The sequence below is a fragment of the Odocoileus virginianus genome, chromosome 4, assembly GCF_023699985.2.
Source record: "Odocoileus virginianus isolate 20LAN1187 ecotype Illinois chromosome 4, Ovbor_1.2, whole genome shotgun sequence".
Classification (NCBI taxonomy): Eukaryota; Metazoa; Chordata; class Mammalia; order Artiodactyla; family Cervidae; genus Odocoileus; species Odocoileus virginianus.
Window position 1 is genome coordinate 80,383,370 of NC_069677.1, and position 135,248 is coordinate 80,518,617.

Sequence of the window (135,248 nt, forward strand, 5' to 3'; positions counted from 1 at the left end):
CCCCCAGAGCCCGGAGACCAGGACAGTGGGTGTGAGTCCCATCCCCCACCAGACCCTCTGCACACAGCCCGCCCTTCTGCACCGTCACCAACCTCCCAGCTGAGCCCAGCCGGGCAGTGAGTGCCCCTGGAGGGAGCAGAGGGGGAGAGGGAGTGAGGAAGGCACAACAGAGGAGAACGAAAGGTTGGTTGTCTGATGGTGGGGGGAAGGATGAGGGAGGCTTGAATGTCTCCAGCTGCTGCTCCAGGGACAACAAGGGTACCCCCCTCCCCCGGGCCCGTGGGCCGCTTACAGAAGGAGATCGGGGGCTGGTCCGAACCGCACTGAGATTCCAGGCAGCTCTTTGTAGTCCATGGTGTTGGAGCAAAAAGAGTCGTAGATATATGTCACACAGATTAAAACGGCCTAAGAACCCCCAAGCCCAGAGAACGCCACTGGAATTGCTTAAAAATCTGCACTCAGCTATCAGAAGGGCCATGAGGAGTCGTTTGGGAAATGAGGGTGGCAGTATGTCAGAAAGAATCTGTGAGAGGAGATGGGGTGGGTGGGGCGTGAGAAGGGGATTCCTGCGAAAGAATCAGGGCACCTGTACCTGCTTCCCTGGCGGCTCAGACGGTAAAGAATCTGCCTGTAATGCTGGAGATCCAGGTTCGATCCCTGGGTCGGGAAGATCCCCTGGAGGAGGGCATGGCAACCCACTCCAGTAGTCTTGCCTGGAGAATCCCCATGGACAGAGGAGCCGGGTGGGCCACAGTCCACGGGTGGAAAAGAGTCAGACACGACTGAGGGACTAACACACGTGCATCTGCAGCCCGGGAACAGGAGCCTGAGACCAGAAACCCCACCAGATCCTGAACCCCAGACGGCCTGGCGCCAGGAACAGAAACACCCAATTCCGAGTCCGGGAGTGCGGGTACGAACAATTCATGTGTCAAACCTTTTCCCCAATACGTCAACGGTGGGGTTTGACTTGACTCTGTGGTGGGGAGGTGGGGAGGTTGACTCAGGGACTCATAAACTGCATGTGAGGACAGACTGAGAAGACATGGTGCCCTGGTGACAAATCAATTCACAACCACGAGCCGCTTGTCTTGAGTGTTTCAGACCCTGCGTTCCAGCCAGAGCCACTGTTTTATGGGACTTATGTGTGTGTCTTAGCAAGATAAAGATGCAACAGTGATCTAAGGCCAAACGGGGCCCTTTTCTCAAAATTGGGGTCCCGAGAGGGGATGTGGAGCCAAGCCTCTACCTGGAAAAAACACTCTGGAATTTCCGCCTTGCAGTGCAAAGCCAGTGTCACACAGGGGAGACCCTGGGTTTCTGGGGTGTTTGTGGGCCCAGGCTGGGGGAGGAGGTATCGAGGAGGGGCAGGCCACAGAGAGTCTGGCCTGGTGTCACCCATGTTGCACCCCCACCCCTGAGCTGAAGAGTATCAGGACCCCTCACCAAGGTGCCTGAAATAGCTTTCACACCACGACCTTCCCATTGGCCGCATAGAAGCCTTGATGAAAGTTTCAAACGTCCTCTTTAGAACAGCTTTCAAATTACAGTACAGTGCGGCGGCTGCTCGCTCCCAGCCCAAGGGGAGTATGCGCCGGAGCCCAAGTCCCCCGCTCACTTTTGGAAGCGATGTTAGGGTGACTTGCATGAATTTCAAAAGCAAGCACTCAGTGACGCATTTGTAAAAGCAATTTTGTAATTGCAATCTGAAATTATTTGTTACTCCAAGAGTGGCATGTAATTTCTAATATGCGTTTACGGATGTGGTAGTGGTGGTTTAGTTGCTGAGTTATGTTCGACTCTTGCGACCCCATGGACTGTGGCCTGCCAGGCTCCTCTGTCCATGGAATTTTCACTGTCAGAGTAGCCTGAACCTATTAGAAGAATTCTTGCTCTTATAGCAGATAAAAGAATATTAAAGTTACACACAACGCGTATATGTACTCTTAATAACGTTCTCTCTCAAACACACATGCTCACAAGCTCTGGCCACCTCTGTGTCAATGAAGCCAACATGGAATTTAGCAGATTTTAAGGACTTTCTTTATTGGAAGAAATCATATGTGAAGCCATTGAAAGGGATAAAAAGCAGATGATGAAAACCCAGGAATGGGGGAAATGTGAAATCTGAAACTGTAAGGTGGTGAGTATTCTTCTTCTGTTTCAGAGCATCCAAGGAGCCTGGAGGGTTCTCTGAAGCCACTGCCTCTTAATAATGACAGTCTAGAAATTTAAACACAAGACACTTGGTAAGAGCGCCAGGAAGCCTGGAACCTGGGCTAAGAGGCTCTGAGGGTTTTCGGGACTACAGCTCTCAGTCCAGCCATTCCTGCTGGAGAAGAAGTTTCCTGTGGGGACACAGCCCCCTGGGGCCAGATGCCCTCTGGGGGTCCATTCTCCTCAGATAACTGGTAGTTTTCCAAGTAGACCCTTAGGTCACTCAAAAAATCACTTGGAAACTTCTTAAAGAAAAAGCCATGCTCTTTGGAACATCCCGATTTCCTTAAAGGATTGATGCATTCTTCCCATCTTTTGGAAACATCTGGTCTATCCTTGTCAAACTCAGGGTCAGGGAAATGCTGTAACTAAGGGGGTAGCAGGAAGGAGATGGCCCCCCGGGACTGGCATTGGGGCAGGACCTGTCACCCGTGCTCACTGGAGAGAGCGTCAAGGTCCGCAAGAGACCACAGCTGCTTTGCTCTGGGTCCTACCCACGGTGCCCAGTGTAGGGCAGGGCATTCGGAAGCACCCAAAATAGTGACAGTCAACTGTGCTGGGACCTGGGGCCACGGCTGAGGGTGAGATGCTTTATACAACCATCGCAAAAGGCACAGTGGGAAGACCCGAGGGCTTGGTTTAATTATTTTTTTTAAAAAGCTATCATTGTTGAGAACATTCTTGAACTGACTTCTGAGATGGTTCACAATAATGGCAAGCTCCCACAGGAGTACAGTTTTTCCTGAACTGGCCACCCCTGGGGTCTGGGGCCTGGCATCGGGCATCCTGGCAAGCCGAGGACCTCCCCCACCCCGGCTCCCACTGCCCCTGAGAATTGTCTGTGTCTGGGGACCCGATGTTACCTTCCGTGGAAATGGGGTAGAAGCACCAGGGCACTTGGGGGATGGTGTCGGAGAAGCAGCACTTCCGGGACTCACACTCCTCAGGACTGATGCCGGGGTAGCCACAGTCCTTGCGGGCCGAGACCTCCATGACACACTCCTCCAATTCTGCAGGGCACACCGGGTTTAGGGATAACAAGGGGATGCGGTTAGGCTAGTTAGTTAGCCAGACACATCCATCCCATCCTGCTAGGGGAGCACTTTGGGCTCACAGGTTCGGGATAGCACCAGGAGCTCCTGGGACTGTCACCCCTGGACTAAATGTGGGCACCAGCAGGTGGCCACCCCTTCTTCCTGATGCCCAAAGTCAAAGGGAAAGTTGCTTCACCTCCATGGACTTGACATGGCTCTATAAAATGGAGTTGCCCACACTACATCCTAGGAGGACCCTTTAAAGTTAGAAAGCATTTGACCAAGAATTGAGTGTCTTCCCTGGTGGCTAAGAATCTGCCTGCAATCCAGGAGACCTGAGTTCGATCCCTGGGCCGGGAAGATCCCCTGGAGATGGGATCTCCACTCCACCCCAGTATTCTTCTGGAATACCAGTATTCTGGAATACCCCACTCCAGTATTCTTGCCTGAAGGATCTCAAGGACAGAGGAGCCTGGTGGGCTACAGTCCATGGGGTTGCAAAGAGTTGGACATGACTGAGTGACTAATACACAAAGAATTGACACCCAAGGATCCTTCCACTACTGGATGAGCCCTGGCGATAGACAAACCAACCACCTGCCATCAGTTCCATTTCCCCCAGAGCCCGGGAGCCTCCGACCGGCTCCCCTGAGTGGTGTGGATGGGACCCGGGGCACTGAGTTCCACACAAATGGGTCTGCTTTGCAGACAGAACTTTTTGTGTGCCTGCCTTGAAACAGGTGACTTTTTAAGTTGATAATATGCACAGATACAAAACTCACTCTCAAAAGGTGACTCTAGAAGCCTTAACTTAATTTCTTAACATTTGGGGTCTGTTCGCAGTTATGTTAATAACATCCTGATTTTAATGCCTTCATCTCCCTTAGAAGCTGGTTCAGGAGCCACAGCCTGACTGTTGGGAGCCAAGAAGAGGACAAGCGAACGCCCCGCCCATGACAAGGCTCTGGGTAAAGGTCATGGACCCAAGGAGGCCATGAACCCAGGGGAATCCGAGTCCAGTAGGCTCCGGGACACTCCCTATTCTTGCTATATGTGTCTTGTCTGTGCTAATACTCTTTCTTGGAATTCTTGGTGGTTTTTCGCTGTTCCTAGTAGACCTCGGGGAAGGTCCTAGGGACATCTCTAGGGTGTAAACGTCTGGGGGCTTCCCAGAAGAGTTAGGTTTACTCTGCCCCCAGGGAGATGGGAACCATATGAATAACCTGGTATGCGGGAGGTATTTAGATTTAGGCCATTTATAGATATGCGGGATTTTATATATAGGAGGTATATTAGGGAATATGGAAATAGATTAGAAGTTAAAACTGCTTATAAATGTGATTGTGAATCCCATCCCTGGACACGCAAACACTATTAGATTTAGTTGTAAGTTTAATAACCACACAATGCCAAAATTCTCATATTGTGGAGTAAGGGTTAAGGCAGCTGTGACGCTGCTGCTACTCCATTTCCCCTGCCCATGGTGTACCTGGGAGTACACTAGGAAGTAGTGTTAGTGCTATAGGTATCATAGACGGCTGTGTGAAAATAGAATGAATTATGGCTTGTAGATTAAATAGTAAGCAAGATATTGTAGTATGTGTATAATATAAAAGTTAAGTTTTTATAGTAGGTAAAATTATAATAGAAGCTATAGTGGTTAAGTGATTGATTATACTGTAAAACTGTCAAAATATTTTTTGCCTGTAGCTATGTGTTTCTTTGTAGCTGACGTTTGTCTATTCAAGTGAAGCAGTGAAGCAAGAAGAACGTTTAAACCTGAAAACAGAGTGGGCTAAGAGGTCCAAAACAATCCTTGTCACGCGCCACTAGGGACGGAAGATTTTGTACCCTGGGAAATTATGTCTTGGAAAATATCCCCTGACTTGTTTTGCTGATCTAAGGGGGACGTCATTTGAAAAGATCTGAAAACAATAATTCGTACCTTGGCCCCAGTAAAAAAAGATATATAAGGTGTTAGAGAAAAAATAAGTAGAGAAGAAGTTTTTCCACTGCAAGTGTGTGTGTGTGTGTGTGTGTTTGCATTCGCCGACGCCGCTCATCCCAAGGGTTCCCTGGACCAGCGGAGGCTGGACCCCCGCACCTGACCAAGCAGATCCTGAGACTCGCTCTCCCTTCAAATACAGTCAAGCAGCCGGATCCCCTGAAGTCTCCCTAAAAGGACAAATGGCTCACCCTCGGGATCTAATGTGGACACAGTGGGCAGAGAGCGTTTTCTCTTCCCTTTGGGCTGGCCTGGGTGGTTAGGGAGCCTGGGAAAGCCAGGTCCTGAGCTGCTGGCCGGGGCTCAGGAGGGGACCTTGCCCGTTACCTTGCTTCGGGAGGGGATTGAAACACCAGGGGACCCCGACGACGCTGGAGTCGAAGCAGCATCCTCTGGAGAAGCACTCATCACCGCTGATGCCTGGGAAGCCGCAGTTCACCCTGTTCTGGGGTTCCCGGCGCGAGCACTGGCAGGCATCTGCAGAGAAGCCCAGGTCAGCCAGCCCCCCCCACGCGCCCCCGCCTTCCAGTGCTTCCAGGATGCTCCATCAGCTCCGCTCCAGCCCTGTAAAGGCCGTCTTATCTTGCTCATGTTTGAACCACACGGCGTCCTTCAGAGGAACTGTCAGGGCTTGGCTGAAAGTGTTTTATTAGTTTAAAAATAAGTCCTTCTGGCAAGAGTGTGGACAGATGGACTCAAGCCAAGGTCAGGATGAAAGTGAGCAAGTCGGACCCCCTGGGAGACCTGGGTGGGACTCCTATCCAGCCCCTCCACAAGCTGGCCCACTCGCACCCAAGGCCGTCCTGACCGACCCCAAAGGGGGTCTTCCTGGGACATCTCACCCTCCTCCCCTGCTGTCCTCCCTGAATGGCGGGAAGCGGGTGGATGCATGTAGGAGCCGGCTGCATGGCCGGCATCCCTAGTCCTAGGACACCTTCCCACCTGCTTCCCCATCATCCACCTTTTCTCTTCCAGGGAAACTAATACAAATGAAGACCTCCCCCCACAGTGGGCAGGAGGCAAGGACCTCGCACCCCGCCACCCCCACCATCTGGGTTCTAGAAGGCTCCCAGGCTCTCTGGCTCAGATGCTCCTCTTCCCCTCAGGAAACTGAACCTCCACTTACCTGGTTTCTGGGCCCCTGCCAGGGCGCACACACCCAGCAGGAGAAGCGCAGCCAGGAGCCAGATGCCTCGGGGTCCCATGTCCACGTTCATCCACACCCCAGGGCCACCAGAAGAGCGCACACTCCCCACTGCCAGGGGTGTTTATAAGCGTCTCTCTGTTTGCTCAGCAAGCAAGATAACCTGTCTGCCTGCAGCACCAACGATTTGAGCCCTTTGTTAGGAAAACGAGTTGCGATAGCTTGGCCAGCAGGGGGTGGAGGGTAGGGGTGACAGAGCAGGGCACCGGCTCTCCGCAAGCACAGCCAGGCTACCCCCCTGCCCCAGGCAGGGAGCCGGGTCATGCCAGGATGCCGACGTGGAAGATAGCACATGTGCACGTGTGGCGCTGGGCACTGACAGGGTTCCACCCAGGAAGGGAGAAGTTAGGGATTTCTCCTGATAAAGCATGTGGCTAACACCACAGGAATTTTTAAGTCCTGGGCCCAAGGCTACCAGGGAAAATGAGCCAACTGCAGACAGAGCTGACCCCTTCTCCAGGAACAGGAGGATGGCAGGAGACCCTCCTCCAGGGCTTCTGGTCCTTGATCTGTGTCTCCTTGTCTCTATCTTGGGGAAGGGATGGATCTCCATTTAGATGAGGCTGACAGGGTAAAACGAACAGCCTCGGATGAGTGTAAAAGTGACAAGTTCATTTCAGCAAAGCCTGTATGTGTGCTAAGTCACTTCAGTCATGTCTGACTCTTTGCAACCTTATGGACTGTAGCTCACCAGGCTCCTCTGTCCATGGGATTCTCCAGGCAAGAATACTGGAGTGGGTTGCCATGCCCTCCTCCAGGGGATCTCCCCAACCCAGGGTTCAAACCTGTCTCTTAAGTCTCCAGCTTGGGCAGGCAGGTTCTTTATCATTGCTGCCACCATTTCTTTTCTTCCATGAGAATTGTATGTTTTCTGAAAGATGGCACCTGTGAACCAGCCTGTGCCCAGCATAAGATGCTCCAGGGGAAGGGGTCTGAGAATGGGACCCAAAGAGACAAAAGAGAAATGGTGGGAAGGCACCCCATGGGAGCAGAGGAGAGATAGGGTGAGGTCAAGGACGCTCTCCCCCAACTCTGGGGCACTTCTGGGAACCACCAATCTGTCAAGCATGGCTTGAGCAGTCAGGAACCCGAAGATGCATGGAGTCTGGAACTCTGGGTCTTCGAGTCTGGAGAGCAGACCTGCATGCTCAGGGCTTCTGCCAGCTCCAGCCTACAGATTGGACTCCTGCCTATCCCCCTGGCCTGGGGCTCTGTCTTATCAAACTTTGAAAAATTCACCTTTCCCCGCCTACACAGGAATGGTGCTGTCACCATTCAGCACCACCAGGACACAGGATTCTGAGTTTTCTCTCCTCTTCCAGGTTCTCAGCCCCACTTTCCTCTCTGCTTCTTCCCTCTTGGCCCAATTTCCCAATGTCCCATCCAGGCCCTTCCAGGATTCCTGCTGAAACAGGCTGATCCATGCCAAAGAGACGGCTCATCAGTCCCTTGGTCTCTGTCCTGCATCCTCTCTGGGAAGCTCCTTCTGCCTCCATCTTAGGTGGAGCTGCTCAGGCTCCCACCCAGGGCACCATCCGTCCACATGGAGTTTTTACTTTTAGGAAAGGGCACATTTTCTTCAAGACAAGCTACTTCCACCTGTGGGGAAGTCATTACGATAGATGCAGTGTCTACAGTGTGAGCGGCACCCACCTGAGTGTGGACCTGTGTGCACAGAACAACCTCTCAGCTGTGTTGGGTGAGTGTGCTCCCATCACATGGGCTTAGGCTGGGGGGCTGGACACTGACCTTGAGCCACAGTGTCACCGAGGCTCCTTGAAGATGCATCTTAAAAAAAGATCCCGCATTCTGCAACGAAGTCAAACAAACAAGAAGAAAAAGAAAAAGTTTTACAGCAACTGAAGACACACCACCCTCAGGGGAGCGAGTTAAGAATTACAAGTGATCTCTCATCTGAAACAATGCAACATGGAAGGCAATAAAATATTTAAGCTCTAAAAGAGAAAACCTTGTCAAGTCAGAATTCTATACTCATGGAAAATTTCCTTCAAAAATAAAGGCAAAATACTTTTTAAAAATGTACACACACACACACACACACACACACACACACACACACACACACATATACATATATATATATATATATATATATTTAGAGTGGCTCTAGAGTCATAGCTGAATTGAACAAAACATACCCAATATAAAAATTTTTTTTAATATTTGAGACAGACAAAGGCTGTAGGATGCTGTAACTTGCCAACCTATCCTCCAAGGAATCCAAAAGTGTGGAATCTGAAGCTGCGGTGGTCTCTTGATGCAGGGCATGAGTTCTGCTGTCTGCTGCAGCCACTGCCCACCTGGCTGGATTTATTCAGCTGTGGCAGCTGTTGGTCTCTGTCAGCATTTGTGTTTGCAGCCCAGTCTAGTCTCCTGATATCTCCCTTGGTTGGTACAACTGTCTACTAACTAATGGCTCAGCCAGAGCTTTGTCCCCATGCAGACGTAAGTCTGCTGCCTTGATCAGCTTTATAAAGTGACAGTCAGTATATGTCACTCCTCGGCCACCCCCTCACACCTTCCAGCCTGAAGGGTAAAGCCCAAGCAAGAGTTTCCTGAACATGAAAAGCAGGACCCTTTATGAACTGGACCCCACATTCCCCTCACCCTCTTCTCTTGTCAGGTCTCCTTCCTATGTAAGTATCTAGCCCTCCTGGTACAGCCTGACCTCTGACCCTTTGCCTGCATGTCACTGTCTTTCTGCAAAACTCTTCCTCTTCTCTTTGCCTTCCAAACTCCTGTCCATCCTTCAGCTCTAGCCTCAGGAGCCACTCCACCCAGGAAGGCCTCCTTCTCCTGAGGGAAGGCAAGTGCCCTTCACCCCTTCCCAAGCTCACTAGATTCACCACACAGTCACATCCTCATTTTAAGAGGAGTTTTACTTTTCTGGCTCCTTTATTCATGGTACTGAAGGTAATAGCTAAACCGGCAGGTTAATTTTGTGCCAGGTGATATTCTGACAATTTCACATGCTACATCTCATTTAATTCTTACAACAATACAAAGAAGAGTTAAAAAGATCAGCCCCATTTTATAGTCTATATGGAAAATTAGTTTTCCCAAACGCACAGAAAGTGTGGGATGACATACAGAATTGGACCTATGCCTCTTTCATCTTGAAACCCCAGAACCTAAACCAGCATCGGCACAAACTAGACCTACTTAGTGAGGGTAACGCACCCGGGAGGTGAGGAGCAGGAATCCACCAGCTAATATCATGGATCACCCAAATTTCCTCCTGAAATTCTTAAAATAAAACTTAGACCTGGGTATATGCAAATAAGTAAGGCAAGCCTCTTCTCCTCTCTGGACTAGTTTTCTCATCTGTGAAACAAGAGCTGGAATGAGGGTATATTAAATGATCTCCAATGTCTCATATGCCTGGTAAACCCTCACTAGGATGCTGACTAAGATAACATCTCACTTTTACACTGTCATTGGGAGAAAAAGAAAAATTTTATTACCAACATTTGCATGTTCAGTGTTTCTAAGGCAATTTCTCTCCCCACCATTCCAATTTTCTGGAGTTTGGCTCTGCTGATCAACAGAGTGGGTAAGTCACAGACACTGCCAAAGCCCAAGACTTAATTTATTTACTTAAAACAAAGTGGCTAAAGTTGTGGTGAGAAAGAAATAGATAAACCAACTATTGAGCATTTGGTACTGAGTTTGGGAGGGAGTGAAATTAGAGACTTTGATGAATTATATTTGGGGGTATAATTGGATGGACATAAACCTTAGCATTTTTCAATATATTGTGCAATGGAATTCCTCCTCCTACTACTTTGAAGGACTTTAGCCAAGACTTACATTATTTCAAAATGTCTTTTTGGTATCCCTTTTGTATCTGAGTGGGAGCTTGGTAGTATTAAAGCTTAAAAATACTTAAATAATTTAGGTTACCACGTTTTAAGGAAAAAAATAATATAGTAGGCGTTGGCAAATGATGACCCATGAGCTCATTGCCTGTGTTTAACTAAAACTCTATTAAAACACAGTCATACCCATTCATTCACACATTGTCTGTGGCCACTTTCTAGCTGCAATTGAAGAGTTGATTACCTATGGCAGAGACCGTATGGCCCAGGAACCTAAAATATTTACTCTCTGGTCTTTTAAGAAAAAAAAAAGTTTATTCCTGTACTTTATTACAACTCTAGAGATAAATTTTTAAAAGTAGAGAGAAATAATCATATTTTATTTTATAAATGAAATGTTACAGAAATGTGCCTTAGTGTTTTTTCCCCCTTCTGTTGTGAAAATGGTATGTTCAGTATTCTGGTTGCCGGGAGACAATCCCCTATGAGTCTCTCATGTTTCCACATGTTGTGAATGAGGCACTAACTGTCCCAGTGGTACAGGACCTAAAATTATAATTGAATGTTAAGTGCTGCCCTGACATCTGGTGAAATCGAGAGGCCTCGAGTGGCCTAACCACGAGTTCTCTGCCCTACTTGGCTCCCACAGATAGGGCCCCTTAGCCAAGCAACCTTCTTATCAAGGGGCCGGGCACAGTTCCTGCTTGTCCCCGAGTAGCGGATTTCACTTCCCTGCCAGCCTGCAGGCTTACTCAAACAAGCCAATCACATCGTCCTGCAGGAATGAGTGGGCACCCCACCCTTTTGATACCACATGGCTCCTCCTGCAGCCCCCGCTGTTCACCCTATTTCTTATGCAACCCCCTCATGGCTCAGCATGGCGGGATGGCCTCCGCTTCTGGGGTGAGCAATATGTGACTGGTAAACTGCTATCGTCCCATCTTTCCAGTGTCAGGTGTCATAGGTCTCACCATCCTTGTAGCCTTGGGTGGAAACCACCCCCTCCCCAGTGAGATGAATAGGAGGGTGATCCAAACTGTCCTTTCTTCCAGGCTGGCTTTGCAAGGATGTTGGTGTGGCAACAACCTTGGAACATTTATAAGGTATCTCCCTCTGGAGCAGTGGGCAGGCAACCTTGCGTACATGTGTGCTTACTTGCTCAGTCATGTCCAACTCTGCAGCTCCATGAACTGTAAGTCTGCCAGGCTCCTCTGCCCATGGAATTTTCCAGGCAAGAATACTAGAGTGGGTTTCCATTTCCTTCTCCAGGGGATCTTTCTGATCCAGGGATAGAACCTGTGTCTCTTGTGTCTCCTGCATTAGCAGTCAGGTTCTTTGCCACTAGTTCCATTTGAGCTCCAGGAAAGGTCAGGCTTCCTCCCCTGTAATGCGACTCTGTGTGTGCTGACGTCCATCTGAGCTCATCGGTGTCACTCCTGGAGGACATGTGGACAGGGAACCAAATGTGCTGTTGCTTACATTGCTACACATTGCTATGCAGTGTGGTGAGGTCTTTACCTCTGAGCCAAGAGCCTCCTGTCCTCTGCCAGCACCCATGAAGCCATTAACTCCAAATAAGGTGAACCCTCATCCCTTCTGAGTTTGCCGCACTGATGTACTAGATCAGATTAAATGCAGAAAGTCCCACCAGTATTTGCCTTCAGCATAGAGGTTCCCTACTTACAAGTTTACTAAGCTTTCCTGGTGACTCAGATGGTAAAGAATCTGCCTACAATGCAGGAGACCCAGGCTTGATCCCAAGGTTGGGAAGATTCCCTGGAGAAGGGAATGACAACCCACTCTAATATTTTTGCCTGGAGAATTCCCATAGACTGAGGAGCCTGGCAGGCTACAGCCCGTGGGGCCGCAAAGAGCCGGACACAACTGAGTGAATAACACTTTCAAACTTCACTGTACCATATATATATGCTAATATATATATGTGAGTATGTCTAGTTTTTCCTAATTTAATCAGTTTGCTAACCCCAAAATGTCCAGCTTGGGGCAATATTAGGAGCTGAGAACAATTAAGAAATACCTTTAAAATTATACTATTTATTTTTTTCTATGTATATCTATGATGTGCCTTCTCGAAACTTTAAACCAGTGACTGTTTGATCCCTTCCATTAAATGAGTCCGTGTACTGGGATTGGCCTGGGACGTGTCTCTTCTTGGGTGATTATCCCTATCGGGCTCACAAGCTCTGAGTATTTCTACAAGCTGTCCCTGCCCACACACACAAAGAAAGGCGAGGGAGTTTCCTTAAGCTAACAGGACCCTTCCCAGTGACCCTACAAATAGGATCTGAAGCCACAACTTGGCCTCAGCAGTTGGTTCCTGGTCTGAGCCTTAGTTCAACATATTCTGAACAGTAGCCTGTTGTTGCGAGGGCAATCATCTGGCAGCAGTGATAACCTCCATGCACACAGCCAGCCGCAGAGTGGGAAGGCTCGCGGATCCAGTTATGGTGTTGGGGCCATGCATTTTAGTAAATCAGTCTCCAGCACGTGGCAAAAAGTGAGGGGCAGAGGTGGCAGGTTTGCACTTTGTATGGGGTGCAAGTGGGTGGAAAGACTGGATCCCGAGTCCTGAGATGTCCTGTTCCTCTCTTGGACTTCCCATCAGTACACAGTGACAAGAACCAGAACTGGGGTCTGAGCAAGGGGCCAGGACGTGAACAGGGCCACCACACTCAGCCTCTATTGGAGAGAATCCAGGCAAGCAGTGCTGGCCCAGCTGCACCCACAGTGACCCACAGAGCAGCCATGATGTTAGTCTGTGTTTCTGGGGTGACACATGGGGCCTGAATTGGACCAGCACAAGGGTCACCAGTGGGAGCTTGATCAGGGATGATGGAGCAGTCAGCCTGGAGATTAGTGGTCAGCTTCTGATGGGCTGGGTCCCGTCCCACCTGTGATGACATTCTTCCTGTTGCATCCTCTTTGTCATGTAACACATCCCACATGTGACGCACTCCCTCACTGTTCTTAACACACTGTACGTCCTATGTCGTTTGTGGTCACCCCACTGGCTCAGTGGTAAAGAATCTGCCTGCAGGAGATGCAGGTTCGGGCCCTGAGTGGGGAAGCTCCCCTGGAGAAGGAAATGGCAAACCGCTCCAGGATTCTTGCCTGGGAAACCACATGGACAGAGGAGCCTGGCAAGTTACAGCCCAAAGGGTCACGGAGAGTAGGACATGACTTAATGTCTGAACAACAACAGCACACCATATTCGTGTCACCCACACCTCACTGTCTCTGGGTTTCCTCACTGTCTGTACTTGACACATTATCAGGTTCATGTAGTCCTTTTGTTTTCTCACCGCCTGGAGCAGAATTGGCTAGTGCCAAGAGCAAACAGTGATGACCCCTCCCCTTTGGTGATCTGCGCTGACTGGGATTCCTTGGTTGCAAGAGACACCACCTGTTCTAGGTTGAATTATCTCCCCTAAAATCACACGTGGATGTCCATAGGTCCTGGGGTTACCCCAGGACCTCATAATAAGATCTTATTTGGAGATGGAGTCTTTGAAAGGTAATTAAGTTAAAATGAAGCCAGTGGGGTGGACCTTGGTCCAATAGGACTGGTGTCCGCCTAGAACGAGGAGGAGATTGGGATCCAGACTTACACAGGTGACAAAGAGTGAAGACGGCCATCTACATGACAAGGAGGAAGCCCTCAGGAGAAATCAACGCTGCCCACACCTTGACCTTGCACCTCCGGTCTCTAGAAATTTGAGAATAATGTCTGCTGTTTACGCCACCCCATCTGTGGTGTTTTGCTTGGCAGCCAAGCTGATGAGGACACTAACATGAGCTGATGAGGGATGGGGAGGGGGTGTCACTCGGCTTCAGGTGTTACTGGAACCCCAGGGTGGGGACACAGCCAGTCCCGGGGGTGAGGACTTGCACCCCCGTCTTCTCTGCCAGGCCCCTCAGGCTGTGTGGAGAGCTGTGCTCTCATGGGCTCCTGGGTTATACACTGTCACCCATTCTACTGACATAGATGACCCCCTCCCACCCCAGTTGTCCACCAGAAGACCCCCAACTTCCCCCCCACCAAACATAAATCTCTCCCATGAGACACTTCCTAAACTTTCATCCGAAGTTCTTCAAGGAGGGCCGTCCTAATATGGCGCAGGAATAGGATGGGGAGACCACTTTCTCCCCCACAAATTCATCGCAAGAACATTTGAACGCCGAGCAAATTCCACAGAACAACCTCTGAATGCTGGCAGAGGACATCAGGCACCCAGAAAGGCTGCCCATTGTCTTTGAAAGGAGGTAGGACAAAACATAAAAGATAAAAAGAGAGACAAAAGAGGTAAGGACAGAGATCCATCCCGGGAAGGGAGTCTTAAAAAAGAGAGAAGTTTCCAAACACCAGGAAACACTCTCTCCGGCGGGTCTGTGGTGAGCCTTGGAATCTCGGAAGGCAAAATAACCAGGAGGAAAAATAAATAAATAATTAAAAGCCACAGATCACGTGCCTAACAGCAACTCCCAGCGGAGCAGCAGCCCAGACGCTCGCATCCCCCACTAGCAAGCGGCGGGGAGGGACAGGGAGGAGCGGGCTGCACTGCTTAGGGTAAGGACCAGGCCTGAATGCCCTGAGGGCAATCTGAGGGACCTAGCTTGAGATAGCAACCCAGACTGTGGGAAAGCTATACCGCGATCCCGCGAAAAGCCCTAACCTAAGACATCACCAATGGCAATCCACTCCAGGATTCTTGCCTGGAGAATCCCATGGAGGGAGGAGCCTGGTAGGCTACAGTCCATGGGTTGCAAAGAGTCGGACACGACTGAGCACTTTCACTTTCACAAGACACCGCCAGGCCTGCTCACATAACAAAGGACCGGAGCAGAGCTGGCCGGCTGAGGACCGGCCCATCCCCCGCCGGAGACAGGCAGGCAGGGCGGCCAGAGCCCATCGGCCCCAGAGAGGCATCCTATACCAAACTGCAAGCAGACTTCGTCGCTAACCAAGACTCCTTGGGATTATGGACAATCGGCATCCATCGGGAGGGTCACAGCCAGAGACCAGCTCCCCAGAATAGACACCTAAGAAGGCGCGCCCGTTGTGCACCCAGAAAGCCGAGTGGCTGGGATGGGGGAGGGGGTAAGCCACAGCCTCCAACTGGGGGCGACTCCCCGCGCCAAGCCCTTGGTCACCTGAGCTGCTCGGACCTGGGATGGGCACAAAACGCAGGCCCAACCGAGTCTGCGCCTTTGTGGAGTACCAGAGAACCCGAACCTGAGCGGCTTAGGCCTGGGAAGTGCGTGCAAACCGGGGCCTGCATCAGACAGCTCCCAGCAGAGCAACCTAGAGTCTGAGCAGTGTAGACTGGGAAAACACAACACGCCGAGAGCGGGGGCAAACCCAGTGTGGCTGAATCACTGTGAGTGCTCCCCACACTCGCCAGTGAGATTTGTTGGCAACGTTCCTCCCTCCCCAAATCTTCCTGGTGGCTCAGACGGTAAAGCATCTGCCTACAGTGCAGGAGATCCGGGTTCAATCCCTGGGTTGGGAAGACCTCATGAAGAAGGAAATGGCAACCCACTCCACTCTTCTTGCCTGGAAAATTCCATGGATGGAGGAGCCTGGTAGGCTACAGTCCATGGGGTCGCAAAGAGTCGGACATGACTGAGCGACTTCACTTTCCCTCCCCAAAGCAGGACTGAACAAGTGAGCCTAAAAAAAAAAGTGACCACCACCATGCCCCTTTATGTCAGGGCGGAAATTAGACACTGAAGAGACCAGCAAACAAAGCTAAAATAAACAGAGGGAGCCGCTTTGGAAGTGACAGGCGCAATAGATTAAAACCCTGTAGTTAGCACCAACTACATAGGAAGGGGCCTATAGACCTTGAGAAGTACAAGCCGGACCAAGGAACTATCTGAAAATGAACTGACCCCACACTGTCTGCAACAGCTCCAGAAGAAGTCTTAGATATATTTTTACTATTATCACTTTTTAAATTAAAAAAAATTTTTTAATAAATTTTTTTATTTATAACTCCCCATTACTCCTTTAATTTCCATTTTTATAACCTACTATTACCTTGCAAAAAAAAGACCCTATTTTTAAAGCAAACTTCATATATATATATTTTATAATTTCTGTGACTTTTTCGGTTTTTTTTTTTTGCTTGATTGTTTTTTGGGTTTTGTGTGTGTGTGTAATGTTGTATTTTTGAGAATCTCACCCCTACTCAAGATTTTTCATCTTTGCTTTTTGATATTTGTTATCAACTTTGTACCTTTAAGAACCCAACCTTCAGTACCCATTTTTACTTGGGAGAGAGATCACTGGCCTCTGTGCTCCCGCCCCCTTTGGACTCTCCTTTTTCTCCACCAGGTCGCCTCTATCTCCCCCCTTCTCCTTTTCTTCTCCACCCAACTCAGTGAATCTCTTTTTGTGTTCCGGGCTGTGGAGAACACTCAGGGAAGTGATTACTGGCTGGATCTGTTTCTCTCCTTTTGATTCCCCTTTTTATCCTCCTGGCCATCTCTGTCTCCTTCCTCCCTCTCCTCTTCTCTGTGTAACGCCGAAGCTCTTCAAGGACATGGAAAGTTCTAGAAAGTTCCCCGAGTTGGCAGCTTCCAGGATGGAGGGAAAGGGCAGCACGTAGGATGTCACTCAACCGTGCTAACCGGCCAGTTAGCCTCAGAGTTTCCACATGTGCAAAAGCCAAGAAAACTACACAGACACATCACTCCATTGTACTGTTCTCGAGTTGAAGGCCTATCTCGAAAAACAAAGAGAAAACATAAAACTTCCCACTAACAAGTGACGTGTTCAGATGTAGAAAATAGTAAGGTGGCCTTCCCTCTTCTGGTAGAAATCCAGTGGGTTTGAGGGGCAAGAGAGCTCGTCCCCAACTGGTGTCCAAGGTTGGGGGTGGGAGGCGCACAGACCCTTTTAGAGCTGTGTGTTTCTGTGTCTGTGTGTGTGCGTGCATGTGAGAAGGTCCCCAAACTGTTAGAGGCTCCTCGTGCCTTATCAGCAGGGCTGTTTTCATTCAGGCACTTTATCAAGCAGCCTGTGCTTTTCCCACCACCCCCGGATGCTTCAAGGCCTCCACATTGGCTGTGAAAAGGCGCCCATTGACCTGCCGTCAGCTCTGCTTCTCTGGCCGTGGACTCCTGGCTGCAGCAAGGTGTGGGGTGGGGCAGTGGCCCAGGCTCCCGAGAAACCCAGACGTCCCTCCCTGGGACCAGCCAATCACCTTAATGGGGCGGGCGGTGCAGGTGGGTGCATGATGGGAGAGGCAGAGGATGGGGGACCGTGATGGGAGGGGCCTGTGGGTTGAGGTCACTTCTCTACAATCCTTTACAATGGTGAGAAGATATTTCACTCTCATGGGACCTCACCCTCTTCTGCCGCCCACCTCCTCCCTTGTCTCCCCCATCCTGGCTGTGAACACAGGAAACACATGACACCTCAGGTCCTGCCTCCCTCCCTCCACAGCCTCACTGAACACTGGGACCCACTGGGACCTCCTGGACCGCAGAGTCTGGACAGCGCAGGTGGGCACGGGCTTGATCACCTTCTCGGGACACCTGGTTTCCCAGAGCACCCTGCGTCTGTTCTGACAGGTCCACCCGATGTGCTGTCTGGGTGCCTGCTCTCAGCTGCCTCCACGGTCAGAACTCTTATGCATTTTGTGCTTCTTGGGGAGGACAGTGCAGCAGGAGCCAAGTGGAATCCTCTTTCCTGTCCGAGCATTGGGCTGGGCCATATGGGGGTGCCTCTTCAGGAGTCCCCCACTTTATCTTCCTCACACTGGTGAGCCCGAGAGGCTTGGTGTCCAGATGATAGAGCCTCGAGATCACACATCCATGCAGGTGGACGCTAGAGGAGGTGGTCCAGCCATCGTGGCTCACAGATCTCAGATTTTTTCTGTGTAACATGGTGGGAGTGGGTGGGGGTGGTGGTTGAAGGCACTGGCCCTCCGTCCATGCACTTCCTCAGTGGGCAGGAGTCCAGAGAAACTGAAGGAAGCAGGAGACCCACCTGGCCTCCTATCACCTGGCCTCTGCTCCACAGTCTGGTGTATATGCCAGAAGGAAGGCACTTTCCTGCTGGAAACCCTGACTGCAGGAGTACTTAGGGTCAAGGACCCCCAATCTGTGCATCACAGCCCCCTGGAAAGTGGTGTCACCCACACGGTGCTATGCCTGGGGAAAGGAGGATTGTGTCCAGGTCATGTCCCAGGCCCCATTCTTGGCTTTCTCTTCATTACATCTTTGAAATTAGTAAAACTTGGATTCAGGAGGCTCTCAAGAATCTGATGTGCCAGTCTGATCTGTGCGTCTGCTCACTTGGGCGAATTATTAAATGTTTCTCAGCTTACAAAACGGGGATGAAGATGAGAGTGAGATAACATTTGTAATGGAGTTTGCTTTGAAAACTAAAGAAATACCGTTTACTTCACCTCACACGCACCTCCCTTTGCTCATGATCACTCCTGATTCTGAGCCTGAGGTTCCTCATGAGAGCCTGAGACAGGCGGATGGTTCAATGAAAAGTTACTGAAACACTAGATGAGCTGGAGAGAGTGGATTGCCCACATTCCTTTAATAGATGAAGAGCCCAGGCTGAAGGACTGGGTGAGGACATTTACCTTCGGTGAGAATTTGCCCCATCCACGGTATCTGGGATGAAGGCTCACTGCTTTAAGGTACAGGGAAGACACAGGCCTTGGTAAAACACTGACAAGGAAGAGAATACTCAAGAAGCATTGGTTTAATCCATAAGAATATTCAGATGTACTTAACATGAAGTCTGGGGATGGGTGGTGCTGGGGCCAAGTCAGCATTTCAGGGCTAACAAGTTTCCAGTGCTGTGGCTTTTCCTCATTATCACAGAATGGCTGCCTGAAGCATTGCATCACACCCTCATACCACACAGCATCCAAAGACAGGCTGCAAATCCGTCCAGGACAGCTAGAGGGAGCTCTTCTCCCACCAAGCGGTAAAGCCTTTCCCCAGAGTCTTTAGGTAGATGCCCCCTCTGCTTCATGGGCCAGAAAGGAGACCTGCTTCTAACTGACAGAAAGGTTGGGAAAGTGAGTCTTTCCATCATTCTTTATAGGGTGGGGTCAGGGAAGAAAGAGGGAAATAATGGATGGTAGTCATGGGGAAATGGGCCTCAGTGTCCTGGGAGAAAGCCTTTCTCTCAGGGGCTGGGGAATATGGGGAGAACAAGGAGCAGGGGGCAGACTGGCTGGGCTTCAAGAAGGCTCCGACGAGGTCCCAGACTGGCCCGTGGAAACCCAAAAGACTCCCTCACTCCACAGCTGTGGGTGCTTGGTCCACTCCCTATCATCCACCCAGCTCTAAAGAGGAGCAGGAAGGTGGGGGAGGGAGAGGAGCAGGAGACTGGCTACTTACCCCAGGGACCACAGTATTACCTACAGAAGGTGCATAATTTACCATCACACACCGCATTTCCAAAGGGGCCAACTGCGTAGTTGGTTTTCACCTCTCGCTAGCAGGCAAAGATGTTGAAAAAGATCAGAGATGCTACAGATTAAAGAGAAAACAAGCCCACGTGTTTCTGCATGTTCTCCAGGGAAGGAAGGCTACAGCGATCCTCACGGCACGTGTGCTAGTGCAGGTACACGTCTGCTGCTGTGTGTGTGTGTCGGGGGCCCCACCTTGGCTGTTTGACGAGTGCAGTGTATCTCCTGGCGCCTGGAACATCTGTGCATGCTTGCCCTGGTGGCCCGGGCTGAGGGTGGGTGACAGATCTGGTAAATTTAGAAGTCACGCCAAAAGCACTGTCCCCTACTTCCTGGGAACCAGTTGGCTCTGGAGGGCCAGAGTGCTCCCAGGGCTCCAGGGACCCCAGGGTCAAGCACCTGGGAGGGGAGGAGGTGTCCAGCCAGCAGGGCTGGCTGGGCTGAGCTCCCTGGAGCAGGGCTGAATGCCCAGGGTGGAAGGGAGGTGGGGGGTGTTTTTCTTGTTCCCACTGAGCAAGTAGGGTTGGGGGCCGGCACTGCCCGCCTGGGTGGGCGCATCTACTCAGGTCCAGGCAGGTCCGATTGGCTCCCTCCCGTCTTCCTTGTGTCGGTGACAAGGGGTCACTGGGGGCTCTCGACTCTTCCTTTTTGCCCTATTTTCCAACTTGGGTTTCAAGGTTGGGGAGCCAGGTGTGTGTGGGAGTTTCCTCAAGGGGTCAACTCATGCTGTCCTCTGCAATTGTTTTTATTATGAGCATGTTCAGACTCTTTGCTGTGGGTTTTATCTCCTAAGTCAGTTTCCCTGTGAGGGAAGTGAAGAAATTGCAAGGCAATTTTTGTTACCACAATAAATATGTAAAGAATGTGATAGAATTGGAGCCTGTTTTCATGATTTGACAAGGGCATGGGCTCACGTTGATTCTCTGAGGCTTTTTAACCTGATGGCCTGGTGCACGGGACCCCGATGGCTGACATCCACCAAGACAACCTAACAATGTTACAAGTCACGGTCTCATCTGGCCCAAGATAGCCTGAGTTAATGTGTAATCCACGGCGAGAACCCAGAGGCACAAGTGTCGCATTTCTCTTTCAAAGAAGGGAAAATTGTTTACATTTTTATAAGAAGTGCAAGCAGAGAAGAACATTCATGTCTTTTAATTTTTAGGCTAATTTGGAATACAAAGAATCTGAGCAGTCAATCCAGGCGGGGAGTTCAGGTTCATAGGATCCCAAGACATCCGGCCAGTGATGGAGCTGAGCCCCTGGTACCAGGCAGATGTTCTTCTCAGCCCAATGCCATTTCCACCAGAAAAGCATCTAAAACTCGCACTCTGCAAGGGTGAAGCGTCCGAGAGAAGAGATGCATTCGTGAGAATAAGTATTTTCTTTCACTTTTAAATAATCACAGAGAATTTACTTAAAAACCTCACTGGGAAAATTCTTTGGAAAACAAGGATGGTCTTTGTACTGTAATTGTCATTATTTCCAAGCCCCCAACCCCAAGTGAGCAATGAAGCATGACCAAGGACGACTCTTCACAGATCCATGGTTCAACATGTGAAGAAAAGCCAGGAAAAATAGGGTGCCCCACCAAACAGGTCTTCCAGCTCTTTCCATCCCCCAGCCCTGGATTCACACTGACTTAGGCAAAACTACATCTTCCTAGTCACCCCGAGGCCATGACTCTGGGTAAAGACACAGCTGGCAACTTGAATTAGGGCCCCATGGTCCCGTGTATTCAGACTCTGTGGGGTTGACAGGCCCTACCTTCCTCCAGGGGCACAGGATGGAAGCACCACGGGACTCCACGGACTGTGCTATCAAAGCAGCAGCCATTTTCTTCACAGTCGTTCGCCGTGATGCCGGAGTAACCGCAATTCTTTCTTTGATGGGGTTCCACCTGACACGTCTCTGAAAGGATATGGGCCAGGAGGTGAAAGTAAGTCATGAGCTGATGCCTTCCCTGTTATGACCCACCCTCCACTTTGCCTCCTTCCCCAGTTAAATCAGCCATCAGACAAGCAGCCCATGGAGACCCAGCTCACTTACTGGCGCGGAACACTGAAACTCGGGAAAAATGCAAGGTGTCCAGGATTCATAGACTTTGCACCTACCCAGGCAATGTACCCATTTGCTCATTAATGTCAATGAACAATTATTAAACTTTAGTCACTAGATGAGTAAATATCTGTTGAGCACTGTTTGTGGGTGCTAGAAACTGGAGCTAGCACGGGACACAGACAGGAATTTTTTTATCCCCTCAAAGATCAAGTTCACGCCAGGCCCCGTGCTGGGTAACAGGGACCCAGAAATTGAAAACAGAGAAGCTGTTGTTGAGAAGCTGACAGTCTGATGGAGGAGGAAGCCAAGTAAACAGACAAAATAGCATAGTGCAGCCAGCCACAAGGCAAGCCCAGCAGGGGTGATTGATTACAGACTGAACACAGTGAAGAAGGCTTCCTGTTGGAGGAGGTTGACCAGGTAAGACCGAGGCAATGGGTGTTCCAAGGAGAGAGAGAGCAGAGTGTTCAAAGGTGGCGAAGAGAGAGAGCAAAGTGTGTTCCAGGTAAGAGGGGCAGGCGGGTGGGGCGGTGCAAGGAAGGCAGGCTGAGGGCCGGGAGTGGATGATTGCAGCTCTAGAGCTCTGGAGCAAAGAAGCAGCTATCCTCAGAAGCTCTAGCCAGGTACGTGAGGCCATTGAGCCAAGGCAAAGAACATGCAGGGCAGATGGGCAGCTAGAAGTGCCCACGTGATCTAGATGCAAGGCCTGTGGGGTCAGGACTTGGGGCTCTGAGAAGGAGCACCGCTCGGATCTGGTGGTGGACCGACTGATGCAGGGGCAGAAGAGTCTGAAGCCCCTTCTGTCTCTTGGGGGTGGGAATGGAGAATGGGGGGCTCCTCTATGCACCTGGTCTCGGGGTGCCCATGGATGAGGGCCATCAGCCAGGTTCCAGAGAGAGGCCTGGCTGTGCACTCCACTCCCAGACAACAGTCTGTCCCTGGAGCTAGAGGGACGTGCAACGAGGCGTTAGGAGTGTGTGTGATAAAGAGACGGGAAGGGAAGGAGCCCTGACAGGAGAGGGAAGAGATTCAGAGAGGAGGGCAGGACCAAGAGCAGATGTTGTCGTGGACTGGCTTTGAGCTAGGGCATCGCGCTCGTTCTAAAAGACAATCCAGTTAAAGACAGGTAGATGCAGGGCTTCCCCTAGACTGAGGGGTAGGAGGCCACATTTGTCCCCCAAGGAGTCCAGCTGAGTGTCCTAGATCAGAGCCCATCACACAACCTGATCTTTGTAGGGCTTCTGTCTTGACATAGAGCAAATGTGGTTATCACCCACTCCACTAGGCAAGGCGGTGGGAAAGGGGTATGTATGCTTGCAGAGCTGGGACCACAGTTCTCATGTCCTTTCTCTCCCTAGAGGAGGGGGAGGGGGCTACTTGGCTGGGTAACCTGATCCCCTCCCACCACCCCCACCACACCAGTTGTTATCCTAAACAGGAACTGAAGGTCTCCAAGGGTTCTGTCTACAGGAGTCTCCCTTGCCCACCATTTTCTATTGCATAACAGGATTAGACATAAGTGATTTCCATCCGAGTCTACACTTACACTGGCACCCCACTCCAGTACTCTTGCCTGGAAGACCCCATAGACGGAGGAGCCTGGTAGGCTGCAGTCCATGGGGTCGCTAGGAGTCTGACACGACTGAGCAACTTCACTTTCACTTCTCACTTTCATGCATTGGAGAAGGAAATGGCAACCCACTCCAGTGTTCTTGCCTGGAGAATCCCAGGGACGGGGGAGCCTGGTGGGCTGCTGTCTCTGGGAGCTGCATAGAGTCGGACACGACTGAAGCGACTCAGGAGCAGCAGCAGCAGCTATACTACAATTGGATGGAGTTTTCCGTTGTCATAGGATGGCTGACCTGTGAGATCCACAGAGAAAGGCTGAGCCTTGGGCCCCAGGGAAGGGCCAGTGGGTAGCCAGCAGCAGCCTGGAGAGTGGGGACCAGGGCTGGGCTGCACAGCCTCCTGGAGCCAGGCTGTGCAGTGGGCAGAGCTAGGCGCTAGGCTGGCAGGGAAGATGCAGATGGGCTGGTGGGTGCAGATGGCCAGGCACAGACCACCTCCTCCATCCCCACAGCAGGTCATACCTCCTTTCAGGTCCAGCCTGCTCCCTCCTCCTTACCTTAGACTGTGAGGCCCCCTCCCCTGAACGCCCACACCTGATCCTTTGTTCCTGAGTCGTGATGTCCTTGGAAGGAGCCCAGAGACACATGGGAACTGTCCTTTACGTCCCTTCAAACCTCTATGGGAATCCTCATTTCAAAAATTTTGAAATATTCTTCTCCTGCCCCCTCCGTTTAAAAATATATCTACCAGTAATAAATAATGTTTATATGGCACTTTGTAGCTTTTCCCAAATACCACTTAATTTTGTGACAACCTTCTAAAGCTGAAGACTGAACCCGTTGTGCAGAGAAAAGATTTGAGACAGACACATTAAGAGGAGGCAGTGGGACCTCCCGCCTTCAGACCCTCACTTGGTGATGCCCATGGACTAGGCACTGACAGGACACACAGACCAGTGGGACAGGGTCTGGGTTCCAAGGAGCATGGGGCCCAGGAGCCCACGGCACCTGTCGGAGGGGTTCCCAGGGACAGTGACCCTCGGAACAGGCTCTCGGATGTTTGTGTGGGACCGTGAGTGGGTCCAGCCCCAGGGGGCAGAGTTTGGCTTGGACACTTGGAAGAGCTGTTCTTATTCCCGATCTTAAAGACAGCTCTTTGAAATGTGATACTTAAAGAGCAGTAGGATGTTCTAGCAGCGGTTCTGAAGACAGGGCTTTCCTGGTGGCTCAGTGGTAAAGAATTCACCTGCCAATGCGGGAGATGCCAGTTCAATGGTTAGATGGTGTCACCGACTCAATGGACATAAATTTGAGCAAACCTCAGGAGGTCTTCCCTGTAGCTCAAATGGTCAAGAATCTGCCTTCAATACAGGAGACCCGGGGTCAGTCTCTGGGTTGGGAAGATCCTCTGGAGAAGGGAATGGCAGTCCACTCCAGTATTTCTGCCTGGAGAGTCCCATTGACAGTGGAGCCTGGCAGACTACAGTCCGTGGTATCGCAGAGAGTCAGACACGACTGAGTGACTAACACTGCTACTACAGGAAACAGTGGAGGACAGAGGAGCCTGGCGTGCTGCAGTCCATGGGGTCGCAAGAAGCTGGATAAGACTGAGCGACTGAACAACTGAAGACAGTCATCATTACTTTCTTACTGCAGTTCCCAACGCTTCCACGGACCCCTCTACCCTCCCGCTGTCCTCTGTGCATTCAACCATCCAAAATCTCTCCAGGGCCTAGAACAGCTCCTGGCACAAAACAGCACTTGGCTCAAAAGTATGTTATGGAGCCCTGACTCCCCCCAGAGGTGGGCCTCTGCCCAGGGTGCCCATTGAGGAGAAGCAAGGGGCTGTCTTACCAGTCTCACTCTGCGCCAGGCTGCCGAGGGCCAGCGCAAAAACCAGCACCGCCACGTAGATCACCTTGGGCTCCATAGCGGCCGTGACCTTCCTGCTCTTTCCAGAGGGGCCCGCGATCCAGGATGAGAGTGGGTCCTGGCCCTCGATCTTATACCATAGGCTCTGTTTGCTTTCTACAGAGGGCCAGATAACGTTTGCCTAAGGAGGGCCCCGAAACCTTTCATTCCAAGTAATCGCCACTGATTAGAAGGTGTTTCCCAAACGCGGCCAAGCCAAACTGACAGGTTTGCTGATAGAGAAAAATGCCTTATCTTGCGGTCATCGTGGTTGAAGGATTGGAGATTCAGAAAGTTCCTCTCTTATCCTGTGGGAGTCTCCCTGGTCATGACCTCTTCCAGCGCATGAGCTGTTCAGAGACCCTCCTGCTAAGCAAACAACATACTCACTGGAGGGTGATTCAGAGAGAGACGCCCACACCACACCGGGGACAGGGTCAGCAGTGGCCATGGGCTGGTGGTCCTACTAAGTCAACAGCACACTCATTTGAGGGTGATTCATAGTGAGAGATGCCCATGCGATGCCAGGCACAGGGTCAGCAGTGGCCATGGGCTTACCCCACGGTGGTTCAGGGAAGGACAGGGGATAGGTGAGGCCCGCCGGCCTGGTGTGGTCCTTTCCAAGTGGATGTGCAGCTGTTTTCAACGATTTTTAGGATTCACGTCTCATGGAACAGCTGTGCCCGGACAAGAAGAGCAGAAAATACTAGGACCTGGACTTCAAACTTCTTTTCCCCATTTGTTTGTCCTGTCAGGCTCTCCTCCTGGGAAACTGGTGCATGCGCAAAGCGCCCATAGGCTCTTTGACCCGGCCTTGTCCTGAGGGGCCCCTTCCTGCTGGCATCCACATTGAAAATCACATATGTTCAACCTCCTACTTACACTGTGGCATTGTAGCAGCATTTTCACTTATTTATCTTAATTAATTAAGGATAAATTACCTTATTTTTCTTAAAAATTATTTAAGATGATTTATCTTAAAAATCGGGCTTCTATGGTGGCTCAGTGGTAAAGAATATGCCTGCCAATGCAGGAGACGCAAGTTCGATCCCTCCTTGGGTTGGGAAGATGCCCTGGAGAGAGAAATGGAAACCCACTCCAGTATTCTTGCCTGGGAAATCCCGTGCACAGAGGAGCCTGGCAGGCTATACAGTCCATGGGATTGCCAAAGTTGGACAGGACTTAGAGACTAAGCAGCAACGCATCTTAAAAACTAATTAATAAATTTTTTTGCTTCATTCTTTCCTTTATAATGGAGTCCTTTTCACAGTGAGGTCGTGTGTACAAGAGCTGACGTGACACTGATGATGTTATCGGGTGCTCCCTTCAGCAGGAGACCCGCATCTGGGAGGGGCGCCCTTGCTCGGGTCCTCCAGGTGCGGCCTCCTGGACTCCGCACCCAAAGGGTCTCCTCTAGCCCCGTGTCCCCGCTCCCTCCCCAGCTCTGGCCCTTCCTGCCCTGCAGCTCTCACTACCTTCTACGGGACACAGTGATTTGCTTGCGCCCTGGGCTTGTTATTTATCGACCCTCTGCCAGCCCTCCAGCGGAGCAGAAGGTCCATGACACGGGGGGCTTCACCTACTGGGTGAGCTCAGGTGGACCCAGCACCTGGGGTGCCTTATTCAATAAATATCTGTTGAAGAATGAATGAATGAATATAGGGGAAATGTTTTCTCTTCATTGAAAGATTAAGCTCTGGGAAAACAGTCAAGCTTTGGAGTGAGACTGATTTTTCTTGGATGATCTGTTAAGTTTGCCTTGGGGGGTCCCTCTGGGAGGGGAGTGGAGTCAGAACCGGGGCAGCCACATTCTGAATCAGGCTCACCCCCAGCCCAACACCGTGGCTCCACCTGCCAATCCCAAGACAGGGTCTCCAGGAGAGGCGCAATGTGCAGGATTCATGGATGCTTGTTGCTCACTCCTTGTGCGTGTATGACTTTGACCTCGTGTAGGTGGCACGGCTGGCAGAGCCCATGTCACTCTCAGGCCGTCCCAGACTTGCAGCAACGACTCCAAGACTCCTAGAAGACAAGGCTAACATAAGATCACAGAATCATAGGATAATTTATGGTTCTATTTTTTTTTTAATGACCACTTTTTGAAGAAGGCAATGTACTGAATTGAGTGTTGGTCCGCTAAGGGGTTTTGTCATCTTGTATAAATAGTTTAAGTCCTCTTGGGTTTCACTTTTCTTACTGGAAAATAAAGTGGATGGACCCCAAGGAAGCTGGTGCTTGATCTAACCTGCCATCCTCTTGTGCTAGGGTTCTGGGGTGGAGGATGCCCCTGGTTTTGCATGCCCAGCAGACCTTCCTGCTTTGGGGATAAAGTTCTCCATCTCTGGGCCCCCTCCCCCATCCCCACTGCCCGTGGTGTGACTTGGCCTGACTTGTCCCATCCCCTCACCCTGTCTCCCCCATCCCAGAGCCACACTGGTTCTGCTCAAGGGCCACTGTCTGAGTTGGGAGAGCTGGGTGTCCTCTGTCTGCTCATCCCATCAGCTCTCTGAGCCCTTGGGGGGTGGCGCTGCATTGGCTGTGTCCTGCCCTCATGTCCTCTGGCTTCTGGCCACTGTGGTGGAGCCAGCAGGACACAGGTCCTTGGGAGAAAGTCAGCAGAGTCACTCTGGATGGGCCGTGATCCCAAGTCCACCTACAGCCCCAGTAGGCAGTGTTCTCCACGCAGTGGTCTTCTCCAGCCCCCCAAAACTGATCCCTCTCCTCAGTCCTCTGGCGAAGGGGTTCACAAACCCCAAAGAGAGGTCAGCACTGTCCATCTAATTTTCCTTTAATTTCCTGCATTGGGAGTGACAGGCCAGCTTATTGATACAGAAATTGCTACCAACAGTGACCCTCTTTCTTTGGGTCTGAAATTGAGACCCAAGTTTGGCTCCCCGGACAGGTCTCCGGGCACAGGTCACAAACTCATCAAAGATGCTGTGGAGTGAAGGTAAGGCAGGGGACCTGAGGGGAGCATGAGTGGGGGGCACATCTCATTTCCCTGGTAACAGTCAAGTGGTAAAGATGGGGGTCAGTTGGTTTCTTCCAAGAGCTACACAACATTCAAGAAGGAATGAAGAAATGGAGGACTGAGAGTGTCCTCCTGGGAAGAGGACAGTAGAAAGGCTTTCCTGCCTAAGCCCCCAGAGTGGCAGGGCAGTGAGGGTGGGGCTCAGGTCCAGCCCAGATCCTGGGTTTGCAGCACCAATTAGATGTCCATCATTTCCCGCTTCCTTACACCAAAGCCTTGACACTGGAGAGCAAAGAGTCAAACTCTAAACAGGGGATTGGGATGCTTGGGCAGAAAGATGAGAATGACAATTTGGGATCCTGAGCAAACGCCCTGACCCTTTGCCCCAGCAGAGGTGTTCCTCCTACCCCCGTCTGAGACCGAGCATCTTTCCTCTCCATAAACACTTCCACTGACCATTGCCCCCACCCCCATCCCCAGCTCACATGGGATGCAGCCACAGGATGGGATCATCTCCACATCTCTGCATCACTTCCAGGTGCATGAGGTTGTGATGCCTCATAGCTCAGACAGAGGCACAGCCTGTGTCCAGGTAAGTTGCAGAGTGGCATCAGCAGGACTCTGGAAGGATAGCATGTGAGTTGTTGGGCCATAGAGGATGAGGTGCCACTCTCAGAGGACTGGCATCATAACACTCCCCAAGATTTGGGAGAGATGTGCTGACCAAGCACACGAGAGGCCGTGACTATCCTTAGTTCAGTTCAGTCACTCAGTCATGTCCGACTCTTTGCAACCCATGGACGGCACCACACCAGGCTTCCCTGTCCATCACCAACTCCTGGAGTTCGCTCAAACTCATGTCCATTGAGTTGATGATGTCATCCAACCATCTCATCCTCTGTCATCCCCTTCTCCTTCTGCCTTCAATCTTTCCTAGCATCAGGGTCTTTTCCAATGAGTCAGCTCTTTGCATCGCGTGGCCAAAGTATTGGAGTTTCAGCTTCAACATCAGTCCTTCCAATGAATATTCAGGATTGATTTCCTTTAGAATTGACTGGTTGGATCTTCCTGCTGTCCAAGGAACTCTCAAAAGTCTTCTTCAGCACCACAATTGGAAAGCATCAATTGTTCAGTGCTCAGCTTTCTTTATAATCCAACTCTCACATCCATACATGACCACTGAAAAAACCATAGCCTTGACTAGACAGACCTTTGTCAGCAAAGTAATGTCTCTTCTTTTTAATATGCTGTCTAGGTTGATCATAGCTTTTCTTCCAAGGAGCAAGTGTATTTTAATTTCATGGCTGCAGTCACCATCTGCAGTGATTTTGGAGCCCAAGAAAATAAGGTCTCTCACTGTTTCCATTGTTTCCCCATCTATTTGCCATGAAATGATGGAACTGGATTCCATGATCTTCATATTTCGAAGGTTGAGTTTTAAGCCAACTATTTCACTTTCATCAAGAAGCTCTTTCATTCTTCTTCACTTTCTGCCATAAGGGTGGTGTTATCTGCATATCTGAGGTCACTGATATTTCTCTCAGCAATCTTGATTCCAGTTTGTGCTTCATCCAGCCTGGCATTTCTCATGGTGCACTCTGCATATTAGTCAAACAAGCAGGGTGACAATATACAGCCTTGATGTACTCCTTTCCCAATTTGGAAACAGTCTGTAACCATCCTGCTAGTGGTTAACCAAGTCCTGGGTCAAAAGTGGCCAAGAATTCATGCAGCAGAAATATTGGAGTCCCACTCTCCTCCCCCCAAACATGGCAACCTCGCTACTCAAGGTGGTCTTGGGTTAGCAGAATCTCACCCTGGGATCTCAGCAGACATGCTCTCCCACCCCCCAGGCTTCATGAGGTCAAATCTGCATTCTGTAAGTTTCAGGCACTGCACAGGCACATTAGCTGTGGGAAGGTCAGTGATGAAGCAGGTGCAGGGTTGCCAGGCTCAGGGAGGTTTCACTATTGGATGGACCTATGGTGTGAATGCTTCTCAACAACCCAGGGGTCCAACATCCCTCAACTCCACCCTCAACCATCCTCCCCAGGCTCCTGCTGATGCAGTACTGCAATCTTTTTGGTACACCTGTCACTCAGGTGTTCATAATTGTCCTGAGAGGACACCAGCATCCTTCACAAGACCCATGGCTCCTCGAGCCTTTGTAGTCCAGAGTTGATGTGGAATCCAGAGTCTCTCAACAAGAATAAAGGTTAGGTCCCCTTGAGGAAGAGCCTCACAGTAAGGCCACAGATGCAAGTGCTGACTGAGGCTTCCCTAGAGTGATCTGAGCCATCCACAAGCTTGTTTGCTAGAGATAAGTTGTGTCCCCTCAAAAGATGCTGCAGTCCTAACCCCTAGTTCCCATAAATGTATTTGGAATTGATTTGCAGATAATCAAGTTGAGATGAACTCATTAGACAAAAAGCAGAGGCATCACTTTGCCAACATAGGTCTGTATAGTCAAAGCTATGATTTTTCCAATAGTCATGTATGGATATGAGATTTGGACCATAAAGGCCAAGTGAGAAGAACTGATGCTTTTGAACTATGGTACTGGAGAAGACTCTTGAGAGTTCCTTGGACAGCAAAGAGATAAAATGAGTCAATCCTAAAGGAAATCAACCCTGAATATTCATTGGAAGGACAGATACTGAAGCTGAAGCTCTAGTACTTCAGCCATCTGATGGGAAGAGCCGACTCATTGGAAAAGACCCTGATGCCGGGCAAGATTGAGGGCAGGAAGAGAAGACGGCAATAGAGGAAGAGATAGTTGGATGGCATCACTGACTCAATGGACATGAGTTTGAGCAAACTCAGAGAGATAGTGAAGGACAAGGAAGCCTAACGTGCTACAGTCCATGGGGTTGGGTTGCAAGGAGTTGGACATGACTGAGTGACTAAATAACAACATAATCCTTTATGACTGTGTTCTTATAAAAAGAGAACATTTAGACACAGATATACGCAGAGGGAAGGTGATGTAAAGACATAGATGGTTAATACCATTTATAGCCTAGGAAATGCCTGAGGTTGACAGAAGCTGGGCAAGAGCCAGGAACAACAGTCACCCTCAGAAAAGGAGCCAACCCCAGTGACAGCTTCATCTCAGACTTCTAGCCTCTAGAACTGAGAGACAATAAGCTTCTGTTTTAAATTCAGTTTGTGGTGCTTTATTACAGCAGTCTCAACAACTAATATAACCAGGGTGACTATGTACTGGAGAAGGAAAAACTAAGACTTTCTGAAGGTCATTAAATATTTGGGCTGAACTCACACCAATTCTCAGAGCCAAAATGTCACATGGTTCACCAAAGATGGAGCCAGTGGATTTCAGGTGCTGGTTGAGGCCTTGGCCCAAGTCTGTCTCATTGTGGGTCCACCAAGGTGACACAGGCATCCTTGGGGATCTCCTTGGGCCCAGAATTGATACATTTAGTAGGTACCTTGCTTCTCTGATTTTTGGAGAGGGGTATTATAGCAGAAATCTCTCTCACCAAGACAGGGAATCAAAACCACTATCACAGTCCAGGAAATAATTATAGAAATCAACGCCATTATCAAGGACGTGAAAAAATTCAGGAGTGATCACTGCACATGCTCTTTGAGCTCATGTGTTTGGCCAGTGCTCAAGGCAGGTGAGTTATGGAGAAAGACTACAGAGCACACACTCTTTAAAAAGGGCCAGCCAGTGACTATTTGAGGCTTGAAAGTGAAAGTTGCTCAGTCGAGTCTGACTTTTAGTGACCCCATAGACTACAATACAGTCCATGGAATTCTCCAGGCCAGAATACTGGAGTGGCTGGCCTTTTCCTTCTCCAGGGGATCTTCCCAACCCACGAATCAAGCCCAGGTCTCCCTCATTGTAGGCAGATTCTTTATCAGCTGAGCCACAAGGGAAGCTCTATTTGAGGCTTGGTGGGTCACATTTGGCCTCTGTCACATGTTCTTTTTTTAAATTAATTTTTATTGGAGTATAGTTGTTCGTATGTTCTTTGTTTTATTTTCATTACCCTTAAAGCATGTAGAAATCATTCTCAGTTTGCAAGTTGTATAAAAACAGGCCTCAGGCAGAGTCTGGCCCACAGAGTGACATTTATCAAGTGCCCTTTGTAATCATAAGTTTAACCAAGTGTGACAATTTGTTGTTGAGGTTCTGGACACAGTGTTGTTCCTGGACCAAAAAATGCCCTGGTATTTGGCATGCAGCTGCTGATCTAGAAAATGTTTGATTTTCCCCCATATCTTCAGAAAAGAGAATCAGAAGTACACTGCCTTTGCATGGTAGGAGAGCAATATACTTCTGCTGTGTGAGCTTGGGTTATGCCAAATCCCCTACTCTCTGATATAACTAATACATTCAGAGGGAACTTGAACATTATGCTAAACATCCTGCTGGCCCATTACATTGAAGATTACATTGATGACATGATGCTATGTTGATTGGATTTGGAAAATGGGAAGTTAGAGGCCTTGTTAAAACACATTTGCAGCAGAGATAGGAACTGGAAAGGTTCAGGGACTTTGAGTGAGGTGTTTAGGAGATCTGGGGCAATTCTATTGAAAGAAAAAGATAAATTTCTGCACTTTGTACCACTCACTCCCTCAAAATACTCATGGGGTTTTGAGGTAATATACATGACGTTGGACATATTGTTCTGGCTTATTTTCCAGGTCACCAATAATTTTTCAGTTCTCAGTGGAGCTCAGAGTCATATAGAGTTCTGCAGGCAGTTGGTCCAGGCTGTAATTCAAGATGCCTTGCCACTGGGTCCAGAAGTTTCAATGGCTTGTGAAATATTCATGGCAGGCACAGATATTATATGACACCTTTGTGAAGTCCTACTAAGAGAAATGGGCTTCCCTGGTGGCTCAGTGGTAAAGAATCCTCCTTCAATGCAGACTTGGGTTCAGTCCCTGTGTCAGGAAGATTCCCCTGGAGAAGAGCATCACAACCCACTCCAGTATTCTTGCCTGGAGAATCCCATGTACGGAGGCCTGGCGGGCAACAGTCCATGGGGGTCACAAAGACGCGGACACAATGGAAATGACTGAGCACATACGCACGCACCAGGGAAATAACCACATCCAGCTGGAGTGACAGCAGTCGTAACAGGACATGAAATGGGAAGGAAGTTAAGACAACCCACTTTGACTTCTTGACCAGCAAGCAAAGCAGGTACTGTAGCAGCCATGTTTAATGAAAATGACAGAAAATGATAGTAAATATTCAGCACATTTCTGGACAGTTTAGGGGTTTCTAAGCCTTATGACAATAAGAGAAATGATATAAATGTATATAAAAATGTAGGTAGAGAGCAAATTTGACTATATAAAATGTCTTGAACTTTGGGTATAAAACATTTTTAAATGTAAAATGTTTATAGGACATATGATAGACAAAGGTTTAGAAACTTATGAGACTTAAAGCTCTTACACAAAACAATGTTTAAATCCTGGAATCCTCCCACAGTTAAAGAAGCAAAGAATATTAGCACAAAATTCTTAGAAGACAGTAATGCAAATGCCCAAAAATTACAGTAAAAGTGAGAAAAATTATTAACAGTCACAGAAACAATTTGAAGCAACAATAACAATATTCAAACCAAATGGTCAGATTTTATTTTTTTAATCAGAAGATTCAATGCTGGTGAATGACATTCAGGTGGAATGAGCACTTATATCCATAATAAGTGGAAATACAGCATCACCTCTGTGGAAAGCAACATGATGCTTTGTACTGAGAATCTGAGAAAGCGTACACTCTCTGACTCAATAAATCTACTTTGGGGATGCCCTGAAGAAAGAATTCTAAGCATAGAAAAATCGATATTTTTCACCCAAGAAAAATCATTTTGCATGAAGATGTTCATCAAAGGAAAGCTTAGTAATAATTAAAAATTGTAAACAACCCAAGTTACCAGCAATAGAGAAATCACTAACATGTGTTGGTTACAGCTGCATGGTAAAATATCATGTGACCATCACTACGGAGTGTGCTCAGCCATGTCCGACTCTGTGTGACCCAGGCCAGGCGCCCGTGTCCTCTATTATCTCCTGGAGTTTGCTTAAATTCACGTCCATTGAGTCAATGATGCCATTCAACCATCTCCTCCTCTGTCGCCCCCTTCTCCTTTGGCCCTCAGTCTTTTCTAGCATCGGGGTCTTTTCTGATGAGTCAGCTGTCCACATCAGGTGGCCAAAGTATTGGAGCTTCATCCTCAGCATCAGTCCTTCCAATGAATATTCAGAGTTGATTTCCTGAATTTGGAAATTAGTAATCATGGAATCTGTAATCATATACAGAATTTTCATCCTGTGGCGTTAAATCAGAAAGAATGAGATCACAAAGCTTTACAATAACTCAGTAGAAAAAAAGAGAAAAAATAAGCTGCGCCAGTGGGTGTCACTGTGAAAGGATGAGTTCCATTGCTTTCCTTGGATTCTGCCTTCCTCGTCATTGAGCTGTTTCTGCAATGAGTATAATTAACTTTTATGATTGAAAAATACTATATTTAAAAAATATGTAATGATTTTGCCCTCCCCAAAAAGAGAGAAAGAGGGGAGTTTCCATGCCTTCCCTACTCATCAATGAGTCAGTGAGTGAGTCTAGGAGCAGGTATTTGACATTGGGGGCGCTACTCACAGTCCATGCCCCACTGACCTGCTGGCCCCCACCTTCCCTAAAGTTAAACACAACTCTGGGGCTGGTGTGAACTGCCTATACTCTCTGAGATTTTAGCAATCCCACTGTGCAAAGCTGCCCATGACTGCCGCTAGTCTAGGAGTCCTAGACCCACCTGGCAAATCCCAGAAGCCTCTACACAATTCCCCTCCCCTCCCTGCCCCCTCGCCCCCCAGGTCTCCCCCCACAGCCTCTGAGCCCAGCAATAGCCTCATCACCCTTCCTGTTCAGGGAGGTGGTCCCAAGACACAGCAATCTCTTTCAATGACCAAGGCTCCAAAAACCAATGACGTCCTAACCATGGCCTCTAAGTCAGGGAGCCCAGTACCTAATTCCTCACCCCCAAGCCAGCCTCCCTGACTCTGCCAAGCTGCAGCTAAATCTTCCACACTTGTCTTGGCACCAGCCAGGTCTGTGCCTCCCAGCGAGTGCATCCGGATTCATCTGCCGCTTCCTCAGCTTGGTTCCAGGGAGCCTAGGCTAAGTGCAGGCATAGTACATACACCCCCTGATCTGCACCTTAGTCCCCACAGTGAACACTGGGCCAGCCCCTCTGAATATGCTGATTCTGTTTCTTTTTCCTGCCAGCAGGCCCTGGCTGGAGTCTCGCCTCTTTGGGCCTCAGTTTTGCTCCTCTCCTGACCAAGAGTGCTGACTGGTCCAGCCCAATAACTCCTGCTCCTGTGGTCCACCCTGTTCCCTCCTGCATCCCATCCCCCAGACTCCCAGATGGAGCTCTTTGATATGATCCTTTGGTTGATTTCAATCCCTGTCTATCCAAGACAAAGGTGTGCGGTTGTTATTTCAGGCATGAGGACTGGCCATCTGGCTGGGACTGGTGAAGAACTGTCTTCACTTCAGCAAACCTAGCAACATATTAAAAAGTAGAGACGTAACTTTGCCAAAAAAAAAGGTCCGTATAGTCAAAGCTATGGTTTTTCCAGTAGTCATGTATGAATGTGAGAGCTGGACAATATAAAAGACTGAGCACCAAAGAATTGATACCTTCAAACTGTGGTGCTGGAGAAGACTCTTGAGAGTCCCTTGGAGAGCATGGAGATCAAACCAGTCAATCCTAAAGGAAATCAACTCTGAATAGTCTTTGGAAGGACTGATGCTGAAGCTGAAGCTCCAATACTTTGGCCACCGGATGCAAAGAGCCAACTGATTGGAAAAGACCCTGATGCTGGGAAAGATTGAAGGCAGGAGGAGAAGGGGACGACAGAGGATAAGATGGTTGGATGGCATCACTGACTCAGTAGACATGAGTTTGAGCAAACTCCAGGAGATGGTGAAGGACAGGGAAGCCTGATGTGCTGCTGTCCATGGAGTTTCAAGGAGTTGAACATGAATGACTGAGCGACAACAACAGTGAAGAAAAGGATAAGAAGAACTACATGTAAATTACCCTTAAGTAGAGCTGCCCAAGGATGACAGTTAATGCCCCTGAAGCTACTTCTGCGACACTATTTCACAAGCCCAAGATTATCCCGTGGTTTAGTGATCAGTGTAACGATTGACCAGGGGGGAGAGATTCATTTACTAGACCAAGGTTCTAGATTTAGTCATCTCTAAAGTGGCTCTAGTGGTAAAGAACCCACCTGTCAATGCAGGAAACATAAGAGGCGCAGGTTCAATCCCTGGATTGGGAAGATTCTCCTGGAGGAGGAAATGGCAATCCACTCCAGTATTCTTGCCTGGGAAATCCCATGGACAAAGGAGCCTGGTGGCTTACAGTCCATGAGTTCACAAAGAGTCAGACACAATGGGAGAACACATGTCTAAATAATTCACAGGTTAAAAAATAAGTTTCAAAAGAAATTTAAAAGTACATAGAGCTGAGAGAAAGTGAACACAATATATAAAAATTTACATGTGTGTGTTCAGTCACTCAGTTGTGTCCAACTCTTTGCTATCCCGTGGACTGTAGCCCACCAGTCTCCTCTGTTCATGGAATTTCCCAGGCAAGAATACTGGAGTGGATTGTCGTTTCCTTCTCCAGGAGATCTTCCTGATCCAGAGTTTGAACCCGTGTCTCTTATGTCTCCTGCATTGGCAGGCAGGTCCCTTACCACTAGTGCCACCTGCTAAAGCAGTGCTGAGAGGGAAATTCATTGCATAGACTTATTAATACACTAGAAATGAGAAAAGTTTTTAAATCAAAAAATTTTCTTTTTTTAACATATTAAAAAAATTTTTTTGTCCATGCAGCTTGTAGGATCTTAGTTCCCCAACCAGCTATGCAACCTGTGCTCCCTGCAGTGTTGTGCAGAGTCCTAACCACTGATCTGCCAGGGAATTTCCAAAAAATTAAGTTTCTATCTCAAAAAATTAGAAAAAAATGAGAGCCAAATAAATCCAAAGCAATGAGAAGGAAGAAAACAAGAAAGACAAGAGCAGAAATCAAATAAATTGAAAAATAGGAAAACAATAGAAAAAAACCAATGCGATCAGAAGCTAGTTCTTCAGAAAAGTAAGTAAAATTGACAAACCTATAACAAAACTGACAAAAATTAAAAGCAGGAAGCCGCAAGTAACATCAGAAATGAAACAAGGGATATCACTACAGACTCTGAAGACATCTAAAGGATAATAAGGGAATTCTGCAAAGAATTTTACACTTATAAATTTGACAACATGGAAGAAATGGATTAATTCTTCAAAAACTATGAACATCCAAAATTCAGTGAAGATGGACTAGAAAATCTGTAAAGAAAGAAAGAAAGAAAGTGAAGTTGCTTAGTCGTGTCCGACTCTTTGCGACCCAGTGGACTGTAGCCCACCAGGCTCCTCCGTCCATGGAATTTTCCAGGCAACAGTCCTGGAGAGGGTTGCCATTTCCTTCTCCAGGGGATCTTCCCGACCCAGGGATCGAACCCGGGTCTCCCTCATTGCAGGCAGACACTTTACCATCTGAGCCACCAGGGAAGCCACTGGAAAATCTGAACATCCTTATAAACATCAAAGAATTGTAATTTATAATGTAAAATCTCTGAAAAAAATTTTCCCACCCAGTTTTAAAAGATTAATTAACAACAATCTTACATGATCTCTTCCAGAAAATAGAAAAAGGATAAACATTTCCCAGCTCATTTTATGAGGCCAGAATCACCCTGATACCAAAACCAGACAATGACAACACACACACGAAAGGAAACTAGAAACCAGCGTCTCCTTTGAGTTTAGTTGCGAAATTCCCCAACAAAATATTAGCAAATTAATTCAACAATATAGAAAAGAGAATTGTATACTGTGGCCAAATAGGGTTTATTCCAGGTATGCAGGGCTGGTTCAACATCAGGAAATCATCAGTGTCAAGGTAAAGAAGAAAAACCATGTAATCATATCAACTAACATGGAAAAAAAATTGACAAAGTCTGACAGTCATTCATAACAAAACCTTTCAGCAAGTTCAAAATAGTGGGATATTGCCTCAGCTTGGAAAATGGAATCTACACCTAGAGCTGAGGTCAAACTTGATAAAGACTGATGCTTTCCCCCTAAGACTGGTAGCAAAGCAAGGCTATCTGCTCTTATCACTACTATTTAATATGTCAGAGATCTTCTAGCCACTGAAATAAGGGAAGAAAAAGAAATAAAAGGAACACAGATGAGAAGGGAAGAAATAAAACCATTTGTAGATGGTATGATTATATGTATAAAATCCCAAGGAAACTAAAAACAAACTCTTAGAAATAATTTTTAAAAAGTTCAATGAAGTCATAGGATTCAGGATCCGTATGCAAAGATCAAAGGTATTTCTATATCTCTCAGTTGTTCAATCACTAAATAGTGTCCAGCTCTTTGAAAACCCCATGGATTGCAGCATGTCACATTTCCCTGTCCTTCACCAGCTCCCAGAGTTTGCTCAAACTCATGTCCATTGAGCCACTGATGACATCCAACCATCTCATCCTCTGTCATCCCCTTCTCCTCCTGCCCTCAATCTTCCTTGCCTTCAAAGTCTTTTCCAATGAGTCAACTTTTTGCATCAGGTGGCCAAAGTGTTGGCGCTTCAGCATCAGTCCTTCCAATGAATACTAAGGGTTGATTTCCTTTAGGATTGATTGGTGTGATCTCCTTGCAGTCCAAGATACTCTTCTCCAGCACCACTATTAGAAAGCGTCAGTCCTTCAGCTCTCAGCCTTCTTTATGGTCTAACTCTCAGTTAACATGCAAAAACTAAAATTAATGTGATACTATTATAACCACTTTAAAAAAGGAACTCTTAGGTATATGTTTAACAAAACACAATGAAGAACTGAATGCTAGAAATGACAACATTCTGATGAAAGAAATCAAAGAAAATCTAATAGATATGTTGGAAGACTCAACATAGTCAAGATGGCAGTTCTCTCCAAATTAATCTATAGGTTTATGCAATTCCTATCAAAATCCCAGTAAGGCATTAGAGACATAGAGAAACTTACTTTAAAATTTATATGGAAAAGCACAAGCCCTTGAATAGCTAAAACAATCTTGAAAAAGAACACAGTGAGATGAATCATTCTATCTGATAATATGGCTTTCTATCTAGTGGCTGTAATCGAAACAGAGAGACAGATGAATAGAACAGGACAGGGGACCCAGAAATAGACCCACACAAATATGCCCAAATGATTTTTGACAAAGGAGTAAAAGCAATTCAGTGAAGGAAAGGCAACCTTGTCAACAAATGGTGCTGGGCAAATGGACATCCACAGGGGGGAAAAAAGTGAACTATGACTTAAATCCACATTTTATGCAAAAAATTTACTCAAAATACAGCATAGAATCAAATGTAAAACATAAACCGATAAATCTTTTGGAAGAAAATAAGTGAAAATCTTTGGGACCAAGAACTAGGCAAGAAGCTGTTTAAACTTCGTACCAGGAACAAGACACATAAAAATTATGATAAATGAACTGTGTAACCCAGTCCCCAAATTTAAAACTTTTGCTCTCTGGAGGTTTGTAAGAAGAGAGTGAAAAGACAAGCTACAGACCGAGGAGAAATATTTGCAAGCTACACACCAAACAAAGGACTTGTATCTAGAAGGTATAAAGAATTCTCTAGACTCAGCAGCGGGGAAACAATCCAATTAGAAAACAGGCAAAACGGGAACAGACATTCCACCAAGAGGATGCACAGATGGCAAATGATCACCTGAAAAGGTGCTGAACATCAGCCCTCTGGGAAATGCAAGTTAACTCCACAATGAAATACTGCCACACACCTATCAGAATGGCTCCGATAGAACACAATCACAATAGCAAATGCTGACAAAGGTTCAGAAGACCGGAACTCGTGCGCACTTCTGGGCTTGTCAAATGCTGGAGTTGCTCTGAGAAAGAGGGCAGCAGTTTTCTAAAAATCTAGTTATGTGACTGGGGGATTCCCCCAGCAAGTGCACTTCTGGGCATCTGTCTGAGAGAAATGGAAACTGTCTGCTTCCTTTATGGGACATTTGGAAATGACTGTATTTTAGAAACGAAGAGCAGATTAGTGGTTGCCAGAGATTAGAGAATAGGTCTGGGGTTGGAGGTGAGGGTGGTAGATTCGTGAGGGAATTACTAACAGGTGGGGTTTTAAAAAGGGCAGAGGGGGGATCCTTGCAGCCTTGAAACTGTTCGGTGTCTGCACTGTGGTGCTGGGTACACAGACCCACACGGATCCTACAGGGTGAACAGAGCTAAGTACTCACAGCACACAGACATACAGACACACACCACATATACAGACACAGACACAGCCCGCATGCACACTCCACCACACACACACACTCACTCCACATATACATACATGCACATAAAAACACACATAAACAGACAAATCACACATACATATACAAACCACAAATACACACATATACAAATACACATACATACACACACAGACACACCACACACACATACACAAACCACAGATACATACATACACACACACATAAGCAGACACACCACGTGCACACACACACATATGTTGTGGCAATTCAAGCGTGGATTGGAAAAGAATTTCTAGACTCAGAGGGAGTGAGTTTATTAAGAGCAAAAAGCAGAAATACTGAGGGCGCTGCAAACACAGCAGGTCGACCGCCTGCTAGATCAGGCAGAGACAACCCCTTTCGTGGGTTAGTAGCCAATTTTTATAGCCTCGAGACAAAGAAAATTCCTGCTAGAAGGGTGGCGTTAGGTGATCAGTTAGGGTGTCATAGAGTGATTACCAGGGTGGACAGTTTTGCCTAATCTGAGGTCAGGAGGCTGCTTGTTAAGTATCAGGGACTGTAGGCAGTGGTTACAATGGGGCTCAGCCAGTTCCAGAGATGACCCATCTATGTGGCGTTGGGATAGGATTCCATATTATACATACCACACATACACAGACACACAGAAAACATATCACATACAAACACACACACAGGAGTATAAGGAAGACTGGACACATCCAAACACAGTCAACGCACTTTGTCACTGTCCACATCCTGCCTGAGACAGTGTCCTATAGGTTTGTAAAGTGTCATCATGAAGAAAAACGGGGCCACATTCACAAGAGACCCCTCTCTGCCTTATTCCTCATGCTTGCACATGATGCTGCAATGATTTCAATCAAGATTTCAGTTAGAAAATATTAGCCTGATAAGAATATTTCTGAGAGGGACTTCCCTGGAGGTCCAGTGAGTAAGATTCTTCTTTCCAATGCAGGGGGTGCAGGATCCATCCCTGGTTGGAGAGCTAAACTCCCACATGCCTCTAGGCCAAAAAATCAAAACCCAAAACAGAAGCAACGTTGTAACAAATTCAATAAACACTTTAAATGGTCCACATTTAAAATTTTTTAAAAAAGGGCTTCCCTGGTGGCTCAGCTGGTGAAGAATCAGCCTGCACTGCAGGAGACCTGGGTTCGATCCCTGGGTTGGGAAGATCCCCTGGAGAAGGGAAAGGCTACCCACTCCAGTATTCTGACCTGGAGAATTCCATGGACTTTATAGGCCATGGGGTCACAAAGAGTCGGAAATGACTGAGCGACTTTCACCACATTAAAAAAAAAAAAACCCTTTAAAAAGAATATTTCAGAAATCATAGTTCTGCGGCTACATTAAACCAAACATAACTAAAAAATCATTGACACAGTTATTTTTGTCAGCAAACCCTCTGTGTGGTTGGCCATGGGAAAGTAAACGGAAAACCAGCGCTCCACCCAGCCGCACGCAAGTGACTGCACCGGTAGATAAGGCCCCCCAGCATCCCCCCGACAAGGGCCCACGGGGGATCCCTTCCCTCAGCCTCAGGGGAGCTGAGGGCTGTGGGGGTGTCCTCACACTTTCATGGCTGAAGGCCTGACTCAAGCCCTGGTTGAAGGGGGTGCAGACCCTGGAGTGCCCCCTGGGCCCTGCCATCTCCCAGCATCCCTCCTGGCTGGCTCTGATGGACAGGGGGCACCCCAGGGGTGGGGGCGGGGAGCAGCTCTGGCCTGGCCCCCCTCTTACAAGCCAGGAGGAAGGTGAGATGTGGCTCCCTGGTCACAGGCCCAGCAGGCTCCTCTCCAGGGTCTGGGAGAGTCTGGAATTTTCCAGTGATCAGCAGGAGTGGAAGAGAGTGTCCGCACTCCCCCAGAGCCCCACCTGGCGGTCAGGCCTTGGAAGCGCCCCGGTTTCCTTTACAGGAGGCTCTCTGAGGGCGGGTGTGATAAACCAGCTGTGTCTGGACCCCAGGACAGCCCCCAGCTCCGTCCCTTCCCTTTCCTGGCCTTGTCCTCTGGGGCTGCGGGAAATGAGCGCCAAGTTCAGATACTGTGTTGGGAACCAGTGATGTTACCCATTATATATAATGTACCAACCTGGGGGCCTCTTGCCTGGGCCACCCCCCCCAGCCTGAGGAGAGAGTAGGAGGAATCCTGCAGAGGTAGGTCTGCAGCCACTTGAAGGAGGGGGGTCAGCAGAGGGCAAGGCACATGGGGTTTGGGGGGGGGGGGGACACAGCGGACCCCAGCTCTTCCTGCAATCCTGCCCCGCTGCTCTGACCCCAGCAAGGAAGCCAGGGCCAGTGGGCACTTCAAGTTTGCACCTAAGATGAAAAGGAAAGAAAGAGGAAAAACGGTAAAAAGATCCTGATAGAAAAAAAAAAATCTCAAGTCCATTTCTCCAACCTGAAAACATGACATCAGTGCTTAGTGGATGGATTTTAAAGAGCACCACTATTGTTTCTTTTCATTCTTAGAATAAATCCTCTATTTTGCCATTTCTCACGGCTTGATAGTTTTTCTGTGAACTAGACGTGGAATCATAATTTTTTACAGAATTATGATCATGCCACGGCACATCAGGATGCAGCGTAGGCATGTATCAGGACTCAGTCCTCACACAACGGGTAGTTACTGTGTACTTTTAAGGGGAGAGATATGGATGGGTTTCTAAAGAGTCATAATTTTCCATTATGAATGTGATCATTAGGTGGATTTTCACCTACTTCCGTATATACATGTCCTGGTTTTTCACACAGTGGCACTCAGGCAGAGTCCGTAAAGGTGGTGTGTTTATTTCAAGGTCATCACTCAGTCCTCCTCTGGTATCCTTGAGCAGCTTCTGGGTCCTGGGCTGGTTGCTGAGATGCGCAGGTGAAGAAAACATAGCCTGAACTCAGGAGCTTCAGCCTAGATGAGAGACAGGCTCAGAAACAAACTCCCTTGTTGCAGTTTGTTGCTGTATAAATATGCTTCCATCTATGTGTGTATGCGTGCACACACGCACATATGTACACCCACACACAGAGTGCTACAGGACCCCTGAAGAATGACCTCTCTCTACAGGTCCATGAGCTTTGGGGAAAACTCAGACCACTTAGGATCTCAGAAGAGGCACACGACCCAGAAGACAGAGAGTCTCCAGAAGCTGCTCCCAGGCAGCAGACAGATAGCCCCATGGTTCTCGGTGTGGGACTGGGCCAGGCACAGAGGACCTTGTGCCCCACCTCACCGAGATGCAGCAGGCCAGCCAGGCTTTCTTTCCCGCAATGAGGGGGAAACATGGCCAGATGAGTAAATTAGTATTAATTAATTGATTGGAAGCCAATGCTGTTTAAGATTTCGCAGCAGGAACTTGATCCTTCTTGGTCATCACCGGCACATCTGTGCACTGGAGGCTGGGCCGTTGGAAAAGGCATCTGCCGTTAAGTCAGAGCTTGGCTGCTGCACACGTGCCCCAGTCCCACTGTCGTGCTGTGGGGCCATTCTTGCCGAGGAGCCTTTGGACACTGAGACCTGTCCAGCTGCACCTACGCCTTGAGCTTCTCCCACCAGCGGTGGCTCCTGGGCCGGGCTGTGGGACAGGGTGACAGGCTGGGGAAAGCACAGCTAGACCTTCCTGGAAGCTTTCTGCACAATCCAGGGGGTCTCTCCCGGAGAGGAGAGGACAAAATCGGCTCCAGCAGTTTCCTCGGTTCCTGGCAGAAGCCCTCCTATTTGGGAGAGGGAGGCAACTGATAGCTTTTGGGACCAACTAGAGTATTCACGCTGTTGACCACTTTAGTAATACTGTTTGCAAGCTTTCTATCATATCACTAGGTTTTCTGCAGTTCTCAAGGGTGCTCTCAAGTCACTCAGTTGTGTCCGACTCTGCAGTCCCGTGGACTGTAGCCCGCCAGGCTCCTCTGTCCATGGGATTCTCCAGGGAAGAATACTGGAGTGGGTTGTCACTTCCTCCTCTAGGGGATCTTCCCGACCCGGGGATGGAGGCTGTGTCTCTTGCATCACCTGCATTGGCAGGTGGATTCTTTACCACTAGTGCCGCCATAGCCATATTAAATACTAAGGTAATTAAAGAGAGGGAGAAAGAAAGAGAGGGGAGCCATTTCTGGGGTACTGTCCTGGACATTTGGGATCAGGGGCTCCCTCATCCACTCAGGACCTGAGTGTCCCACAGCTGCTTCTTCAGATCTGAGTCACCAGGAAAGACAGCCCTCCCCATCTATGAAGTGTTCCTCTGGCTGTGGTCAGGCTGCAGGTTAAGAGAGCCCAGCCTTCTCTCCTGGCTCCTGCTCTGGCTGGCGGTCAGATAAGTGCTAAGCTCTTTCCACGGGAAAAAAGAACAAGATGGCAAACAGCTCCACCCATAAACCTCAAGCCAGCAAATATCTCCATTGGAACTCAACATTTCTAGGTAACAGAGAAGTTGGTTATGATTTTGAATCACTATTACGTCTCAACTGAAGCTGAAACCCCAATACTTTGGAACTGACTCATTGGAAAAGACCCTGATGCTGGGAAAGATTGAAGGCAGGAGGAGAAGGGGACGACAGAGGATGAGGTGGCTGGATGGCATCACCGACTCAATGGTCATGAGTTTGGGCGAGGTCTGGGAGCTGGTGATGGACAGGGAAGCCTGGTGTGCTGCAGTCCATGGGGTCACAAAGAGCCAGACACGACTGAGTGACTGAACTGAACTGAACTGAACTGAACTGCGTCTCAAATGGGTTCAAATGGGTGGTGCAAAATTCCCTTTGGACTCAGATGCCAAAGCATGCTTTACTTCCTGCTAGTATAATGTGCGCCACTGGCCCCATGTGTGGTCCTGGGAAAATATTGTCTGTTTCACAGCTTGGATTCCTCACCTGCAGAATGGGACTGGGAGCACCCCTGTATCATAGGGTTGGTGTAACCATGAAACAAGTCAGCACATGAAACAGGCTTAGAATGGGGCCAGGACAGGCCAAGGAACTGCCTGCCCTTAGCATTACCCAAGACCTTTTGAAAGATGTAAGCCAACAAATACTTTCCAACAAAATAGCAGAAATATACCACAACAGGCTTGAAGTACATTTCTGGTGACCACAAAGTCAGATTTTCACAAATGAGATGATCACATATGAAATCTTTCATCTTTTCACAACTTGGATCTTCAATGCTTGACTTACCACTGCTCTCTTTTATTTGTTTTTTTTTTATTGGAGTACTATTTAACTTCTAACAGGGTGATTTTAATGACACAGCTTCTCAGGTGGCACTAGTGGTGGCAGAGGATGAGAGAGTTGGATAGTATCAGTGACTCAATGGACATAAACCTGAACAAACTCCAGGAGACAGTGAAGGACAGGGAAGCCTGACATGCTGCAGTCTATGGGGACACAAAGAGCTGGATATGGCTTAGTGACTGAACAACAGAAACACATTTTAATGGAGATACATGGGTTTAGACCAAGAAATGATCAAGTGCCACGATGCCATTATAGGTTGAAATATGAAGAACTTGATGATTTCTCTTTCTTTTTTCCTATAGAACATTGTTTTTTATTGAAGTGTAGCAGATATACAATATCACGTTAGTTTCAAGTGTACAACATAGTGATTCAGCATTTAAGTACGTTATTAAGTAACTAAACAATCACTGGGGTAGGTCTATTTACCATCTGTCCCCATACCAACATATTACTGTATTTTTTACTATATATATGTGCTGTGTATTACATCCCTGTGGCTTATTTACTTTATAACTGAAGTTTTTCCCCCTTAATCTCTTTCACCCATTTCACCCAACCCTCAACCTCTTCCCTCCATTGACCACCCAGGTGTCCTCTGTATCTAATAGTCTTTTTCTGTTTGTTCGTTTGCTTTGTTTTTTAGATTTCACATGTAAGTGAAATATTTCCTTTTTTTTTATTTGTCTTTGTCTAATTTATTTCATTTAGCATGATATTCTCAAGATCCATCCACCTTTTCACAAATGGCAAGATTCCGTTTTTTTTTTTTTAATGGCTGAATAATGTTCCATTGTACGTGTATGCCCCATCTTCTTTATTCATTTATCTGCTGATGGACACTTCCGTATCTTGACTATTATAAACAAGGCTGCTATGAACCCTGGGGTGCATGTATCTTTTCTGAGTAGTGCTTTTGTTTTTGTTTTTTTTTTCAGACATATATCCAGAAGTGGAATTGCTAGATCAAATAGTAGCTCTATATTTAGTTTTTTAAGGAACCTCCAGACTGTTTTTCATAGTGGCTGCACCAACTTACATTCCTACCAATAGTGCACAAGGATTCCACAGTCTCACTAACATTTGTTATTTGTGTCCTTTTTGATAATAGCCCTTCTGACAAGAGTGAGGTAATAAGTCATTGTAGTTTTAATTTGCATTTTCCTGGAACAGCTTTTCATGGGTTTGTCAACCATCGGTATGTCTTCTTTGGAAAAAATGTCTATTCAGATCCTCTTGCCCATTTAAAAAATTGGATTGTTTGCATTTTTTTGCTATTAGGTTGTATGAGTTCTTTGTGCATTTTGGATATTAAGCCTCTATTGGTTATATCATTTGCAAGTACCTTCTCCCATTCAGTAGGCAGCCTTTTCATTTTATGGATGCTTTCCTTAGCTGTGCAAAATGCTTTTTAGTAAGATTTATTTTTGCTTTTCTTGCCCTTGCCTGAGGAGACAGTTTTAAAAAATGATACTAATTTCAAAGAATTTACTGCCCATGTTTTCTTCTACAAATTTTGTAGTTTCAGGTTACATTTATGTCTTTAAGCCCTGTTGAGCTTATTTTTGTGTATGCTGTGAAAGTAGGACACTATCATTCTTTTGCATTAGCTGAAGAGATTGTCCATTCCCCCACTGTATATTCTTGCCTCCTTTTGTAGGTTAATTGCCTATATAAATGCAGGTTTACTTCAGGGCTCTCTATTCTGTTCCATTGACGTATATGTTTTCATGCCGGTACCATACTGTTTTGAGGATTGAAACTTTGTATTTGATATCAGGAGAGTGATACCTCCAGCTTTGTTGATCCTTCTCAAGATGCTTTTGTGAGCTACCATTGCTTTCAAAGAGAGCTGGGCAGAAATACTCAAAAATGGTCTTGTCACTTTCTGACACGTAGAGAGATACTCTGATACAGTGAAGTGTGTCCTAGTAGTTTGCCCTGAACTCCGCCTCCATGTCTTCCTCCACCCTCCTCTAACACATGGCCCAGGAGGCTCCCTGGAGCTGGCCCTTCCCCAGGCACCTGAACCTATCTCTGATCTCTTTGAAACTCACCCATCTTTCCCACTGTTGCCTCAGGGCAAAGCCACAGATTCATATTCTAATAAAGTCACTTGTGATAAAGCACCACTGGACAATGATTACTTACCAAGGAATCTTCCTCTGTTATGCATGTGCTATGGGGACTTCAGAGGATGGGTGGGTACCAGGAGGAGCCTCTAACCTGCAGCTGTGCAAGAGATTTAACAGGCCCATGTGGAGAGGTAGAGAGGCCCTAGTGTCTTAATGACGTGAGACTGTCTCGTTGGCCTTCGGTAACATTGTGTGGGGGTTAGGTGGTCCTGACTTATTCCTTTCTTTTCCTGCTCTGCTTCTGACTACTCTGATGTAATAGGAGATGATTCCGATCTCCCAATAAATCTGTTCCAACAGATCAAATGAATTAAGCCTCTTGAATCAAGCTTACATGAGCAATCAAGATTCATTCAATAAACTCCGAGTGATGAACTTGCTAAGAAATTCTATGTCCTTTGGAAGCAAGAGACAATGAAACAACGAGGACCAAAGACTACAAAACTAAAATCACCTAAAAGTTCCCATGTGTTAAAGGAGATCCTGGTAGAAAAAATCAGTTTGGTTCTGGTACCTGGATAAAATGTGTGGACAGCTGTGTCTACACTGACTGCACACCTGTAGGTCCTGACTGCACATCTTTGCTGAGGGGCTTTGTGAGGGAGGAAACCAGATGGAAAAGTGGGAAAAAGGTAGCGCTTTGGAGGTGTTCCTGCTCCTGTTCTTGGGAAGATCATAAAAAGGAGGTTCAGGATCATTTTATTCTGATGCCCCTCTGGCTTGTCAGAGATGATAGAAGAAAATTGTTCTAGATGTGGAGGGATGAGAAGATGCTCCTTCATTTGGCTCTGCTGTTAGAATCCATGGAAGGATGGGAATGTCTCCATCTTGGCAGGAACTCATGGTGGCCACTTGCCTCTCACCTGTCAAGTTTTCAGGTCCCTCTGGAAATGAAAACATACATATTACCTTTTTTATCATGTCAAGTCATCTCTCTTATATTAAGATAAAGCGTGAGGTGAATGCTTGCCCAGTTGTGTCTGACTCTTTTTGACCCCATGGACTGTGGCCTGCCGGGATCCGTGGGATTTCCCAAGCAAAAATGCCACAGTGGGTTACCATTTCCTCCTCCAGGGGATCGTCCCCATCCACAGGCTGAACACACATCTCCTTGTGTCTCCTGCATTGCAGAGGATACTTTACTGCTTAAGCCACTGGGGAAGCCCAAGATCAAGTGAGTACCAGCATTTTGCCCTGAGGAGGGCATCAGCAGTTCACAATTATGGGGATAAAATTGGTCTCTGTTCCATGTGGACCCCAGGTAAGTGTGAAATAGTTTCCCTGCCCTGTGTGCCTCCTACCAGCCACACCCAGCCTTCTCCATCACCAACCTGAGACTTTTCCACAGTTTCCAGCTCTTAGCATGAGTGTTCCTGTGTCCTGCTCTGAGTTGTAACAGTGATTCAAGCTCCCAGTAGGGAGAGAAGACTACTGGATGAAAAATGATGCAGTAACCTTTAGCATCAGAGAAAAAAATGGGCTGATTCCCCTCGAGGTGTGTGAGCTACCAGAAGGCCCTCCTGTAGATGCTCAGAAGAAACAACTAAAGCGGCAGGCCTGCTGGAAACCTCTCGTGGAGGGAAGCCTCTTCTGGGTTGTCCCCTGAGATATTTCAGGGAATGTGACTCACAGAGGCTTTCAGGGGTGGGGGCCGCCCTGGTTGATGTGCTCCCCAGGCCTCAGGGGAGCCGTCCACCTGCCTAGAAGAGCCTGCTCCTCCAGCTCTGGGAGGAAGGGGAGCCCTTTCTAGCCATAGCACTTCCCCCAGCACGCCCTGGAGCCTCCCACATCTGAACCGCCGGACGCCTGATGAGAACATCTGGAACAGGTCCTGGGACCCTCAGTGCTAGCAATCAGCTGAGGGCGGTGCTCTGCACCCCAGGTTGGAACTCGTCACTGGGCTGTGTGGTGGGTGTGGGACTGGGCTCGCGGAGCTGGTTAGACTCAGGCTCTGCCCCTCATTAGCCTGGGTGGGGGCTTACAAGGGTCCCATCACCTCTAATAGGGGGATGGTCCCAGGGCCCAACAGCAGGGGGGACACGGGCTGAGATATGAGGGCACCTCCCTTCAGAAGCTCCCACAGTGATCTGGGAATCCTGCGCCTGAACTGCACTCCACCCAGCTCAGGACTGAGCCAGGCTTCTTCAACCTGCCCCTGCGACAAGCCTCATCATCCAGACCTGCAAGCGCCCTCATGGGGGTGCACCTCTGAGGCTCCCGGGGTGAACGGGAAGAGTCCTCCGCCCCACCCTTGTCCACATGGCTCTCTGCCCACGTGACCCTCCCCCTCCCCACCCAAAGGTCCCTCCTCCCCCACCCCCCACGTGGCTCTCAACCCGTTTAGTCCTGTTCACAGGCTGTCTGCAGCCGCTGCAGTGAGGAGGCTGCTCTTTCAAACATCTGTTTTCTGAGGGAGTGATGGCTTTGGGCTGAATTTTGTGCTGAATAGCACTGCACAGCCCTCAGCCCTGGGCCAGGCAGCCAGCTCACAGCCAAAGTGCCCCAGCAGCTCCCCGCAGCCTGTTTGCTGCCTCCCCCTGCAGTAGGCTGATAGCACACAGCTACACAACAGCAGGGCTGGAATTCTAACCAGGCCCAGTCCCAGGGCCTCAGCCCTGCCCTCCTGATTTAAGGCAGATATTCAAGGAAGAAGGAGTGGAAATTGACATCAAGGCAACTGAGCAGTTTGGTGCCCGTTTTAGCCAGCTGCTTTAAATGAAAAGAAAGTGAAAGTCACTCAATCATGTCTGACTGTTTGAGACCCCATGGACTATACAGTCCATGGAATTCTCCAGGTCAGAATACTGGAGTGGGTAGCCTTTCCCTTCTCCAGGGGATCTTCCTGACCCAGGAATTGAACCGGGATCTCCTGCATTGCAGGCGGATCGATTACCAACTGAGCTATGAGGGAGCATTTTAAAAGGTCTTGATCCCCCAGGACAGAAAGTAAATTACTGGCCGCCAGAGGACGGGGTCCTGGCAACACAGAGTGACTGCTTCATGGAGTCTCATTTCCAGGAAGTGAAAATGTTTTGGGTACAGGTCAGGCAGCAGCAACACAACATCCTGAATGGGCTGAACGCTGCCAGATTTGCACTTTAGGATCATCAGCTTCACGTTGCGTATATTTAGCCTCAATCAACAACAACAAAAAAACCTCAGCAAAACCAAAAACCAAAGTTCTTTAAAAGTGGTCCAAGGCCTGACATGGGGCTGAGCCTGGTGACTGAGTAGGTAAACATTTGCTGCACGCCCATAGGGTGGAAGGGCAGGCTGTTGAGGTTCCTGCTCCTGGGGAGGGTGTCACCCTATGTTCGCTAAGCCATCATGGTAGGACCTGGAGTCAGCTGGGCACTTTCTGTCCCTGAATGCTCTGTTCTTCCTCCCACCATCTCCAGGGCTCTTCCTGCCCACCCTGGTCCTGCCAAGCCAACCTCACTGACCCATCTCCCTCCTCCCACTCCCACCGCAGGGAGGCCCCCAAGGCCCCTCCTGATTCCAGACACTCCATCCCATCCCGGTTCTCCCAAAGTCAAACTCCCCAGTGGGCATTGAGGGCTTCCAGTCCATGCCCTCACATGCCCACGTGACTGGTCTCCACCCCCAGGGCTGGTCCTCAGTCGCCCCTCCTCTTTCTCCGGTTGGCAGAAGTACATGGTCCCCCACATCCCAGCCACACTCGCCCTGTGTGTGTCCAGCCCGCCAGGCCCACACTGCCAGGGCCTTGCTTGTGGGGTTAGCCATGCCTAGTTCATACCCAGGAGCACAAAGTCACTGCTTGACAAATTAATACCTAATTAGTCACTTCCTGGCTCCAGATAGCAGGGCTGGGGGCCCACAGAAAAGATGCTATAGCTAGAATGATAGGCATCTAAGTGAGCTGCAGGGGGCATGGGAACTGCACCCACCTCCATCTGCTCGTGAATCCAGTCCAGGAAGGAAGTGATGCGCGTGTAGACTCCAGGCTTGTTCACCTCGGCACAGCCGATGCCAAAGCTGGTGGCTCCCACCAGCTTCCACACCCTCCGCTCCTGACACACCAGGGGACCCCCGCTGTCTCCCTGGATGGCAAGGAAAGAGCAAAGGGCAAGGGCATGGAACAGACATCGCCACCATGTGTCCCCTGTCCTGATGACAGGACCCTGCTTCACTGTATCACAAAATATAGCACATGGATGGTGCTGCATCCACCACCTTCCCCACTGCCCTTCTGGAACTGATTTGCCCTCCTGAGGGTGGGGTCCTCATCCTTCGGGGATGGTCCCCCTCCAACTGTCTCCCTGCCAGGGCTCAGTATCCTGAACCCACCAAGTCAAGGCAGCGTGGGGAGCAGAGGAGTTCTTTCAGAGGGAGGATCTGCCTGGCCAGGGGCTTCAGCTGAACCAGACAGTGTTGGAGTCTTGTCCACTGTGGCTGTGCAGGCTAGATTCACTGGTTTCCCCTGCCCTCTGCCCCTTTGGACCCCCTGGAAACTCTGAGACCCTCCCCGCCACCTCTGCCCAGCACCCAGGCAGAGGGGAGCGCTGAGTAAACACGGGCCCGGCCAGACAGGAAAGGGAGCGATATCTTGAGCAAACTTCTTCCCACGCCCTGTAAATTTGCTTTTCAGTCGGTCATAGGGACGTGCTGACGGTAGTCTGTCCTGAGGGCTGGGTCGCCTTGCCCATGGCGTGGCCCCCAGACGTCACTGGATGCCCCTACCTGGCAGCTGTCCACACCGCCTTTCAAGTAGCCAGCACAGAGCATGGATGGGGAGATGATGCCACCGTACACGTCCCTGTGGTTGCAGACCTTGTTGGAGATGAGAGGCACGGCTGCGTGGTTGAGGACCGGGGAGGCGTCACCTGGGTCAGAGCAAGGGGATGGGGGGTCTGTGCAGTGAGGGGGCCCCACCGGGAGCTCAGATGACTGCCTAGGGGTGGGGCGGCCTAAAGGTAGACAGCCTTAGAGCTCTGTGCCCTAGTGAGTGGGCTGGGGGAGACCCTGCTTCATCCCAGGGCCACTCATTTCCCCAAGGTCACCAGTGTGAATGGAGGGGGCAACCACAGTCAGCAGGCACCCCTCCCCCAGGGTCCCACCTAGACCAAGCCCTCGACCTACACCGGCCCATTTAGTTCCCTGAACCCAGGTGGCAGAAGGAAACTGAGTCTTGTGAAGGTCCCACACACAGCCTTGGGGTAGAGCCTGGGGGTGGTCAGCAGAAACGTGTCCTTCAGGCCCCAACTGTCGGGACCTGGGACCCTGCCACCTTCCATGGCAGAAGGGCCTTTGCAGATGTGATAAGACCTTGAGATGGGGACACCTTGGTGGGTGGACCTTAAATGTCATCCCAAGGGTCCTTCAAAGGGCTAGAGAAGGAGATGTGATAATGGAAGAAGCAGAGGTCAGAGGGGAGAGACTGGGGGACACTGTGCTGCTGGCTGTGAAGGGGGAGGAGGAGCAGGAACAAGAGATGTGGGGGCCCCAGAGGCTGGAAAGAGGGACACGGATCTGCCCCCAGAGCCTTGGGGAGGGTGGAAGCCCCCACCCAGACACATTGATTTACAACTTCCGACGGCCATGACTGTGAGGTGGCCCATGAGTGTTGCTTTAAGCCTCTAAATTTCGGGTCATGTGTTTCAGCAGCGACTAGAAAGTAACAACATATCTGCAGTGGTTCAGCCTTGCCCCCTCACCCCGAGGGATGGACCCCCTCTAACTCCACCTGTTTGTAAACTGCGATCTTCACATCTTACGGGCTCACCGCAGGGCACACCCCGCCTCTCACTCCTCTCGGGTCTCAGCGTCCGGCTGAGGGTTTGTGCTCCCCCCCCCCCGACCATGACATGTCAGGGGGACATTACACTGGGACACCAGAGGGGAGCAGGCACCCGGGCCTCTTGGTTCTGGGCACACTGGACGCAGAATCTTGATCTCAGACCACTGACCTCCATCCTCTGTGGCCCCCCAGCCTGATGTCCAGCACAATTTTCCATCAGGAAAGTTCTCTTCGGAGTTAGGCAAACAGACTGGTTGGGTCATCTCTGTTTGGAGAGGAAACAAGAGAGATGAGGCCATGGAAGCTGCCGTCTGAGAAAGCCAGCACTCAGTGTCTGCCTCGTGGGGCTGGGGGTGGGGGTGTCTCCCAGAGAAAGGCCAGGCCCTTGGCCATTTGCTCAGACTGGGGACCTCTCCCCCACCAGAGCCCTAAAACAACCCCAGACCACGGCAACATGAGTGAGTCTAGACCAGAGGTCAATTCAACCCAAGACCAAGGTAACATGGGTGAGTCTAGTCCACAGGTCAACTGTAGACCATGGCAACGTGAGTGAGTCTGACCAGAGGTCAACATATTTTCTGTAAAAAGGAAAATAGTATATATTTTAGGCTTTGTAAGCCACGTGGTCTCCATTTCAACCCTTATCTCTGCCACTGTAGCATGAAAGCAGCCACAGGCAGTGGTGAACAGGGTGGTCTGTGTGCCTATAAAACTTCATTTAAAAGGAGGCAAAAGTCCAGTTCAACCCATGGGCCCTAGTCTGCCCACTCGTGCTCTAAACGGTGGGCATACTGCTTCATGGAACATCGCTCCGTGAATCTTCCCGTCCCTCCTGACACATCTGGAGGCAATGAGCCTGCCCGTCCATGTGGGCTGTATCACATAAGCCCTCCACCAGAAACTGTCACAGGGCCTTTACATGACTACATTCTGAGATATGACCTACGCTTTCCAGGTAGGACAAAAATGGAAAGGTGGAGAAAAGACAAGGGCACTCATTTTCAGTTTTATCAAAGTGCAAGTGGTGGCACCTCATTTTTTTTATAACCAAGGGTCATTAATCATTTTAGCAAAGGAACACCACCATTACAATTTCTCTTTGTTTTTCTAGAAATATTTGTCTCAGAGTGTGACGCATAGAGAATTCCGTGTGCTGTGTGATAAACATGCTGATGACTCTGCCAGCTCCAACCTGCCGTTGGTCCTGAGCCAGGTTTCTGCTCTAACAAGGGCTGTTTGTTATCCTCTACCTCATCTCCAAGCTGCTCGAGTTCTCGGGAAGGAGAAGGGGGGTTTTTACTGATTTAGGCGGAGGCTCATGTACTTTGTCACAACGGCAAGACGCTGGAGAATTCTGTCCTGGGTGACTTTTCTGGTGTTTTTGAAACCTCCAATCATTAGGACTTGACATTTCCATGGGTAAACAGAGCTGAACACAGCAGCTGGTTGTGAGAGGATATTTCTGAGAATTTCCAGGAATTGGAGATGCCCAGTATCTTCCAGCTTATAAAGAAAGGGCCACAAAGAAGAGCCCATCCCAGCCAGCTAGCCAGCTGGAAGGCCCTCTCTTCCTCAGCCAATGTCAAGATCCCAGGGACATGGGTAGCGCTGGCAGAGTACCTCACCAAAATAAGCACCAAACAAGGAAAAGCTCTTTGTCCCCAGGGGCCTAAGACCCCCCTTCTACCACCCACAGGTACCAGGTGGCCTGGTCTGGGGAAACCCCTTTCATCTCCAAGATGCACTAAGTGAAAGAAAGTAGCTCAAGTGAGACCTCAGTGGCCCCAGGCAAACCAAGTTGGCCAAACTAGAACCACAAAGACTCTGAAGTCAAGTAGTCATCAGAACCACAACCCATAAAAGTAGACCAAGACCTGCACAGCAAACTTGAACAGGGTGACCATCTGCTAAAACTGAAGATGTCTGTCTCCTAACACGATGGCCCAAATGTCCAGGATGTGATTGAAAATTTCTCATCATACCAAGAACCAGGAAAATCACAACTTTAATGCAAAGAGACAATCAGCTGAGAACAATTAATACTGAAATGAATCAGATATTGGAATTACCTACTGGAAATTGTAAGGCAGCCTTCATCAACATGCTTCAACAAGCAATACAAATTCTCCTGAAACAAACGATAGCAGGAAAATGACAGATCCCTGGACGTACCATTGAAAGTGACAGGCCCGGCCAGCTTCATGAGGGCAATGTCATTGCCCAGTCTCTTTGGCTTGTACTTGCTGTGGTAGATGATTTTTTCCACCAGATGGGAGGGGGCTGGACTGTCTAGCAGGGAAACAAGGCCCACCTGGATGGTCCAGGACTTGGGGAGATAGAGACTGAAATGAGAGAGACCCAAGCACTTTCACCCACATATCACAAGTCTCCCGAGAGCCAGTGCTAAGGAGACGGCAAGAGATGCCCCCACAAGCCCTGCAGAAGTGCAGATCCACCCATGTGTCCCCTAGACAGGCCTTGACCTCTGCACCTCTGGGCATTTGAGGAATGAGTTCACCTTTCCATAATGGCCCATTCTCCATCAGAAACTGAAATAGAGGCAGGTGGAAATAACACAGACACTTGCTACTGTGTTTGGAAGTATTTTCTGTGGTTTTCTTCCACACCAAACCCTCTAACAGAGATTGCTCTGGGGAGACCCCTGCCCATCCTGCACCGTCCCTCTCTCTCTCAGTCACAACATGGTCCATGGGAATGAGCTACATGGAGGTCTAGGGGATTTGCATTGCTGGATTTCCTATAATGAGAGTTTCCTTCCTCTTTTTCTATCTTTTCTGTAAGAGCTGAAGGTCCTTAAAATGATCCTGGGGTCACCAATCCCACCTAGCTGGATCCACAGTGAGGAGGGTCTGTGGACATTACCTTGTGATGATCTGGTCTGTTTTCATGCTTTCTTGACCTGTCTTGCTGCTGACCACCCAAATCAGCCTTGTCCCCATGTGGCTTGTACTGGACAGGGGTCTGTGGGAGATGAGGATGCCCCCCACCAGGAGGTCAGGAGAACTCACTCATAAACACAGTGGGCAGCGGTGACAACCCACAGGGGGGTAATGACGGACCCTCCACACAAGTGGTAGCCCTGGAACTGCAGGCTGGCCTGCCAGGGCCACTGTGCCAGCGAAGATGTGTTTCCACCCACGATGCGGGGGCTGGAGCCAGTCCTCAGACCGCAGGCTGCAGGGGGAGAGGGAGCGGTGGGGCGGGTGCCTCGGGGGAAGGGTGCGAGCAAGTCACCTGAGACAGGGGATGGGCAGGGTGCTGTGGGGTGCAGTGGGCACAGCCCATTAGAGCAAAGAGCTGAGAGCTAGCATCGACCTCCCCATGACACTCATGTCCCCAGGATGGTGACAGCGCTCTGGGAGCTGGGGAGCCTCACAAATGCAGGGGCTGACTTCTTCAGCTCCAGCCCCTGCAACAAGAGCCCCTTGCCAGGAACAAGAGGGTTCTGCCCAGGCTAGGGCTGAGGGGGTGGACAGAGCAGGCTGGGCCCACTTTTCTGGTGGGGGGAGGAGAAACATGAGTCAGGCTGTTGCAGCCGCCACGGAATGACAGAACTCTGTGCACTGTGGTCCTGTCTGCTGCTGAGGAGTCTCTCCAGGTTGACTCCCCTGACCTGGCAGGTGGGGTCACAGAGCTCCCACCTAGCACCCAGGAGGAAGGGCCTGATGGCAGAGCGGTCCAAGCGGAGAGGACAGGAGCCTGTGAGCCAGGGCTTCCATCTGTTTCTCTCTGCAGTCCTGCAACTCTCACCTGAGCACTTCAAGGTAATCACGTGGCCAGAGGTACATCCCTCCCTAAAGTGGAAAAAGAGTGTGTTTAATGAAACACCCCAGGCCTCAAAGAGTCAGGTACCACTGAAGCGTCTTAGCACTCACACACCCGAGGACTGGGAACCACTTTTTAACTTAAATCTTGGGCTAAAAAATAAATAAATAAATAAACTCTATTCCCTGGCTCTTGAATACAGATTTCAGTTTTTAGTCTTAATAGACTAAAAAAACCAAATCATTAACAACCGGTGACCAAGTGAAGTATGGTGTATGTGTGAACACTGTTGAGTATTTCTAGGCTTTGTATAGCTAACGATAAGAGACATATAATGAGGTATATTGGATAAACATATACTAGTATCATTTGCTTGTCCATTTTACTCTGATGCCCTTCACTGGCCCCTGTGAGACACAGAATGTCCATCAGATGGCGTGACAGGCTCCCCTGACATCAAGTCCTTGCAGCCTCAGACACACGCATGTCAGACAGGAAAACCCACCCTGTGAGCCCTCTGTAAATTCCTGCCTCTAGAGCCCAGTCCTGTCATTCAATCGTGCAAGAAAAAGCAAATGTCACCAGTCCAGGGTTTTAAGACCCAAGAGATGAACTGTCCCTGCAAACTGCATGTGGGTCCAGGGGGGCAATTGTCAACTCCATGACGGCAGGCTGAAGACTATTGTTTCCTGGAGCAGAGGATATACTTCTCTTGGGGTTTGGTCCAAGAAGTCAGGAAGAGTATGAAATGTGAGTTCAGAAAGCCTGTGGTACCTCCTTGCATCAGGCAGGTGACCCCTCTAAGCTTCAGGCACCTGTCATTTATGGATACCTCATTTCATTTTCCTTAGAAGATCTCCTGGAGGAGGAAATGGCTACCCTCCCCAGTATTCTAGCCTGGGAAATCCCATGGGCAAAGGAACCTGGCAGGCTGCACTCCATGGGGTCGCAAGGAGTCAGACACGACTGAGCAACTGACTGATTGACTGACCGACAAGTTATTTGGGGAAACACATAACACAAATGGTGAACATTAAACTACTTTGTAAATAAAGAAAGTTAAGTTTATTTCTTAATTCCTTTCTTTCTAATATTTTTCCCTCCTCCCTTCCCTCCCTTCTCTTCCCCAAACACATCTGCAGTGCCCACTATGTGGCCAGCCCGTACCACACTTCCCCACATCAGGGGGCCACTTCATCATCCTTCCTCCGTTTCTCTGCTGGGCTGTATCTGCCTGGTTTGGGGTTAAGTTCCTGTCCTCCAGCCTGATGTGTCCACCCTATCTAACCAAACTTGCCAAGCCCTCAACTTGCACTTGGAGGACACAACCTCATTCCCCAAACTCAGTGCATGACTAGGCAGAGGGGACCCGGCACCACCTGGCCACTTACCTCACGTACACCGAGTGGTGTAAAGCGGTCACTTTGTCATCTGGCAAGAGGTGATTGATGGACACGAAGTCCTCTCGAAACTGCTCTTCGAGCAAATCCACGCTGAGGGTGTCTGAACTCACGTAGCTGCAAGCACATTGGAAATGCAGGCTGGACCTGAGAAATTCACTCTGCGCCCCCAAATCAACCTGAGCTCAAGTCAAAGTGTCACAGGTATCACACTGTGTGGGGGGAAGGAGGGTCCTGCTGTGCTCCCAAACCATCAGTGGCTTTCTTCTGCCAACCTAGCGAGGCCTTTCAGACCTGGAAGAGTCTGGGACAGCCCCCTCCCTGAAGCCCACTCACCCACCCCCAGCTCCAGGCACGTGGGAGAGAGGACTACTTCCTGACGTAGCTAGGTGGACCTCCACCTTGATGCTGCCTAAAGCAAGTCCCAGAGGGGACAGAACGTGGAAGTCCAGTGGGTGTTTTCAGGTGGGCACCAAAATGGGGATGCTGAGAAACTCAGGTGGGAATGGAAGATTTTCCCAGGCTGCCCAGAGCTGGTGGGGGTCCTGTTACAGAGAGATGAGTAGGAGACACAGCGCTTTGGGGGGCTCCAGGACAAGCCCATGTTTGAAGGGCCAGTGGAGAATGATGAAGAGGACATAATTTTTTTCAGATCAGGTGTTGGAAGAGTTATGACATCGCAGGACGTGGAACAAGCAAAAGACATAGTCGCTGACTTGCTTCACTCTTGAAGGACCAACTTATCACACAGGATCTCGTCAGGTCACTGCAAATGCAGAAGGGCGGGGCCGGTGGCAGGCATGGGATACAAAGTCCAGCCGGGTTTGGTTTGGAGGAAAATGTAATCAAGGCTGTGGCACTGACCCTCCCATCCTCCCCAGGTATTGCTCAACCGGCTGATACGGCAGGCGCCAGGTGAAAGAGCCAGTTGTCACCAAGATGGAGGTCCCAGCGTAGGTGGGCTGGGCTGCCGGCGGGGCAGTGGGGATGATGCAAAGGCATCCCAAGGGCTGCTACTGGAGTCCCACAAATTGTCAAAGTCTCAGTGGTAATGATAGCCATGATCGCAGTCTTACGGGGTATCCCTGGGGTCCAGGCTGGCTTTGAAGCACTGAGACACTTGAACCTCACAGCTACCCTCTAACGCAGGTACTATTATTAGCCTTGATTTTGAGGCCCAGTCACACGACAGGGTTACATGTGCCCTGGGCTTTGGACCCAGGCAGTCTGAGTTGTCAGTCCATCTTTTCTTTTTATCACAGACCTCTGACATAGGATGCTGTCATGCTCAGGGATCGAAGGAGGGCTTTCGAGAGAGAAGTAGAATAAACAAGAACAGATACAGAATAAATCTTAGAACTGGAGCAAGAGATAGGGAAGCAAAGAGCAAGTTTAGACAGAAGAAAAATGGACACTGTTGAGAGGATAGCCCGGAAACTTGCTTCCACTGGACTTACCCTGAGAGGGAGCAGGGGATGACCATCCTGGCAGATAGGGAGGGGTGAGCAAAGGAACGAGGGCTGCCAGGAAGGGTTGGATCCGGGGAGGGGAGTCACTGGGCCTTTCTGCTTGATGGGGAGGAGGTCAAGGATTCCAGAAGGGGAAGTATTCCAGGAGGGAGAGGCAGGGAAGGCAGAAGGGAAGAGGAAGGGACGCCCCCTAGTGAGGCCATGAAACCACCTACCAGGGAGCAGAAATGTCCAAGGGAAGCTTTCAGGTGTGAGCCGTGGTGGTGGAGCTTGTGTGTCTGTGTAATTGGTGTGTGTGTGTGTGTGAGATATGGTGTTGCGTGATGTGATATGTGTATGGTGTGTAGTGTGTGAGTATGGTGTGTTTGCAGTGTGTGTGTGGTGTGTGTAGTGTGTGAGTAATTGCATGGTGTGTTTCCTGTGTGTGTGTATGTATGTGTGTGTGTGCTCTGAGAGCTTCCTCCAAGTCTGTGACAAGTTGAGCCTACACCATCTCTGAAGGCAATTGTGGGAGTGATTTGCTGTTGTCATCGGCCTAGAAGTGCAGCTGATGCCTGAATTCAGGTCATTGCTAGAGAAGAGGAGGCGGGTCTCAGGGATACGGGCTGGAGGGCAGGTTTCACCAGCTTTGGAGGAAGGAGCTAAGAATATGATACTTCGCATTTTGCAAGTCCAGGTTCCCTGGGTCCAGAGCACTGAGGTTTTGATGCCCATTTCCTTGGGTACAAACAGGGATGCTCACATTCTGTGGGTAGAGTGAGCACTCAGAGCCAGTATGCTTTGAACTCTGAGAATCCGGAGCAAAGAAGAGCAAGAGAAATGTCCTGGGAAGCTGCTTGGGGGTCTGAAGGAAGAAGCCAGGAGAGGGGAGGGGCTGCATCAGGGCCAAAATACTTTTTGCACAGGGCCATGTGCAAAAAGTCACATGGGCAACACAGAGTACTGAAATGCAGAGATTTTACTGCAAGAGTTCTTTTTCCTATTTAGTGCTAAACAACTGCTTTAAACGATTACACTTTCATTAAATCACTGACTTCTCAAACTTGACTCCCTGGGGTTCCTTGGGAAGTGGGACCAAACAGGGTGGTGGCTGGAAGCTCCCCTGCAACTGTGGTCAGAGGAACCAGCGGTTCGGTCTTCAGCTCTGAAGCTCTTTACTGAATACTTGCATCTAGCGTCCTGGCCTGAGATGCCTCCAAACATGCCATATCCCTTAGTGTGTCGGGACCTTGGTTTGTGACGTCAGACATCGTGAGGTTGCCATGAGGATGTCGAGGCGCCCTGTGGGTGCCCAGATAAACAGCAGCTATCTGCCCTCATCGTGATCACTGCTTGCGTCCTGCCTACCGCTGGACACTCTGAATTACCTTGGAAACCCCAGCTGGCCGCAGGCGACAGTTGCATGATGACTCTTCCAGTCCTCGGCGCACATGGTCCTCCAGGTGGCAGCCGTGAACACCTGGAGCACGGTGTTCTGACCACTCACACGGACTGGCCAGCACACAGGAAGACAGGTCGTTAGTGCCCGCAGGGCCCTGAGACCCGGCAGAGTTTCTCTGAAGCCAGCCCAGACCCTCCTGTGCTGAGTATGGCCTTCCCCTGACCAGCATCCCACTCCCACAGGGCAGCCACAGTTTTTATCATCTGGACCTGAGTCTCTTCCAATTGCTTATGGAGTCCCCCCAACTTAATTTAAGGTCCATATAAGCCCTCCCTTAACACCCAGCCCAGAGTCTCCTGGGGTGAATGTCTGTTGGGTCCCAGGTCTTGACAATGGCATTGCCTTGGACCCATTTTGCAGATGAGGAAGGTCAAGGCCGAGTTTTACTGACATCCTCCCGCTTTTGCAGTGAAAAGGCGTGACTTTACCACATCGGTACTCATCCTCCCCGTCTCTGCAGTCTGACACCCCGTCGCATCGAGCCGTCAGCTCAATACACTTAAAAGTCGACCGGCACTTGTACTTCCCGGAGCAATCAAAGTGGACTGAGGAAAGGAGAGGGGGTGTCAAGGAAGGGCTGCTTCAGTGCGCCCCATGGACAACCATGCACCTGCCACGCAGCCTTGAACTTGCTCCAGAGTCACAGAAGCTGCACTGAAACTGCAGCCCTGCCAGCAACCTGCTCCTCTCAGCCCAGTTTCTATTGTGGATTCCAGAGGGTGGGGCAGCTGCACCCCACTCTGTCTCCCTAAGTGGCCTCAAGCCACAACTCAAGATGAATTTAGACCTGGAGACTCAAGGTCAACAGAGAAAGTGCATGGCCGCGGCTGACTGGCTGAGCCAGCTGAGCAAGAAGCCCTGAGTGAGGACCCCGGCCTCCAGTCTACCTCCTGTCATCTCTGACCCTGGGTGAGAAATGAGGGAACTGTGGACCCCAGTGGCGAGCACGTGGAGAGTTAAACTGATCTGAGAGCTCCTTATGTGAGGAGTAAATGAGAAGTTGCTCCCTATCAGAGACCATTCAAACGATTCACTTTCTCAAAAGCCACTTGCACCTTATTTGAAACCTGACTTGGCCTGGCATGAATGGCCTCCTTGTCTCCTGCACCGGCTCCACCCCCTCCTGCCTGTGGGTTCGGTTTCATCAGCTGCCTTTGGACACATCTAACAAGGCAGGATCCTTGGTGACAAAGCCTTCAGCATGGCCAAAGGCTCTGCCTGGGGCTCTCCAGAGTCCTGCAGGCAAATAAAGTTCAAATCAGCAAACCCAGAGAGTGTTTGCCTCAGTAATTAAGGCTGTGCAGTGGCCCTGGGAGGAAAGGGAAACTTGTGAGAGTCTAAATGCTTAACAAGTATTTGAGAAGCTACTAAATAATGGATGGCACTCACTGCCCAAACCGATGGCCAGCGCTAATATCAACGCAATTATCCCAATGACGATGATGGGAAAAAACTTCAATGGCAGCAGAGACAGGATCTGGGCAGCCACTGCATCGGCATCTAGAAACCAAAAAGTGGAGAGGAAAGAGCAAAAGGCCATGGAACCACAAGTTTGAATGAAAGAAAACAAAATTTAGCTATTCCTCCCCCTGTCCTCAATGCAGAGAATGTTCCAGCCAAAGAAATCTGACTCAGAGAAGTGACTGCCTATCAGGGGCACGTTCTCTAAAATTTGAGCCCGATGCTCCCTGACACCAACCCAGTTCTGTTCATCCTCCATTTGGGGATGATGTGATGGGTTTAACTGTGTCCCCCTGACATGTTGACATGTTTATGTTCAAACCCTCATAACTCAGAATATCATCTTATTTGGAAATAGAGTCTTTACAGAGATGATCAAATTAAAACAAGGTCATCAATATGGGCTTTAATCTAAAATGATTGGCATCCTTACAAACAGGGGAAATTCAGACATAGACCAATACATGAAGAGGGAAGATAATGTGAAAGGACATGGGCAGAATGCCATGTGAAGATAAAAGCAGAGACTGGGGTGACTCATCTATAAGCCAAGAAAGGCAGGATTATCAGCAACCCCCAGAATCTAAGAGGCAAGGAAGGAATTCCCTGCAGGTGTTAGAGGGAGCAATGCCCTGTCATCACCTTGGTTTCAGACTTCTAACCTCCAGATGAGGAGGCGATAGATTTCTGCTGTTTTAAGCCATGGAGTCTGTGGTGTTGGTGGCCCTAGGAAACTAATACAGAGGGGAGGTAGGACCCCACTTCCAAGGACGTTTTTCCTACAGAAGAGGGCAACATGTAAGACTCAAACAGGGTGCTCTCAGGAGAGGAAGAGCTGGGACTTTTGAGAGGGTCACCAGATGGTATGCAAGTCATTCTCCACCTGTCCTGGGTGCAGACACTGATGGCCTTCATTCCAGATCATCTCTTGGAGAGTTCCCCTGCCTGTGCCTGGAAACTCACAACTTGAAATGAAGAAAGTGAAAGTGTTTGTTGCTCAGTCCTGTCCAACTGTCTGTGACCTCATGGACTGTAGCCCACCAGGCTCCTCTGTCCATGGGATTCTCCAGGCAAGAATATTGGAGTGGGTAGCCATTCCCTTCTCCAGGGGATCTTCCCAACCCAGGGATCAAACTCGCGTCTCCTGCACTGAAAATTCTTTACCATCTGAGCCACACAGGAAGACCCCTCTGGCAATAAAGACTGTGGTTGTAAAATGATCAATAGCATTCCAAGTTGTCCAAAACAGAAGAGAATTGGGAAACAAAAATGAGAAGGGCTGATGAAATAATAGGAAAGGAGAAAAGTGTAAGGAAGAAAAGGGCAGGGGGTGGGTGGGGAGAGAGAAGAATGAGGAGACAAGAGAAGCACACTAGGCTTAGTGCCAAGGGTACAGAGCAGAGTGGAGGGACCATTGGCATCATCCTTGTTTAGCCTTGGATGGAGGAGCAGGTGGCTTGGTCCAGGCTGCACTCTCAGCATCCAGAACAGCAGTGGCCACACTGCAGTCCTCAATAAATGTTAGTAGATTGAATAGAGGGAGGGAGGGAGGGAGGGATGGGCAGATGGATGGACGGATGGATGGTTCAGGATAATGAAGGTGGTTTTATCTCAGGGTCAGAGACCAGTTCTTTCCAGGATGACCAATTCACTGTTAGCAAAGCAGACTCCTCCGTTCTACCTCCCCTGCCCCAGGAAGCCTGCCCCAAACTAGTCAGTCTCCCCACTGAGATGCCCACTCTCCAGTCTCACTTACAACTCAGCAGGAGCCCTGGATGGCCGCGCATCCTTCTAAACGTTCTGTAGCTAAGAGTGAGATTTAGGAAGTGAGCCCTAACTGTAGATCCAAGTGCAAGTCATTCAGTCGTGTCCGACTCTTTGCAACCCCATGGACTATACAGTCCATGGAATTCTCCAGGCCAGAATACTGGAGTGGGTAGCCTTTCCCTTCTCCAGGGATCTTGCCAACCCAGGGATCGAACCCAGGCTGGCCACATTGCAGGTGGATTCTTTAGCAGCTGAGCCACAAGGGAAGCCCAAGAATACTGGAGTGGGTAGCCTATCCCTTCCCCAGGGGATCTTCCCGACCCAGGAATCAGACCAGGGTCTCCTGCATTGCACGCGGATTATTTACCAACTAAGCTATCAGGGAAGCCCCAGTGAAAGTGAAAGTTGCTCAGTCCTGTCCGACTCTTTGTGATCTCATGGACTAGTTCTCGAGGCCAGATTACTGGAGTGGGCAGCTTTTCCCCTTCTCTAGCAGATCTTCCCAACCCAGGAATCAAACCGGGATCTCCGATATTGCAGGCAGATTCTTTACCAACTGAGCTATCAAGGAAGCCCCTGTAGATCCAAAGATTCTCCTTCAGTTAGAACCTCTGCATCAGCTTACCTTTGCACATTTATAGCTCCTCAGCCTCATGCCCTGTGGCCCCCTCCTGGCCCCACCCCTCCCTCCTTGCTCTGTCTTTGAGGACAAGCTTGGAACAAAAAGCAAAAGGCATAATATCTCTCCAAAGAAGGAATGCAAACGATAAACAAGCACAAAAGAACCTTCAATCTCCTCAGAAATAGAAAAAGAAAAAAGCATATTAGACATAATTGTGTATCAACTTTGCAGTGTATTATTATTAGTATTACTCCTGCTGAAGTCCGAGGGAAAAGAAATAGGTCTCCACTTAACAGTCAATAGGAGTATAATTTGTGTAAACTTTTTGAAAGTCAAACTGGAAATATGTATTGGTAAAGAATCCGCCTGCAATGCAGGAGACCTTGGTTCAATTCCTGGGTCGGGAAGATCCGCTGGAGAAGGGATAGGCTACCCACTCCAGTATTCTTGGGCTTTCCTGGTGGCTCAGCTGGTAAAGAATCCACCTGCAATGCGGCCAGCCTGGGTTCAATCCGTGGATTGGGAAGATCCTTGGAGAAGGGAAAGGCTACCCACTCCAGTATTATGGCCTGGAGAATTCCATGGACTGTATAGTTCGTGGGGTCACAAAGAGTCAGACATGACTGAGTGACTTTCACTTCACATGAAAAAGCTAAAAAATGGATAGAATATTTGACCTATTAATTTCACTTCTAGGAATTTATTTTAAAAAGTCATCAGAGATGTACAAAAATCTCTACAAATAAGTACACTTGAAGGAATGACCTTGATAATATTGATACATGGATACATGAAAATAGCCTAAGTGCCCCCAAAAAAGGAGCTGGTGAAATAGCAAATGCTATAGAAATGCTTAAAATGATAAAGAAGAGGACTCGGCAAACTTTTTTGTGAAGGACCCAATATAAATGTTTTCAACTTTATGGGCCATATTGGTCCCTGTCACCATTACTCAACTCTATAGCTATACCTGACAGAAGCCAGACAAAATGTGAATAAATGGATGTCTGTGTTCCAATAAAACTTAATTTATAAAAACAGATGGTGGGCCAGATTTGGCCCAGGAGCCATTGTTTGACAACCCTAAAAGGTTACTAATTACTTAATGCCATAGAAAGATGAACATGATATTTTTAAGTTTCAAAAAAGCTTCAAAATTGTACAAATAACATAGGCAGACCTCATCTTATTACTCTTTGCCAGCCAATATTGCAGTTTTCATAAACTGAAGGTTTGTAGCAACACTGTATAGTCAGATAATAGCTAACATTATTTAGAAATAAGTTAACTGTTTAAGTTACAACTCAATTTTTAACTAGGTATTATGTGCATTGTTGTTACACATAATGCAGTTGCACACGGAATAGACTACACTATAGGATAAGTTTGACTTTTACATGTATGGGGAAATCAAAAAATTAATATGACTCAATTACAGTATTCGCTTAATTGGTGAATTGAATGGTCTGGAACCAAACCCAAAATATCTCTGGGTTCTCCCCTTATACGTCACTTTCTTTCTTTTTTTTTTTTTAATTAATTTATTTATTTTATTAGTTGGAGGCTAATTACTTTACAACATTGTAGTGGGTTTTGTCATACATTGACATGAATCAGCCATGGATTTACATGTATTCCCCATCCCGATCCCCCCTCCCACCTCCCTCCCCACCCGATCCCTCTGGGTCTTCCCAGTGCACCAGGCCCGAGCACTTGTCTCATGCATCCAACCTGGGCTGGTGATCTGTTTCACCCTAGATAATACACATGTTTTGATGCTGTTCTCTTGAAACATCCCACCCTCGCCTTCTCCCACAGAGTCCAAATATACGTCACTTTCAAAGAGAAATACAGATATGTTGATAGGATAGGAAAAAGGCAAGAAAACCTATAAAATGCTATAGCATTATCTCTGAGTAAAAGTATAAAATTGTGGGTCATTTCAAAAAATCTTTTTGATTAACTATACTTTCTAAATTTCTATCATGAACAATGCATTGGCTTATTTAAAAAAGAAAAGTTTTTAAAAGTTTTTACTCTTTCCTGAAACTAGGAATTAATCATGGAGAAATTTTCAAAAATTAGCAGAAAAGAATATGTATACTGCTATTGGTATTCACATGATATATATTATAAAGTATTAGCAACAATTATATGTCAAATGATGCCAAATGGCCACGTAGATTATACATCTACTTGATGCAAAGTTGTAATCCTATTTAAAAAAAGGGGGGCTGCATGTTTACAAAACCAAGAAAACACATGGAACAAGACATGTCTCTCTCTGCACTGTAGATGAACATGTATTTATAGACAAAGACACAGAGAAAATAAAGAAGATATAAAACCCAGCTAAGTGTTGGTGGCCAGGTAATTGCAGGGCACTTTTTTCTTTCATTTGCACTGATGCTAATTTTTGAAAAGTGTTTGTAAATTGTGTATCTTTTCCCTTACTTCACCCTCTTCTCCCACCTCTCATTTGTTCATATCAATTGTCCAAGTGGTTTAAAAGGAATCATATGACAACCCCCCACACCATGCTTTCTGGAACCTCAGCAGAGCCCCCAAGTGTCCCCCAGTTCAGTCTTCTTGACTACACCCAGGACCAGGAGCCGCAGCTTCCTGTGAGAAGTTCTGATAGCTTCTTGCCAAAAGGATCCTAACCAGGCATTAAAGAGCCCACCGTTTCTCCAAGCGTTTATGACCTGCTTACAAAACCAACTTCCCTTCCTTTAGTTGCTAGAAGCAACTCCGTCACCTGCTGATGAATTTTAATCTAGGCATCCAATACCTTCAAGGGATCCAGCTTATTTTAAGTTTTCTGGAGGGGCTGGTGACCACTGATTGTCAGAACTTCCTGGAGAGCTCAGAGATTTCCTGGCCAGGATCTGACCCCTAACTCCCCAGGAGAAATTGGAGCCTCAATTTCTGAAAACTTCCATCCAGAAAAAAAAAATACCACTTGTCTCCAGGGAGTTGTTTAAAGAGGCCTGAACAAAGTGATGGCCTTTTTAAAGCCCCTTCCCTCTGGGATTCTGCAAACCCAAGGAAGCGGCCTGTGAATGTGAGGACTCCTGGGGAGATATTTCTATAGGGGACCTTCAACCACATGGATCACCTGTATCTGGGGAGTGAGGTGGGGGCAGACATTACACCTGGCCCCACTTACCTGGTGCAACAGGACTTATTTTCAAATCGTCAAGGCCGAAAAGCGATCTGAAGGAGAAGGGGGCTTCAGCTGCAGGTGGGTCGTTCTCCCCCATCGTGACTATTTCAGGACCTCGAAGGCCGGGCTCCACCTCCACCTCCACCTCCTTCTCGGGAAAGAACAGAGAGTGCTTGCTTCTCTATTTAGAGTATTCACATCAAAAGAATCTTTGTTGAGAGTAATCTTTGAAATCTGACAATCCACATAAAATGCACTTGGTCCCGATAAATCAAAACTATTTGTCCAGGGAGAATGCATCTTTTTTTTTTTTTTTCCTGAGCCCCAGCAGATAACAGAGAAATGTCTAGAGAGAGCGAAAACCTATGAACATAACTCTTCCAAACATGATTTTCCCAGTTTGCTCAACCAATTTTCAGCTCAATTGAAGAGCACGTCCTTAGAGATATGCCGGTTTACCTTTTTGAAGTCAGTGTGCCGTTATTTTTCAGAAGATAAATTACTCTCAAACACTTTCCTCCTCTCTTTCGTCCCTCATAAACTTGACCTTTTGCCTGCACAGGTGATAACACGTACTGTAATCATAAGTTTTGATACTTACATGATGTCCGTGTCCCTAAAATGCAGACAGCACCAGGGAAGGGACGGTCATCCCCAGTATTTGGAGCTTCCCATAAACACAACCCTTTCCTGGCTCACACAGGCTTGACCTAATTAAGGATGGGAGGATCCTGGGCCCCTGGGTGCCCAGTCCCCCCCTTCCCTCGCGAAGGAAGGAGTGGCTGGGTACTGACCAAGGACTTGCACCAGAGCTCCACTGGGGCTCTGTTCCCCCCAAGGGAATTCCACTTGTCGCGATGCTGGACAGGTGAGAAGCCTTTGAAAGTCACTTCCAGTAACTCAAAGAGGGATGGAGGGGGCAAGGAAGGAGCCTAATGTTCCCAACTAAATTCCAGCTTAGTCTCCCAGGACTCAGGCATGAGTTCCCCAGGAAGCTGCTTCTGCAAAGAGCTAAAACCTAGAACATTCCAACAGTCATATAAGCATGGATATATAGATCACACATTTTAATTTTCTGTTTACTTATAACATTTGAAATTCAAAAGGGAACTACTAAGCCTCTTAAACTCTATCTTCGTGCCATTTCTTGAAGTTATGAGAAAATCTAAGCAAGAGGTAAAAACGTTAAAAACATTTATTTCATTTCTATTGCAAGAGTGGCTTCAAAGTGTATCTTAGGAAACTAATCAATTCACACTTAACCTTTTTTACTTTGATGCTTGCTGATACATGCTGCTTGCCATCAACTTATGACAAATTCCACAGCCCAGCTTTAGAACAAACATAAGAATCAACAGCAAAACGCTTTCTGAAACAGGGAACCTAGGTAAGGGAGTCCCTTCCCAACAGGCCACTGTTGGGAGGTTTCCACTGAGAAATATTGAGAAGTCAACTTTTAGAATCATCTTCTCTCCACCCACCCACTTCACTCACCATTTCTGGAGCCGCCATCTTTCAAAGCAGAAATAGCTTCCTTTTTCATTATAAATGCAAGCGTGATGGTAAGCAGGCAGCCAAGAGCTCAGTCCAACCGGGAAATATTTCCACCGAGTCACTCAGCCTTGTCGACTCAATCATCGCAGCAAATGGCAAGATCGCGGGCCTCTGTGTAACCCTACCTGGCAGCGACTATCAGGTAGCCACTGGGGGTTGACTGCAGAGACCAGGAGGGGAAAGTGTGGCTCGCCTTTAATTAGTAAGTGAGCAACATTTTCAGACACTTTTCATCCTAGAGGCTTTGGGTCACAGGCACCCTTTTATTTAAAAGAACTGAGAGGTCCTGCCTGATGCTGAGCAAGCTCACCCAGGAGGCAGGGAGATGCTTTGGTGGGTACTCTAGCCCGCTGCATGCCTAAGCCTAGGTTTAGACTTGCAGCCGCTCTGCAGACAAAAGACGAGGGACCTGCGCTCAGCACTGTGCAGAGACACTTTCTGGCTCCGTTCTGCAGGGGCCTCTGCTTCCCAAGAGGCCCCTGCATACAATACAGCTCAACTATGTGTAACCAGGAGAGCAAAGAGCCCTGCTGCTGTGGGCCGGGAACTAGGAGCCCCTTTGGAAGGCTGGGGAGAATGTGAGCTAGATGGAAATCAGGCATTCATTGATTTAGCAAATATTCACAGGCCATCTGCCATGGGCCAGCCATCTAGACGCAGAGCAGATGGCAAAGAGGTCAAAGGACTCACCTGTGGTTTCAGGTGAAGACAAATACTGGGAAGAGATGAGGCTGGGAGAGGCTTAGAGAATCGTGGGACAGGGTGGTAGAAGAAGGCCTCCAGGAAGAAGTGACATTTTAGCAGAGCCCTTGATGACGTGATGAAGTGGGTCTTATGAGCTTGATACTGACCAGGATTCTTGACCTCCTTAATCAATAGAAATAGATAAGAGGCCAGATGAGAAATTCAGGCAAGGCTTTATAGGAGCTCCTGCAGCCCCAGGAAGGAGCAAGAATAAGGAAGTTTCCCTTGATTGCTCCTTGAGGAGGCTTGAGCAGGTTCCTCATACAGGTTGAAGGTGGGAGTGGGTCCAGTGGTTGGGCCGGAGGGGTTGCTTAGGTGGTTTGCCCACCCCTTTGGTCATGTTGAGGGCAGGGGGCATGGGCAGTACCCTGCTTTTGCTCCCAGCTCTTCAGAAGTGGCAGTTGGATGGTTTTGTTTTGGTCTTGCATTTTTTGTATCTTGTCCAGAATTTGTCCCCATTATGCATGCTCGCAGTTGTTTTTAGCCCCTTATACCTTCTTTGTGTTGTGTTGCTTGAGGAGATGTCTGTCCAGGAGCAAGCACTGCAGTAACGGTCTCAGATCCCAGCAAAGAGGAGAGGGGCTCCAAGGACAGGAACATCAATGCCAAAGGCCCAGTGGAGGGAGTGAGCTAGTGGTGCTGGAGAAACTCAGGGAAACCTCTATGCCTGGAGAGGCTAACAGGCAGGTAAGGGCTTGGGCCCCTGGAAGGACTCTGGTTTGGCATCTGTGTGAGGGACAGGCTGGAGGAGCTGAGGAGGGTCAGGTGGGGATCTACCCATGTGTGTAGGGTCAGGAGTGGGTGTAGAGAGCCAGGAGGAGGCTACTGAAAACCTGGGTCCCTGCAGCCATGACCAGGTGCTGATGGTGCAGGTGGAGATCAAGGCTGGATTTGGGGGTTGGTCTTTTTAATATCATGTTTATTTATCTATGCATTTATTTGTGGCTGTACTGGGTCTTCGTTGCCGCACAGGTCTTTTCTCTAGCTGTGGTGAGTGAAGGTTATTCTTCGTTGCGGTGTGTGGGGTTCTTGTTACAGTGGCTTGGGCTTCAGTAGCTGTGCACGTGGGCTCAAAAGTTGCAGTTCTCAGGCTTTAAAGTACAGGCTCATAGTTGTGGCTCACTTTCATTCTTTCTTAAGTATCATCTCCAGTCCCTGAAGAAATGAAATGAAAAGTGAAAGTGTTAGTCAGTCAGTCAAGTCTGACTCTGTGCAACCCCATGGACTGTAGCCCACTAGTCTCCTCTGTCCGTGGAATTCTCCAGGCAAGAATACTGGAGTGAGTTGCATTCCCTTCACCAGGGGATCTTCTTGACACTGCGATCGAACCCGAGTCTCCTGCATTGCAGACAGATTCTTTACCATCTGAGCACCAGGGAAGCCTCCTTGAAGGAATATTTGCTCTTTTTTTTTTTTTTTTGGAATAGTTGCTCTTAAAGACAATGACAGGAAGCTTAGAACCTCATCCTTCCTTTGCTTTTACCCAGATGTTGTGGGCACTGCTCCCAAGTACAGTTCAATCCTTGGAGGACAGAGTCCAGAATGTACTTTTGGGTGTCCAACACGATGATGAGTGTATGATGGGGCTCCATGTATACGACCTGATTATAAACTAAGGTGGATGAACAATACTGAGTAGACATGCAAGAAACAAAAGCAATCACAATGTCCTATTAACATGTGTTCACATGTTGGCACATATGTCAGATGAGGTCAAAGATTGAGACAATTCACCAAGAGGGTATTAGCAAAAGAGCCCATGGAAGTAGCTGGACTTCTACCACCATGAAGTAGCCTTTCAGAAAGGTAACTTACAATTCAGTTCCATCAAGCTCACAATAAATGTTAAGAAAACAGAAATCAGCATACCTAGGGCTGACATCTGGTATTTACCAAGCCGATGTCTTCAGAGGTCTTGGTTTGGAGATGTGAGAAGGGACATCCTCCCCCGAGAGCCCCCCCCCGTCCCTGCCCCCAGGCTCTGTGAAACTGTGGGAACCACCTGCAGACAGCCGGAGTTACAGGTGTGGACTGTTGATTCCTTTAGTGAGTGAAGGGAGGCGTCAGTCACAGTAGAGACCATCAGTCAGGAAGCTTCAGTCTTCTCACGGCTGGCCTTTGGAGATAGCTTTTCATTCTAAGAAAAGTGAGTTAACCTCGATAAGGCATTTCCTGGTATACGGAAGTAAGTTTTAAAAAAAAATAAAAAAGATATATATTTTAGTGTTATAATCATCATTGCTCCAAAAGTGTTTCACTCTTAGAAGAGAAAAATGTGTTTGAGTAGAAGCTGTATTTCAGAGTCCAAACTGCCTTTTTCCCTTTGGGTAGCAAGCTTTGTCTCTTTTCAGATGTTCAAATGTAAGATTTGCAATTCATTTTATTTTGAAGTGATTTCATCTTTTGATGTCCTCCAAGGAAGAAGATAATACTTTAAAATATAATTCTAACATTTTATACTTAAAGGTGAAATATGAAAGCCTTTTCCCCTGAGATGGAAAACAATATGAGGAGATTCACTATATATAGATATATATTATATGTATTCAATATTTGATATGTGAGCCAGGGCAATAAAACCAGAAAGAGGAGGAGGAGGGAGAGGGAAGGAGGAAGAAGAAAGAATAAGGAAAAAAGATGAAAAAAGAGAAGAAAAAAGAAAGGAATAATGGGAGGAAGTTTCAAAAGAGAGAAGGAAAGAAGTAAGCAAGGGATGGAGAATTTTTAAAAGAAAATGTGTACTGGCTAATAAAAAGAAATAAAGATACTATTCATTAATAGACAAAATTATTCTGCACATAGAATATCTTTAAAATTCTAAAGATAAACTATTGGAATTAACAAATTAGTCAAGCAAGACTGGTGAATATAATTTAAATATAAAATAATGTGAAGCCAATAGTATTTTGATCTCTGAGCAACAGAATCAGAACATGAAATTTCAAAAAGATATAATTTACAGTGCATCAATTATAATCAAATATCTAAGAATAATCGAATCAATATTGCAAAATGTGAAAATTAATAGAGGGAAACCTCACTAAAATGGAATTGAGAGGCCAGAAGGGGGAGCTCTCGCAGACATACAGGTAGAAATGCCAATTTCAGGAGGAACTATCAATAACAGACCCCAACAGAAGAATCATCAAGAGGAAAGAATTACCAGTAATGAGGCCCCAGCAGGAAAAGATGCACACTGCATCTTCTTCAAGGAATTGACCAACTCGGTAACTCAGCCAATGAGAAACCATCATCACCTTGAACTCTCACTTTTCTCCAATGGACTTAGTTCAAAATAAGCCCTCCCAACATCCTCTTTTTCAGCTATAAAGTAATGTTCCTTTCCTTTATTTACTGGACTTGTCCATGATTTTTACTTTGATTTGCTTGTCCCAAATTGCAATTCTTTGTTATTCTCAAATGAACCCATTTTTGCTGGTAAAATAACTGACTTGTATTTTCTTAAGATCAACAATATGGACACGGAAATTATGTAACAATTGGAAGTGCCTGGAACTTTGGCAGCTCACATAAGATGAGCTTATGTGAGCCACAAATTCCTTGAAAAACAATTCGAGAAAACAGAAGAAGACTAGTCCTATACCACTTAAATAAATCAAATCTACAGTTTAAAGTGAAAGTGAAAGCGTTAGTCACTCAGTTGTGTTCGAATCTTGCAACCTGCCAGGCTCCTCTGTTCATGGGGATTCTCCAGGCAAGAATACTAAGTAGGTGGCCAGGCCCCTCTCCAGGGGATCTTCCCCACCCAGGGATCGAACTCAGGTCCCCTGCATTCATTGCAGGCAGATACTTTACCATCTGAGCCACTTCACCCAAAAGAGGTGAAGGCTCTGATGACTTCGCTGATAAATTTTTTCAAGTAATTTAAGAAAGAAACTATATCAACCTTACAAAAACTCAAGAACTTGGAAAGCGATAGCACCTACCAAGTTATTTATGAGAGCAGAATAACGCTGACCCTTAGGGTGACCAACTGACCCCTCATCTTCCTGGGACCGAGGGGGTTTCCAAGGATGGGAATTTTTCATGCTAAGACCAAGAAATTCACAGGTCAATCAGAATGAGTTGATCACTCTACTGACAAAACCTGACAAGGAAATCACAAGAAAACAATTGGCCACGCTAACTTACAATTATTGGTGCAAAAATTTTAAGCAAAGCACTAACAAATTGATTCCAGCAAGCCAGGTGGTGCTAGTGTTAGAGAACCTGCATGCTGATGTAGGAGGCATAAGAGAAATGGGTTTGATCCCTGGGTCAGGAAGATTCCCTGGAGGAGCAAATGGCAAGCCACTCCGGTATTCTTGCTGGAAGAATCCCATTCAAAGAGGAGCCTGGCGGGCTACTCCATGGGGCCGCAAAGAGTTGGACACAACTGAGCATGCACACACCAATATATAAAAAGGGTAACATATTATGGCCAAGGAGGTTTTATCTTTGGAAAATAAGATCCATTTAACATTCAAGAGTCCATTGGTATCAAACTCTCTAAGGCCAGGTTTTCTTCATATACTTCAACCAGAACAACAAATATTGATGTTGATTTGAATGCAGAAGCAGAAGTGAGAATTCAGGTGTCTTCTAATGTTAAGTTGGATACTAAAGAGATTTGCAAAAATGTAAAACATGCCAATCTTATCAGTAATTTTTTTGTTTTATAAAATATAGTTTTCTGTCACCAAAATATGACATTTACATTAACATATAATGGTTTATTTTTGTTATTTTTAAATGGATTAATAAAATTATTTTAATTTGCCAGTTTTAAAAAAAGTCCATTCGTATAATTATCGAATAAAGAAGGAAAACAATATGATCACCACAACAGATGCAGAAAAAGCATAAGATAAAATTTAATATCTATTAGTGACATTTTAACACACTTCAGTAAACCAGGAGTGAAAAGGAATTTCTTTTATTTGATAAAGACTACCTACCAAAAAGCCACTTTTATGGAGGTCTTTGCCAGACAATATGGCAAGAAGAGGAAATAAAGTTATAAATATTAAATAAATGAAGTTTATAAAGATTAAAAAGTGAGGGGGAAACTGTCCTTATTTGAGGACTACATAATTGTGTACATATAAAATTCAAGAGAATCTACAAAATATTAGAATTAATGTGACCTCTGTCAGATTACTGGATGTGATGTCAGTACACATAAATCAATCATGTTTTTATACACAGACAACAAACAAATGTAAGTAGAAATTATCTTTAAACAATAGTGCCAAAAACAAACAACATGGAGGAATGAACCTAATGACAGAAGTATAAAGCCCTGAAAACTATAAAGTATTATTAAGAGAAATTAAATAGACAGATAGACCATATTTATGGAATGAAAGACTCAGTATTGTTGAAACTGATCTACAGAGTCAGCAAAATCTCAAACAAAATCCAAGCAGGATTTGTTTTTTGTTTTTTTGGTGGAAATTGGCACACTGCTTTTTATTGTCCTTTGGATTCCTTTTCTTCCCTTTTTTAAAATCAGTTTTATTGAGGTTTAGTTTACACACTATAAAATGCATTCATCCTAAGTGTTAGTTCAGTCATTCAAAGTGTTTAGTTCAGATCTATGTGCCTATATAGTCACCACCAAATCAGGAAATAGAACATTTCCATTATCCTGCAAAGCCCCTAAATACACTAGTTTTGGTCAACTACTTAATCTGCTTTCTGTTTCTATAGATTAGTTTTATTATTTTTAGCATTTCATTTAAATAAAATCATATAGCATGATTTTGTTTCTGGCTTTTTTTTAGCCAACATAATGTTCTTTTAAATTCATCCATGATATTGCATGAATCTACAGTGTGTTCCTTATTATAGATAAATGTCATCCCATTGATTGAATATACCATAATTTGTGTATCCATTCACCAGCTGATGGACATTTGAATTTTTTCCGGTTTGGGTCTCCTATGAATAAAGCCATCACGGAGGTCCAGGTACAAGTTTTAGTGGACATACATCTTTATTTCTCCCTGGAAGATTGCTAGGAATGACTTGGTCATATGGCAAATGTATGTTTAACTCAAGAAACTCAAATGTCAAAATGTTGGACAATTTTGCATTCCCACCAACACCATATGAGAGTTCCAATTATTCCACAGCCTTGCCAAAACTTGGTACTGTCTGTATTTTCAAATTTAGCTCTTCTAGTAGGTGTATTTGGGCTTCCCTCAGACTGTAAAGAATCTGCCTGCAATGTGGGAGACTTGGGTTCAATCCCTGGGTTGGGAAGATCCCTTGGAGGAGGGCGTGGCAACCCACTCCAGTATTCTTGCCTGGAAAATCACCATGGACAGAGGAGCCTGGCAGCCTTCAGTCCATAGGGATGCAAAGAGTCAGACGTGACTGAGCAACTAAGAACAGCACAGTAAGTGTATTCAGCATCACATTGTGGTTTTAATTTTCATTTCCCTGATGACTAATGATATTGAATAGCTTTCACATCCTCAATAGCCGTTTCTGTATCTTCTTTTAAGTGTTCATTTAGATCTTTTGCCTGTTTCTAAACTGGATTGTTTGTTTTCTTATTATTGATAAAAGTATATATATATATATATATATATATATATATATATATATACATGAAGAGTGGGACACAACTGAGCAACTAACACTTTCATTTTTGGGCTTCCCTGGTGACTTGATGATAAAGAATCTGCCTGCAATGCTGGAGACCCAGGTTTGGTTCCTGGGTTGGGAAGACCCCCTGGAGAAATGAATGGCAACCCACTCCAGTATCCTTGCCTGGAGAATCCCATGGACAGAGGAACCTGGCAGGCTACAGCTCATGGGATTGCAAAGAGTGGGACATGACTGAATGACTAACATTACTATACCCACAGTAGATACATATACAATTATATTATATTATATTATATTATGGATTTAAGTCCTTTCTCAGGTGTGTATATGATGATATCCTATCCCTGTCTGTGCATCGCCTTTTTATTTTCCTTATGATGTCTTTTAAAGAGTAAATGTTTTCAATTTTGAAGCCAAATTTATCAATTTTCCGCTTGTATGATTTATGCTTTTTATGTACTAAGGAAACTTGGCAATCTCCAACATAGGAAAGATTTCTTTTTTCTTTTAGAAGTTCCACAGTTTTAGTTTTTACATTTAGGTCCATCGTACATTTTGAGTTAATTTGGGGACATGATGTGAAGTAAGTGTTGAGATTCATACTTTCTCCATACTGAAATGCAGTTTACAGCACTATTTGTTGAAAGCATTATCCTCTCCCCTATGAATTACATCAGCTTCCCTGAAGGCTTAGACTGTAAAAAGCTTGCCTGCCAATGTGGGAGACCCAGGATCGATCCTCGGGTCAGAAAGATCTCCTGGAGAAGGGAACGGCAACCCACTCCAGTGTTCTTGCCTGGAGAATCCCATGGGCAGAGGAGCCTGGAAGGCTACAGTCCAGGGGGTCACAAAGCATTGGACACGACTGAGTGACTAACACTTTCTGAATTACATTGGCCTCTTTGTTGAGAACCAGTATGGCAACATATGAGAGTCTTTCTGCACCTTCCAATGGCTCACTACAGCAACCTGACTTTTAAATTTATATGAAAAATCAAAGGGTGTAGAGCAGCAAGACAACCTTGAAGGAGGAGACAATATCAGAGGGTTCAGTACCGCAGTAATTAAAATAGTGTAATGTGGACACAAAATTGAACAAATCAAATAATAAAGCGTAATAGAGTCAGAAACAGGCTGATACATATTCAATCAACTGACTTACAGTAAACATTCTCCTGCAATTCACTGGGCAAAGGACACTCCTTTCAATGAAGAAAAACGTGGGGAAATAAATGAACTTTCACCTCTACCTCCCACCATATATTAAATTAATTCAAATGGATAGTAGAGCTTAATATGAGTTGTAAGCTTGTGCCAAGAAGAAAACATAAGAGACTATAAACATCCGTGTTGTATTAACAGTGATTTATTCAACAGGATGTAGAAAATCCTAACAATAAGAGAAAAGATTGCTAAGTTAATTAAATGTTGTTCCACCCAAAGACATTACTAAGAGATGTTTAAAAAGCAAACCACAGCTTGGAAGAAGTTATTGCATGTGCTCAGTCACTTCAGTCGTGTCCAACTCTTTGCAGACCTCATGGACTGTAGCCCTCCAGGCTCCTCTGTCCATGGGGATTCTCCAGGCAAGAATACTGGAGAGAGTTGCCATGCTCTCAACCAGGGAATCTTCCCAACCCAGGGACCGAACCTAAGTCTCCTGCGTCTCCCACATTGCAGTAGGAGTCTTTACCCACTGAGCTGGAAGCCCAGAAAAAGTTATTCAGTTCAGTTCAGTCGCTCAGTCGTGTCTATCTCTTTGTGACCCCATGGACTGCAGAACAACAGGCTTCCCTGTCCTTCACCATCTCCTGAAGTTTGCTCAAACTCATGTCCATTGAGTCAGTGATACCATCCAACCATCTCATCCTCTGTTGTCCCCTTCTCCTCCTGCCTTCAATCTTTCCCAGCATCAGGGTCTTTTCTAATGAGTTGGTTCTTCACATCAGGTGGCCAAAGTATTGGAGCTTCAACTTCAGCGTCAGTCCTTCCAATGAATATTCAGGACTGATTTCCTTTAGGATTGACTGGTTTGATCTCCTTGCAGTCCAAGGGACTCTCAAGAGACTTCTCTAACACCACAGTTCAAAAGCATCAATTCTTTAGCCTCAGCCTTCTTTATGGTCCAACTCTCACATCCATACATGACTGCTGGGAAAACCATAGCTTTGACTAGACACCCCTTTGTTGGCAAAGTATTGTCTCTGCTATTTATATACTGTCTAGGTTGGTCATAGTTTTTCTTCCAAGGAGCAAGCGTCTTTTAATTTCTTGGCTGCAGTCACCATCTGCAGTGAATTTGGAACCCAAGAAAATAAAGTCTGTCACTGGTTCCACTCTTCCCCATCTATTTACCATGAAGTGATGGGACCAGATGTCATGATCTTCGTTTTTTGAATGTTGAGTTTTCAGCCAGCTTTTTCACTCTCCTCTTTCACTTTCATAAGAGGCTTTTTAGTTCCTCTTCACTTTCTGCCATAAGGGTGGTATCATCTGCATATCTGAGGTTATTGCTATTTCTCCCGGCAATCTTGATTCCAGCCTGTGCTTCATCCAGCCCAGCATTTCACATGATGTACCCTGCATACAAGTTAAAAAAGCAGGGTGATAATATACAGCCTTGATGTACTCCTTTCCCAATTTGGAACCAGTCTGTTGTTCCATGTCCAGTTCTAACGGTTGCTTCTTGACTTGCATACAGATTTCTTAGAAGGCAGGTAAGGTGGTCTGGTATTGCCATCTCTCTAAGAGTTTTCCACAATTTGTTGTGATCCACAGAGTCAAAGACTTTAGCATAGTCAATGAAGCAGAAGTAGATGCTTTATACATACACACACTACTATGTATACAATAGATAGCTAATGAGAAACTACTGCACAGTTCAGGGAACTCAACTCACTGCTCTGTGTTGACCTAAGTGGGAAGGAAATCCAAAAAAGAGGGTATGTTCCTACACGTATAGGTGATTGCTGTACCACAGAAACACAGCATTATAAACAATGATACCCAAATAAAAAATCTTTTAAAAATGATAAAACACTAAAAATTAATTAAAAATAAAATAATAAATGATGTCATCCAACAAAAGATTCCAGAGTTTCCACACATGGATAAGAAAGCCCAAACAACCCAATTAAAAAATGGCGGACTGGTAGAAGAGGCCCTTCCCCTAAGAGGAAGTCCAGATGCCCAATAACCCGTCTCAAGGTGCTCATGTCATCGCCCTCTGGGGAAATGCAAATTTAGAACCACAGTGAGATACCACGACACACCCCCAGATTGGCTGCATGACTGATAACATCAAGTGTGGGCAGGAGCTTCAATCCACTGCTGCCGAGGGGGTGAGCTGGTATGACTGCTGAGTGAAATTGCTTGGCAGTGTCTGATGAAGGATGCACATGTCCTGTGATCGCACAATCCCAACCTGAGACAGGTGCCTATCAGAAATGCGTGCATTGGGTGCTCAAAGAAATATACCAAGAATGTCCGAAGCAGCAAAATTGAAAGGCACCCAAATGTACATCAACTGAGAACTAGAGAAATAAAGCATGTTGCGTTTATCTGATGGTACACTATACAGCAATACAGTGAAATACGGTTACTCTCAACATGGATAAATTTCATGCTCGTGATTTTGGGCAAAAGGAACCAGACATGGAAGAGAACATACTATACAGTTCTGTTTCTGTCAGGTTCAAAGATGAGTAAAATGAATATACAAGTGAGAGCAACAGCTACCTTTTAGTGGGAGAGGGAGGAGAAAACGAGGATGCTGGGGGTGGGGCACTGGGGCCCAGGGGGCTTCCAAGGTTCTGATGATGTTTAGAACAGAGGATCTCAGCTTTGGCACTGGACCCTTCTTTGCTGTTGTGTAGGCTACAGCATTCCTGGCCTCCCCCGACTAGGCACCGTTAGCAAACACCCCCTCGTCTGGTTGTGACAATCAAAATGTCTCCCAACAATACCAGTGGTCCCAGAGAATGGGGGCCAAAATTCTCAGGTCGAGGACCTCTGTTTTACTGCTGGTCCTGGAGGATTGGGGAGGTCAGTTGACTAGGAAAACGCAAGGAACTGTACATGTAGGATTCATCAGCTTTTCTGCATGCGTGTTAAACTTCATAAAGTTTTTACAGAAAAGAAGTCAATGAACCAAAGAGCCAAAAATCTTAGAACTATGAGGGACAACAGATACAGTGTAGTTTAATGTCTTCTACAGATAGGGAAACTAAGATCCAGGTGGCTCACGCTTCTGCCAACCCAGTAGAGAATCCCACCCCGGATTCCCTTCCCCCAGCCTCCCTCCCCACCCATGCCAGGCAGACTCCTCCCAAGTGCAGCCCAAGTCAGAACCAAGGCCGATCCCATGACCTCCTGACCCCAAACCCCACTGTGGAAGAGGCTTGGTGGACCCTGCACCCCCACTCTGCAAAGAGAACTCTGAAAAGCAGTATCTCATGCAAACAGGATATTAGCTTTGTCAGAAAGATCAGAAAGGGCTTGAGGTTTTCTTCTCAGCCTCAGCCTCTCAGCTTTATCTGCTCGCCTCAGTCTGTAGCAGGAAGCGATGGCAGCGGGCGAGACCCAGCTCTATGCCAAGGTCTTCAACAAAGTCAAGTGCCGCAGCACCCCCTCCCTCCTGGACCCCCTCCTGGGCATGGGCTTCCCGGCACACACTGCGTGAGTACCGCCCGGCCTGGTCCGGCTCCCCGGACCCCAGGCTGACCCTGCTGTGGCCACAGAACTGCAGGCGGCTCAGAGCCCTGACTTCCTGTCAAGGCGTGCACCCTGCAGGCTCGGGATTCATCTCAAAATGAGGCCTTTTCTGCTTTTATAAATGACACGAGCTTTGCCTTTTAAAGACAAACTCTGCTGTCTGGTAATGGTGGGATCCTGAAGTTTGTGAAACTGGAACCAGGGTTTGGAGATGCCTAGCTGTACCCCCTCTGTGGGCAGTTTGGATAATCACAGATGGCTTTTGAGACTCGTTTTGAAAGCCCCTAACTCGGTCAGGGGCAGTCTCTGATGCTGGGAGCTGTTGAAATACACAGGAATGTTACTTCTAAAAGTGCAGAGAAACCCCTTGTGGGTAAGGCATCTTGACTGTGTGATAATGGACTGAAATGGTTAAGAAACCCCCAGGGCAGGGAGGATGTGATCTCAGGAGAAGGGCCACACAGAGACAACTCCACCCTGAGTATCCCCGCCAGAGAGGGAAGGTGAAGGTGTTAGTCCCAACACCGTAGACTATAGCCTGCCAGGCTCCTCTGTCCATGGAACTCTCCAGGCAAGAATACTGGAGTGGGTGGCCATGCCCTCCTGCAGGGGAGGATCCCCCCAGAACGATGAGCTTTGAGCCTGACAGCGGGGGCAGCTTCCACGTTATTCTTAGATCTGGTCTTTTTGCGCCTGTATTCACGTGGAAAATACATCAGAAGTCCCCTTAGGTGACTGTGGATGTGGGAGGGATCAAACTTGCCTTAAACAGATAATAAACCCCTGCCCAACTGCGCGGAATGACTGAGGCTGGACCCCTTTTCTCCCCAACCCAAATCAAGACTTTGTTTTCACATCACGTTCATAGTAAACCCGGGGTGTGTGAGACAGGAACAGGATCAGGCATGTGCGGGTGCCTGCCGTAGGCTGGACACCATCCTGGGCACCATCCATCAGGTGCAGACAAGGGCATAGAAGAAAGAAAAGGAAGGTAGTGGAAGGGCAGGGCTGGAACCCCAGTCCCGGTGCCTGTAAAATTCACTCTTTATGATGTGACTGAAGTTGCCGTTGGACGCATACTGAAAATTCCTTCCAATTTAAGGACTTTCCTGATGGTCCAGTGGTTAAGGCACCATACTTTCAATGCAAGGGGTGTGGGATCAGTTCCTGATTGGGGAGCTAAGATCTCATGTGCCGCAAGGCGTGACCAAAATAAACCGTATTCCTTCCAGTTTAAACATTCGCTATGCATTGGAGGTGGAGAAACATGTTTTAAACGTCTCCCTGGGGTGGGTGGGAGCACCCTGGTAAGTCTCCTGCTAACCTCTCCAGGTGTCCTCAGCCCCACCAGCATCCTCTGAAATAGCCCCACTGGGCCGTGGCCATCTCAGGTTCCTGGCGATATCCAGGCTAACTCTGAGGATGAATTGCCTTCATCTAACTTCATTCTGTCTAGTTTGGGCCCCTTCGGTTAAACTCAATTCACTGTACATACATCCCAGTTTCAAGGATGAGTAAGACACGGTTAAGCCCAGGGAGCTTGCAGATGGTTGGATAGGCAGACGGGCAACACAAGCCCATTGAGATGAGGGGCAAAGTGACCATGTGTCTGATGGGGAAGCACAGGAGAGCTGCACGGGCAACCTCCTTGAGCACTTAGGGAGGGCTTCCTGGAGGAAGAACACCTGAGCCAAGCCTGGATGACCCTGTGCCCTTTCCCCTCGGGCATCTGGTCAGGGAGTCACGTGTACAACCCAGGGACATGGCCCTGCACGGCTGCCTTGAAGATCTGAGAGTGCATGGGGGAGGGTCAGGGAGGTGGGATTCAGGCATGGGTGAACCTCAGGACATGAACCCTTGGTCTCCATGCCAGGGCCTGGGGGTGGGGGCCAGGGAAGGGAAATCATGGGTAGGAGTGGAGAGATGCAAGCAGTCTGTGTTTCCAAAACCACAGTGATGCTGCGACAGAGGGTGGAGGCCTGGGCACTGCATCCCACTCTGAGGTCTCAGCATCCAGCCCCCTGGAGTCCCTCCTGAAGGTCCGGAACACACCACCCCCCCCAACCCCAACCTTTTCCAAAGAATGAAAGTTAGCATTCTGAGAACTCCTTGTGCTCTGCCTCACACAGGCTCAAGGCATTGGCAGCCACTGGAAGGAAGACGGCAGAGGAGGCATCAAACTGGTGAGTGGGGGGCCTGCAGGTGTTGTAGGGTCTCTGCAGGGGAGCTGGGAGGTCCCCAGGATCCCCTGGGCAGGCGGGCACCTCCATGCAGCCCATGGTGCCCAGGGAAAGCAGTAAAAAGCCCCCAGCTAGACCGGAAAACAAAAGAGAGAAAACTTTGAACAATGCTTTCTTAAGATTTCTTAAAATTCTGATCTGATCCCAATGTGACTATCAATGAAGAAAAACATTCATGTGGTTTATTGAATAAACAAGAAAGAGATATTTTTGCTGATGTGAAATCAAGGTCGCCACTCTCCACCTCTGATGGAGGGAGAACTGGTAGGCGGTGGTGAAAGCCCCCAGGCCTTGGCACGTTGCACCTGAAGGGTGCCAGGTGCAAGGGAGCTCAGGGTTCCAGGCAGCCCTGCCAGCCTCCGGCCCTGCGGCTCTGCCAGCCTCCCACTGCTACAAGCCTTGATCTCCTGCCCCAGGAATCAAAGAGGACACCCTGTTCTCTAAAACTTGGGCCCGCCCTCATGTGCTGTGATGCCATCATTCTGTCCCGCAGTGGGAAGTCCCCTCGTGCTCCACCCTGGAATAGCTGCAGAAAATCAAACAGAAACCCCAGGTCCCACTAGCTGGGGGGCCGTCCCCAGAGCAGGATGGTGAACACCAGGGGCTCAGCGTGTCCTCAGCAAGACCCCCCTCCTCCTCCAAAAACTCTAGGCCAAGGGCAAAAATGCAACCCCTGTAGAGGAAAATAGGAAACACCCAGGACCCTCTGGACTAGGCTGACTTTATTTTATTTTATTTGAATTGCCTATTTTTTTCTTTTTTAATTTATTTTAATTGGAGGCTAATTACTTTATAATATTGTGGTGGTTTTTGCCATACATTGACATGAATCAGCCATGGGTGTACATGTGTTCCCCATCCTGACCCTTCCTCCCACCTCCCTCCCCATCCCATCCCTCAGGGTCGTCCCAGTGCACCAGCCCTGAGCACCCTGTCTCATGCATCGAACCTGGACTGGTGATCTATTTCACATATGATAATATACATGTTTCAATGCTATTCTCTCAGATCATCTCACCCTCGCCTTCTCCCACAGAGTCCAAAAGTCTGTTCTTTACATTTGTGTCTCTTTTGCTGTCTCACATATAAGGTCATTGTTACCATCTTTCTAAATTCCATATATACACATTAATATACTGTATTGGTATTTTTCTTTCTAACTTCGATCTATGTAATAGGCTCCAGTTTCATCCACCTCATTAGAACTGATTCAAATGCATTATTTTTAATAGCTGAGTAATATTCCATTGTGTATATGTACCACAGCTTTCTTATCCATGCAGCTGCCAAGGGACATCTAGGTTGCTTCCATGTCCTGGCTATGATAAACAGCGCTGTGATGAATATTGGGGTACATGTGTCTCTTTCAATTCTGGTTTCCTCGGTGTGTGTGCCCAGCAGTGGGATTGCTGGGTCGTATGGCAGATCTATTTCCAGTTTTTTAAGGAATCTCCACACTGTTCTCCATAGTGGCTGTACTAGTTTGCATTCCCACTAACAGTGTAAGAGGGTTCCCTTTTCTCCACACCCTCTCCAGCATTTATTGTTTGTAGACTTTTCGATAGCAGCCATGCTGACCAGTGTGAGATGGTACCTCATTGTGGTTTTGATTTGCATTTCTCTGATAATGAGTGATGTTGAGCATCTTTTCATGTGTTTGTTAGCCATCTGTATGTCTTCTTTGGAGAAATGTCTGTTTAGTTTTTTAGCCCATTTTTTGATTGGGTCGTGTATTTTTCTGGAATTGAGCTGCAGGAGTTGCTTGTAGATTTTTGAGATTAATTCTTTGTCAGTTGCTTCATTTGCTATTATTTTCTCCCATTCTGAAGCATGTCTTTTCACTTTGCTTATAATTTCCTTTGTTGTGCAAAAAATTTTTAAGTTTAATTAGGTCCCATTTGTTTATTTTTGCTTTTATTTCCATTGCTCTGGGAGGTGGGTCATAGAGGATCCTGCTGTGATTTATGTTAGAGAGTGTTTTGCCTATGTTTTCCTCTAGTTTTACAGTTTCTAGTCTTACATTTAGATCTTTAATCCATTTTGAGTTTATTTTAAAGTCAGTGGCCAAATTGGAATTAAAAAACGAACATACCGCTATGAAAGTCGTGGTTGGTCCCTGCTGGTAGTGACTCAGTCAGACACACCAGCAGACCCACCAAGGATTAGGGAGACCGTGAGTCCCCTGGACTCTGAAAGAGTGGCCCAACCTCACGGGTAATCAGGGGGGTGCAAATTAGGATGCTGTTAACAACAAAAGGCAGCTTCAAGCGGTGGTGAGGATGAAGGGAAGGTGGTCTCTCTCTCACTTTCCTGGTTGCAATTTGGGATGAATATCAACACTGAAAATGGGGGTAGACGCTGCCTGGCAGTTCATGTCTTTGCGCATTCCTTGGAGAAACACAAAGATCCTAAAAAGAATGTGCAGAGGACTTCCCTGGTGGTTGGTCCAGTGATTAAGACTCTGCTTCCAATGCAGTGTTTGCAGGTTCCATCCCTAGTTAGCGAACTAGAATCCCCCTTAGAGAGTAGCCAAAAAAAAATAAAGAATGTGAAAAGATCTTAATCACAGTGCTATGAAGTTTTAAAAGAAGAAAACAATTTAACTGTCCATCAGTGGCGTGGATGGATGAAGTATGAACTGTTTTATAGCCCTTAGAAATTTCACTCTGACATAATCAGATGTATGTGTATCAACAGGGAGAAATTACAAAAACATATTGCTGAGTAAAAAATGCGAGTTGTAGTATAATTTGAACAATAGCTTATGATTTAAATAATATACACAAGTGCTATCTATGCACCTGTTACCTAAATGTCTATAAGGAAACAAAGCAGATTAAGAGTTGAGATTTCCTCTTCTAGAGCGGATAAGTGAGCTATGATAAAGGGAGCAAAGCTTCCTCCTTGGGGTTTTTTTATTGTTAAGAAGAAAGTATTTGTGTGTATCTCATGTCTTCTCCAGTGGTTGTACCCTGATTTCTGAATTTAATATTATATCACAAGCACTTCTCTGAGCCATCAAAAATTATCCGAATTATAATTTCCAGTGACTACATGATTAAGTTATTATCACTTTTGTAGTTTTTCCTTCTTTCCTGTTATAAATAATGGTATAATAAATATTTTATACATGCAGTGTTATCTACACTTTTTGCCTTGAATAAGTTTCTGGAAAGGATTTATTAGTTCAAATGGAAGGGATATTTTAACACCCTTGATACATCTTGACAAATTGCTTTATGTAAAGATTGTAGAGATTCATCCTTCAGTCTCTGGGCACTATTGACAAAATGAAGCATAGCTTTAATCCTCTGAAAGCCATTCTGTTAATTTTACAAGTGAGAAAAGTGGTATCTCGTGGTTGCCTCAGTTTTATTCATTTTTTATTTTTGGTGAGGATGAACCTGACTTGGGCGCTGCATGTCATCTTTCATAGTATTTAAAGTAACTTTCTGGGACTCCCCTGGTGGCCTAGTAGTTAAGAACCCACCTTGCAGTGGAGTGGATGAACTATGATCACACATGCCTAGAAGCAGCTAAGCTCACGAGCCACAAATGCTGATGCCTACACGCCGCATCCAAAGACCCCACGTGCCGCAGCTAAGGCTTGCAGCAGCCAAAGGAAAAGAAACAAGTTTCTGAACTGGAAGAAAATAGAGTAGCTACCTAAGTTCTGTCCAGGTCTTTGGGGCTTTGAAGTTTATACTTAATTTGAAGACTGAGATAAAATTAAAATGCAGGTTTTTCCCAGAAAACTTCAACCCTAAGGAGATATCTGACCCAGAGAGACCATTAGAAAACCAGGTTTTGAGTATTTTGGTCACCTGCTCACCTTGTCTTGGTTGTTAGCCTGGGACAGACTAGCCAGGGTCTGAGACCTGGTTTCCCAGGTGGCGCTAGTGGTAAAGAAACTGCCTGCCAATGCAGGAGACATAAGAGATGCAGGTTCAATCCCTGGGTCAGGAAGATCCACTGGAGAAGGAAATGGCAACCCACTCCAGTACTCTTGCCTGGAGCATCCCATGGACAGAGGAGCTTGGTGGGCTACAGTCCTTGAGGTTGCAAAGTCAGACACGACTGAAGCAGCTTAGCACAGCACAGAGACCTGGGTGGATGCCCGGCTCCGCTGCGATCACACTCAGCCCTGTGCTCGGCGAGTTCTGCCTGGGCCCAGACACCGTGGTGCCCTACACAGGGCCGGTCGTTCTGAGTCACCGTCAGCACTGCCCTCTGCCCTCCGTGGGGAAAGACTCGTTTGGCCACAGTGCCAGGTGACAGCGTCCCTTCCTCTCTTGCAGGCTACACTGCCATTGCAATGACCCTTCTCTGGACGACCCCATCCCCCAGGAGTATGCCCTATTCCTCTGTCCCACGGGTCCCCTGCTGGACAAGCTTCAAGACTTCTGGAGAGAGAGCAGGCGGCAGTGCGCCAAGAACAGAGCCCACGAGGTCTTTCCTCACATAACGCTCTGTGACTTCTTCACGGTGAGTTGGCCCAAGGCACATTTAATTCTCATTAACATACCAGCCGAGTCATTTCCTGTAATACCTAGGTGGTGATGGGGCTAAACAAAGGGGTTTATTTTCATAGAGTGGTCCACCACAGTGATGTTTGCATGAGACAGCCTTTACTTTCTTTCTCATCTTCATCTGGTCAACTCCTATTCATCCTTCAGAACCCAACTCATTTATCCTCTCCCTTTTTAAGTCTTCCCCACCTCCCCAGGCAGGCTTCCCTGATGGTTCAGTGGTAAAGAATTCACCTGCATTGTAGGAGATGCAGGTTTGATCCCTGGATTGGGAAGATCCCCTGGAGAAGGAAATAGAAACCCATTCTAGTATTCTTGCCTAGAAAATCCCATGGACAGAAGAGCCTGATGGGCTACTGCCCATGGGGTTGTAAAAGAGTCAACGACTAAACAGCAACATCTCCCCAGCTAGAAGCGTTGCTGCGCTCTGCGCTCCCACCATCCTTTCGTTTCTCTATCTAGTGGCTTTTTCCCTGTTGCATGGCAGTGTGTCTGATGCAACTTGGCATCCCTCACTGGACTGAAACCTTCAAGGGAGGGAGGAGGCTTTGCTCACTATTGTACATGCAGAGACTAGCAGGTGCCTCAGCCTGAGTGGGGGCTTCACAAACCTGCCATGGGTCAATTAGTGAACAGATTGGCCAGTCACAGATGCAGGACTTCTTCCTGCCCTGGGGATCAGCTCTCTGACTCAGAAGAAGTCAGAGAGGCAGTTCTACAGGCGTCCTGGGAAGGTGAGAAGGACCTGGACTGCTCAAGGACGAGAGGGAGACATGAAAATGAGAGGAGGGAAGGACACCACTGGGGCTCTTGACCAGAAAAATGTAGCGAGGGCACACCACCCTGGCTCTGATGTCAGCAATCTCTCAGAGTCCCACTGGGGCCCAAGGAGTCCTTTGATCCAGGCTCCTGTGCATTGCACAAAAAGGGGGCTGCAAACCTGTGCAGGACGGTTTCCAGAAGATGCCCAGGAGAAGCAGTGCTTCCCAGAGCCCCTGATAAACACCCTCATTTGCCATGGGGTGGGGAGGGATTCCCAGGTGTTGAATCCAGAAGAGTCCCAGGTAAGCTGGGTGAGTTGGTCACCCTGCTTGGACGTCGCTGGCATTTGTGACCTCGGGTTCCATTGTGGCTTGTCCTGGGAGCTCATCAGGGAAAGGAGTGGCAGCCAAGCCAGCTCTGAACATGACCTTAAAAATGGATGTGCCTGATCATGACCACCAGGGAACTGACCTGGGGATCCAGCTCCTCCTCACAGCCCACTGAGGCGTGGGCACATGTGCACGCATACACACATCACGCACACAGTTCCCTTCTCCCAAGGTAGCTGCCCCACTTTCCCCCACCCCGCCCTAGAGGCTGAGGGTCCTTTGCCAGCAGTGGAGTGTAACAGGAATTCACTCTGTCTGATTCTAAGAACATACAGCCACGAAACGGTGGCGTCAACTGCAGCTCCGTGTATAACATGGCTCCATGCTCCAAGGTTACACACCTGAGGCCAAGAAATACGTGTGAAGAGATGTTCATCCATGTGGCGGTTATGAGTTGAGTGCCCTGTGGGTATATCCCATGCCTTCCAGGCCTGTGAGGGCTGCAGAGATATGGCAGGGATGAATTTAGTGAGCTCCTGGTTAGTGGGGAGCTGCGGGTGTGTGTTAACAACAATGATAAGGTTCACAGCTCAGAGAGCAAGGAGGGCTATGGGAAACCCAGGGGGTGCCTGCTGCTGGGGAGAGGAGGAATCAGCCAACTCCCCATGGGGGTTGCTGTGTTGGAGTGGGTCCCCCATAGCCTCATGGAGTCTTCCTCACTGAGCCAGGAGCTGTGTGGTCAGAGAGTGGGTGTGTGGGTGACAGTGGGGATTGATGGGGAGCCTATAAGCCAAGACCACATCAGAAGAGACCCTTGTAGACAAGGTCGGTTCAATCACTGGCCAAGTGCAAGGCCTGCTGCCCAGTCAGAAGGCTAAAAGCCAAGGAATAGGCTACAACCATCCTCAGTAGGTTAAGTTCTGAGCAGCACACCCCAGGACTGCCTCAATGGAGCCTACAGGAACCCCCCAGAAGCCAATAATGCAGTGCTGAGCACATCTGTGCACCAGAGTGGGAGAGGGGCTCAGAGTGCAATATGGGGGGGTTGGGTCAACTCAAGATAGAGTGAGGGATGAAGTTCAAGGGACCCAGGGTTTCCTGCCTGGGCATTTAGAGGCTATTCTATTCCAATAAGAGCTGACCTGAATTACATAAGGAACTGGGGACCAGCTATAGAACAGACCCATCATCCCAAACCCTGGGTCCAGGTAAATTGTGTTACAGTGTCGTGAGCAGAAAAGAGGCTCCTACGGCTGCTTGGTTCTCATCAGTTAAGGTGACAGGTGACCATCCTGTCTCTGTCCCTCAGTGCGAGGACCAGAAGGTGGAGTGTCTATACGAGGCACTGAAGAGAGCCGGGGACAGGACCCTGGGCGTGTTCCCCTCGGCCGTGCCTCTGGTCCTGCATTCTTCCATCAGCTACCTGGGCTTCTTTGTGGACGACAGCCCTGCAGACATCATCCGGGAATTTGCTGTGATGTTCGCCACAGAAGCCTCCATCTTGGCAGGTAGGCAGCCCTGGACGGTGGTGCACGCAGAGCCCTGGTTTACAGACAAGAGTCCCTTTGTGCCTGTGGCTGAGCTCACCACGCTCGGATGCTAGGGGTGGAGCCCAGGGCCGCAAGAGTGAGGCTGTTCCCCAGGGCAGCGACGGTCAGCCTGCGGGCTAGTCTGGTGGCGGGACACGGGGGTGCCTGCCCCATCACCAGGTCACTTCTGCCCTCCCCTGGCCCTTTATGGCCAACAACTATGACTTAGCCTTAGCCTGAGGCTTAACAATTACCTAGAACCTCCATAAAATGCCAGAATGCCCTTCAGAAACCTGTGTAAAGTAAGTTTGACAGAGAAAGACAACCACCATATGATATCGCTGATCTGTGGAATCTTAAAAAAAAAAACAAAGGCACAAATGACCATATTTACGAGGCAGAAATAGAGTCACAGATGTAGGAAACAAACGTATGGTTACCAAGAAGAGGGAAGGGATGAACCGGGTTATGGGGACTGACATATACACATTACTCCAAAAAAATAGGTAACCAGTAAGAACCTGCTGTATAGTATGGGACTTCCAATGTGACTCAGTGGTTAAGAATCTATCTGCCAGTGCAGGAGATGCAGGCTCAACCCCAAGGTTGGGAAGATTCCCTGGAGGTAGAAATGGCAACCCACTCCAGTATTCTTGCCTAGGAAATCCCATGGACAGAGGAACCTGGTGTGCTAAAGTCCGTGGAGTCACTCGCTATAAGAGGTGGACACGACTGAGCGACTAAACAACAACTAGTGTAGCTCAGGGAACTCTACACCATACTCTGTAATGACCTATAGGGGAAAAGAAGCTGAAAAGAACGGATACATGTGTATGCATAACTGACTGACTCTGGGCTTTCCAACCAGTCCATCCTAAAGGAGATCAGTCTTGAGTGTTCATTTGAGGGACTGATGCTGAAGCAGAGACGCCAATACTTTGGCCACCTGATGCGAAGAACTGACTTATTGGAAAAAGACCCCGATGCTGGGAAACACTGAAGGCGGGAGGAGAAGGGGATGACAGAGGATGAGATGGTTGGATGGTATCACCGACTCAATGGACATGAGTTTGAGCAAGCTCCGGGAGATGGTGAAGGACAGGAAAGACTGGCGTGCTGCAGTCCTTGGAGTCACAAAGTGCCAGACACGACTGAGCGACTGAACTGAACTGAACTGATATGCCAAAAAAAATTAATTTTTAAGAAAAGTGAGCAAATAGAAAGACTCCAAGCAAGCAGAGGACTCTTCTCGAAGTGAGAAAAGCCTTGTCGAATTGATGTGGTTTTTCAAAACACTCAGCTGCTGGGAAACGGCCCCTGGGGGGTCATTGCAGGCTGGGGTACCTCCCCCAGCCCCACATCCCACCCGGGACACCTGTCCTCAAGGGGCCAGCGCTGTGTGTAAAACACAAGTCCTGGTTGATTTCTTTATATTTTTTAGGTATGAGCATAGTCTAGTCTCCTTGGCCTCTTGGTAGGGGGATGAGGGGGAGGTGAATGCCTAGACTCACTTTGAGAATCAGCCAAATTCCCTTTTCTCAACCAGCAGCCCTGGTCTGGGGACTGGGGCTCCAGCTGGGGTTTAGTGGGAAGCATTCTGGATTTGCTCTCAGGTGTGAATTTTCCCTCATTCCTGGTTGGTGATGTGACCCTGAATCCTGTCCTCTGACCCTTGACCCTTGAGTCTTCTTTCTCTTCGAATGACTGGGCCCACCCTTCAAACAGTGCAACATGTCTGGGAACGTCCTAGTGGTCCTAGAACACAGAGGTGCTTGGCACTGCTGAGTTTGCTGTGTCTGAGACTCGGAGAGATCATGGTGCCCTGATGGGAGGACCCCCCTCTGCCCCTAAGACGGGTATGAACTTCGATCCTGGCCACATGAATAGTTTCATCCTCCCCAGATTTCCACCAGGAGGCTGGCTTGATGAGTCTGGGATCATAGTTTCCAGATAGTTATAAACTTATCCATGTCTTTGAGGAGTCCTCAGTTGCTCAGTCAGGTCTGACTCTTTGTGACCCCGTGGACTGTAGCCCACCAGGCTTCGCTGTCCATGGGGTTTTCTAGACAAGAATACTGGAGCGAGTTGCCATTTGTGAGGAGTGGTCTCCTTTATGCAAACCTGAGTTCAGATGATGACTCTGGAGTCCCCTTGTCTCTAAAAGGATGATGTGGCTCTTTTCAGGATGTAATGTGTCAGCTGCTAGCCTTCACACAGAAACAGTGCCTCACTTACTTTCACAACCCTCTGCCTCCAACCAAAAGTGACTCTCAATGGCCACTCATTTTAAAAGTGGAGTGACCAAGGGCTGTGAAGGGCTGCGACCCGCCTGAGGTCACTATCGTGAGCTGAAAAGTGTCCCCTAGAATTCACGTCTCCCAAAACCTCCGAAAAGGACTTTCTTTGGAAATAGGGTCTTGGTAGATGTAAGTAGTTGAGGTCACACTAGTGTAGAACAGGCCCTAAGTTCATTGACCAGCGTCCTTGTGGGACGAGGAAACACAGGGACACAGAGGAGAGGCCAGGCACTGAAGTAACGTGGCAACGAGCCAAGGAGCTGGAGGAAGCAAGGAGGGACCTCCCCGAGAGCCTTCAGAGGGGGCGGCCCTTGACGCCTTGGTTTTGGATTTCCAGCTCCAGAACCGTGAGAACAAATCTCCATTGTTTTAAGCCGCCCAGTGTGTGGTCATTTGTGACATCAGCCCAGGAAACTGACAAAGTCCCCGAGCCAGTGAGTGTTACAGCCAGCCCTGGAGTCCAGTCCTCTCCTGCTCCACCTGGGTTTCCTGCTGACTGGCCCCACGTCCTTCGAGAGCTGGTGTTGACCCCCTGTCCATCACCCAACCCTGAGCTGGTTCTGCCCTGCCTTCCATGGCCGCTGCCCTGGGCCTGACCCTGTTGGGTCGGGAGGGGTCGATCACAGCTCCCGGGGGCCTTGCCGGCACGTGTGTCCCTGCCCAGCGCACAGTCCTCAGGGGCATGGGCCATGGTGGGAAGACACACAAGTGCCCATTCAGAAGGCCGGTGACTCGGTGATCTCTTGGATGACTACCGTGGCGGGCCCTTCCCAGGCCGTGCTGACTCACCCGCGGCAAGACAGCCCTCCCCACTGCAGTTGGAACACCTGAGAAAAGGAATTTCCCTGCCACCCACACACTCTCTTATTTCGGGCGCCTCAACCCCCGCAGCTTGGGGCATGGAGACCTCAGCAGTTTCTCTTTTGCTACCAAAGTCTCAGACAGAGGATAAAGACGTTGGTGGGGCCGCCAAGTCTGGGCTCCAGGAAGTGCGTCATTGGCGTTGCTCAGTTGAGGACAGGTCTTTGTGTGGGGCTCACCGTTGCCCGTGGGTAACTAATATCTGGGCTTCCCAGGTGGCACTAGTGGTTAAGAACCCGCCTGCCAATGCAGGAGTCGCTAAGAGACGCAGGTTCGATCCCTGGGTCAGGAAGATCCCCTGGAGGAGGGCAGGGCAACCCACTCCAGTATTCTTGCCTGGAGAATCCCATGGACAGAGGAGGCTGGCAGGCTACAGTCCACAGGGTTCACACAGTCGAACACGACTGAAGCCTCTGAGCATGGAAGCAAGCATGCAACTAACATCTACTGCAAGTCTCTGGGGGACCTCACAGTTAAGAGGCTGGTTTCCCAGGACAGCCCAGCAATCCTCACCCTCAGGTTGTCGCTGTTGAAACTGAAGCTTAGTCAGACCAAGACGCTCCCCAAGGTCACCTGCCAAATGGGGCAGATGAGACTAAAGTCAGGTCTATCTGATTCCCAAGTCTATGCAGTTCCACTGATCACTGCCTCCCCAGAACAGAGCTGCTTTGTGGCCTGGCTGAAATCAGATCCTGGCTGCTTCGGGGACACCACCGCCCACTGACCTGAGGGCCCTGGAATGAGGACCAGGCAAACTGGGGCCCCGAGGACAGAGGTCACTCAAAAAAGCCAGGGCCTGGCCGCTCCAAAGTCTTCCTGCTTCACAAAGCCAGTCGGATATTAGAGGTGCTGAGGTGTTATCTTCCAGAGACTTGGCAACTGAAAAAAAAACCCATGATCTGGCTGGGATCCCACCCATCCAGGCCACCGAGTAACGTGCATCCCAGGGGACAAGGGAGATTTGAATCAGTTGTTGGAGCAACTAGCTTGCAAATTGATAGACGCCCCCCGCCCAAGCATATCCCCCAAACCTGTTTTTCTACTCTCTCTGCTCACCTTCAGATGTGCATGCTCCCAGCCATCTCCTTCGCAAACTGACCTCCATGCAGCGGCCCATCTGGGCCGAGTCCTCGCCTTGTCGGGAAAGCGCTGGTGCAGAGGGCGGGGGTGAGGATGGGCAGAGATAGGAGGACCCTGGCTAAAGGCATTTGCACCACCACCCTGGTCGCATAATCGCCCTGGACAGGGAGCCCTGGGCATGCAGTGCGGCCATCTGGGTCAAGGTGCCCATGTGCCTCCTTTCACAGACTGCTCAGTGAAGCCTTGTACCAAGCAGCTGCATCTCACCCTGGCCCATAAGTTCTACCCTCACCACCAGAGGACGCTGGAGCAGCTGGCCAGAGCCATCAACCCCGGCCACAGGTGCCAGTGGACGGCTGCGCTCTACTCCCGGGACATGCGCTTTGTACACTATCAGGTGGGTAAGCCCAGGCTGGAATGGGTCCCCCACCCTGGGATCAGGTGAGCTGCTGCCTGCCTGACAGAGCCCTGACCCCAAGAGCCCTTGGCTGGAGGTATCTCTGTAGAAGGAAGAATTGAATCCCTTCTTGAAAATCATTTTGTTGCCTGCATTTTGGAATTAACATTCTTTTGTTTATGAGTTGCAGAAATCCAGAAATTTGGAGGGGAAAAAAGGAACATTTCTGGTATTAAAAGTGGACTGTTGCAAAGATTTATGAATATATTATGTTGGTTATTAATTTGTTTAAATAGAGACTTGAGTGAAGTCTCAGTCCAGGACTCCCTCCCCATGCGACTGGTATTAAAAATGGACTGTTGCAAAGATTTATGAATGCATTATGTTGCTTATTAATTTGTTTAGTGATTCAGTGATGCCTCGGTGCAGGACTTCCTCCCCGTGGGATTGATTGGTTTAGAAGGTTTTGTTATACTCCTTTTCAGACCCATGGAACAAGTATAAATGAGCCCACTGTGTTCCTTCACATGAAAGAAGCTATAAATAACCTCACTCCAGTGGGGGTGGATGTGACATCTGGTTATGCTTTGAGATTTTTCACATAAGAAATAAGTAAACAGAGATAGGTAGGTAGGTAGGTAGACAGATAATTAGATAGGTATAGATAGATAATTGATAGAGGATACACAGGCAGGTAGATGTTTAGTAGATGATGGATAGATAGATAATAGATACAGAAATATAGATGATAGATGATTGATAGATGTTATGTAGATGATAGATGGGTGGCACTAATGGTAAAGAATTGCCTGCCAATGCAGGAGATTCAGGTTTGATCCCTGGGTCAGGAAGATTCCTCAGAGAAGGAAATGGCTAGATTTCCTTCTAGCCTGGCAGGAGCCTGGCAGGCTACCATCCATGGGGTCACAGAGAATGGGACGTGACTGCTGCTGCTGCTGCAAAGTCACTTCAGTCGTGTCAGACTCTTCAAGACCCCATGGACTGTAGATTATCAGGCTCCTCCATTCATGGGATTTTCCAGAAAGGAGTACTGGAGTGGGTTGCCATTTCCTTCACCAGGGAACATGAGTGAGTGAGCAGAAATACAGATACATTGGTAGATAGATGAGAGAGACAGAGACATGACCGGTAGATACCAATACCCATTTCTAAATCTCTCCCAAGAAGTCTGTGCATCCTTTGGTCACATTGCACTGTCATCAGCTGAAGGCTTGGGTGTGTCCTGGAGACACAACCTGTCCTTACTCGAGATCTGAAGACTCCCACCTCCTTTCCAGACCCTGCGGGTCCTGTTCCAGTACAAACCCCAGAACGTGGATGAGCTGACGCTCAGCCCCGGCGACTACATCTTTGTGGACCCCACGCAGCAGGAGGAAGCCAGCGAGGGCTGGGTGATCGGGATCTCGCAGCGGACGGGCTGCCGGGGCTTCCTGCCGGAGAATTACACGGAGCGAGCCAGCGAGTGTGACACCTGGGTGAGACACAGGTGAGTGCCGCCCCCGCCCCGCAACCCACATGTCTCTCCTGGAGTCACAGACAGTGTCTGTCTGGAAGCAGTGTTCCCAGTGCTTGTATGTTTCTAAATCATTCCACCATCAGTGAAAATGGCCTGCTCCATGCTGGCAGCATTATCCCTGTAGGCATCTGATAAATGTCTTGACCAATTCTTGGCTTTCCACTGAAAACATTCAGAAGACATCGATTACTCTATAAAACTTTTCTGAGACCATAATCCCCAGAGGACTACAAAATACACTTTCTTATTTCGAACCTGATAAATTATGGAAGCACGCAAGTACTGTGGAAGAGATAATTAAATTAAAAATAAGCCACTGAAATCAATTATGATAGGCCCATACAATAGAAAACTTGAGGTTTATAAAAATGATCACGAGGAGGTATTTACGCACTGATATAAAAAAATACAAGGTAAATTGCAGAACAATGTGTATAGGATGGTACTAACTGTGGGGAAAAGATGAATTAAAACATGATCATCTGTACTCACATATATTTAAATGCACGTTTATGCCTAAAAGTTTCCTGGAAGGGAAAACCTCTAGAAACTTCCAACAGTGCTACCCTGCAGGGTTGAAGGTGGAATTGGGAGAATGGTTTTTTAGGTCTCTACAACTGCATAATTTTTAAAATTTTTGAAACTTAGAAATGCATTACTTCTTCAAAATATAAGATAATCAATTTTAAGTTTAAAGAAAAGAATATAAGGATGTTGGGTCAAAGGGAGAGAAGTCAGACAAGCCTGGAGCCAAGCTTTGTGCCCACCGTGCACGCTGCTGGACTCAGGCTCCAAGCCCTCCCACACCCAACGTGGAACGGGACACAGCTTCCACGAAACCATCACAGTCATCCCGGGAGCAAGGACACCAGTCATTCCAGAGAAGCACAATTTTTTGGATGTGGCTATGGCAATGGGTCCAGTAGCCAGAATGAAATCACAGCATGTTGGTACCACGAGTGACTGCAGAGATAACTGGCTACATCATCCTCTCTGAGAGGTGAGAACACTTGGGCCCAGGGAGCTGGAGGGGCCAATTCATCATGCAACTAAGGAAGCACTTGATGCCTTGTAGAACCAGTTCAGTCAGCCCATTTAAGGAGTAATAGGCAGAAGATGCTGGTTCCACCCTAACTGACCATCTGAGGCCCAGGAGGCACGGGCTTCTGTCTGGCTCCTGTCCTTTAGCAAGTCCTTCAGTCCTTGCTCAGGACAAAAGAGCTTCACTGGCGCCAGGCAACTGGCAAGCTGGATGTTGCTAGAACTATGCTGCAAAGACTCTAGAGAAAAGGAGTTTGCGGTTGTTACATTTTTCATCTTACAGTTCATCTGTCTGTCACCTGCCACCAAAATAACCATTCCAGCTTTAAGGCTGGACATTTCTGAGACTACTCCTTCTAGAAGCAAGTTTCCCGTAGAAATGAATAACTATTAACAAGAATCACAGCAAAAGAAGGGAAAACTGAATGCTGAGCTGGGCTGTCGCTGTCTGACGACCATGTTTTGGAAGCGCCCCATTCATGCTGGGGAAGATGCATGGCAAACAGTGGGCTGTGATTATGGCTCAGAAAGGCAGACCCAGCTCCGCTGTCAGACTCAGGTGTCCTGGCTATGTCTTTTAAAATGGCCAAAAGTGTACTTTATTAAACATTCAGAGCTTTTTAATCAAAAACCGGCCCCAGAATGTCAGGACACATCGCTAATCGCTTAAGCAGACATTAAGAAATTGCAGCTCAATGACATTGCCCCAAGGCTACCTTGGCTACGGGCAGACACACTGTTGTTCAGACAGTGGATAAATATCTTGAAAAGTGTCAGTGCAGAATTCACACTTGGCACATGCAATCCAAGCAGGAAAAGTTTTCCTGCACCAGTGACCCATCTTCACTACGACTGTTCAGGCCTCATGCCAATAGTTCAGGGTCTCTGGATTCACTTGGCAACAAAATGACTATTATTTTGCCCATTACTTTGAAGAAAAAGATCAGAGGCCACCAACGTGATGACGATGGAGTTCATACATGAATCATAAGTTTTCAACCCTCCATGGAGAAGGAGGATGTAGTATAACCGTCAAAGAAAGAGCTGGGAATATTAGAGCTCAGAGAACACATCCTCTCTGAGCCAGGATAAGAGTCCCAACCTGGAAGTAATACCCTTAAGTTTCCAAAACCACAGAGCAAGTTGGTGGCAAGTAGCTCAGAAGCTATAAAGGTGTTGTCATGGGCTGCACTGGGTCCCCCAAATTCTTATGTTGACATCCTAAGCCCCAGCACCTCTATATTTGGAGATGAGTCTTTATAGTGGTGAAAAAGTTGAAGTCGCTCAGTCGTATCTGACTCTTTTCGACCTCATAGGCTGTAGCCTACCAGGCTCCTCCGTCCATGGGATTTTCCAGGCAAGACTACTGGAGTGGGTTGCCATTTCCTCCTCCAGGGGATCTTCCCGACCCAGAGATCGAACCCGGGTCTCCCACACTGTAGGCAGACGCTTTCCCGTCTGAGTCACCAGGGAAGTTCTTTAAAGAGGTGACTGAGGTAGAAGCAGATCTCAAGGATGAGCCCTGGTCCATCTGACTGGTGTCCTTATATGAAGAGCAAGAGATGAGGACACAAACACACATTGAGAAGGACGATCGCACTTGGACACAGGGAGAAGATGGCCACGCACACGCCCAGGAGACAGGCCTCAGGGGGAACCAGCCTTGACCACACCTCGGTCTTGGACTCTCAAGCTCCAGACTGTGTGAGAATAAATATCTGTCCTTTAAGCCACCTCACCTGCGGTTCCTCACCCTGGCATCTCTGGAAGACACGCTGGGGCACAGTCCACACAACCCACAAACGGCAGCTGTGCCCCTGGCAAAAGTCAGGGAGCATTTAAACGCATCTATCTCTATGGTGTAAGTTAAGCATTAAGTAGTTTTCTGAGGTTTAAGAGAAAAACAGAAATATCTAATTGCTACATTCTTTCCTTTTTCTTCTCATTGCCAGCATCCCCTTCATAATCTAGGTTGTGTTTCATTTGACAGACTAGCAAAAAAAAAAAAATTCAATTTTTCTCTCTCACTGTAAGCTTCACAGATGTTATTTATAGATAACACAGCTTCACTACCTGCTCTGTGGGCCGCAAGCAGGGTGTGTGTGGGGGGGGCCCCACCTCGCCCTCAGGAAGGGGAAACCAATCAGGGTTTCCTGTATCAATGTGAGACTCTACAAATACTGAGAGCGTGTTCGCTTGAAGGGGGAAACATCAATGGTCCGAGTACAGGAATCATGTTCTCATCTATTTACCACCAGCTAAAGCCCTAAATGCTATAAGAATATGCACCAAGTAAATCTATTCAACCTGAACCCATCTAGTAAGATTTACCGCTTGAGACAGGAGAGACATGGAAAGAGAAGGTACAACTCGCAGACAACTTCAGAAATGCTTTAACTCTGAGTGTATGGTTGTGAGGATGAAAGGCGGGTGACCAAGCCCGTGGACCCCTGAGATGAAGAAGAAATGGCTTCACTCCCAGCTCAGGACCCGGTGAGGGTCTCAGGATGCAGGCCTGGGAGTCATCAGCCTTACAAGAACTGGAGGGCTTGGGGCCTCTCAGAGAGAAAGGAAAACATTTACGAATGGGCTGAATAAGTAGGGACACACCAGGTTCACGATGGAACAAGATGAATCCTGTTAGAGTCATTTCCAGGTTTAGTGAAGTACCTTCTAGGGAAATCCCAATGGGGTCATTTGTTGGAACTTCACTGAATGTTTGAAAAATTAATCTGGGGGAATAAACAGGAGAGAAGAGCTGAGAACACTTTGGAAAACAAAAGTGATGAGAAGAGACATCTACCTTACCAGATACTAAAAGCATGTTATAAATCTATAATACGGTACTGATGAGGGAAAGAATAGATGGCAGAGCAGGAGACCTGGTATGTTAGGAGTTCCTATCTGACGGGTGCATCAGAAATAGGAAAATAAATGGGTATAAAATAGGTGGTATTCTGTATGATCGTATAGCACACACTGAGTTGAGTTAAACAGAAAATGAAAATTATTTTTAAAAAAATAAGAAGGCTGTTTAAATGATGGTATTTCTGATTTCTGGACTGGGTAGAGTTTGAAAACAGAGAAGCAATAGGACAGATCTTAAATGAGATGTAACAGAGCCATCTTTTGGGCTTTCTCCGTGGCTCAGACGGTGAGAAACCACCCGTGATGCAAAAGTTCGATCCCTAAGTCAGTAAGATCCCCCGGAGGGGGAAATGGCAACCCACTCCAGTATTCTTGCCTGAAGAATCCCATGGACAGAGGAACCTGGCATGCTGCAGTCCGAGGGGTCCCAAAGAGTCAGCACCACTGAATGACTAAGTACAGCGCTGCCTCTTTGGAGCAGTCTCTCAGGGCTATCTGAGGTGCTGTCTCCTGGGCTTCATCTTTAATAATGATTATTAAATGCCCAAATGGTAAGCCTTCTCTATGTTAAAATCATAGACAAAGCTACAATTTAAAGAGAAAGGTGACAGTGCTTTTCAGAAAGTAAATAGTAATAAAGACGATGCTCCCTCACCGGTCACTCACGTGAGAGGACTGTCTGCCTCCTTCTCGCCCACCATAAATCCCAGACACTCTGCTCACCAGTTGCTTTGTGTCTGACTTTTTCATCTAGTCCATGGGCCACCTGCTTCATTCTTCACTCCTGTCCACTATGAGAGGTGAACTTGGGGAGAATGTCCCCCACTCTGGTCACCTGCAGCCTCTGGGCCACTCACCCTTCTCCCCTCATCACACTGTGATGCTCAGTCCAACTCCTAGCTGAGGGTGCCCATTTGTAGTGTTTTATTCCACACCTCCTGGGCATCCTGCATCCTCCAAGGGCATTGTACCAGCATCACCTGTCCTCATGAGACCCTCCCCAATGGGCTCCCACCAGCAGACAAAGATGCTGTCATCTTAAAAACAAAATCAAGCACAAGTTCTCTTTTTATCCTGTTTCCCTCTCCAGCTACTATTCATTTCGTTGCTCTGAACATCTATGTATTTTGCTCGACCCTGTTTGAAACTTGCCCACATGCTATAAAGCAGCCTACAGGCCCCATGAGTGTAACTAGTATAACTAGTTATATAGTTATACTCCAGTATAACTCCAGTACAACTATAGTTATATTCCAGTATAAGTAGTTCTCCCCTCACAATTACCAGGACCCAGGTTCAGGTCCAGTAAGAAAGGGAACCAAGAAATGACTATGGCTCATTCTTCTGTGTGTGCAGGCTAAGTCACTTCAGTCTTGTCTGACTCTGTGTGACCCCATGGACTGTAGCCCCCCAGGCTCCTCTGTGCATGGGATTTCCAAGGCAAGAATAATGGAGTGGATTGCCCTGTCCTCCTCCAGGGGATCTTCCTGACCCAGGGAACAAACCCATGTCTCTTGCATCTCCTACTTTAGCAGGCAGGTTCTTTACCATTAGCGCCACCTGGCAAGCCCAGATCATTCTTACATACAGTTTAAAAAGATGACCTTTCCCTTTATAAACTGAGTTTCCACTGGGGGAACCTGGCAATTTCTTGTTGTTGGAGGATCTCCATGACCATCGGCTCTTGGTTCCTCTTTCACACTCCTCCTCTGGCCCCTACCCTGTCCTCTGCCTTGGCACCATCACCCGCAGGCCTTCTGGAGTTCTCACAGCTCTTGTGTGCTGTGATCTTTGCCCTTGGTGGTCCTCAGAGGTCCCAAGCAACTGCCCACACAGGGCAGCTTTCTTGATTCCCTGGACAAGCAGCAGCCTCCACTCTGTCTGCAACTGCTTGGGTACTGTGTTTGCCCACCTGCCCACTCGTGCATGGGTGCCTTTTCTGTGTGTTTCCATGGCGCTGACATGTCTGTTCTGCTTCCTTAGCCCTGCATCCCCACCACGAGCATCTTCGTGCCTTTGGAAGGTGAATCTAAGAGGATGATGCCCTGGTTGCCCAGTAACAAGGTAGCACAGATGGGGCAGCTTAAACAGATGTCCCTTCTCTCACAGTCCTGGAGGCTGGAAGTCCAAGTTCAAGCTCCCAAGGCCTCTCTCATGGGTGCATAGATGGTCGTCTCCTCTCTGTGCCCTGATCTCTTCTCAGAAGGACCTGGGCAGGTTGAATAAGCACTCACCCTGGTGACCTCATTTTAACTTCATCCGCTCTTCAAAGACCCTACCTCCAGATAGAGTCCCAATTGGAAGTTCTGAGTGTCAGGACTAGACATTTGGGGACACACAGTTCAGTCCATAACAGGTGGTGATGAAGATAAACCACCACCATTCCTCTGGAGATGCCATGCGTTTGGGCACAGAGCTGTTCTGAACCATTGTTTTGTTTCACTCTCAAAATGGCCCCACCCACACATCTGGTCTCCTGCGTTCTCAGTCACGTGATGACCAGGTACCTCCCAGCGTCCACGAGACATGACATCCCTTTCCTCTCCCACAGGACGTACACCTTCAGTGTAGCCCCTGACATGAGCTCCAGAAAGGACGGTGAGGCCGGCAGCAGACGGAACGGGGAGCCCAACCCGCCATCCTCATCCAGGAGCCTCAGCAGCCTGCAGTCCCTACAGGTGACAGGGCCCTTGATGTCAAACAAGCCACACAGCCATGTCCTGGGTCAGCTCCGGGGAGACTCCGCCTCCCAGGAGCAGCTTTCATTCAGACACTGCTTCCCGGAGCTCAGGCCCAGGTGGACCAGCAAAGGGCCCATCCTTCTGCTACCAGGTCCCTCTGCTCCATCACCCCGGGAAAGAGGGTGACCCACACACACATACACATATACACATACACACTCACATATACACACACATACACACACATATACACATACACATACTCACATATACTCATACACACACATATACACATACACACACACTACATACACAAATACACACACTCACATACACACACACATATACACATACACACACACTACACACACATATATACACACACATACACACACACTACACACATACACACACATATACACATACACACACATATACACTTATACACATACACACACTACACACACACATAAACACACATATACACACACACTCACATATACACATACACACACATACACATATACACACTACACGCACATATATACACATATGCACACATACACATACACACACTACACACATATACACACACATTATACACATATACACACACATATACACATACACACATACACACATACACACACACATATACACATACACACATACACACACACACACATACACACGTACACATGGCTGTGAATCTGTCCAGTGTCCATAAGACACATACAGGGTCCACAATGTCCACATACAGCTCTTGACCAAAGCTCGGTGCTCGTGACCAAAGCTCACTCACGGGGCCAGGACACATGGTGGGGAAGGGGTAGAGACCCAGCCCTCCCAGTCTGCCATGCTTTCTCCCTAACTCTGCCATCAGCCAGCTGACTTCTGCCCCAGGAACCCACCAGATCCCAGAGGATGCCTCTAGGTCAGACAAGAGTTGAACACAGGGCAGGGGACACCAGAACAGTGTGAAGACATCATGGTGACCTCTAGCCGGGTCCCCAGGGGGACAATGACCTGGGAAGCGGAGCCACGGACTGGGAGCCAGAGGCCTGTCAGCCCCAGGCAGTCACAGATGGGCACCACCCCTTGCCTGCCTCAGTCTCACTGGGGAGGGGGAGAACTGGCCTGGACCAGGGCTGGGGGCTCCCTGAGCCTGAGCCCCCTCTTTTCAGATTGAACAAGGAGAGGAGCTAGGTGGAAAAGCTCAGGCTTGGGCTCAGCCTCTGTGTGAACGTGCTGGTGTTTAGTAGGTGAGACCCTGACACCAGTCCTGTGGACGGAACCCTCCCCTGGTCTGAGACCACTTCATCCATGCTGTAAGAAAGGAAAACTGGCCATAGGTGTGCTAAAACAATCATGTAGTGGGCTGAACAACAGCCCCAAAGAAATGAGGTCTCAGTTCCTGTGCCCTGTGAAAGTTACAAGGAAACGTGTCTCTGCCTTTGGGGATGAGATGAGAATCTCAGTGGAGAGGTTGTTCTGGATTATCCTGTGGTTCTAAACCGAATCACTGAAAGCAGGGGTGTGATGCACGTAGAAGAGGAGACGCAGCCCTCAGGGAGAAGCCACGTGCCCGGGAGGCAGAACCTGGAGCTACCCACCAAGGCGGCCACATGCCAAGGATGCTGGGGGCCGGGAGCTCAAAGAGGCAGGAAGGACCCTCCCCTAGAGCCTCTGAGGGGACCTGGCCCTGCGATGCCTTCATTTTGAGCCTTCAGAACTGGAAGGGAATGAGCTACTCTTGTTTTCAGCCCCTGAAGTGGGGGCTATAACCTCCCTGGTGATTTCAGCCCAAACATCCCTGGTGACCTCGACGCCAGGCATGACCAAGCCCTGCGTCCTCCGTGGAGTCCCCCCAGCCCACCTCCTGTGGCAGCACCATCTGCTCTGCCCCCCCATCCTCTGCCACCTGTGACTCATCTTTCCACGCTTGTCCTCAGCCCCAATGAGACCCCCTAAGTGGGGCACCTGTGGACGACGCCTTGTGTCCCAGAATCAGGCACAGGTGCTCCTGATGCTGATGGCGCAAGTCACAGGAGACCACGGGCCTGTGCTGATGTGGAATTTCCCATTCTGCTCCAGAACTACTGTTCAGTCACTCAGTCATGTTGGACTCTTTGCGACCCCATGGACTGTGGCCTGCCAGCTTCCTCTGTCCTGGGATTCTCCATGTGGGTTGCTATGCCCTCCTCCAAGGGATCCTCCCAACTCAGGGATCAAACTCGTGTCTCTCTATATCTCCTGCATTGGCAGGTGGGTTCTTTACCACTAGCGCCACCCAGGAAGCCCCTCTCGCCTGGTTACTCAGAGCTAAACATATACCCTGACACCAAGCAGAGAACCATCTTTAACATGCCAACGCCTGGGTGGTCCTGGAGGGCCCTTCAGAAGAAGACAAGTGTCAGCAACAGAGGAGACTAGGATGGATGGATGGATAAATGATAGACAGATAGACAGATAATAGATACATAGAAGATGCATAGATAGATACATTAGATACAGAGGGTTCCCAACTTAAAAGCTCAACTTACACTCTTTTGACTTTACGATATAAAAGCAAATGCGTTCAGTAGAATTTTAAATACTCGAATTTTGCTCTTTCCCGAGACTAGTGATGTGCAGTCCAGTCCTCTATCTGATGCTTGCCAGTGGCAGCAGCAGCCCCATTAGCCCGTGATCACAAGGGTGAAATACTGATACACTGATAACCATGTTGCACCTAGACAGCCATTTCGTTTTTCACTTTCAGTACAGTATCCAGCAAATCACAGGAGATGTTCAACACAATTATAGAATATGCTTTGTGATAGATGAGTTTGCTCAGCTGTCAGCTAATGTAGGTGTTTGAACACGGTTAAGGTAGACTGGGCTGAACTAGATGTTCAGTTGTTTCAATGCATTAAATGCATTCCCGACTTAGGACATTTTCAACTTACGATGGTTTTATTGGACTGTAACCCATCACAAATTGAGAAAAGATCTGTACTTATCTACATGTCATATATATACATCTATTATATTGTATAATACATATTTTATATTCTTATGTTAATACTATAGATTATGGTTTCCCTGGTGGCTCAGAAGGTAAAGAATCTGCTTGCAATGCGGGAGACCCAAGTTCAATCCCTGAGTCAGAAAGATACCCTGGAAAAGGGACAGGCTACCCACTCCAGTATTCTTGCCTGGAGAATCCCATGGACGGAGGAACCTGGAGGGTTACAGTCCATGGGGTCGCAAAGAGTCAGACATGACCGAGCAAGGAACACACACACACACATACACTATAGATTATATATAATTATATATTCTAATATATGCTAGAATAGATTACAATTACATATTATGTCATATGGTAATAATGTGCATATTATTATACTTAGATAGATGCAGACAATATCCTAAGTAGTTACTCTGGAGGGATGAAGACTGTGTCCCCTCCCAAAATCCTATATTGAAATCTGTTGATTAGTGTGATGGCGTTTGGAGGTGGGGCCTTTGGAAGGTGCTTGACCACTTGGGTGGGGCCCTCAAGAGAAGGGTCAGTGACCTTAGGACCAAGATCCCAGAGCACCCCCAGCCTCCACTGTGTGAGGACCCTCCCCCGACCGCTGGGCCTGACCTTGGACACCTGACACTTCCAGCCCCAGAACTGTGAGACTCAAATGTCTGTTGTCGGTCATGCAGGGTGTTTCATTCCAGTTCAGCCTGAAGGGACCAAGACCAGGGTAGGCACTTGGAAGAGTAGGGATGGTGGAAAACTGATGTGCTGAGGGGTGGACCATTCATTCCACTTTCTCTGCATTTCCTGTGTGTGCTCTAGTGCCCAGAACATTAAAGGCTGCAGGAAATTATAGATGATTCCTAGTCCCATTTCATTGTAAAGGCTGTAGCTGCTCAACAGGCTTCCCAGGTGGCACTAGTGGTAAAGAACCCCCCTGCTGATGCAGGAGGTATAACAGACATGGGTTCAATCCCTGGGTTGGGAAGATCCCTTGGAGAAGGGCATGGCAATACACTCCAGTATTCTTGCCTGGAGAATCCCATGGACAGAGGAGCCTGGCAGGCTACAATCCACGGAGCTGCAAAGAGTAGGACACGACTAAAGCAACTGAGTATAACACAGCATAGCTATTGAACAAGGACAGGAGGGATGCCTTGGAGTGGGGGCCGGGGACAAGTCTCAGAACGCAGTGTTAAACCTCAGGTGCCTCTCCTCCCCCCATCCCAGGCCACGATAGTGAGGAGAAGCGTCCTGGTGGTCCGCCATGGGGAGAGGGTGGACCAGATCTTTGGGAAGTCCTGGCTGCAGCAGTGTACAACACCCGATGGTAAGTACGGTCCTGGCAGGATCCAAACGGAGGAATTAGCGCTAACACAGATCACGTCTCAATATTCTGAGTCAGAGCCCGGGGGCACCATTCTTTACTCAGACTGAATTCCCATCAGAACCTAACCTCCTCCCAGATCCTCGGCTTCTTTGGAGCTCTGCCCTCTACCTCGCAAAGCGACCACAGATGAGGCATCAATGAGGGCAGAAGACCTCAAAAGAATAGGTTCACATCTGGGGAGTCATAGATGCTCTTGACAATATGATCAAAGTGATGGACCTTCTCTTTGAATGGAAAACAAATGCCACCTTCTGTGCAGACTCAGCTAACACTTTGGCATTTAAGAAAAGCCTTTAAGGCTTCCAGTTCCAACAAAGTCTCTGTCAATGGAAATTCTGGGGAGGCGGCTTCTAAAAACTCTTGCATGGAACCTAAAAAAACAAGGCATGGAAAACCCTACCTCTCTCTGATTGGTGAACTGTTGGAAGGCTGGTCTGGTGTGTTCAGGCACAAGTGACTAACCGGCCACATGACATTCATAGAGCAGGTCTTGGGACAGGAGTTTGGCTGCTAGAATCTGTTGTGGCCAGGATGTCTGGGGGACATGTAAGAGGATGTGAGGGCTTGGTGTGTTACAGAGTCCTCTGTGGGGATCACTGATAATCTGAGGATGAGATCAGAACTAACCCTACTGACTGTTTACTCTGAGCCAGGCCCTGGGCTCCAGGCATCTCCTTACTGACTCATTCAAACAACTATATCATCACCCGTGTTTTACAGATAAGGGGGGTCAGTCAGCTGCCTCTAATCACGCAACTAGTCACTGGTGGTGCCAAGATGTGCACCAGATCGTCCAAGCGTAGAGTTCAAGGTCAAACTCAAGGTGAACCAAAGTGCTCTGAGCCTCTGAATGGATTGGGGTGGGGGCGGGGCAGTCCCAGTGAATCCCCCTGAGGTCCACTCCCCCCTGAAAAGTGAAAGTGAACATGAAGTCACTCAGTCATGTTGGACTCTCTGTGACCCCATGGACTGTAGCCCACCAGGCTCCTCTGTCCATGGAATTCTCCAGCCTGAAGCAACTGACTAACAATACACAATGCAGGACCCACTCCTGCCATCTGTATTCTGGCCCACAGGCAATGTGACACCTTAAAAGCCAAGGAGATGGGTTGAGTTGCATCTAATTAATTAATGCCAATTTGAGATTCTCATTGAGTTAAGCTAAGTCAGTCATGGAGATGCTTGTTCTTAATCAGGGCAATTGCATGAGTGTATCTTTGGGAGGGGTTTTCAGAGGATGAAGACAGTCTGGTGGTGCCTGCAGATGAAACACAGGTTTTCTGAGTTTGAGGAAATGTGTGCTGGGTAGAGTAGAATTTCCTCCTGAAATTCAATCTACATCGCAGGGTACGTTCAAGAAAAAACGCTGTTGACAACAGTTTAATTACTGTGCTTCAAATGTGGTTCTTGATCTTAAGCATTTAGTGGGACAGGTATGAACCAACTTGATGGAATTGAACAACTGGTGCTTATTTATGCTGTAGGAAAATACTACCGGCCAGACCTGAACTTCCCTCGCAGCCTGCCCAAACGGAGCCGCGGTATCAAAGACTTTGAAAATGATCCACCATTATCTTCTTGTGGAATTTTCCAGTCCAGAATGGCAGGTATGTTTGAGGCTCAACCTAGGAGGAATGGGGCTTCCCAGGTGGCTCAGTGGTAAAGAATCTGCCTGCCAAGGCAGAAAATGAAGGGCTCAATCCCTGGGTTGGGAAGATCCCTTAGAGAAGGAAATGGCAACCCACTCCAGCATTCTTGCCTGCAGAATCCCATGGACAGAGGAACCTGGCGGGCTACAGTCCATGGGGTTGCAAGAGTCAGACACAACTTAGCGATTAAACAGCAACAACCAAGAGAAGAGTAGCAATGATTATAGCAGTGATTATCACTCTCTTGTACTGAGCCCTTGCCATGTGCTTTGAGGGCAGTTATAGCATTATCCTCACTCTGCTGATGAAGAAACTGGGGCCCAGAGAGGTTAAGTATGTTGCCCAAGATCACATAGCAACTCAAGATCACACAGCAAGTAAGTGGAAGCTCAGAGACTTGACCCAGGAATGGGTTGGTGGGGAAGTCAGGAGGAATGAAAGGGATAAAAAGAACAAGAAAGAAAAGGAAGAAAAAAAAAAATCAGTGACCTCTGTATACACTAAGGATGTCCTTTTAAAATTTGAAAGATACATCCTGTCTTTGGTTTTATTTCAAAATCTGTCCCTTTGGGCTTTTGTTTTGTCTGAGGTTGTGGTTCCACATGATTGACCTTGTGGAGAGAAGAGACCATTGAGCTCATCCGGTCTGCATTCTATGAGTTAAGAAACTCAAATCTAGACTCGGGAAGGTTCATGGGCTTCCCAAGTCACGCACTGGTTAACTGGAGGAACACACTAAAACGGGCTCCTCCCTGGGGGCATGCTACCTGACCTTAATCACAGTTTCCCCCCACTCATCATGCACAGTTGTATGGGGCACATACACTAAGGGGTGGGGATCTTGGAGCTACCTAAGAGCCCCCCTGCCACAGGTAGTAAGCTGCCCTCCGGAGTTGCCCCCTCGGGCGGCTACAGTGATGAAGAGGGCACATTTCCCACTGCTCTTTTCCAGGGGAAGCTCTGTTGGACAGCGGCATCAGGATCACCTCGGTCTTCAGCTCCCCAGCCCTCCGCTGCGTGCAGACGGCCAAACATATCCTGGGAGGTCAGTGAGAACTGCAGCGACCTTCTCACGTGGCCGTGACCTCATGGTTCTTCTCTGGGGGGAGAGGGCAGTGAGCAGAGGTGCAGAGAGTGGATGGATGTGAATGACCGTCTAAATTTACAAGACAGTGGCGAACCAGCTCCAGAGAACTGTGAGGAGGCACAGAGCCTGTTAACATTTCTGGAAGGTCAAGATTTTAATTTGCCTTTGACCAACTTATGCACGCGTTTTTAAAAAACCTGAGGGTGAGGTTCTTCCCGGAGAACTGGGAACTGCTCTGGTCCTTTCTAAAGTACATTTGAATCAGTTCTAATGAGGTGGATGAAACTGGAGCCTACTATACAGAGCGAAGTAAGCCAGAAAGGAAAACACCAATACAGTATATTAACACATATATGTGGAATTTAGAAAGATGGTAATGATAACCCTATATGCGAGACAGCAAAAGAAACACAGATATATAGAACAGTCTTTTGGACTCTGTGGGAAAAGACGAGGATGGGATGATCTGAGAGAATAGCATTGAAACATGTATATTATCACACATGAAACAGATCGCCAGTCCAGGTTCGATGCAGGAGACAGGGTGCTCAGGGCTGGTGCACTGGGACGACCCTGAGGGATGGGATGGGGAGGGAGGTGGGGGGGGGTTCAGGATGGGGAACACATGTACACCCATGGCTGATTCATGTCAATGGATGGCAAAAACCACTACAATATTGTAAAGTAATTAGCCTTCAATTAAAATGCATACTTTTTTTTAAAAAAAAGTCTGAAATGCAAGCCTCCCTGGAGCAAGTGGAGGGTCTCCTGGGAGCTGTCCAGTGCTATCAAAGCCTGTTGTGTGTCAGGAAGACAGCAGCAGACCCTTCTGAGTGGGTATCCACCTACAGGAAGAAGCAAGTCCCTGCCAGAGGGGCAGCTGCCCTGGAGACCCCAGTTCCACCCCCATCCCACATGGGGAAGAGGGCAGGAGACCTGGGTCACCCTAGGAGCATGGCAGTGATGGGACCAAGAGCAGAGTGTGTGGACATGGGGGCAGGAGTGAGCAGGGGGCTTGCCTCCATGTTCTCAGAGACACAGGAAGTCAGGTCACCAGGTGAGCATAAGGCAGGAGACACTGAAGTTGGGACATGCCAATCAGGAAGGGGACTTGGACGGAAATGGGGATGTAGAGGATGACCATGTGAGACCGTGGGCACGGCCCGATGTCGAGACCCATCAGCCAGGCTGGGGCAGGTGTGGGCAGGGAGGAGCCAGGCTAACCCCGGACAAGTCTGAGAAGTGAACACGATGGAACAGGAAAGGGCAAGAGATGCTGAGGTTGTACAAGGGAGGGCCAAGGAGATGGAGCTGAGATTTTAAACTGCCGAAGCGGGGAGTTAGAGGCTGGGGAAGGTGAAGGATTCAAAGAAAAGAGTGGGCTCCATGGACCGAAATCCCGGGAGGCAATAGGAAGGCTGGAGTCAGATATGAGAGGGAGAAAGCTGCAGAGAAAGGAGTGTTGGCTGGACGCAGAGAAGAGAGAGGTTGGTGCTGCGCTTGGAGAGGGTTGCAACAGCTGGGAATGACAGACTGGATCAAGTTGGCTGGTGTGGGTGGGGGTGCAGTGGAAAGGATGTCATTGGAGGAAGAGTTACGAAGGTATTAAAAAAAAGTCAGTTTATGGAATGTGTTTTTCTATAGCAAAAATATGTACTATTTTTGGCAAAACAGATCATGACTTCCATTTGCAGTTTTCTAGTTTACAATAGAAAGTGGAGCTTTTTTTTTTTCTCATTAAAAAAAAAATCCTAGGGAAGGGTGAGTTGATAGACTTAGAATGTTCTGGAAGGTGACTCCCATCCACCCTCTGTTTTGGCTCCTTCTGGGCTAAGTGTTTACCAGGATGATGCTTCTGTGTGACTGACAGGCTCCACAGTTGTTCGTCTTTTCTGAGGATCAGTGGACCAGCCAAGTCCTCATGGGTGCGCTCCTTCTTAACCTGAGGATGAGCCCAGATGCCGCGTGCAGTGGGGCCCATGCAAGGATAGGATGAGCACCAGGGGGCTGCTGGTGTCTTCCAGATCCCAGGAGACTCTGGTCCTTCCTGATGGACAGAGGGTCATCCTATTGCCTCCAACTGCCCTGTGGCTCTTGTCTGAGAACTAGCATGACTGTGCGTCATCACAGGACAATATTCACCAAGTGAAATAAAATCACGTTTTTCCCCCCCCCCCAAAGGGTTGATTTAGACCTAGGAAGAGACTTATTTACAGAAAGTCAAAATAAACCCTGAAGATGATAAGCACTTGTGTTCTGTTGAAATTCAGAGTTCAAACTGGAGAAAAAAGTTAAGATAAGAGTGGAACCTGGCATCTTTGAATGGACCAAGTGGGAGGCCGGCAAAACCACCCCTACCCTCATGACCCTGGAAGAGATGAAGGAGGCGGATTTCAACATCAGCCTGGATTACAGGTGAGCCACCTCACGATGTCTGCAACTAGGCTTCCTCCTTTTTGTTAAAGATGATGAAGAAGGTGTTATTCATGAGGGACCACCGCAGTGGGGCGTAGCAGAAGGAGAGAGATCAGACTCCTCTCCAAATACAAGGCCCAGTGGGGATTTTTCAACCAGGAGAGGGTGGGGTGGACAGTTCATATAAGAAAAGGGTGATCCTTGCAGACCTTAAACTATCCTTACTGCAGACAGGCAGGAGTACAGACATGTCTGGGGGTGGAGGGGGAGCCGAGTTTGCTCAGGTATCCAGGGTGGTCAGATACAGTGGGGGAGGGGTTCTGACCGAACTGAATCCACAAGACTGGACGTGAAACCTACAGGTCAGGCCCACTGAGATGAGGGTCAGGGAGACCAGCTAGCATCTGTCGGCCGGAGAACCGCCCGTCGCCGGCTCTGCCATCACAAGCCTGTGTGCCCGCTGCTCAGTGGCAGTGCAGCCTGCAGCCCCCAGCACCAGCCCTTTGCTGGTTTGGGGCACAGAACTGGAGGCTCACTGCTGACCGTGAGCCTTAGCTAGAGGCAAAGCCATCTCGCTCCTTCTGTTGACACGCGGGTCAGATGGCAGCTCCGCTCTCCTCCTCCAGGCCGGCCTTCCCCCTCGCCTCTCTCCTGCCGGCCGAGGGCTATGATGATTACGTGCACAGGTGTGCAGTGAGCATGGAACAGATCGTCAACACCTGCCCACAGGACGGTAAGTGCCCCAGTGACCTTGGTACGGCAGCCCCGGGGGTCGGGGTCCCCCACCTCTGAGTTGGAAATGGCTGATTTTGAACCTGGGCATGCCCCGACCTCCCCCATCCAGTTTCCCCACCTCCAGAGTGCTATACCACTGACTCTGTAGAGACACACCCCCCACCACCACCCCACCCTGGGGCCCCCGATTCCGGAACCGATGGGACCCAGGATAGTAGGGTCAACACAGACCACCCATGCCCATTTCCCAGGAAGCAAAGGAAGAAGCTAAGAGCCAAACTACCAAATGTTGGGTCATGTCTAAATGACGATTCAAACAAAACATCTGTTTAAGTTGATGGCTGAGTCTATTAGAGAAATTTAAATATGGAAGCTGAATATGGAAATAATTAAGAAGCACTGTTAATTTAGTTAATGGGGTAATGGCATAGCAGTTGTGTAAAAATGAGAAGTCCTCATTTGGAGATGCAAACTGTGGTACATCCTACAAAGTAGCGTGATATTTGGGCTACACTTTAAAAAATGCATTAAGTGTCCATCATCCAATCAACAAATTGAGATGTGGTACATATGTACAATGGAATACCACTCAGCCATAAAAAGGATGAAATTTTGACATTTGTAACAACATGGATGGACTTGGAGGGCATTATGCTAAGTGAAATAAGTCAGACAGAGAAAGACAAACACTGCACTTGTATGTGGAATCTAAAAATACAACAAACTAGTGAATATAACACAAAAAGGAGCAGATGCAGATACAGGGAATGAATGAGTGCTGGGAGAATGAACTGGTGGGGAGAGGGAAGTAGGGAGGAGGAAGATGGAAGAAGGGAGTAAGAGATACAAACTGGTAGGTATAAAATCAGCTACAAGGATCTATTGTACAACATGGGGAAAATAGCCAATATATTACAGTAGCTATGAATGGAGTGTAACTGTTAAAATTACAAATCACTATATTGTATGCCTTATATAATATTGTACATCAACTATACTTCAGTAAAAATAAAATAAAAATACCTCACAGGGAAGGATGTCAGGTAACAGACAGATGATACCAGATGGGCAGAACATCAACTGTTGGAGCTCCCTGATGAGGACACAGGGATTCATCAGACCTGCCTTTGGGGTATATGTGAAAATGTCCATGGTGAAACATGAAAAGCTAATGCTATAAGATTTAAGTTAGCAAGTGTGAACATCAGCCATGTGTCAGGCATCAAATAGAACATCATGGGAAAATGTCAGTGAAGAAGACACGTAATAATCCCTCAAGAGACTTGAATGTTATTAGAGGAAAGGGGCGGACACGTCTGGAAGAGCAGGAATGTTACGGGCTTCACCTGTGACTCAGTGGTAAAGAGCCCTCCTGCAGTGCAGGAGATGCAAGAGATGTGGCCTACAAAGTCATGGTGTGGTTGCAACCCCATGGACTGTAGCCCGCCAGGCTCCTCTGTCCATGGGATTCTCCAGGCAAGAACTCTGCAGTGGGCTGCCATGCCTTCCTCCAGGGGATCTTCCCGACCCGGGGATTGAACCGTCGCCTCTAGTGTCTCCTGCATTGCAGGTGGGTTCTTTACCACTATGCCACCTGGGAAGTCCTTACAGTCACATTAGCGCAACCTGAATGGACCACTCTGTGGGCCAGGACTTTCCAAGGAAGCTTGGGTTCCAGTTTCCTCCTCAGGCAGTGCAGTGGGTACAGCCCCAGGGTCTCCCTGACTCGGCAGCAGGTCTAACTCCCCAGGCTGGCAGCATCCCAGCCTTGGCTGCCCTTACACGTTGCCATGGACTCTGGAGGTCCTTCCATAAAGTGAGAGTCCTCCGTGGTCCATTGTGATGACCAGCTGATCAAGCTCAAGTTCACAGGCCTGGACAACACAGCTCAGAGCTTGGCACTGTCCCATTCCTGAAGCTCGAGGGCAGGTATGTCTGTGCCGGCCCCGTGTGAGGATGTGACGGGCTCAGAAGACCTTACACACAAACCAGAGGCCAGTTGCCAGTGTTATTAACCTGTTGCCAACCATGCCTACCTCCATCCGGGGTTGCCAAGGCCTCGGGGCACCACAAGTTTATTCCACCCTGACCACTCTGGGGCCACCGTCTGATAAGGGGCATCCTCCGTGCTTGCTCTGACTCGGGGTGCTTTCCTTCCACAGCAGGCGTCATCCTGGTCGTGGGCCATGGCTCGGCGCTGGACACCTGCACTCGCCCGCTGCTTGGGCTGCCGCCCCGGGACTGCGCGGACTTTGCCCAGCTCGTGAGAAAGGTAAGCGCCCCCTCTTTTCTCTTGGGGCCATGGAAGCAGGCAGCCTGAGGATGTGGGTCCCCACATCCCCTTCTCAGAACAGAGACAAATGTCTTGAACAACCCAGAGCAGTAGGGACCCCCACACCTTTTCCCCTGAGAAGGTGTCCACTGGCTCTTATGCAGAGGGTAGCTGCAGGCAAGGGACTGTCAGAGGATGTTTGTCATCTTTATCGTCATGGCAGCTTTGGCCATTTGCTGCCAAGTTAATATAAAAAACAAGACAGAGGACTTTTATAATCAGGTCATATGATAATTCCTTACTACTGTAGTAGTTGAGCACATGGTCCTTTTGGAGAGGGTAGGTGCAGAGGTTGAGCTAATTAAGAAAGAAGAAAAAGAGCAGTTATTGGGCTGGCTTGCTCCGGGGATGGGGTGGGTGAGGGGGGAGACTGCAGACAGACAGAAAGCAGCCCCTCCCTCTAGCCTTTGAAGTCATCAAGCCATGAAACATAGGAGCTTGTCGAAGCTGTCAGAGTGCCTGGTGCTGGGCCGGAGTCATCTGTTGTTGTTCAGTCATGAACTCTCTGGACCCCATGGACTGCAGCACACCAGGCTTCCCTGCCCTTCACTATCTCTGGGAGTTTGCTCAGATGCTTGTCCATTGAGTTGGTGATGCCATACAACCATCTCATCCGCTGCCATCCCCTTCTCCTCCTGCCCTCAACACATACTGAAAAATCAAGTGGGTGCTGGATGTGTAGATAAGAATAACAGGTGGACCAACCTGTGGAGCATCACCCAGCAAAGCAGAGATGACGAGCAGCATTGGCGAGATGAAGGAGGCAGGCAAACTCAGGACTTAGCCCTCCCCATTCCCTGCCCCAGAGACCTACTCAGGGATACACTTGCCCTCTGCCCTTGTCCTTTTCAGCAAGTTAATCAGCTGATTGACCAACGACCTTGAGGCTGGGAGTGCTGCAGTGCAGACAACACCTGTGATGAGCGATAGGTCCCTGATCTGGCCATTGCCGACCACGGCTTGTTTACCACAGGTGTGGACAGCAAGGTGTCTCTGAGCTCCAGAGTGGCCTGCAGGCTGCAGAAGAGTAGACCCCTGGCCCGGCCTGGCCCAGCCAGCACCTCTCTTTGCTGTGCAAAGCCCTTAGGTCTCTGAGCCCCTCCCTGCACTGCCAGGAAAAAATACAGCCCTCCCTCACCCTGAGATGCCATGGCACCCCAATTATGACAGACAGTGAGGTCTGCAGACACTTCCCACTGCCGTGGAAGGGGCAGGGAGTCCCCCTGGGGGCCGCTGTGTTGGATGTCAGTGCCAAGTTCAGGGTCACGGTGCCAGCATGGATGTATCACGCAGGCTTCAAGGCTACTGGCTTGAGAACAAGTCTAAAATCAATCGACCTGGTATGGAATATTAATAACTGATTTAACTCTGCTCCAGATCCCGTCTCTGGGTATGTGCTTCTGCGAAGAAAACAAAGAGGAAGGAAAATGGGAGTTGGTGAACCCGCCCGTGAAGACGCTGACTCATGGCTCCAACTCCGCGTTTAACTGGAGGAACTGGATCCAGGGCAACTGATGCCAGTTCTGTGTTTGCATGACTCACACTGGAGAGAAGGGACTCCGCAGAGGCTGTGAGACCCTGTTATCTTGAAGGGATGCTGGTCTCCCCGAGGTGATTCGTAGAAGCACAACACGCACTTTCAGACACCAGAGTGTTGGCCATCTGCCAACCGCCGCCCTGCGAGCTGGGCTGTGGGGATGCCATCTTGTACCCTGTGCATCGGCCGTGCCAGCTGGCAGGGGATGAGGACCCGTGACTCTGGTTCCAGGAGTTAAAGACCCACCCCAAGCCCACCCCAGGGAAAATTCCACTTTATATGTTTTTGTCAAGTTCTGGGCTATGTTTCCTTTCTCTGTTTCAAACACTCTTGGGCTGTTTCCACACAGGCTGAAGGAGGTAAAATATTGAATAAAAATGGAGCAAGGAAACCGCCTACCAGATCAAAACCAGGAACCGAGCTTGGTGTCCACAGACCAGGTATCAGGGACCTGCTGCTGCTATGACGAGTAAGCCCACGGTGGTGATCAGAGACACAAGTTTGAAACACACACACACGTTTACTCTGTTGCAGCCCTGCAGGCCAGAAGTTCTGAAATGGGCTAGAGGAGTACTCTTCTCCCACAGCCCTGAGGGAGAGTCTGATTCTCTGTTTCTCTGGCCTGCAGAGGTGCCCGCACTCCTGGCCCCTGGCACCTTCCTCCATCCTCAAAGGCAGCTGTGGTGCCCCTTCAGATCCCCCTGCTCCTCCCCTTACACAGTCATGTCACCTCTGCTGCTGACTCTCCTATCTCCCTTTTGTGAATACCCTCAGGTTACACCGAACCCACCCAATAATCAGGAATATCTCCCCATCTCAAGACCCTTAACTTAATTCCACCAGCAAAGTCCCCTTCGCTGTACCATGTGACGCAGTCATGGGCCCAGGGATCAGGGAGTGCACCTCTCGGGGGGCCACCTTTCAGCCCATCACCCCCAGTCCTCCCAGGGTCCACCTTTCAGCCCATCACCCCCAGTCCTCCCAAGCACGTCGGGCTGTTTATACAGAGGCCAGGGTGGAAGGGTTTGTGACATCCCCTTGGTGCAGGGCTCACTTCGTTTCTCTTTTTCTCCATTTTGATCAAGTGGAGCGGGGAGGCGGGCTTTGTAAATGGAGGGGGTGGGTCCTGCCTTGACTATCAGGAGAGAGAAAGCAGAGAGGACCCCCAACCCAGGCACAGCGAAGCCTCCAGGGAGGGTGCATCCAAGGGTGCTCTGACTTCGAACAAGCTGGTCCAGGCAGTCAATGGAGGGGGCACCCAGCTGTGTCCTCTCACCCCATCCTTGCCCAAGAAGAAGAAATAGCCCTCAGAGTGCTCAGAGGGAGGGTGCAGTCATGCTGAGACATGCTGCCCGACCCCAACACCTCTGTTCTTTCCTGGATACACCAGTGCCACACCGACGTTCCCAATCATGATGGTGAATAAAAATGTCACAAGTCAAACTCGTAGGATTTACATAGTCGCCACTTCTTTGGGGTGGTCCCCAAGACGTCTGGGTTCACCCTCTGTGGGGTGAGGCTTCTGGGTCTCATGGCCTGAGTGATGAAGGAGGCAGACCACCGCCTCCTCCTTGCTGGACTGCCTGTGGGGGTCTACATGGGACAACAAGATGGGTCTGAACCTCAGAGCTTGAGGTCAAGTATGCAAGAAACACAGTTGTCTTTATATCCTATAATGTTGGTTGACAAGGCTTCCTGCAACAAAGGTAGAAAAGCCCTCTTCTGTCATTCTTGACTTCTAGAATGACCCTCAAGTGGGGGGGGGGGGGGCAGCGGGAGCACAAAACTATGCTGGAGAGGGGCAAGGAGGGAGGTGCCTTTGGAAGCGTTTCATTATTTGGCATAAATTTTTGATGAACTAATAAGAAACCAAAAAAAGAAATATTTCTGAGCACTTTCTTCTTTCCTTTGACCCTGCTGGTCCTTGGGGTTCACAAGCCTCATCTTACCCCTGCTGACATCATCTGGAAACAGACATCTTGTTCCCACAAGCTCCCACCTTCAACCCCCTCCCCACCCCCCACATCATCTCTTTGATGTCCTCACCTATGGGCATGAACAAAACTGGAAAAGAACCCTCCAGCATGGTTTGCTCGCATCCCAGACCCAGCGAACACTGTCTATGAACCTGGGGCCATGATGACTGGGATTCTTCCCAGCCAAGCTTTCTCAGAAGAAGGGAGGAGGCTGAAACCAGAGGAGGAGCTGGCCTAGAGCTGGGTTGCAGAGAAGCCAGGTTCCTGAACTCGTACCTGTGATGGAGAAGCACTGAGCCACAGGTTCTGAGGCCACCAGTCCCTGCAAACACTCTGCTAAGTTTCTCTGGGAAGAAAGACCCGTCACGTTCCACTGAAGCCAGTCATATTTTAGAGCCAAATTTGACATGCTTCAGCTACAGATCGTGTTGCTGAATCCTGTCTTCCCTTCCCAAAATTTGTTAAGATGAAGTCCTAACCCCAACACTTCAGAATGGGACTTTTCTTTTTTTTTTGGAGAGGCCTTTAAAGAATATGGATGTGAGAGTTGGACTGTGAAGAAAGCTGAGCACCGAAAAATTGATGCTTTTGAACTATGGTGTTGGAGAAAACTCTTGAGAGTCCTTTGGGCTGCAAGGAGATACAACCAGTCTATCCTAAAGGAGATCGGTCCTGGGTGTTCATTGGAAAGACTGACGCTGAAGCTGAAACTTTGGCCACCTCATGCGAAGAGTTGACTCGTTGGAAAAGACCCTGATACTGGGAGGGATTGGGGGCAGGAGGAGAAGGGGACAACAGAGGATGAGATGGCTGGATGGCATCACTGACTCGATGGGTATGAGTTTGAGTAAACTCCGGGAGTTTATGATAGACAGGGAGGCCTGGTGTGCTGCAATTTATGGGGTCGCAAAGAGTCGGACATGACTGAGCGACTGAACTGAACTGAACTGAACTGATGCACTCATTGGGGTGGGCCCTAACCCAAGATGACTGGTGTCCTTATAAGAAGAGGAGATGAGGACCCGGACACACACAGGATGACCATGTGAGGACACAGGGAACAGTTCAGTTCAGTCATGTCCAACTCTTTGCAACCCCATGAACTGCAGCATGTCAGGCCTCCCTGTCCATCACCAACTCCCAGAGTACACCCAAACCCATGTCCATTGAGTCGGTGATGCCATCCAACCATTTCATCCTCTGTTGTCCCCTTCTCCTTCTGCCTTCAATCTTGCCCAGCATCAGGGTCTTTTCCAATGAGTCAGCTCTTCGCATCAGGTGGCCAAAGTATTGGAGTTTCAGCTTCAGCATCAGTCCCTCCAATGAACACCCAGGACTGATGTCCTTTAGGATCTCCTTGCAGTCCAAGGGACTCTCAAGAGTCTTCTCCAACACCACAGTTCAAAAGCATCAATTCTTCTGCGCTCAGCTTTCTTTATAGTCCAACTCTCACATCCATACATGACCACTGGAAAAACCATAGACAGGGAACAAACAGACATCCATATGCCTGAGAGAGGCCTCAGGAGGACCAGACCCGCCCACACCTCAGCCTTAGATTCCCAGCCTCCAGAGAGTAAGACTGTAATTAGCAGCTATTTTTTGAGCTGCCCAGCCTATGGCACTTTGTCAAGGCAGCCCCAAGACACTAATACAGAGCATGAAAAACACTGATACAAATGCCAAGAACGGATGTTTCAGAAGGGCTGGGCCAGCCAGAGGTGTGCAGCTCCGCACAAGGAAGATAATAAATGTCACACCAACCGACCCCATTTAAAGCATCCAGATTCATGCATGACCTCTTCCGACTCTCGGTGGACCTATTTTCAAACAACAAACACAAAAATCTGACTCCCTGTGAGCAGCTCTTTCAAGGAATAAAGGCAAGAACCCAGGCCACACAAAGGTCCTCTCACCCTGGTCCTGGGGAAGAATGAGGTCTGGGGACATTGTGCCGACACCCTGAGCTCCTCTCCCCCCACCCCATGTAATTCCCGGAGTCCTCAAGGGAGCATGAGTGCTTGAGCAGGGGTCTGTGGGACACTGCCCTTCTCAGCCACTAAGTTCATGAGCCTCTGGTGTCTTTGCCATCCTGCCACCTGGAGGAGGGCCAGGCACCCACCTAGGTCACGGCCAGGGCTCCCAGAAGCTCTTTACACAGAGACAAGATGGGGTTCTCACCTTCTCCCAGGCCCTTTATTGCTTGGTCTCAGGGGCTCACAAAGGTCTACAAACAGCCATAACTGCTCCTCCCACTCCATCCATATCAGCACAAGGAGCCATGGAAGATGAAGTGGGACAGAAACATCCTTCCCACCCACACATGTGCAGAGCCCCTGCTCCTTCCAGGCAACTGTCATATGGAAAGCCGATTGTCAGTGTTTGCAGATGCCTGGACCACAAGCCTGGAACCCAATGAAATAGACTGCAATCCTCACACCCCAAGAAGAGAATTCAGCAATGTGGCTGAGTTCAAGGGTGAATTCAGATGGAAATAGCTTTTCTTTATGGCCACATCCTTAGGCGCTATAAGGCAGAAAATGTCCTATTTGCGTGGCCATGACAACACAACATAAATGCCTTAGGAATACACTTACACAGGACTGGTGAACATAGCTGATCCCTGAGGGACACAGAGAAGGCCTGGACGGTTCCCACACAGAAAGGAAGCTTCAGCATCCACAAAGATGCTGTCTCCTCAATGAACCCACAGAGGGATCCCAGTCGAATGAAAATTGTGAAAATGACTTTTGAGGGAGATAAGTGAATTTGAAAGTTGATGTGGGAAAACAAACATCCCAGGAACAATGAACAAATTCCAAAGAGAGCGATGGGGGAAGGAAGGGAAGTAACTCCAAGAGATAGTAAACACACTACAGAGCTACTGTAGTTAAAACAGTGTGGCAGACATGCTGGATTTCAGGCAGAGAGAGCAGAGGTACAAATAGAATACAGCGGTTTATGTTTGTTAAACTGGGTGATGGGATGACTGGGGGTAATTGGATGGTTAAGTCAGAGATGTTGAGACAATGGGGTCACCATCTGGGGAAAGGAAAGGTGGGGTCACTCATTGCAAAAATCCCTCACTCATTGCAAAAAAAAAAAAAAAAAAAACCAACACAAAGATTTAAATGTAAAAAGTGAAATTGTAGAAGTACTAGAAGACACCATGTGAGAATTTTTTTTAAGTATCTCAGAGTAGGAGGAAAGCCTTTGTAAAACCATGACACAGAAATCTGGAACTATAAAAGGTAAAAGAGATAAATTCAACTAAAACATTTTTCGAATCTGCTTTAAAAGGCACCTTAAACAAAATTTAAAAGTACAAGCTGGAAAAGCCATCTGCTCCTCCCTACCTGCAGCCCCCTCCTGCTGGGAGCTCTGCTGCTGTCCAACCCTCCCAGCCTCTGCCATCTGTACCCCACGGACCCCCATGCCCTGAGCCATGCTCTGCCTTGCTCTGTTGTTTGCTGTCACTTGTTTGCATAGACATCACTTGTTTAAGAGGGTGCAGTAGTGACCGTGTGCCAAGGATCTGGGCACAGAGTGGCACCCAGTCACCTCTGAGACAGTGATGCCCCTGCCAACCTGCTCCATTCACATGGCCCTGGGTTTCCCAATCTCGGCTCTATTGGCACTGGGGAGAGTTCATGGTTTGCTGTGGGGGGTGCCATGTGCATTGAGGGACATTCAACAGCATCCTCAGTCTAGACCCATTGAGATGCCAGAAGCACCCCTCCTCCCTATTACAATAACCAAAAAGAGTGTGTGTGTCTGTGTGTGTGTGTGTGTCTGTGTGCGCTTAGTTGCTCAGTTGTGTCCAACTCTTTTGCAACTTCAAGGACTGTAGCCTGCCAGGCTCCTCTGTCCATGGGATTCTCCAGGCAAGAATACTGGAGTGGGTAGCCATTCTCTTCTCCTGGGGACCTTCCCAACCCAGGGACTGAACCCACGCCTCCTGCATTGCAAGCAGATTCTTTTTACTATTTGAGCCACCAGGGAAGCCCTTAAAATGTCTCTGGACATTGCCAAACATACCTGGGAGCAAAAGAGCCCTAGTTGAGCACCACTGATGCATTCCTTTGGCAGAGATGCCAAATACCCTGGTCCTGGGTGATGACACATCAAGGCACTCAGGCTCCCCAGGACCCACACAGGTGTGTCAGCAGAACCCCTGCTGGGTACACATGCTACTGTGGAGACAGATGTCAGAATGAATAGGACCCTTCTTGAGCTAAGCAGCTTGTGATGATCTGAAGTGCAAGGCTCTGTGAATTAGTGGACAGAGGAGGCCTAGAGATGCCCGTGAACAGATGTGTGAGTGGCAGGGATATGCTGCTCTGACAGATGTCCGAGAAGAGCGTGGATAGGCTCTGTCCAGTGGCCAGAGCTTTCTGTCCTGGTGGGCAGTCCTGGTGACAGCCCAGCCTTGCTTCTAGTCTTTCAATCTGTTTGACTGAGTCTTCCAACCAAATTCTAGATCTTGAAAGGATATATATATATATATATATATATATATATCCATTCTTTTTCAGATTCTTTTCCCACACAGGTTACCTAAGAATATTGAGTTCCCTGTGCTATAAAATGTGTCCTTGTTGATTACCTATCTTATATATAGTAGTATGTGAATGTTAATCCCAACCTCATGATTTATACCTCTCCACCTTCTTTCCCCTCTAGTAAACATAATCTTGTTTCCTGAGTCTTTTTCTGTTTTGTAAGTAAGTTCATTTGCTCGCATTTTTAGATTCCACATAAAAGCAATACCATATGAAAGTCTGCCATGAACACCCAAAGGCTGTAGAATCCTTGGAACTAGCGCATGATCCTGAAAGGTTGTTGCTGAATCACGCAAAGACGCCAGGGTTCTTGGCCTCCAGAGGAGAATAAATCAATCTGGGGCCAGAGATGAGGCTGGATCACTCAGAGCTTTTGTGTAATAAAGTTTTATTAAAGTATAAAGGAGATAGAGAAAGCTTCTGACATAGACATCAGAAGCGGGTAGAAAGAGTACCCGCTTGCTAGTGTTAGCAATGGAGTTATATATTTTCCAATGAATCCAAAGAATGTCTGGAGGTTGTAAAGTCCTGATCAGACCTACTCCCATAATTTACATTTTAAAATAAAAGAATTAGCCAGAAGGTTTACTCCAAAGACTGTCCTCAGGCAGGATACATTATTGTTATGTAATCCTAAGGAATGTAGAGGCGGGGAAAGTAAAAAGTTTGTCCTTTCTTCCTCCTTGAGTATTCCAGACCTCTCTCCTTGGGGACCCCTAGACTTCTTATCAACCTGCATAGGAAATGACTCTCTCAATCCTAAATCAGAGTAATCTTCTCCTCAATCCCTCCCTGCATTCCCCTCTCCCCAGGCCCCAAGGGCCAGCAGAGAGTGTGGATGCACAAAGATTAACAGAACTGCTTGAAATAATTTCTGATAATGAAGGAGATGTTAATTACTCAACGTGTATAAACATCACCTCCAGCACTGTGTATAAACATTTCCTCTAGCAGAGGAAATGCAAGGGCTTCAAGGGACCTGGGTGTGAGCTCCAGTTCTATCCTTTACTCATGAGACTGAAGACACAATCTCCATGTGCCCTGGGCTCACCACTGTGACACGGGGCAACGTCCCCCACTCTGTTCTGGAGGAAGTCTCATTGTCTCACCGCTGGGTGGTGGGGGAGGAGGGCTGATCTGGAGTGTCTCTGATGTTTGTTAATTTTCTTGGGGCAAATACTCTTCTCACCTTGGTTGATTCTGAGCCACCACCGGTGTTTTAACAGTTGATTTACAAAGTGCCTGAGAATTTCAAAACCCACTCTCTTGATCCAGTGTGAACCGGCTAGGCCCACCACTGCTCTGTTGGCTTAGTGGGAGGGGCTTCGTGCGTCAGGACGGTGCCCACTTCCTGCAGAGGAAAACCATCCTCTTTCACAAAGTGGGGAGGGGCAGGAGGAAGGGGCCAGATCAGAAGAGACCGTGGCCCTGGGCTGGGAGGAAAGACTCAGGAGAGCTGGGCCTGGGGTTCGGAGTGAAATGCTAGCCTCCGGACAGACATTTGGCTCCTAAGATCCCTCCAAGGTTGTCTCTTTTGGGTTCCCAGTCCAGTTGGCGACGCTGGCGCCTGCACCCTGCCTGGAGGGAACCCCTCCCCTTGCCTCTACCCAGTCACCCCGTTCAACTGGATGCTGCCTCCTTCCACCACTGCCCCCCGCCCCGACCTGCTGCCTCTCCCACACAGGAAACGGACACACTTCCTCTGAGGCAAGACAAAGCCAAATACTCCACACGCTGGGTGAACTCTGGGAGGTGGAGGCGTCAAACTACCAACTGAACTTGACTTTCAGAGAGTTTGTAGGTTTTACAAGCCTGCTCCATCACAAAGGGTAATAGGAAGCCAGCTGTGTCTAAAGGTCTTTGCAAGTGTCTGCAGGAAATTCCCAGAATCCTTAGCTTCTCATTCCTGTCTGATTCCAAGGAAATGCCATTTCCAGCTGTTGGGTACCATTTTATTCTAAGACTTCGGCCTCCCCAAAAGGTAGAAACCAAACACACACACACACACACACACACACACACACACACACACACAATCTTCTCAGTGAAGTAAAGTGTCCTGGAAGAAACCATTCCCCAAAATGAATGATCTGGAATCTCAGATTTCTCCTTCTCCCGCCAAAAGTGTCTCTTTCAACTCATAACTCATTATCTTTTATGCTGTTCCATTCACAATAAGATGAAGATCTGTTAGTGCGATAGGCCAAATACTGCAATTTCCAAAGAAACTATAGCACAAAAGCCAAAAACAAACAAACAAACAAAAAAAAAAAACCCAAAGAGAGGTGCTCTGAATGAGCTATAGGTAAGCTCTTCCCTAGAACCCTTCCTGGAAGGAGAGCCCAGCTTATTTTAGCAACTGATTCTGGAAAACATGTTTTACTGCCTTCAGTGGTCCTTGAACAAATTTTGCTCTCCTTGGTCTGGGTGCTAACAGAAGGGCAGACCCTGTACCCTGGCTCACATCATCGTTATTAAAAAGCGGAGATCTCGGAGCTCATAATCTGGGGAAACACAACCAGCCTTTGAGGAAAAGCAAAAAACTCTGAATAAGCCATCTAACATCTCGCTTCTCAAAATTGTGGTAGGATGGACATCACCTGGGAGCTTATGGAAATGCAGAGTCTGCATCAAAAGTGACTGAGTCCTAAGGGTAACTGTTATGGGACTTGCTTTCTTACCATGAACAACTAGAAATCTGGTCTCAAAAATATATGAAATAGAATTTTTTCAGATGTTGGACAAGAAGCAGTGTGAGACTGTGATGATTGAAAAGGAAAAAAAAAAAATGAAATGAGCCCTAATATCATTGCAGTTTTCTACCTAGAAGTAATTTCTAAACCAGAATGCAGGGAGGGAAATGTAAACAGAATCTAGAGATCTTCCAGAGTTGAGTGATGGATGAAGCAGATAGAAATGGTAGGACAAGGAACACAAAAGGAGGGAGACACAGAGAAAGAGGTATAGAAATTACATGGAGGCTCCCTTGAGTCTCTGGCTGAATTCCCATCTGAGAAAGAATAGAGAGAAATTTCACCAAGTCAGGCAATGAATGACCACTGAAAGATAAGCAAAATACTTCTCAGAGCTTTACATGTGTATGAAACACTTAAGTTCCACTAGTCAGCATGCAGAGAGCCTCACTGAATATGTAAGGCATTCAGTAGGGGCCAAAAAAAAACCTTACATGTTAGTGACAAACCTAGATGGTGTATTAAAAAGCAGAGATATCACTTTGCTAGCAAAGTCTGTTTAGTCAAAGTTACGGTTTTTCCAGTAGTCATATGTGGATGTGACATAGAAGGCTAAGCACCGAAGAATTGATGCTTTTGAATTGTGGTGCTGGAGAAGACTCTTGAGAGTCCCTTGGACTGCAGGGAAACCAAACCAGTCAATCCTAAAGGAAATCAACCTGAATGTTTATCGGAAAGACTGATGCTAAAGCTGAAGCTCCAGTTATTTGGCCACCTGGTGTGAACAGCTGACTCACTGGAAAAGGCCCTGATGCTGGGAAAGACTGAGGGCAGGAGAAGAAGAGGGTGACAGAGGATGAGATGGTTGAATAGCATTACTGACTCAAAAGACATGAGACTGAGCCAACTCTCGGAGACAGTGAAGGACAGGGGAGCCTGGCATGCTGTGGTCCCTGGGGGTCACAAAGAACCGGATACAACTTAGCAAGTGAGCAACAACAACAACAGCAAATCAGGATACCACTCAATACTTTGAACAGGAACATTTAACATAAAGAATTATGAACTGTAACAGGGGAGTAAGTATGAAAATTGAAAGAGAATACTAAAAAACAACTTAAAGCTGAGGGGCAGTATCCAAGAATGGACAACTGTGGGAGGAGGGCTTCCTCCCTGTGGCTGGGGTTCAGACCTCATTGGAGACAGTATTTGCAAGTCACTGGGTGCAAAGAACTTTGCTAGATTGTGCAATCCAGAGTTGGTTCACAGCAACCATGGAAACAGGAAACACCCTGCAGTTGCAGATGGACCAAAGCTGGTGAGCCAGTGTGCAGAGAGGGATGGGACATTGGAAGTCCACTTGCCAGCAGGGTGGCATGAAGCCTGGTGTCCATGTCTGGACGGCCATATCCAGGTGGTGATCCGACTGTGTTCAGCATTAAAAAAAAAAAAAAAAAAGACAACATGCCAGAACCAGAAATAGCTTTCCTCCTGAAATTTCCCTCCAGCACCCTCTGCTGACAAAACTTAATACTGTGCTTTTTGAAGAGGAAGAAGAGAAGTGTTGGTCACTCAGTCATGTCCTACTCTTTGCAACCCCATGAACTGAAGACTGCCAGGCTCCTTTTTTTTTTTCCAGGCAAGACTACTGGAGTGGTTAGCCACTCCCTTCTCTAGGGGATCTTCCCAACCCAGGGATCAAACTCAGGTCTCTTGCATTGCAGGTGGATTCTTTACCATCTGAGTCACCTGGAAGTCCCACTGAAGAGGAGACAGGCTTAAAGCTTCATTACTGAGGCATAGGAGAACCCCTGGTGGAGCAGGAGCTGAGAGGCAAACAGCTGATAAATGGCATGAGTCACATCTTAGCAGTGGGACAAAACAAAGTAAAAGGACACTTTAGACCCGCTCCAAGCAAATATAAAACAAAAACATCAAGCCAGTCTTCAAATATCTTAACTGTGAGACAGAAAAAAACCCCAACAGTCTTTAATGAAGTACAATAAAACCCAGAGCTCAGTATCAAATTGACAATGCCAAACATACAATCGAAAACTACTAGACAGGAATTCACCCTTTGGTCAAGATGGAATTAGAGGTCAGTATCAAACTGACAATGTCAGACATATAATTGAAAACTACTAGACAGGAATTCAACCTTTGGTCAAGATGGAATTAGAGGGATTGGCTTTCCTTCCTGCCAGATACGGAAATATATAACATATATATATAACATAATGGTTATTGAGATCTTTTATGCCAGGCAACAGGGGACAATGAACTCTGGGAGAGAGACAAACAAGGTAGGCCATACAACTGCCTGTCTTACTGCCTGGGGAGAGAGGGTCAGATAACAGTACACAGAGGGAGAGCCTAGGCAAGCCCAGCAGGCTGCCTGAGTAGGTAAGATGGGGTGAGGGTTTGTAGTGACAAAGCAGCAGGAATTCACCGGTACCAGACAAGAACGTTGCACAGAGAGAACTCCAGGGGTATGGGGAGGGCAGACTTCAATCATGCAGCGGTGCACTCATTTACTTCTTTGGCTGTTTCGGGTCTTAAGTTGCGGCACATGGGCTCATTACTGCATCGGGGGAGACTTCGTTGCGGCACACGCTCTCAGGAGTTGTGGGGCACAGGCTCTCTAGTTGTGGCACACAGGCTTAGTTCCTCTGTAGCACGTGGGATCCCAGTACCCTGACCAAGGATAGGATCCATGTCCACTGCACTGGAAGGCGGATTCTTAACCACTGGACTACCAGGGAAGTCCCCAACGCCCTTACTTAAATCAAGTTTCTTGAGAGGAAAACCACAATTTTAAAACTGAGGCTTAAAAACACACTGGATAAAATTTATGGTCAATTAGACATTGCAGAAGAAAAGACTGGCAAATAAGACCACATAACAATAAAAACCAGCCAAATAAAAACAGAGAAAAATGACTGACAACAAAACTAGAATTTTGGTGAATTGTAAGAAAATCTTGAGTGGGCTAGTTAATGAAGAACTGGAGTCCTTGAAAGGGAAAGGGGAAAAAATATTTTTGAAAAGCAATGGCTGAAACGTTTCTAAGTCTGATGAAAAGTACAAACCGACAGCCAAGAATCTCAACAAACTCCAGACACAAGAAATATAATGAAAATTACATGAGAAAAAATATAATCAAATTGTTCAGAACCAGGAATAAATAGAAATCTTAAAAGCAGAAAGAGTAAAATTATACAAAACATACACAGGCACAAATTTAAGAATGACTGTAGACTTTGTGTCTGAAATAATACAAGAGGAATGTGGACAAGTATCTATAAGTATTGAAGGAAAAACCTGTCAACATAAAGTTCTATACAAAGTGAAAACATGCATCAAAAAAAAGTGAAATAAAAACTTTTTCAAATATAAAAAGCTAAAAAAATTTATCACCAGCAAAGCCACATAATAAAAAATATAAAGAAAATTCTTTATCAGAAGGAAATGATGCCAGATGGAAATCTGAATGTATACAAAAAAAGTAAAGAATATCTACCATGGTAATTGGATGGATAAGTACATAATATTTATTCTTATTGTTATTTTTGAGGCCATGGGATAGACAAAAATAATAACAATGTAGGATAGGGTTTGTAATATCTGATGAATTAAAATACAGGGCAACAATAGACTGGAAAAACAAATAGAAGGATTATATTGTAGGATTCTTATACAACATAGGAGCTAGTATACTATCACTTGAAGGCAGACTGTGAGTATTTAAGTATGTGTACTATAGACCCTAAAACAATTGCTAAAGAACAAGAGAAAAATTCATATCTAATAATTTAAGAGATAAAGGAACCATAAGAATAATCCAAAAGAAGACAAAAAAGGAGGGAGAAGGTAATAACAGTTGGCTTTAAACCTAACCATATCAATAATGTCAATAAATATCAATAAATAATACCAATAAATATCAATAGTCTAAATATACCAATTAATGTAGTTCCCTGGTGGTCCAGTGGTTAGCACTGGGCACTTTCACTGAAGTTGTCTGGGTTCATTCTCTGGTTGGGGAACTAAGATTCCCCCAAGCCTTACAAGGCATGGTCAAAAGACGTAAATAAAATAAAAAATAAACATACCAGGGCTTCCTCGGTGACTCCGTGGTAAATAATCTGCCTGACAATACTGGAGACACAGGTTCAATCCCTGGTCTGGGAAGATCCCATGTTGCAGAGCAGCTAAGTCCTTTCACTACAGCTCGATGCTCTAGAGCCTGGGAACTGCAACTGTTGAAGCCCTCGTGCCCTAGAGCCCATTTCTGCAACAAGAAAAATGAGATGCCCTTGAGCTGCAACTAAACAGTAGGCCCCACTCTCTGCAACTACAAAAGGCCCACATAGCAATGAAGACCAGGACAGTCATAAATAAATAAAATTATAAAAAAAAAAAAAAGACATACCAATTAAAGGGGCTTCCCTGGTGGCTCAGATGGTAAAGAATCTCCCTGCGATGCAGGAGAGCCAAGTTCAATCCTCCTGGGATTCAGGAAGATCCCCTGGAGGAGGGCATGGCAACCCACTCCAGTATTCTTGCCTGGAGAATCCCATAGACAGAGCAGCCTGGTGGGCTACAGTCCATGGGATCACCGTGAGTTGGACACGATTGAAGTGACTTAGCATGCTTGCACACATCAATTAAAAGGATAAACAAATAAGATAAAAAAGATGAACAAAATAGATAAACAAATAAGATAAATAATCAAGACCTAACTATATGCTACATAAATGAAATATCTTTTGTATGTATTTTTTAACTTATTCTAAGTAGAGGAATAGAGAAAGAAATACCAGGCTTGTCCTATTCAGAATAAAGCTGGAATGGCTACTTTAACATTAAACATTTCAGAACAGTAGAGTTATTAGCAGAACCCTAGGGTTCAATCCCTGGATTGGGAAGACCCCCTGGAGAACGAAATGGCAACCCACTCCTGTCTTCTTGGGTGGGAAATCCCATGGACACAGGAGCCTGGCGGGCTACAGTCCCTGGGGTCCCAAAGGGTCGGATACAAGAGCAACAACCCCTTGGCCACCACCCACCCCTTACTCCCCAGCCCCACCTGCACACACCTCCCTACAGTCTGCACTTTAGTTATTCAGACGCATGTATTCCTCACTGTGATGGGATATGAATCCTGTGCTGTGTCCACCACCCATCTCCCACTCCTGCTGGCGCCATACTCCCAGCAATATTTTGATCCCAGTTGTTGTTCTGCAAATCGTGATCATGGGAAAAACAAATAAAAGAATCCCTGGAGTAAAATGGCTTATAATTTTATTTCAGTAGTTGGTTTTATTGTGGTGATAAACCTAAAAGAGCCCACTTACAATACATTTTATGACTTGAATATAGCTTGTGATTTGTCAAAGTTCATAATTTTGTGACACTTACAAAAAATATATTAAACTTGAAAAAGGCAATACAATCCAGTCATTTAGTGTAATCTGTTTCACATACTTTAAATAATCTAAATTCTAGAATATTGTTTTCAAATAAATTTATTTTCTTTAGCAGATGTGTTCTGGATCACTGGTGTATAAGAGAAATGTGAGTGGACTTAATCACATGGCTACAGTAATCACTGTTCATCATGGTACATAACCATATTACCTACATTATCTCATTCAATCCTCAAGGCAACTCTTTGAGATACACAGTGGGGAAAAAAAGTAACATTCAGCGATCATGATGCAGGCTGGCTGCAAGGCTGGTGTCTGAATTCTGGTGCTTGGTATACATCTGCCTTTGTCCTGATCACCATGACTCTGAGCCATGTTTAGTCAGTTCAGTTGCTCAGTCGTGTCCGACTCTTTGTGACCCCATGAACCACAGCACGCCAGGCCTCCCTGTCCATCAGCAACTCCCAGAGTCCACCCAAACCCATGTCCATCAAGTCGATGATGCCATCCAACTATCTCATCCTCCATCGTCCCCTTCTCCTCCTGCCCTCAATCTTTCCCAGCATCAGGATCTTTTCCAATGAGTCAGCTCTTCACAGCAGGTGGACAAGTTATTGGAGTTTCAGCATCAATATCAGTCCTTCCAATGAACACCCAGGACTGATTTCCTTTAGGATGGACTGGTTGGATCTCCTTGCAGTACAAGGGACTCTCAAGAGTCTTTTCCAACAGCACAGTTCAAAAGCATCAATTCTTTGGCACTCAGCTTCCTTTATTGTCCATCTCTCACATCCATACATGCCCACTGGAAAAACCATAGCCTTGACTAGATGGACTTTTGTTGGCAAAGTAATGTCTCTGCCTTTTAATTTGTTGCCTAGGCTGCTCATAACTTTCCTGCCAAGGAGTAAGCGTCTTTTAATTTCATGGCTGCAATCACCATCTGCAGTGATTTTGGAGCCCTCAAAAATAAAGTCAGCCACTGTTTCCACTGTTTCCCCATCTATTTGCCATGAAGTGATGGGACTGGATGCCATGATCTTTGTTTTCTGAATGTTGAGCTTTAAGCCAACTTTTTCACTCTCCTCTTTCACTTTCATCAAGAGGCTCTTTAGTTCTTCTTCACTTTCTGCCATAAGGGTGGTGTCTTCTGCATATCTGAGGTTATTGGTATTTCTCCCAGCAATGTTGATTCCAGCTTGTGCTTCCTCCAGCCCAGTGTTTCTCATGATGCATTCTGCGTATAAATTAAATAAGCAAGGTGACGATATACAGCCTTGACATACTCCTTTTCCTATTTGGAACCAGTCTGTTGTTCCATGTCCAGTTCTAACTGTTACTTCCTGACCTGCATCCAGGTTTCTCAAGAGGCAGGTCAGGTGGGATGGGAGCAGATCCAGCCACAAGGGATCCAGCCTATCCCAGATGAGCTATGCCCATTTCTTTCAGAATTTTCCACAGTTTATTGTGATCCACATAGTCAAAGGCTTTAGCATAGTCAATAAAGCAGAAATAGATGTTTTTCTGGAAGTCTCTTGCTTTTTCGATGATACATTGGATGTTGACAACTTGATCTCTGGTTCCTCTGCCTTTTCTAATACCAGCTTGAACATCTGGAAGTTCATGGTTCATATATTGCTGAAGCCTTGCTTGGAGAATTTTAAGCATTACTTTACTAGCGTGTGAGATGAGTGCAATTGTGTGGTAGTTTGAGCATTCTCTGGGATTGGAAT

The 135,248-nt window shown here is 47.9% G+C and overlaps 4 protein-coding genes across 6 annotated transcripts; 1 reads left to right on the plus strand and 3 right to left on the minus strand.

The window, feature by feature from the left end:
- Positions 1–2,078: 2,078 nt before the first annotated feature.
- Positions 2,079–6,556, minus strand: TFF2 (trefoil factor 2). Its single transcript, XM_070465901.1, has 4 exons — positions 6,383–6,556; positions 5,584–5,733; positions 3,081–3,227; positions 2,079–2,223 (listed from the first exon to the last, which is right to left on the minus strand). The coding sequence occupies exons 1-4, from the start codon at positions 6,471–6,473 to the stop codon at positions 2,210–2,212; spliced, it is 402 nt and encodes a 133-aa protein (XP_070322002.1). The 5' UTR covers positions 6,474–6,556; the 3' UTR covers positions 2,079–2,209.
- Positions 6,557–20,157: 13,601 nt separating this feature from the next.
- TFF1 (trefoil factor 1) lies at positions 20,158–25,325 on the minus strand. Its single transcript, XM_020875078.1, has 3 exons — positions 25,250–25,325; positions 21,534–21,677; positions 20,158–20,165 (listed from the first exon to the last, which is right to left on the minus strand). Exons 1-3 carry the CDS (start codon positions 25,323–25,325, stop codon positions 20,158–20,160), a joined length of 228 nt encoding a protein of 75 aa, XP_020730737.1.
- A 23,588-nt stretch (positions 25,326–48,913) lies between these two features.
- On the minus strand, positions 48,914–69,029 carry TMPRSS3 (transmembrane serine protease 3). Its single transcript, XM_020875095.2, has 12 exons — positions 68,921–69,029; positions 63,291–63,401; positions 62,330–62,446; positions 61,828–61,951; positions 58,983–59,108; positions 57,577–57,620; positions 56,835–57,000; positions 55,978–56,147; positions 53,975–54,070; positions 52,749–52,891; positions 51,956–52,108; positions 48,914–48,931 (listed from the first exon to the last, which is right to left on the minus strand). The coding sequence occupies exons 1-12, from the start codon at positions 69,012–69,014 to the stop codon at positions 48,914–48,916; spliced, it is 1,362 nt and encodes a 453-aa protein (XP_020730754.2). The 5' UTR covers positions 69,015–69,029.
- Positions 69,030–82,354: 13,325 nt separating this feature from the next.
- Positions 82,355–120,298, plus strand: UBASH3A (ubiquitin associated and SH3 domain containing A). Of its 3 annotated transcripts, none has more exons than XM_070466812.1 (14): positions 82,355–82,510; positions 84,676–84,729; positions 89,085–89,271; positions 91,716–91,914; positions 96,401–96,570; positions 97,869–98,077; positions 104,568–104,694; positions 108,941–109,040; positions 110,585–110,707; positions 111,702–111,794; positions 114,107–114,251; positions 114,878–114,984; positions 117,152–117,258; positions 118,696–120,298. In XM_070466812.1, exons 1-14 carry the CDS (start codon positions 82,398–82,400, stop codon positions 118,831–118,833), a joined length of 1,872 nt encoding a protein of 623 aa, XP_070322913.1. In that variant the 5' UTR covers positions 82,355–82,397; the 3' UTR covers positions 118,834–120,298. The 3 variants fall into 3 exon arrangements, with proteins under 3 accessions (XP_070322913.1, XP_070322914.1, XP_070322912.1); XM_070466811.1 differs by having other exon boundaries at positions 82,356–82,510; positions 117,149–117,258; XM_070466813.1 differs by lacking the exons at positions 114,878–114,984; positions 117,152–117,258.
- Positions 120,299–135,248: the final 14,950 nt, after the last annotated feature.

Bases quoted from the DNA above. Each gene is read 5' to 3' on its own strand.
- UBASH3A (XM_070466811.1), top strand. From the start codon at position 82,398: ATGGCAGCGGGCGAGACCCAGCTCTATGCCAAGGTCTTCAACAAAGTC. The intron at 89,272-91,715 runs GTGAGTTGGCCC...TCTGTCCCTCAG, and splicing joins CGCTCTGTGACTTCTTCACG to TGCGAGGACCAGAAGGTGGA. The intron at 91,915-96,400 runs GTAGGCAGCCCT...CTCCTTTCACAG, and splicing joins AGAAGCCTCCATCTTGGCAG to ACTGCTCAGTGAAGCCTTGT.
- TMPRSS3 (XM_020875095.2), bottom strand. From the start codon at position 69,014: ATGGGGGAGAACGACCCACCTGCAGCTGAAGCCCCCTTCTCCTTCAGA. The intron at 63,402-68,920 runs GTAAGTGGGGCC...TTTGGTTTCTAG, and splicing joins AATAAGTCCTGTTGCACCAG to ATGCCGATGCAGTGGCTGCC. The intron at 54,071-55,977 runs GTACGTCCAGGG...CTCTCCAAACAG, and splicing joins CGGGCCTGTCACTTTCAATG to AGATGACCCAACCAGTCTGT.
- TFF2 (XM_070465901.1), bottom strand. From the start codon at position 6,473: ATGAACGTGGACATGGGACCCCGAGGCATCTGGCTCCTGGCTGCGCTT. The intron at 5,734-6,382 runs GTAAGTGGAGGT...GCTTCTCTGCAG, and splicing joins GGCAGGGGCCCAGAAACCAG to ATGCCTGCCAGTGCTCGCGC. The intron at 3,228-5,583 runs GTAACGGGCAAG...TGTGCCCTGCAG, and splicing joins CAATCCCCTCCCGAAGCAAG to AATTGGAGGAGTGTGTCATG.
- TFF1 (XM_020875078.1), bottom strand. From the start codon at position 25,325: ATGGAGCCCAAGGTGATCTACGTGGCGGTGCTGGTTTTTGCGCTGGCC. The intron at 21,678-25,249 runs GTAAGACAGCCC...ATATCCTTTCAG, and splicing joins CCTGGCGCAGAGTGAGACTG to AGACGTGTCAGGTGGAACCC.